General features: G+C 42.7%; 2 protein-coding genes, 1 long non-coding RNA gene, 1 other non-coding gene and 1 pseudogene across 5 annotated transcripts; 3 read left to right on the forward strand and 2 right to left on the reverse strand.

The window, feature by feature from the left end:
- The first annotated feature begins 1,627 nt into the window (after positions 1 to 1,627).
- LOC115196605 (DNA polymerase subunit gamma-1-like) lies at positions 1,628 to 58,692 on the forward strand (annotated as a pseudogene).
- On the reverse strand, positions 38,322 to 38,394 carry trnar-ucg (transfer RNA arginine (anticodon UCG)). Its single transcript has one exon. It is a non-coding gene; the product is annotated as a tRNA-Arg (tRNA).
- fanci (FA complementation group I) lies at positions 58,169 to 84,392 on the reverse strand. Of its 2 annotated transcripts, none has more exons than XM_029758772.1 (38): positions 81,508 to 81,657; positions 81,143 to 81,247; positions 80,795 to 80,867; positions 80,533 to 80,663; positions 80,187 to 80,340; positions 80,028 to 80,085; positions 77,744 to 77,785; positions 77,499 to 77,622; positions 77,323 to 77,408; positions 76,996 to 77,128; positions 76,671 to 76,748; positions 76,272 to 76,408; positions 75,904 to 76,087; positions 75,397 to 75,484; positions 75,079 to 75,209; positions 74,924 to 74,994; positions 74,563 to 74,677; positions 74,275 to 74,397; positions 73,685 to 73,753; positions 73,510 to 73,611; positions 73,104 to 73,304; positions 71,331 to 71,449; positions 70,881 to 71,036; positions 70,564 to 70,743; positions 70,250 to 70,416; positions 69,645 to 69,730; positions 65,462 to 65,578; positions 65,260 to 65,311; positions 64,493 to 64,620; positions 64,165 to 64,230; positions 62,687 to 62,783; positions 62,312 to 62,496; positions 60,481 to 60,537; positions 60,312 to 60,371; positions 59,985 to 60,062; positions 59,790 to 59,885; positions 59,469 to 59,570; positions 58,169 to 59,139 (listed from the first exon to the last, which is right to left on the reverse strand). In XM_029758772.1, the coding sequence occupies exons 2-38, from the start codon at positions 81,236 to 81,238 to the stop codon at positions 59,077 to 59,079; spliced, it is 4,005 nt and encodes a 1,334-aa protein (XP_029614632.1). In that variant the 5' UTR covers positions 81,239 to 81,247; positions 81,508 to 81,657; the 3' UTR covers positions 58,169 to 59,076. The 2 variants fall into 2 exon arrangements, with proteins under 2 accessions (XP_029614632.1, XP_029614633.1); XM_029758773.1 differs by lacking the exon at positions 81,508 to 81,657 and adding an exon at positions 84,286 to 84,392 and having other exon boundaries at positions 58,171 to 59,139.
- On the forward strand, positions 82,016 to 83,562 carry LOC115197353 (uncharacterized). Its single transcript, XR_003879003.1, has 2 exons — positions 82,016 to 82,127; positions 82,636 to 83,562. It is a non-coding gene; the product is annotated as an uncharacterized LOC115197353 (long non-coding RNA).
- LOC115197352 (F-box only protein 31) lies at positions 84,219 to 108,757 on the forward strand. Its single transcript, XM_029758774.1, has 9 exons — positions 84,219 to 84,726; positions 86,285 to 86,356; positions 91,030 to 91,106; positions 91,303 to 91,470; positions 92,240 to 92,314; positions 92,673 to 92,782; positions 104,245 to 104,398; positions 105,593 to 105,996; positions 106,333 to 108,757. The coding sequence occupies exons 1-9, from the start codon at positions 84,306 to 84,308 to the stop codon at positions 106,553 to 106,555; spliced, it is 1,704 nt and encodes a 567-aa protein (XP_029614634.1). The 5' UTR covers positions 84,219 to 84,305; the 3' UTR covers positions 106,556 to 108,757.
- Positions 108,758 to 110,928: the final 2,171 nt, after the last annotated feature.

Here is a 110,928-nt window from a genome sequence, read left to right on the forward strand (position 1 = left end):
TATCCCCTGGCCATAAGATTGTTAAATGGACATTGAGTAAGGAACTGGCACTGACCTGTAAATACTTGCTTTCTTCAACCTATATGGTGGTACTGGTCCCGTGTGGCTCAGTTGGTAGGGCATGGTGTTTGCAACACCAGGGTTGTGGGTTCGATTCCCATGGTGGACCAGTTTGGAAAAAATAAATAAATAAAAAATTATGAAATGTATGCATTCACTACTGTAAGTTGCTCTGGATAAGAGCGTCTGCTAAAATGTACTTGTGTGTTTTTTGTATTATTGTTGAGATTTCTAGCTCACTCAGGAAAAGAAAAATAAATAAATAGATATAAATAGATAAAAGAGAAGCAAATGGGTCTGATGTGTTCAATTAAATGGGGAACGAGTGATTTCTTTAAGTTTCTTAGATGCTCAGATATGTTACGTTATGTGCGCATGCGCAGCTTCACTAGAGACTTAAATTACAGCACCTGGTAATCACTTCACCGTAGACAATCATCAGGAGCACACAGCCCGTTGGTATGTAACTGCGAACTACTGTCTAGCATTGATGTTTAAGTCACTTATATGTTTGTGCACTGAACGTTTACCTCACTGTGTCGGTGTTAGTTGGCCGGGAGTAACTTGTAGCTCGCTGGGTGCGGTAGCTCAGCGAACCAGATGCTATATAGCATTAGGCTATTATTATCAGCCATTTGCATTGTGCTGATTTGTTCGGCGCACTCTGCTGGTTTCTGGTGGCGGTGGTGATAGCGGTGGTTTGGTTCGGTGATCCATGGTGGAGTGCCGCATTATGTTGCGTTTGTGTGTAAATCCTTTGGACGAGGCATGTGGTGGCAAGGGTTCTGTGTCCTGTGACAGCGTCCATAGCAACCTGTGACGGCAGAGTCACTGTGCGCATGCTCCTCTGGCGCTGGGCATTCTGGGTGATGTAGTCAGTGCTGTTTTAAGCAAGATTCGCAACATCTTTGATGGTGTTGCAGGCTTATTTGATTTATTATTTACATTATTATTATTATTATTATATTACTTGAATAACATACTAAATAATATATCTGAATAATATATTGTCATTACTTGTTTGTTGTATTTCAGGTTTTTGACCTGTGGTCATTTCATTTAAAATAAAATTAAGGACAAAACACGAGTCATGACATTGTGTGCTTCCTGGTGAGCCTTTTCGGAGGGCTAAATAACAAAAATCCGAACAATTATCATTTGTTTTTTTCTCTTTTCTATTATTATCTATATTATTATTATCACTGCATTGTTGGGGAAGAGCTAACGAGGTAAGAATTCCACTGTACTGTTTTACACCTGTTGTATCCTGTGCACGCGGCGAATAAACTTTGAAAATTGAAACTACAGCATCGCTCTCAAGAACTTTATTTGGTTCTAACTTGCACCTCTATTTTTAAGAGTGTAAAGTCAATCTCCAGGCTTCTCCTCGCACAACAAATGTTTGGGAACGCACCATTACTCTGAACCAGATCCTCCACAGTCCTCTCCAAAGAGATCACTCAGGGGTCATGATGTCATTTCCCCAATGCTCTCCTGGGACACCAGAGTCAGCCACACACGCACGGGAGGGAGAAATCATGTCCATATGCTCTCCTGGGAGACTAAAATGACCACTGGGACAGGAACACATCAGAACCCAGCCCGCAGCATCAGCCTCAACACGCCCCAAGGTAAAAGGTTCAAAGGTTTGATAAAGTACAAGGTCACGCTCAGGCCTCCACATGCATGATTTCACAAAGGTTTCAGGATTCAAATTTTCATCTAAATCTCAGTTAGCTCAGTATGGATAACTGTAGAAACAATTTGTCCCACTGAGTAGAGAAACAGTAGGTGAGACGATTACAGCCTTTCTTACTTTTGGGTACTGCATTAGACCCTCTGAATCATGCTGCCAGATGAGGTTCACTGTATTTTTTCACCACAAAAATGTTGCCATGAATAAAAAAAGATATAGTCTAACAGAAGACCTCTGTGGTGCGTGTTGTTTTACCTTGTTACAATAACAGCAGCATCCACTATTTCTTTCTTTTACTACTATGCATCAATATGATCTGCCATTATGCATTTACAGTTCCCTCTGCAGTGATGTTCTATTGCCCCCCTGAGAGTGTAACTCATGTTGTGAGTGCAGATGATTCCCACACATCAGTAGCAGCGAGGGATCCTTCTCCACTCCCTCTCAAAGGCAGGCTTGGAGCTGTTTTCTTTTGTCATCAGTAACGCTTTTGGAGTAAAGGAGGTAATGGTGCCACAAGTGCTTAAATTAAACGAGATGCATTCCTGCTGTGAAAAATTGGTGAGCCACTCCCCCCTTCAGACACTGACAGCACTCTTCCTCCTCCGCACACACTTGCATCTGCCTGTGCCTGTGTGTACACACACAGACACAGACACATTCACACACACATGCGTACACAGACACACACACACACAACATTCTCCCTGACACCCACCTCTCCATCGCCCCTCCTGCCATTCCATACTCAGCTCATGTTTATTCATCAGCCACTTAAAGGACCTTGTTAAAACTAAATCAGAGGCCCTTTTTATGGTCCTGCTCCTTGCCCCAGGGGTCAGACAAGTTGGTGCTGAGGGGGACATGACCCTGGGGGCACAGAGTTGTGGCGGGAAGGGGGCACAGAGTTGAGGAGGGAAGGGGAAGAGAGTTGTGGCGGGAAGGGGGCACAGAGTTGAGGAGGGAAGGGGAAGAGAGTTGAGGAGGGAAGGGGAAGAGAGTTGAGGAGGGAAGGGGGCACAGAGTTGAGGAGGGAAGGGGAAGAGAGTTGAGGAGGGAAGGGGTCCTACATGGCAGGAAGCTCGGCCCCAGTGATGTACTTGGCTGTCCGGACCACCCACTGTAGCGCCATGCGATCGTGGGCGGTGCTATTGCCATACCAAGCAGTGATGTAGCCAGTCAAGATGCTCTCAATGGTACAGCTGTAATACTTTTGGAGGATTTTAGGGCCCATGCCAAACCTTTTCAAACCTTTTTGAGGGGGAAGAGGCACTGTCGCGCCTTCTTCACGACTGTGCGCATGTGTATGGATCATTTTAAGTCCATAGTGATTTGGACATCGAGGAACTTGAAGCTCTCGACCCGCTCCACTGCAGTCCTGTCGATGTTGATTGGAGGCGCGCTCCCATCCACAGCGAGTATAGGAGGGGACTAAGCACACACCCCTGTGGGGGCCCTGTGTTGAGGGTTAGCGTGGCAGAGGAGATGTTGCCTACCCTCACCACCTGGGGTCGACCCGTCAGGAGGTCCAGGATCCAGTTGCAGAGAGAGGTGTTCAGTCCTAGGGTCTGAAGCATGGTGACGAGCTTGGAGCGGATAATGGTGTTGAATGCTGAGCTGTAGTCAATGAACAGTATGCTCCCATAGGTATTTCTCTTATCTAGGTGGGTGAGGGCAGTGTGGAGAGCAATTGAGATTGCATTGTCTGTGGATCTGTTGGGGCGGTATGCAAATTGGAGTTGTGGAGTTGATTTGTGCCATAACCAGCCTCTCAAAGCAGTTCAGGATTACAGATGTGGGTGCTACAGGGTGGTAGTCATTGAGGTATGAAGCCTTAGAGAATGATGGTGATCATCTTAAAACATGTGGGGATTACAGACTGTGGCAAGGACAGTTTGAAAATTACTGTGAAAATGCCATTCAGCTGTTCTGCGCACGCTCTGAGAACACACCCTGGAATACCGTTAGGCCCATCGGCCTTGCAGGTGTTGACCTGTTTGAAGGCCTTACTTACCCAGTCCCTCACACCAGTCCCTCACGCCCAGCATGATGTTGTTATTGTCAAGGTGTGTATAAAATGCGTTGAGTTAATCTGGTAGAGAAGCATTTTTAGGCAGATCATGGCTGGGTCTTCTTTTGTAATCTGTAATGGACTGTAGCCCCTGCCAAATGCGGCGGGCGTTAGAGCCTGTGTAATATGATTCCACCTTATTTCTATATTGTCCTTTTGCATGTTTAATGACTCTGCAGAGGTCATAGTGGGACTTCTTGTACTTATTCCTGTCCTCAGCCGTAGCCTCAGGGTGGTCTGTGGTAGTTCTGTCCTTTAGTTTAGCCCCAACCTCAGTGTTAATCCAGGGCTTTTTATTGGGAAAGCAGCAAACCTTTACTGTGGGGACAATGTTGCCGATGCATTTCCTAATGAAGCCAGTGGTTAGCCCGTCGATGTTGTCGGCGGAGTCTCGAAACACATTCCACATTCTGTGCTAACAAAGCAGTCCTGTAGCATAATCTCTGATTTTGGTGACCATTTCTCAAACGGAGCAAGTCACAGGTGCTTCCTGTTTGAGCTTCTGCTCGTAAACAGGAAGCAGGAGTACGGAGTCATGATCTGATTTGCCAAATGGTGGACGCGGGAGGGCCTTGTATGCTTGCTTGTGGTTAGAATAACAGTGGTCTTGGACTTTCTCGCCCTTAGTGGCGAAGGAGACATGTTGATGGAAGTTGGGCAACACGTGTCTTAATTGATGTGGAATTAAAATCACCGGCAACCAGAAAAGCAGCCTCCGGATGTAATTTTTCCTGCTTGTTTATAGCCCCATACAGTTTGTTAATTGCCAGCTTGTTATTTTTCTTGTCCTGAGGTGGAATGTATACAACAGTCACGATAACAGCTGAAACTCCCTCGGGAGAGAGAAGAGTCGAGAATCCATCGAGTTGTCCGAGATCCATGTTTCAGAAAAGCAGATAATATTTCAGTTTCGCGAGTCCCGTTGGTACCAAATTCTCAAACGGATATCATCCATCTTATTACCAATTGACCAGTAGAATGGAGGGGAAAGGTTATTGTCAGTTTAAAAAAGTTATAGCTGATACATTTCGTGAAATTAAAGTAAAAATAATCTACATAAGAATCACAGAATAGCTACATTGGGTGACGCTCAATGAGAAACACTTATGAATGATAAAGATCTGCATCTATTAAAATGTTGGTACAAAGTTATAGTCTGTTAGTAGTCTGCTGTACTTGGAAAAATAACTGTGACATAGAGTAGACCGCTTAGAAGTAAGCCCATTAAACCTTATGAGCATGAATCACCATTCATTGAGGGATATTTTTTTATTCGGGAGCAAGATCTAGACAATGAACACCTCCCGCCACAGATGGTAACAATCTCTCGATCAGCTGATCAAAAAGTTCCATCTTCATCAATCAGACTCTTGATCCGATTATATATATTGGTGTATTCAAATGTCAACTCCAGAAAATTAACTTTATGAGTTGCATGTCTCAGACCCTCATAGTGTACAGAGGTATTCAGGGCCTTATGTTCAGTCTCTCATAAAGACACTTGTAAAAACATCCAGAAGTCCATAAAAGTGTTCATAAACTCTATGTATCCTCTCTTCGCATTAGCCCCAGTCTCTCTATAGTTTTCTCAAAACAAGCTTCAGCCTACTGTCTGACCAAACATATCTTATTAGGAGATGTGGAATGTGATGGATACATAAGACTTCTATCCATGCTACACACATCCAACAGTAGAGCGTAGGAAAGGTAATCCTTCCACCCCCCCACCCTTTTCTGCTCTGTCACAGCCCACTGACCACCACCACTGCCCTGCCCAGCCCTGGCCGCCCCAGGCCGCTAACTGGCCCCAGAGGTTGGTTAAGTGTCCCTATCGGACCACAGTAGAGAGGAACAGCAGATTAGCCATGATCCTATCCATCTTATCCACTGGCGGTCGGCCCCTTCATACGCTCTGTTACACCAGTGTTTAAAAGGAGGAGGTTTGTCCATTCAGACCCTGGCATATGAATCCCAGACGCAGCGCACAAGAACAGGCTCTTTCAGCCACAGAAAATAGGCCTTTTTGACACCTTTTATTCTGGTTGCTAAGGACCCCAGGGTTCAATGGCGAGCCCCCGTTGTGAAGGGACAATGGCCCGCGGTCGCCCGACGACGGTTGCCAGAGGAGGCATAATGTATGGGGAGGGACAGCGGGTGTTGTGGCCAGACGAAACGTCTCTCTTAAGACCGGCAGGATCTGGTGATTGACAGGTGACTATATGCTCCAGTGCTGATCGCCCAGGAGGTCTGTCCTTCCTGGGGCCTGTGTGTGTGTGTGTGTGCGTGTGTGCGTGTGCGTGCGTGCGTGCGTGCGTGCGTGCACTACCAATAGAATAGCATTGGTGAAACCTTGAGAGTTCTGTTTGTAAGTCAATAGGATGGGGTCTCTCAAGTTTCAACTTCTAGCACATATTCTGGTCCATAACCAGCCCAGTTCACTATGGCCTGAAGGGGGAAGTATGCTCCATCTCCTCAGTCAATCAAGTGCCACCTAAACTCCCAGTAAGTCCACTACATGTCTGCTGACTGTCTGGGCCCCACCAGAACATCCCTCACAGCTCTTTGTTCCCCCAGTCAAGACTAGGTTCCCAGGGCCCTCAGACTGCTTTGTAAAATGCAAAGTGAATCAATGTGGTGTTCATGTACATTCCAATGTCTTAATAGACAGTGCAGATATACAGTGTGGGATTCTGATTTCATGTGTTTATTTGCATATAAGGATATAATGTGTTTATGCAGTTAATATATGTGTGTTTGTGTATGTTAGTACCTCTTTGTGTTTGTCTGTGTACCCTCTTTACACATCCCTGTCTGGGAACCAGCCCTCCGCCAGTACCCAGACAGTCCCTCAGCAGTCCCCCTGTTCATTCGGGCCCAGGGGGTAAGGGGAAACAACAGAGGGGTGGAGTGGGGTTGGGTGAGGAGCTAAGGGGTGTGTGATACACAATCTTTCCTCTCTCAATCAGACATCTGGAACAGTCTGGAACCTTCTCTCCCAGACTGGGACCCCTAGCACCCCCAAATATGCTCAATATGCTCCCATCCCTCTTTCCCATTGACCTTGACCCCCCTGTCACAGTGGCCCTCCAGACAGACTGGAGTCAAAGGTTAGCCTGGTAGCCACACATCAGACATGGTTGATGGCCCATGCCTGCATTGATGTGCATGGGAAATAATGGTAATCAGATTGAGTCAGCCTGTTGGAATGTGACTAGTGCATTCCTATAGACCCAAAGACCTAAAATAATTGCAGCAATAAAGCGCATGAACAATCCATATCATATGGCCAATGGATTTTTTTAAATAAAAGCATTAGCTTATGTTTAAGCATATGACAGGACATATTGCTTTATAATTGCTAAATTGTTAATGTTGTTGTTAAAGAGCGACTGCCTCCAAAAAGCAACTTCTTGTTTAGAAAATGGCCTATGTGGAATCGAGTCAAAATTGACTACAAAGTGTGAATAGGATCATTTTGGTCATAGTCAGTCTCGTCCAAAACTGAGATTTGCAAGAGGTTAGGACAAGATTGTATGCCACGGAATGAAGGGTACCGTAACAGTTTTCCATGGGTTGGGTTTATTTTCATTCTGCCCACATGTCCACAGCTGGCAGCATCCAAGTAATCATCCATTTGGAGCACAGCTGCACACCACCCGATCATAATGTCCATGGTCAATTCGATATCCCTATGGGGCTAGTTAGGGACCATCAGTAAATTACACTATGTACATGCGACAATATTTTAAAAGGTAACTAGCTCCAAATTTCAATTACTTAAAAACCTCAAACCATAAACTATACATTGTATAAATTCATATTCAAATATTGAAAGCATAAAATGAGACAGCTGAAAGATGTGCAACATTAAAATATTGTACCATTTACATTCTGTGATTTATTGACGGTCCCTAACTATCCCCAGAGAGAGGCTATCCAAAGTCAAACCAATTATGCCAAGATTGAACACCAGCTGGCTGAAATTAATTGGCTAAATAATTTGGCAAACTCTTCCCACCTGCAAACACACACAATAGACACCCACATCAAACCACACCCCGAAACAAACTCACGTTTGAAATCAGTCATGGTCGCTAGCATTTTTTTATGAAGCAAATCTAAAACGAGGCCAAATAAGGAAGTGTAGTTGCCCTTCTATAAAATGGTATAGAATCACCTTGATCCCCTCTGACGAAGACGCTTGGACCTTCTTTTTTGATTTTTTTCAGTGGTATTGTTAACAATCACAACCCCATAACGAAAATGAGAATTAAAAACAGGTTCAGCCCCTGGTTCGACTGTGATCTTGCAGAGTAACTCCACCTCAAGAATTGCATTTGGCGAAAGGCTCGGCACACGCATACTCAGGCTGACTGGCTCTCGTTAAGGCAAATGAGAAATAAGTGCACTCAGGCTATCCGGAAGGCCACAGTTAGTTACTTTAAGGAGCAGTTCTCTCTCTGTGGGTCTAACCCCAAGAAGTTCTGGAAAACAGTTAAAGACCTGGAGAATAAACCCTCCTCCTCACAGCTGCCCATGTCCCTTTAAATTGATGATGTGGCTGTTACTGACAAGAAGCAAATGGCTGAGCTCTTTAATCACCACTTCATTTTAAGTCAGGATTCCTATTTGACTCAGCCATTTCTCCTTGCCCGTCCAACATTTCCTCATCTCCCACCCCTTATAATGCGACTATCCCCAATGCTTCTCCCTCTTTTTCCCCTGCCCCGCTACAAAGTTTCTCCCTGCAGGCAGTCACTGAGTCCAAGGTGCTAGAGGAGCTCCTGAAACTTGACCCCAAAAAAACCATCTGGGTCAGATAGTTTAGACCCTTTCTTCTTTAAGGTTGCTGCCCCTATCACCGCCAAGGCTATCTCCGACCTTTTTAACCTGTCTCCCCTTTCTGGGGAGGTTTCCATTGCTTGGAAGGCAGCCACAGTTTGTCCTTTATTTAAAGGGGGAGATCAAGCTGATCCTAACTGTTATAGGCCTATTTCTATTTTGCCCTGTATCAAAAGTGTTGGAAAACTTGTTAATTATCAACTGACTGGCTTTCTTGATGTCTATAGTATTCTCTCTGGTATGCAATCTGGTTTACGCTCAGGTTATGGATGTGTCACTGCAACCTTAAAGGTCCTCAATGATGTCACCATTGTCCTTGATTCTAAGCAATGTTGTACTGCTATTTTTATTGACTTGGCCAGAGCTTTTGATACGGTAGACCATTTCATTCTTGTGGGCCGACTAAGGAATATTGGTGTCTCTGAGGGGTCTTTGGCCTGGTTTTCTAACTACCTCTCTCAAAGAGTGCAGTGTATAAAGTAAGAAAATCTGCTGTTTCAGCCATTGCCTGTCACCAAGGGAGTACCCCAAGGCTCAATCCTAGGTCCCACGCTCTTCTCAATTTACATCAACAACATAGCTCAGGCAGTAGGAAGCTCTCTCATCCATTTATATGCAGATGATACAGTCTTATACTCAGCTGGCCCCTCCCCGGATTTTGTGTTAAATGCTTTACAACAAAGCTTTCTTAGTGTCCAACAAGCTTTCTCTAACCTTAACCTTGTTCTGAGCACCTCCAAAACAAAGGTAATGTGGTTTGGTAAGAAGAATGCCCCTCTCCCCACCGGTGTGATTACCACCACTGAGGGTTTAGAGCTTGAGGTAGTCACCTCATACAAGTACTTGGGAGTATGGCTAGATGGTGCAGTGTCCTTCTCTCAGCACATATCAAAGCTGCAGGCTAAAGTTAAATCTAGACTTGGTTTTCTCTATTGTAATCGCTCCTCTTTCACCCCAGCTGCCAAACGAACCCTGATTCAGATGACCATCCTACCCATGCTAGATTATTGAGACATAATTTATAAATCAGCAGGTAAGGGTGCTCTCGAGTGGCTAGATGTTCTTTTCCATTCAGCCATCAGATTTGCAACCAATGCTCCTTATAGGACACATTGCTGCACTCTATACTCCTCTGTAAACTGGTCATCTCTGTATACCCGTCGCAAGACACACTGGTTGATGCTTATTTATAAAATCCTCTTAGGCCTCACTCCCCCCTATCTGAGATATCTACCGCAACCCTCATCCTCCACATACAACACCCGTTCTGCCAGTCACATTCTGTTAAAGGTCCCCAAAGCACACACATCCCTGGGAAAGAGCTGCAACAAACACTCAAACTAGACAGTTTTATTTCAATCTCTTCATTCGAAGACTCAATCATGGACACTCTTACTGACAGTTGTGGCTGCTTTGCGTGATGTATTGTTGTCTCTACCTTCTTGCCCTTTGTGCTGTTGTGTGTGTCCAATAATGTTTGCACCATGTTTTGTGCTACTACCATTTTGTGTTGCTACCATGTTGTTGTCATGTTGTGGTGCTACCATGCTGTGTTGTCATGTGTTGCTGCCTAGATATGTTGTTGTCTTAGGTCTCTCTTTATTTAGTGTTGTGTTGTCTCTCTTGTCATGATGTGTGTTTTGTCCTATATTTATATGCCGTCATTGTAAATAAGAATATGTTCTTAACTGACTTGCTTAGTTAAATAAAGGTTAAATAAATAAAATAAAGTGACCTCAGACCTGTAAAATATGATAGACAATTTTCTATTCAATTTCATTATTTACTATTATTTGCTATTAAATATACATAGTTTCAGCCACTGTTCTTAGTAACGTTGTTCTGTTTCTGTATCCATAACTCATAGCTCAAATACACTCTACCTTTTACCTTTGACTTCCCCTGGTTTCAACCAATCCAGACTTCACTCTCATCCCTGCCTCTTTGTTGTGACTGATCTTTAACAGAGAGGATGGGATTCATCCTCTCTGCACTGATCACCTGGTCAGTCCCTGTATCATGTAGCTCAGATGGCTCCCCCTCTCCCTGACTGTCAGCATCCTTTCTTTCTCTCTCCTCCTCTCCATCTATCTCTCTTTCTTTCTCTCGCTCTCTCTGTCTCTGTTTTCCCTCTCTTTCTCCTTCTTTGTCTCTGGAAGATAAATCCTGCCATTAAGAGCTAAGATAACATTCGGAGATATGCCACCGATCCAAACACATTTCAAGCCAGGGGCAAACACAGACAACATGAATCTACCTCTTATTCCCTGGCTAATAAATGAATAGCTCTAATGAATCCTGAGCTCTTTTCAGGGTTGCAGCGCTACAGAACGTTCAGATAGAAATGTACTGTGTAGAACAAATCTGATTGTCTGCCATGTTGAATAGGATGGATCCCGTTAGCACATTTCTATATGCAATGTTTGGAATGTTTCACCTTTCTGAATACACCCTTAATGAGTTACTCAAATTGTCTGGATTGTTTTCTAGAGTGGCGGATGAAATTGCACGTTTCTCATTCAACCTCCTTAGTGCATAGCCTACAAGCAGTAATGGGCTATTTGTTTGTCTCTTGCTGTAAGAAAGAGGGAGGCTGAGTGTACTCTGCATTCCTCTCCTCCACTATTGGACATCAACATTAGACCCATGTTGACTCCAAAGAATCCCACAGTTGTGTTAAGTTGGCTGGATGTCCTTTGGGTGGTGAACCATTCTTGATACACACAGGAAACTGTTGAGTGTGAAAAATCCAACAGTGTTGCAGTTCTTGACACAAACCGGTGCACCTGGCACATACTACCATACCCCATTCAAAGGCACTTACATTTCTCATCTTGCCCATGCACCCTCTGAATGGCACACATACACAATCCATGTCTCAATTGTCTCAAGGCAAAAATCATTATTTAACTTGTCTCCCCTTCATCAATACTGATTGAAGTGTAAACGATCATAGATTTCACCTGGATTCACCAGTCAGTCTGTCATGGAAAGAGCACGTGTTCCTAATGTTTTGTATACTCAGTGTATATCATGCATACCTTATAGACGTGGGTGTCAGGGAGTGACAGGAAAAGGGGGATCACCAACCACTTTTCTCCCTTATTATCTCTGTCAATTCAAGACCATGGGATTTATAAAATCACACGATTAAATTAGAAACAATAAAATCCTTTTATACTTCCAAATAATTCAGGGGTTGATCAACGTTAGAAATATTTTGTGCCTTTTTCTTTTTAAACGTTTGGTCATATTTAAGGCAGTTTTGCGCCATAAGAAATTGCTTTGCAAACAAGTATAACTACGAAGATTAAAAACATATATATATATATATATATACTATTATAAATACTAATTTACAATATACTGGAAGCGAATTAACGAAAATGTGTGCCAAAATCTCTATTTCCCTCTCTCCCTGTTGTTTTCGTTTTATAGCATTTACGTTTCACACATTGTGCAGGCCTAGGTTATGTTGCCTTCATCAGAAGGAAAGGCCTGAACAACAGCCAGAACAAAACAGTCTGAGAAATAATTGCACTAATAAACGTAAATTATTTGACTGTGAAATATTTGTAGCCCACTTTCGACTAAAATGTTTTGTTTCTCAATTGAATAAGAGAGCAGCAGAACATTCACTTTCACTTGCAGAAAGGCTTTTCAAGACGTTTCGTTGACATATTCCAAGTTTGATAACAATTAGCCCTACCATTAATTGCTAATGTGAGGATTCAATCAAGAAATGAAAAGGGAACACACTTTTATTTGATTTGCCATTGTGTTGTAGCCAGTGTAACTGTACGAAAATCAATTCGAACAATATACTGTAATTTCGTAAGAAATGCGAGAATGTAATATACAACATGTATATTCCAAATATAGCAAAACGTTTGAGGACAAGGAGCTATTCATATTATAGGCCTACATGTTGTGTACCAATTTTACAGATCTAAGGTAAGGTATGAAATAATATGATTTATTAAGACAATGATGTATAACCATGTTGAATACATTATATTCACACCTTGTTTTGAGCCCTACTTATGCTCTGGGAAGAGAGCCAGACATCGCTCGCCTCCAGTAGGGCTACATTACCCAGCTGTTAACTGTTCCAGTTTAACTGTATTACTAACAGCGCTGCAATTATTCTGAGAGTGAGGCTTACGTTGTATCATATAGCAAGTGCCACGGACATAAGAGCATTTACCCAATCTAATGCATTGAGAGAGTGATGTCTGACATTCTAACTAATTGATTGTAACCTTACATTAATTGCATCTATCATTTATTGCAAGTTATTCGACGATTTCATAACAATAAATCGATGAAAACGCATACGACCTAAATAAAACGGTTATTATTGAATATATAAAGACACAAACTGGAACCATATCATGTGCATAAATACAGATGAAATAGGCCTTCGCTGTTTGTGTCCGGTCCTGAATTGTAAGCCAGTTACAGATTCATTGGAAGTAGCTTATGTGGTTACTTTCAGCACTTCGAATCCATACCATAAATTAGCCAATCTGACATATGTAGTGGTATTGCTAATTAATCTCCCCTTTCTCCCAATAGGCCTAGGCTACAAATAAGGTTTTGCTGGTTAAGTGGCCTAATGTTTTGTGTCAATATTTCATTCAAACCAATTGCAAACAATGAGATGTCCTGAATTAAAGGTACAAAAATTAGCCAATCTGACATATGTAGTGGTATTGCTAATTAATCTCCCCTTTCTCCCAATAGGCCTAGGCTACTAATAAGGTTTTGCTAGTTAAGTGGCCTAATGTTTTGTGTCAATATTTCATTCAAACCAATTTCAAACAATGAGATGTCCTGAATTAAAGGTACAAGGCACAGGTTGTCAAGGAAGCTTAAATTAAGTCAATTTTCTACAAAGGTGTAATTAAATAGGCCAAGATGCACATTCTCTCTTATGAAGGGCTTTTTTTTAGCCATATTCCTGACATTCATGAGACTGGATTTTACAGCCTGAAATGTTTCTTCTTCATGCCTGAAGGTGTCAGTCTTTCAAGTCAGCCCTCAATGACTGCATCTGAGACTCCATTGCTGAGAATATTGAACATTTCACTGAAGCTCTGTCATTATCGCTTTGATACAAATATCATCCTCTCAGACCAGCTTTCTGCATCACGTTTTATGCCCATTGCATGTTATCCTTATTATAATTCACACCTTTGAATTAGCTGTTCCAGTTCAGTGACACTTTGGTATTGAATGTGAAATGAGTGATTATGATGAGAGTGACACCAGTCTGATACTTTTACCATTCTAATTAGGATTAGCTACAAACAGCTTAGTGATTATGTGGAGGCCCAGGTTCTTTAGGAAGAGAAAGGGGCCCCTGTTGTCTCATACCAGCTCCTCAGACTCCTCCAATGTCCAAGTCCAGATGCCCATAAACTGGATGAGGGTGGGGTACCCTATAGTTTGGGATTGGGGTTGGTGTATGCCTTAAACAAACTGCTGTACCCCCAGTCTGAAGAAGTGGGGGGGTGAGGATGTGTAGAAGGGGGTTGTAGGATACATTACATCAGCCTGATTAGGAGTTTAGGCATGACTCAGGTCTGACGGAGAGAGCGGGCAGCTCTCGAGTGATACTATTTACATCCCGGGAGAGAGGTCAATGGGTCAGAGAAGTTCACAGGACCCATGCCTATTCTCATGCTAACGGTTGATACACTCACTGGATAGAAACATAAACAATTCCTATTCTCTCACTGTGAAACTTACTTCCAGCCCCCACTGACTGCTGAATTGGAAAATAAACACAATCTTCCGATTCTTTCATTTACTACTTTCCATATACATTTTTTTAAATTATTACCTTTTCACAAGACAACATGATTTTAACATTATGCAATCATCAATTATCAATCATAAAATAAACAAAATTGTAGTTACTACAGTATTATACAGATTACCACATATTATGCTTGAAATATGCCTGAAATACTGTGTGGTAAATATCCCAGAAAAATGTCCCAGTATTGCTCCCTCCAGTAGTCTCCTGATTGTGGTGAATAGGCTGTAATCACTAGTTAGTTTAGTTAGTTCATCACCATGTAGTGTTTGGTAAAGTCTGGTCATCAAAGACCTCCCCAAGCCTCTGCCTGTCAATCTCAGCCAAGCGGTCACTGGGGAATGGCAGGAAATAGCCACTTAATTACTGGCCCTTGATCTCTGGCTGTGACCCCTGACCTTGATATCTCGCTGGCACTGTTTATTGTCCTCTGGGGGACTGTCCAGAGCTTGACCTCCTGACCCCAACCTCTAGCCGCCACAAGGACATTATATCAACAGGTCCTTGTGCCTCGGACCCACTTTGTTTCATCAAGGAGTATGCTTTCATCACCTCAAGCTGCTAATTTAACTGACTCAATACTAACAAAGGAGGTGGAGAGTAGGCATACTTTACAATAAATAAATATTACATTACATTAAATTATAATAATATACATATATACATTTTTCTGTGTTTTCCTTTGTTGTCCAGTCAAATGAGACAAATTACGTCCACGTGTGATCATAAACTACAATACAGACTATTATATTCATGATGAAGAGAGCTTGCTGCCTTATATTTCAGGAAATATTTTTATACATGTGAAATACATGTGAAATATCACAGTCAATGCACAATTTGTAAGATTACTTGTGCAGTTGTGTAAATTCTGTCTTTGGGAGATGCAAGAAAATATCATGATTTATCAATTTAAGAAAATATTTGTTAGATTTTTTTTCTAAGTGAATAATCATAGTTTATAACAGTTCTGCAATTTGTATTACATTTCAATGTATTTCAATAATTTCACTCCAACAAAACATCAATATTTGCACCGTTTTTCAATATAAATTAAGCAATATCCTAGACAACTTTGTAAGTGTTATCAACAATACCAATGATAAGCATTAATTTACTACATTTTGTCTGTCACCAACAAACATGTTTTGACTATAAAACACAAATAAATAATCCCCTCTTGACCTTACTCCTGTCCACGTGTTGTTGAATTTGGACTGATTGAGGTCAAGGGTGAGATATTGTAGGGTCCATCGAATCAGACCTACACTATAATCCTAATCCAGATTTGGTGTAAAAAAAAATGGTGTCACTAATCAAGTCTGTTAAATCAAGAATTAGGAGCAGTCTCTTGTCAGAGTAAACAACTACATCAAAACATGATTCTAACTTCAGATTTGACCTATTTCAGAAATTATAACGTTCAATATGAGAATATTCTATTACATTATATTTAGCCTACTAATTGACATTTTATCACGTGTCTGAGGCATAGAATTTCACACAACAAATACAGAATTCGTATTTTCTAGCACTTTTTCGTATGTTGTCTAGGCATACGTTTTAACACAGTACAAAATACCCTGCCACCCTGCAAATGCCAATTTTAATATCAGGGGAAATGTAGTAATGCATGTGCTTGGAAGGCCTAATGTTTGGTGTAGATTCCGTGCACGTCCTAACGTCTGGTCCTCACGTCACTGCCATTCAGTAGCCTAATGGCAGCTGGCGGTGGGGTCACGCGGAGACACTTTCTCACACATTTGCGTGTGAATCTGTCAAAATACCAGACAACCTGATTGATACGAACCACTTCCAGAACGCACCGTCCGTCTCGTCCACAATTGTTTTTTTACTCCCACCTGCATAAATTATTGTGTTATAAGCCTAAATGCAAAAGAAAAGAGCTGAAGCCTAACCAATTGTATTTCAACAGTGTTGTTTGTGTGGCGCTGTCCAATGTACCAATGTACTTAAACATGACGGCTAAATTATAGGTTGCTTGCTTAGTTGACACTGGCCAGTTTCAAAGTTTTTTTGCAGCATGGTAGATTACAATTATTTTCATCACCATACTCCTGTGCTACTTTTCTAATTCCAGTTTGGTGCAGGTGTCCTTAGTCCTACTCCCCACCCAATGTGTTATTTTGGTTCCCTACATTTGCCATCACTTAAAATATTGATAAACATGAAGCAAGACACAAATTATCATTGTACAATGCAAATTGCATAATTTTATTGAAAATAATGCGAAATCACTTTCTTCAGGGTTTGTAAACAGCAATGTCATCCACATAGTTGCATGCATGTACACGTACACGCATGCACACGTACATGCACACACACATACAGCAATGTCATCCACATACAGTGCCTTTGGAAAAGTATTCAGACCCAATGACATTTTACACATTTTGTGTAACAGCCTTATTTTAAATTGGATTGAAGAAAAAAAAATCCTCAGCATCTACACACAATACCCCACAATGACAAAGCAAAACACTGGTTTTAGAATGGAAAAAATATATATAGAAATACCTTATTTATATAAGTATTCAGACCATTTGCTATTAGACTCGAAATTGATCTCAGATGCATCCTGTTTCCATTGATCATCCTTGAGATGTTTCTATAATTTGATTGGAGTCCACCTGTGGTAAATTCAATTGATTGGACATGATTTGGAAAGGCACACACCTGTCTATATAAGGTTCCACAGTTCACAGTGCATGTCAAAGCAAAAACCAAGCCATGTGGTCGAAGGAATTGTCCGTAGAGCTCCTAGACAGGATTGTGTCACGGCACAGATCTGGGGAAGGGTACCAAAACATTTCTGCAGCATTGAAGGTCCCCAAGAACATAGTGACCTCCATCATTCTTAAATGGAAGAAGTTTGGAACCACCAAGACTCCTAGACTTTCTAGAGCTAGTCTCCTTTCCAAACTGAGCAATCGGGGGAGAAGGGCCTTGATCAGGGAGGTGACCAACAACCTGATGGTCACTCTGACAGAGCTCTAGAGTTCCAGAAGGACAACCATCTCTGCAGCACTCCACCAATCAGGCCTTTATGGTAAAGTGGCCACACGGAAGCCACTCCTCAGTAAAAGGCACATGACAGGTCGCTTGGAGTTTGCCAAAAGGCACCTAAAGGACTCTCAGACCATGAGAAACAAGATTCTCTGGTCTGATGAAACCAAGATTGAACTCTTTGGCCTGAATGCCAAGTGTCACGTCTGGAGGAAACCAGGCACCATCCCTGTTGGGATGTTTCTCAGTGGAAGGGACTGGGAGACTAGTCAGGATTTATGTAAAGATGAACGGAGGAAAGTACAGCGAGATCCTTGGTAAAACATGCTCTAGAGCGCTCAGACTGGGGCTAAGGTTAACCTTCCAAAAAGACAACACCCCTAAGCACATGTAACAGTATAGCTTCCATACCTCTCCTCGCCCCAACCTGGGCTTGAACCAGGGACCCTCTGCACACATCAACAATTGACACCCACGAAGCATCGTTACCCATCGCGACACAAAAGCCACGCCCCTTGCAGGTCTCAGAGCAACTACTTCAGATCTCAGAGCAAGTGACGTCACCGATTGAAACGCTATTAGCGCGCACCCCCGCAAACTAGCTAGCCATTTCACATCGGTTACACACACAGCCAAGACAAAGCAGGAGTGGGACAAGCGGGACAAGTCTCTGAATGTCCTTGAGTGGCCCAGCCAGAGCCCGGACAAAGCTGTACATCCATGCTCTCCATCCAACCTGACAGAGCTTGAGAGGATCTGCAGAGAAGAATGAGAGAAACACCCAAATACACGTGTGCCAAGCTTGTATCGTTATACCCAAGAAGACTCGATGCTGTGATCACTGCCAAAGGCGCTTCAACAAAGTACTGAGCAAAGGGTCTGAATACTTATGCAAATGTGATATTTAAGTTTTTTATTTTGAATAAATGTACAAAAAATGTAAGAATCCTATTTTTACTTTGTCATTTTGGGGTATTGCCTTCCCTGTGGCTCAGTTGGTAGAGCATGGTGTTGCAATGCCAGCATGGTGTGTGCAATGCCAGGGTTGTGGGTTCAATTCCCATGGGTGGCCAGTACAAAAAATGCATGAAATGAAATGTATGCATTCACTCTGTAAGTCGCTCTGGATAAGAGTGTCTGCTAAATTATGTAAATGTATTGTGTGTAGATTGATGAGGGGAAAAAACTATTTCTTCCATTGTAGATTAAGGCTGTAATGTAACCAAATGTGGAAAAAGTAAAGGGTTCTGAATACTTTACAAAAGGCACTGTACTTGCATACAGGTGCACGCACATACATTTGCAGTACAAATACAGCTGAGTATATGACTGTCACTTGTGATTTGAGAGCATAAGTGGGTTCATAATGTTTTTCATGATTATTTAATTGAATCAGTAAAAGAACAACAAAATGAATCAAGAATGAAAGTCAAAGTGTGAATGTATTCCATGAAAGAAATATCAGATTTCTCCAGTATTTTCTAGTCTCTTGTGATTTGGTTCTGGGTGCTGAGATTAGTATTTTCAGACATTGTCCCGCCCCCATTCTTCTATAGAAGGAGATTTTTTTTGGGGGGGGGGGGGGCAACGTATCTCTTAAGCAGTGGCGGTTCTAGCTTGTATGGCTCCCTGGGTGAATCCCCCGTTCAGCCCCCCCCCTCCAAAAAAGCAGCACCATTCTGCACTAACTGTAATTTTTATTCGGACATTTGGAACAACACAAATAATCATAGCATTTAAAACTATATAAATATATACAAAAATAAGACTCAAATAATAAATATAAAAAAGGAGTAACAAAGACAAATAGAAACAAATTGTAGTAAAAAAGAGAATCAAATCATTACACTAATACCCTATTGCTAACAAAAAACACAAATAAAGCTAAATTGCACAAATCTTCCCTCTTCCTTGTCGTGGTCCTCTGGTTGTATAAACTTTGTATGACAGTGACAGAGATGGTTTCCAACAGTCTGATGGTTGTTTAGTGGTTTGGTCCATACTGTACCAGGAACACCAATCCCTCCCTACTGACCACTCCACATCCAAACCTGAGAATATAGGACAGAAATAATGGTTAAGAATCATTAGCATTAGAATGAGGACAAGAGCTACAAAACCTGCAGTTAATAGACAACCACACGAGCACACACACACACGCACACACGAATGTATGCAAGCTTATTGGCAAGCTTATAGGAAGCTCAGATGCTCAATCAAGCAGAACGACACCCTACAAGGTTTGACTAGAAATGCATTTCACTGCCTACCCGAAACACTTACACAATCCATAACAATGCCAGATCCTTGGTCAACATGATAGCCACCTCCACAGTCCACAATCAATATTTAGGCTACCATAACATAATTCATCTTTATTTTTTTTTTCATTTTAGACACTTTCAAACATTTATTCAAGCCTGAAAATGCAAACAGTATTTTTCAATATTTCGGCAAATAGGCCCTGCATGCACTGCGCTGTATGCGTTTCCTCTCCTCCATTTTAACTCTGTATGAATGGAGCTCTGTAGGCTTTAATCACTTCAGGGAGCCAGCCCAAACTCTTTCTCTGTCAATTTTCACCCACTCACCCATTCAAACAGTCTCTTTCTCTCACCAGCCCCACAATGCAGGGTTTGTCCTCTCTCTCTTTGTCCACCTCTGATATATTTTTTGACTGCTCCCTCTTCTCAGACGGCATGCAGCGTATGCAAATAGAGACCCTTTCATTCGCAAGACCCCTCTCCTGAACGGGTACAACCTCGAAGGGGACCACACTCACACACGAACAGACTTACAAACGCAAACACTGGCACATACAGACTGACATACCAGTTATTTTACACTGAAAAGTAAAACTTATCTGTCCTGGCCTTACCACAGCCATAAGGTGGTTCTGTAACACTAGAGGATTATGCCATCCAAATGAATCCTCAATTCAACACAACAATATAAGACAATACAACAGAAGCATACTACTTCAAATATGCGTAGGCAAAGCATGCATTGAGTGGCAGAGGGAAAAGTTTTAATATAGGGCCGAGGATGCATGGATTCTCTTCTATATGGTGAGGGTGTTGTTGTAGACTTTGAGGTAGAGTCTAGACAGGGACCAAGGGTGGGGGTTACCCTACACAGATCTACAGAGGGGTAGATTGAAGGAGGGGCCAGACTGGAGCTATGGAGCGTAGACTGAGTACTTGGGTTTTGGGGGTGAACTGTGTGCCTATGGTGGGCTAGATTGTGTGTCTGAAGTTGGGGTGCCAGTGGGGGTTGGGTAACTGGAGTTGTAGTGGGGGGTGGAGGGATAGACTGGAGCTGTAGTGGGGAGTGGAAGTGGAGGGATAGACTGTAGTTGTAGTGGAGGTGGAGTGATAGACTGCAATTGTAGTGGGGTGGAGGTGGATGATAGACTGCAATTGTAGTGGGGGTGGGGGATAGACTGGAATTATAGTGGGGTGGAGTTGGAGGGATAGACTGGAATTGTAGTGGGGTGGAGTTGGAGGGATAGACTGGAATTGTAGTGGAGGTGGAGGGACAGACTGCAATTGTTGTGGAGGTGGAGGGATAGACTGGAATTGTAGTGGGGTGGTGGGACAGACTGGAGTTGTAGTGATGTGGTGGGATAGACTGGAATTGTAGTGGGGTGGTGGGATAGACTGGAATTGTAGTGGGGTGGTGGGATAGACTGGAATTGTAGTGGGGTGGTGGGACAGACTGGAATTGTAGTGGGATGGTGGGACAGACTGGAATTGTAGTGGGGTGGTGGGATAGACTGGAATTGTAGTGGGGTGGTGGGATAGACTGGAATTGTAGTGGGGTGGTGGGATAGACTGGAATTGTAGTGGGGTGGTGGGATAGACTGGAATTGTAGTGGGGTGGTGGAATAGACTGGAATTGTAGTGGGGTGGTGGGATGGACTGGAATTGTAGTGGGGTGGTGGGATAGACTGGAATTGTAGTGGGGTGGTGGGACAGACTGGAATTGTAGTGGGGTGGTGGGATAGACTGGAATTGTAGTGGGGTGGTGGGACAGACTGGAATTGTAGTGGGGTGGTGGAATAGACTGGAATTGTAGTGGGGTGGTGGGATGGACTGGAATTGTAGTGGGGTGGTGGGATAGACTGGAATTGTAGTGGGGTGGTGGGATAGACTGGAATTGTGGTAAGGAGGTGTCTGATGAGCATAAAGACCTCCCTCCCTCAGAGCTGACATCTCCCAGCTCTGGGCCTGTGTCGTGTGTGTGTGTGGTAGGGGGTTGATGTGTCTTAGACAGCTCTGACAGCTCAGCCTTCTCACTGGTGCACTTCCCTCCCCTAGCAACCTCCACAGGGGTCAAAGGGAAAAACAACTCCTCCGCACCACCTCCAAGACCACCTCTCCCACTGGCCAGAGACCAGGCAGCTTGACAGCCATGAACATGAACTTGACGAACTTGACTAATAATACAAAAAAAATTTGAAACAAAGAAGCCTGCTCATTATATAACTTTTGATAAGACGGTGATATTTGTCAAATATAAATCGGGTCAAATAATATAGAATCAGTAGTAGAATGATAAAAATGGAGAAAGAACCAGTATGCAGTATCAGTAAGAACTGAGCGTTAGAAATCTATAGTGTTGTACTTGACACTGGAAAACTGACACTCCTCTTTCTAAGTGTTCCCCGCTTCACTCAGTTCGCAAACCTGAAGAATTTCAGAGAAGGAAAAACACAATAATTACGGAACTGTAGATAATACTATACAGTAGCTATACATCTTCAAATCAGATTAAGAGATATGCCAAGATTTTTAAAAAACAGGTCACCCCATCCTCCCTCCTCCAAACTTCATCTTCCCTTAGTGTGATTATACAGTATAAGAGTACTGTAAGCTCAGTCACCTAATTCTTATCTACTTTCATTGGAGCACAGAAGACCCCTGCTCCAGGACTACTAGGGGCAGACAGACATAATCTGAAAAGTCCTGGATATTGAAACTTCTCCTGTGTCTTCCTCTATAAGATACTTAAGGACAAGGCTTTGTGCTAGATTAGTCTCGGCAAGAGTTACATTAAGGAGGCCTGATGAGGCCAGCCTGACCCACATTGGACCCACAAATAAATGCGCACACACCCAGAGACGACCCATGAGCCAGGGTTAATATATATCAGAGTGAACGTTTATACTATCCACAGCGCGAGAGAGCAGTCCAGAGAGGAAACTGGGGAGCTGTACTTATTTCATTACCGGTTTGTGGACTACTTAACTTACATATAGAGAATGGGAAGTGTAGGAACACACATATTTGGGCTCCTGAGTGGCGCAGTGGTTTAAGTTACTGCAGCTCAGTGTTAGAGGTGTCACTACAGACCCTGGTTAGATTCCAGGCTGTATCACAACCGGCCGTGATTGGGAGTACCATAGGGCGGCGCGGGTTTGGCCGGGATAGGCTGTCATTGTAAATAAGAAGTGACTTGCCTATTTCAATAAATAAACATGATCACTTTTTGGTATGACTCTGAATCACTGAAATAACTCCAAACATTAGAAAATACTTTATTCAAATAATAAAATCAATTTAGAAAAAATATCCAACAGGTCCAAAAACCTCAAACAACAGTTATATGATTCAATTAATGCTTGGCTATAATATATTTTCTAATTCCTTCTGTGGTGGTCACCAAAGCCCACACATTACATCCCCTATACGGATAGCTATGTTTGTTCAGATTAAGGTCAAATCTATGGTTGAGGTATGCATACACAGGAGGGGGAATCTTGGGAACATTTAGATCCCAAATCCTCTTGACACCATGTCTTAGTGCCACTGACCTCCATGACCAATCACTGAATGGACATGGCCACAGTCTTGATTGAAACCTGGGTCTTTGTTTAAGAACAGATTTAAGTCTTCCTCCTTAAGCATCTCAATACTAGCACGTTATATTGACCATCAAGCTATTTGACTTGTTTTGCATCATTTTGGTATTTTGTGTTAGAGTTGATTTCTGTTTAGATAACAATTGAGGTTTTACTTCCATACCAAATTCATATGATTTGGAACTGTTGGACAGAATGTATTTCATATGAACTAACTGTGTTCTTTCCTTCATTTAATGCAACGATGGCTTAGTGTATCATTAAAGAAAACACATAGGGGAACAGTGCATGTCTGTGAACACTGAACAGATATGCATGGACAGTACTGGGGCTGGATGGGGGGTCTAAATGCATGCATGCACGCTTCCAGTATTTGAAAGAAAAACCTGTCTCCCTAAATACTAGTAGAGTGAGCATGAATACATTTAGATCGCCTGACAAATCTGCCTCGGTCGCCACTGTGCCCCTGCCAACGACTGTACCATCTGTCACATAGAGCTGCACACACACACACACACACACACACACATGTATCCCCCCTAATGCTCCATTACTGACATGCAATTCAACCCATAGAGATCCTTTGGAAGAGCGTGCGTCTCACTGTTCCTCTACTTACAGTAGCTTGTGCTCTACGTGGGGAGACAGAGGGAAGAAAGATGGCAGCTCACCCTCTACACACTGTCACTTGTCTCTCTCCTCCTCTCCCTTAGCATCTCGCTGCATCTCTCTCCCTGTCCTTTCCACCCATCTGTCTTTCCCCCTTTTCGATGAGCAACTGTCATCAGAAATGGCATTCTATAGCTGTTTTTACCTTGTCAAAAAGCAGATTGTCTGTCAAACAGGTTTTCTTTCTCTCTTTGTTTGCTATAACGCGGTACACCACTTTAATAGAAAAAGAGATTAAGTATAATATGAGCAAATTGTCTCTCTCTTTCTGTCTCCATCATAGCTCCACTTATGCCGTATAGACATAAAACAAATCGCCGTAATGCAGTTACAGTATATATAGAGCTGTGAGTATCATTCATCTGAATAAAAAGGGCAATACATTATGGGCTGGTTCTGATTAAGTCTGTTCCTGGACTAAAAAGCATGCTCAATGGAGATTCTCTATTTAAAGTGTATTTTAGTCCAGGACCAGTCTTAATCTGGGTCTGAGAAACCAGCCTTCTAAATATAAACGGCACATTCGTTAAACCTGCATGATGAAGAATTTGAATGATTAGTCCGCTGTTTAAACACACAGGTTTGCTGACAATGCTCAGTCAATCAATACATCACTTTTCATCTACACCCAAATTGACTACTATACCATTAGATTCCCTCTGATACATCCAGTGTTTCAGTGTCTTTTCTTTATCTTTACCTGGTTCCTTTGTGGAACCTGTACCATGCGCCCCAGAGATAAACAGAGAAACATTAGGTAGAGGAGGAGAACTTGGCAGAGAGGAAGCACGTCAGACCCACTGATAATACTGAAACACTCCCTGGCTTTGTCTCCAAATCTATTTTATCACTTAAGGCAACACAATCCAGAACGCAAAATACAATATGTTTCTCATACAATCAAAATAAGAGTGATGAGTAACATTTCACATGTATTGCAACTTATATTTCTATCATATGCCAGCTTGGTGCTGTGTATATTGTCAGCGTACATATAATGGCAGTAAAATCTCCTATACGTTTGTCAAAGAATGGCCCAGTCCACAGGATTTACACCCCTTTTAGACATGCAGAGCAGATTGAATAGTCAGGTGGCACTCTGGTGTGTAAACCTGTGTAAACCTACCCACCATCCCTCAGCCACCCAGCCAACATATCAAATGCACATATTAAACACACACCACACACACATTAAACTCAGTCGCTCACCCTTCTGATCGGCTGTGAAAGTCTAATGTCTGTGGCATCTGCTCATAGTCTAGTCTGGAGGGCCTTTCCCACCCTGCCCCCGGCCCCAGGCCCTCCAGACCCAGGGCCCGCCGTACCACCAGCCCTTACAATGGTGGGAAAGCATGGGCTTTTTTGAAGGGTGGGGTGTGTTAAGAGGGGGTAGGGGTGGGTGAACAGCCATTGAGGGGGAGAGAAAGTGGGGCTGAATGATAATGTGAAAACGGAAGGCTCTGTTCATTAACACGCGAATTCAGGCTGCAGCTGCACACATTGGCCCTTAAAGCACACTCTCTCTCTCCCCGTTTCAGGTTGTGGCAGAAACCGCCAGGGGCACAGGGTGTTATTTATACCAGACACAAGTCTGATTTTGGTGTGAGTGTGTTTTGCATGTTCATAGAGCTTAATTACCACAGTAGTGGATACATTGGAAGTCATTTGATTAGGATGGCGAACACACACAACCATTGCAACAACCATGAATCAAGGCAGTTGTGCAATATATGCAATGCTATTTATATAATATTTGTGATGATAATGGCTCCGTGTCTTATCACCAATATTTGGGAGTAGAGTATATACAGAAATGTGGGAGTAATTTGTGAGTAAACTATGCTCACACAGATGCAGACACGCACACATGCACACACACCACACACACACACACATTTGATTCAATTTTTTTTTTATATAGATTAATATTAATAAAATAATAATTTGAGAATGGCAACACACAATGCAATTAACAGCTGAGTATGAGCCTTCCCTGTTTTACAATCGAACCTGCTCCTGTGAGTCGCTCTGGATAAGAGTATCTGCTAAATTACAAAAAATGTAAATGTAAATCGTGCTTGATGTGTGTTTGATAATCTCCCACAATATCTAAATAATTATTCTAGATCAATTATCATTCAATTACACAGTAGTGTGTGTTTGATGTAGTAAGATACAACAACTGTACTGTATATTAGTCTTCATCTGAACAAAAACATAATGAGAAAAAGCCAAAGAAGATTGAGAATTAATTAATAACTATTTGCATCAAGCAAACCAACCATTAACACAACCCACGCTAGCTTATTTTCCTAGAGCACAAAGCCTTTAGCCTTTCAGAACAAAAATGTCCCTGCCACCCTCTAATACACAACAAAGAATAACCAACTATATTGTCAAAATACGGTTACATTATTACATAACATAATCAAGGGCTTCTCAGAATAACATATTCTACTTGAGTGGGAGGAATAGGCCTTCAGCATGTGTTCCTCTACTGTAAACTAGGAAAAGACGTTGGGGGCGGGAGGGGAGTAAAGAGCAAAAAGCTGCCATGACAAGAGAAAATGGCAGGCTTTCCTGCAATCCTCCAATCGGTGCCAGCTCATTCATTTTGTTTGCCTCCCAGCCCTCTGCCTCCTCCACCTCGCCCCAACCCCTTCTATTCAAATTAGTAGGATCAGATAGGCGAGGGAAGAAGTGTGAGGTGTGAGGAAATAGGGAACACCCTCCTCCCTTCATCACCCCCTAACTATTTTTCACCCCCACCGCTGGTACCAAACACAGGACCAAAATGCAACTCACGTCGTATGCCAGCCCAGCCATCTTAGGCGCTGCAGCAATGTCTCCCAAGATGGCTCCTCTCTCTGCTCTCAGCGTGCCCATCCTCTGGAGATCTGGCTTTGTCCCCCTCTTGGCATAGGCACGGCGTCTCTTGTCTCCCATTTTGCAGTACAGATGGCATTAGAGGCCGGTGGGTAAAGGGGGTGGGGTATTGTGTGGCAATTCACCTCCTCATTCGCTTTTTGTTGATGATTCTGTCCCCTATTTGTGCTCCTTGAACACACCATGTTGTGAACGAGTCGCCTGTGAGGAAGGCAGGTGGAGGAGAGAGGACATGAGAATTAATACTAAAAACAGACACTATGATATGAGGTTATCATTGCAGATATGAAACCATGGCAACTACCTCTGCAGTTTATTTATAAGAGACAAATGTGAACACAACATTCCTGTATTGTTCCTTTAGTTATAATGATAACATACAGAAACCAATTCTACAGTGATTTAGTAATTATTTCATACCATACGTCTAATACACATTCTACTAACACAGTGATTTAGTAATTATTTCATACCATACTTCTACACACATTCTACTAACACAGAGGTGAATTTTCTGTCAGCTGCCACTGGAAGATTGTATGGTAAGCACACGCACACACGCCTCTCCCAGAAGCCTCTCCCCAAATCATAATTGTTACATCATACAACCAGGCTAACAACACCACAATTAATGGAATCAAATGAAATCTATATCATTGCAAGATTTTGTGATTTTGTGATGGCATACAGAATTCCCAGAATACTGTGAAGACCACACTGAGTGAAAGCTTTGGTCCATGCCTGCAAGGGAAAAGACCTTGGAGTTTTCGCATAAATCCAATCTCCCTATTTGAATCAAAGCAATTAGCCAGGCATGGGCTGACAGTGAGCTTCGCTGCAGCAGGTAGTTAAGGGGATGAATGAAAACTCATCTCACTTTAGAGCTCTCTAGGCTTTACAATCTCAGTTGCTTAATTCTCTGGCCAAAGCATACAGAGTAGGTGAAGTACCAAGTTCAGATGTTCAAGCCCTGTATCCTGGATGCCCCTGCCCTTGTTATTGAGAGGTCAAGGTATTGGTAAAATTACTCCCAAGCTCTCAGATGCACTTTAATTTTAACTGCAGTCTGCAAGTGTTTTTCTTACCCATGAGTGTATTCTTAGAGTAGGCCTAAACCATTCAACTTCAGTTGCATTGCTAGTGTATTGTTTATTCAAATAGCCTACACTGCCTGAAACACTTAGTGCTTTGACCATTATTTCAAACATCCTTACATGTTTTGTTTTCCTAATGGCTTGAATAAGGAATAGGCCTACTGTAATATTTTGCCAAATTGTAAAAGAGATTAATTTCAGTTAGGAGGCCTAATTGTGTACACATTGGTGGTGATGACAAAGTGTTGGCAGGGTGGTGGTTTAAGTTGAAACGCCGCCAGAGAGCGCGCGCCGTTCTCTCCGAGTGGGCGCGAGCTGTTTAGCATTCAGCACCATGTTCTAGAAGGGACGGGACAGCTCCCAAGTGGCCAGGCTCCGCGGATAATCGCCCCAAGAAGACAAACTAATCCAACCAATCGAAACAGATTCATACAACCCCGACTAATGCCACCAACCAAAATTAAATCGAAATCGAAAAACATTTGTCAACATCAGGCCCTAGTATAAGCATTTACATATGTCCCACCAATTTTTTAGTCATGTGCCTGTATAAATAGCTTTTATGGTAGCACCAAGCCATAATAAAAAATGCAACGATGTTTAACTATATATTTATTACAAATGTAAAGAGAGGCCTGTAGTCCTTATTAGGCCACAAACATAGTCATTAGGAAACTGCCAAATATGCCAAGAGAAACTGTCGAGAGGGCCATATCAAAACTAAGAAATGTTTTACGATGTCAGTGAGTTGGGAGAAAAGTAGGCTAGGCGTACATCTGTTCATATTTTTTTGTCTTCAATTAAAAAGTCTGCCATTTTTTATTGTTGATTTGATTCGATTTGTAAGCGTTTTACAAAATATTAAAAGACCATAATTTTGTACCAATTTCATTGCAAGCAGTGTGACAACAAATATGTTAATTGTTTTAAAATTAACAACATGACGTGTTGCTTACCTTTGAGGTGGAACTTGGCGAAACTTGTCAAAAGGCCTAACTTAGTTGTAGGCATACCCTAGGCCTTATTTTCCACCAGAACAAGAATGTGGAAGTAATTTCTACTTTCGGTTATCTAGCTTTATGACAGGTATTTAACACTCATACAGCTAGATAACCAAAGACAGAAAACGACCTCCGGTTCACATTTTCGTAGACTACTTTGTCTTGCTGCCTCAGACTCATGACGGATTGGTGAGCGGGTAGTGATCGCGTGCTTCATCAGACACCTTAAGAGAGGAAGGAATGACATGTATGATTTAAATATGTTTATGACCATTAGGCTATACATTTCCTTTAAAATGATGGCCAAAAATAAGAGGGGAAGAATTATTTTCTATTCTAGAGATGTCAATTTAATCTATTCGTAGATGTCTATGTGGCGTGAAGACAGGACACTGACAGCAAAGCAACAAAGTAATTTTTAAAAGACCAATAAGACCTGGAATAACATGGACTATAAGTGGGTTTATACAGTTTAGCCTGTAATTACAATATAGCACCACTTCTTTCAGGCTATGACAACAAAAAGGCCTATTACTGATATACATTATTATTAATAGGCATGTCATTCGATTATATTTACTTTTCTAATATCTATAATAGATTCAAAATAAAATATAATCAATATTAAAGTTCCATTAACGAGTAGCCTATAAAATATCTAGGGCTACAATCGATTCGAGTTAAAAACTACATTGCCTTTGATTGAATAAAAAAATATATGTATTTGTAGCTTACCAAAACAAAAACAAAATAAAAAAAACAGTACGAACAGAGAGGTTCATCATTTGTTCTACGTAGTGTTTGTATCATTGGTGCATGCGACCTGGTTTATGTTGAGCCTATAGTTCTCTGTCACCAAATTAAATGAATCAAGTATCGTAATTTAGGAGATATCTCGACAACATTTTGGAGATGTTTCCTTGTCAATTTGAGATGTTTTCATTTATCTCGGAGAGAGAAAAATAATGTATATTTTCCTGTAGTCTAGTATGAAATCATAGTCTAGTACAATAGTATATTATTGTGTTATCTTAAAAATGACAATTGTAATCTTAGTAGGCAATTCAGTAAATGTGATGTGAAAAGTGTTGATTAATTAGCATGACACTGACCTAACCAACAGGTACATTTAATTTGGCTAAAATAATTGGACAACACTTACACAGAAATTAAACTATTGAACTTCCACTGAAAAAAAGGCAAAATTACATTTTTATTTACGAAATTACTAATTAGTTGTGTAAGGGTTTAGGCTGCATAGGGTAAACTGGTTTTGTTTGCATTTGGACAGTTATTTTCCTTCTATACATTAATAAACAGGTTACAGAACTTTAACCAAATTGAACAGGTCCTTGTCTATAATCAAATTACATAGGCATATAGACAATTGAAAGCAGGCCTAGGTTTACTTGTATTCTGGGAGTCTTCTTAAATGCAATACTTATTTGTTGTGTATATAATTTTAAGAACAACAACACTAGGCCTAGTTGTGCATACTAGCTTCAAAGACCAATGTGCTCATAGCCTATTTAGAAGTTTAACATATTTAGAGGATGACTTGGACGTGCAATAAAAATGGAGAACAGATCGTATGGGTCTCGGCCCTTTACCATGCTTCGGTTCAACCACGTTCCGATCTAAAAACGACCGACCCGCTTACAAACATACAAGACATGAAAGGAGACTTATTTAACAGACTATCATGTGATTGCAGAGTTGCCTTTGTGTGCTTCTAGGCCTGGTCACTTTTAATGAAACTTCGTGCCAATGACCTGTTTTCTGAACCAAGGGCTATTCTCATCAAAAGCAAGGCTATAGCCTACAAAATTACTGTATTGTAATCTATTACTGAAAATAACACAGTAGGCCTACATTGTTATAACACTTTGGACAATAATGTAGGCTTATTTTATATTTGATGTAAAGAAATAACATATACCCCAATCTGCTCAATGTCACCGATGCCACAAGCGCACGCCTATTTCTGAACATGGCACAACTAAAAACCGATAATTGTAAGTAAAAGGCGACCACCAGCAAATCAGACACATCCAAGGTAGCAGGCAGACCATGGACATGACTAGAGAACAGATTCATTGTAAGATGCAATCAATCCATGGAATAAGATACCATGTCAGTTCTTAGTGATGCTGATATGGCTTACTTATGTTTTAGGTCCAAGAGGAAGAAATATATTTTTGGAATCCCCTTTATTCAGTCTTCAGTTCTATCTTCCCTCCAAGTGCGTATGTCTGGTTAATTCGCGGGCTCACTCTTCATCTGTCGATCCAATCATTGGATTAATACGCACCGTCTTCTCCGGGTTAGTCCGTCTCCTTCACTAGTCCTCCGAGCTCTACTCGCCTGCTGCGTGCGTCCTCTGTTGACAATTTACGGCCGCCGTGACGTCATTCCAGTGGCAGCTTGTTTTATGTCCAATCACAGAACCAGATGTAACCAAAGGTTTTTATGTGCGCATGTGTTAGTAAGGTGCATGGGAGCCACGGGTACAAGTCTTTACATTTCTTATTAACACTTATTGAGTTACTCCATTATCAAGTCAGTGCCAATTGCTACACCTTGGGAATCCAAATGTGCCGGTTATTGAAGCGTTATTGTATGCTTGCGGTTATGATAAGGCAATGCAACCTACACGGAGCAATCTACAGTATAATATATTTGGTGATTCCCAGTTATGGCTTGCTTCTTACAACAAACGTTATGACTCATGTATACTCTATAAATGTAGGCCATCACGTAGCCATATAGGGAAAGCCATCACGCAGACAGAAAACTAAGAGGTATTTGTAATAATTTATGCGTAGGCCTAACTGGTGCGTAAAATGCGATTTTTCATCCAGCAACATTGATTACAATATGGCAACGTACACGTAGGTGATTGATTAATGTCATAGTAGCCTAATTCAGTAACATTAAATTCTAACTGCTTTATGGCTGAATGATGACTCAATTCCTATATGGGAGTTTATATTTGTTTCCCTGACGTTCGAAGCCATTATATTATTTGAATTGGTGGAATTTGAACTCAGACTTTATTCTTCCATTTGACTAATCTGCCATGAATGAAATTATGACTTTTCTCTCAGTAGTTGGTCCAATGTTCTGGTGTTTATTTTGTTTGTGATCACAAACAACACTTATTGTGGTGTACGTTGAATATATGTCCCTATAAACTTTCCAATTAAATAGATGACTAATGCGCGTTGAAACAGCCCATATGAGTGATGTTTTGAGAATGACTGTGTCCAAATAACTGTTCGAGCTTGGATATTAATTTCCTGTCAAAAGGGACATGACTATCTCACAAAAAAACTGTGAGCATGTAGCCTACAGTTAACCACCTTGCATGGTTTAACTGTATCGCCAATCAGCCAGGTGGTTCAAGATTGACGTCAAAATTGGATGTCTATGCATGTCCTGAGGACGTCAGGAAATGCCTTCAAAACTAGCCACTAGGGGCAAAAGTGAGCACTATTACCAGAGTTTCTACACCCGGTTGAACTGTAACTCAGTAAAATCGTTGAAATTGTTGCATGTTGCGTTTATATATTTGTTCAGTATGTGTATATATCCATACTAGTCCAAAGTTTGGACACACCTACTCATTCAAAGGTTTTTATTTATTTTTACTATTTTCTACATTATAGAATAATAGTGAAGACATCAAAACTATGAAATAACACATATGGAATACTGTAGTAACCAAAAAAGTGTTAAACAAATCAAAATATATTTTAGATTTCAGATTCTTCAAGGTAGCCACCCTTTGCTTTAATGGCATTCTCTCAACCAGCTTCACCTGGAATGCTTTTCCAATAGTCTTGAAGGAGTTCCCACATATGCTGAGCACTTGATGGCTGCTTTTCCTTCACTCTGCGACCCAACTCATCCCAAACCATCTCAATTGGGTTGAGGTCGGGTGATGGTGGAGGCCAGGTCATCTGATGCAGCACTTCATCACTCTCCTTGGTCAACTAGCCCTTGCAAAGCCTGGAGGTGTGTTGGGTCATTGTCCTTTAAAAAAATAAACGATAGTCCCACTAAGTACAAACCAGATGGGATGGCATATCGCTGCAGAATGCTGCTGTAGCCATGCTGGTTACGTGTTTCTTGAATTCTAAATAAATCACTGACAGTGTCACCAGCAAAGCACCCCCACACCATCACACATTTTACATTACATTTTAGTCATTTAGCAGACGCTCTTATCCAGAGCGACTTACAGTAAGTAGTGAATGCATACATTTCATTTCATTTCATGCATTTTTTTTTTGTACTGGCCCCCTGTGGGAATCAAACCCACAACCCTGGTGTTGCACATACCAGGCTGGTGTTGCAAACACCATGCTCTACCAACTGAGCCACAGGAAAAACCACACCTCCTCCTCCATGCTTCACGGTGGGAACTACACTCTGCGTCTCACAAAGACATGGCGATTGGAACCAAAATCTCAAATTTGGACTCTTCAGACCAAAGGATAGATTTCCACCGGTGTAATGTGCATTGCTCATGTTTCTTGCCCCAAGCAAGTCTCTTCTTATTATTGGTGTCCTTTAGTAGTGGTTTCTTTGCAGCAATTCAATCATGGAAGGCCTGATTCACACAGTCTCCTCTGAACAGTTGATGTTGAGATGTGTCTGTTACTTGAACTCTGTGAAGCATTTATTTGGACTGCAATCTGAGGTGCAGTTAACTCTAACGAACGTATCCTCTGCAGCAGAGGTAACTCTGGGTCTTCCTTTCCTGTGGCAGTCCTCATGAGAGCCAGTTTCATCATAGCGCTTGATGGTTTTTCCGACTGCACTTGAAGAAACTTTCACAGTTCTTGACATTTTCCGCATTGACTGACTTTCATGTCTTAAAAAGTAATGATGGACTGTCGTTTGTCTTTGCTTATTTGAGCTGTTCTTGACTTGGTCTTTTACCAAATAAGGTTATCTTCCTTAAACCACCCCTACCTTGTCACAACACAACTGATTGGCTTAAACACATTAAGAAGGAAAGAAATTCCACAAATGAACTTTTAACAAGGCACACCTGTTAATTGAAATGCATTTCAGGTGACTACCTCATGAAGCTGGTTGAGAGAATGCCAAGACTGTGCAAATCTGTCATCAAGGCGAAGGGTGGCTACTTTCGCCGCCCTTAACCAATTATCGCCTCCTTCTGAAAATGTTACTTTTCCAAGCCAAAATCTTTTTTTAGCCTCCTTGAGAGACATGCTAAGCCCTGTACTCCCTCCACTTCAAACTCGGTCAGCCCAAACTGTTCTTCTAACTGAAGTCCACATCAAATGGCATTACTGGTGTACAAAAATCGCTACAACGTCCTAGTTGAGAGACCCCCAAAAAACACAGCTCAATCAAAACCGGCAAATGTATAGCAGAGCACTTTTGACACACCCACTCCTTTCCACACGCCCACTAATTTCCTTTCGACACACACACTTGCCCATACTCCAATCGCCATATTGGGATGCAGCTACCCCCTGTCACGCCCTGATCTGTTTCACCTGTTCCTGTGATTGTCTCCACCCCCTCCAGGTGTTGCTTATTTTCCCCAGTGTATTTATCCCTGTGTTTACTGTCTCTCTGTGCCAGTTTCTCTTGTATGTTTAGTCAAGTCAACCAGCGTGTTTTTCCCGTACTCCTTTTGCTATTCTCCTTTTTCTAGTCCTCCCGGTCCATCCTGGGTTGGAGCCCATTTGCCATTCCCACTGCTTTCAAGCAGCACAGCCTTCCTCAAGTCATCTTCCTCTGGATGCTAACAAGACTGTGGATGTCTCTGCTATTCCCACGGAATACCATGACCTCCTGGAAGTGTTCAGTAAGGCACGTGCTACTTCCCTTCCCCCGCACCGTTGTTATGATTGTGCAATTGACCTTCTCCCAGGCACTACACCACCTCGGGGGTTGATTTGTATTCTCTGTCTGGACCAGAGACCAAAGCTATGGAGGAGTACATAGAGTCTCTGGCCACTGGGGCCATCCGTCCGTCTGCATCTCCTGCCAGCGCAGGGTTTTGCTTTGTGGAGAAGAACAAGACCCTGCGTTGACTACCGGGAACTTAATGACATTACTGTCAAGAATTGTTACCCCCTACCTCTCCTCGGTGTTTGAACCTCTCCAGGGGGCCACCATATTTTCCAAGTTGAACCTTCGTACTGCCTAGCACCTGGTTTGGATATGCGAGGGGGATGAGTGGAAGACAGCCTTCAACACAGCCAGTGGACATGAGTACCAGGTCATGCCATTTGGACTTGCCCCTGCTGTTTTCCAGGCTTTGGTCAATGATGTGCTTCGGAACATGCTAAACCGGTTTATGTTCGTGTACCTTGACGACATCCTGTTTCCCCCCCCCAATCTGCACAAGAACATGTTCATGTCAGACAGGTCCTTCAGCACCTCCTGAAGAACCAACTGTTTGTGAAAGCCGAGAAGTGAGTTCCACCGCTCTACAATCACCTTTCTGGGATATGTCACTGCTGAGGGCAATGTTCAGATGGCTCCTGGAAGTGTGAAAGCAGTGGTGGATTGGCTTCAGCCAACATCCAGGGTGCAGTTGCAACGGTTTCTTGGTTTTGCTAACTTCTACCGGCGTTTAATTCGGGATTACAGCACCCTGGCGGCCCCCCTTTCGGCACAACCCCTTTCAAAAGGTACCGTTCAAATGGTCTCCTGCTGTCAACAAAGCCTTTGTGAAACTGAAGCATCCTGGCAGTGAAGATGGCGTTGGAAGAGTGGAGGCATTGGTTGAAAGGAGCAGAACAGCCGTTGCTGGCCTGGACCGACCATAAAAACCTGGAATATCTCCGTACAGCCAAGCGCCTCATCTCCAGGCAGGCCCAGTGGGCCCTCTTGTTCGCCAGATTTAACTTAATCTCCTACCGCCCAGGGTCAAAATGTGAAGCCTGACGCCCTCTCCCGCCTATACAGTTCCTCTGCCACGCCCTCGACCTCTGAAACCATTCTCCCTACCTCATGCCTTGCTACCACTGTGGATTGGGTTATTGAGAACCTGGTCCGTGAGGCACAACACTCCCAGCCCTGAAGGGGACCCGGCTAACTGGCTGTTTGTCCCTAGTCCAGCCCGGGTCCTGGAAATGGGCTCATTCCTCTAGGCTGACCTGTCATCCTGGGTCCCGTCGTACACTAGCCTTCCCCTGACAACGTTTCTGGTGGCCCACAATGGTCCTTGACGTCTCTGCCTTCGTCGCCGCATGCACAGTGTGTGCTCAGCACAAGACTCCACGGCAAACTCCTTCTGGCCTCCTTCAGTCACTACCGGTCCCTCATCCTCCCTGGTCACATATCTCTGGACTTTGTCATTGGGCTCCCTCCGTCTGATGGCAACACTGTCATTCTGACAGTAGTCGACCGGTTCTCCAAGGCCGCCCATTTCACCCCTCTCCCCAAACTACCTTCTGCCAAGGAGACGGCCCAGCTTATGGTGCAGCATGTCTTCCGGATCCATGAACTCCCAGTAGACATGGTCTCCGATCGGGGTTCTCGTCTCCGTTCTGGCAGGCATTCTGCACCCTTATTGGGTCGTCGGCCAGTCTGTCATCCGGATTCCATCCCCAAACTAACGGTCAGTCGGAGCGAGCCAACCAAGACCTGGAGACCACCTTAAGGTGCCTGGTCTCAACCAACCCCACTACATGGAGCCGTCAACTGGTCTGGGTGGAGTATGCCCGGAACACCCTTCCCAGTTCTGCCATGGAACTCGCCCCATGGAGCACTCAAAACGGGAATCAGCCTCCACTCTTTCCGGAACAAGAGCAGGAGGTCAGCGTACCCTTGGCCCAGATGTTTGTCCACCGCTGTCAATGTACCTGGAGAAGAGCCAGGGCGGCTATTCTCAAGACCAACTCCAGTGTGTACTGTCACGCCCTGATCTGTTTCACCTGCTCCTGTGATTGTCTCCACCCCCTCCAGGTGTTGCTTATTTTCCTCAGTGTATTTATCCCTGTGTTTACTGTCTCTCTGTGCCAGTTCATCTTGTATGTTTAGTCAAGTCAACCAGCGGGTTTTTCCCGTACTCCTTATCCTATTCTCCTTTTTCTAGTCCTCCTGGTTTTGACCCTTGCCTGTTTCTGGACTCTGATCTGGTTTTGACCTTTTTTGCCTGTCCACGACATTCTCTTGCCTACCCCTTTGGATTATTAAACATTGTAAGACTCCAACCATCTGCCTCCTGTGTCTGCATCTGGGTCTCGCCTTGTGACTTGATAACCCCCTTCTCAGATTGTTGACAACATTTAAGCTATATTTGATCTCCAATGTTAATTGAAAACATAAATACATTTGCACAATGCACACATTTCTCACAAATACATCCTTACAGTTGTTGGTTAGCTAGAACATTTTAGCCATATTTGCATAGACGTGACAGTCAAAGCAAGACTTGGTATCAAGAACAAGATCAAACGAGCCACTTATGATTCAACACATGGCAGGCAGTTTCTTGTCATTGTTGCTAGCTATCTGACCATCCAGAATCACAACAACACATGGACTTCTGCCCCACTGATGTATGCTCATCGTTCGTGACGCTGTCAGCTAACCCAGTTCTTGCCGGTGACCCTACCAGCGCTCCAAGACTGACCTACTGGTGTCCACGCATTCCACTCCCTTTGCACCACAGTGGCAACATTTTAATGCATTTGATTTTTTTATGTAGGCCTACATTTGACAAATTATGAAAAAAAATTCTCACAACATGCCCACATGTAGTCCAAATAGTTGAATGTAAATGTATGCCATGAGAAATGGATATATAATAAACGTAAGGTCATTCTACTGGACCTATTACCATCATGACTTTGTATCATGAATGTAGGCCTATCTAATTCGAGCAATGAAAGCCCAGTTGTGTTAATTAGTTCTGAGATTTTGTTATTGTTGTGTGCCTTCCTTCATGCAGAGGGTAATGGGAGGTATATTCTCAGTTTGAATGAACAGACTGACCCCTAGCGATGGTTTTCCATAAGAATTGTTTTAATTTTTAAATCATACTTTGGTTATGGATAAAGGCCAAATCAATTGAATAGCCCAGCAAGTTTACTTTGCAAAGAGCATGAGCTACACAGAATTATCAAGAGTGATTTTTCTATTCAGGAATAACTAAGAGATGAACATATCGTTGATTCTCATACTATATAGCCTGTTGTATGATTGTATCCGTGATCATCACATTTATTGACGAAGCAATTCGTGTATGTTTAGGTCATCATCCGACTATCCGTCAAGAATTTCCCAAAAAACCGACCCCGGCAGGACTCGAACCTGCAATCTTCTGATTCGAAGTCAGACGCCTTATCCATTAGGCCACGAGGCCGATAAACGCTTTTTGAAAACACGCTATAATAGTCGATATTATTATTAGTTTTAGCTAGTGACTGATTTGTTTAACATATTTTCGTCAAATACTGGCCATATTCTTTGCAAAACATTCGCTTTATCTTACACACTTCGGCAAGGGGAGGTCATCCCTGCCACTGGATATCGCTAGATAGCTGGTCTGCTGCAATGTTTCACAATCCATGCCTGGAAAATCCCGATAAACATTGTTTATATCTGTCACATTGAGGCGAGTTGAGGATTGCAAAACGTTAGCTAGGAATTTTAGCGATATTTTTATTCTGTTGCAAACATAGCATTTTGACCATTCTCTGCAATGCCGCTTGTAGTTATAGCAGTTTTCTAAAGTAGGCCTATTTAGCAATCATCATGTTTTCATGTTGATGATCTTAATATTACATTTCATGTTTATTGATTATTTTATGGCTTTTATTGGATGGTTTCGTTATGGTCACAAAATTGCATCCTGACCAGGGGCGAAAATCTGATATCAACTTTGGAGGGGACAATTACATGAAATTTTCTCAAGAGCAATTCCTGAGGGGGACACCAAAAGTAGTGCTGTAAGACATAGCCTACATTGTAATATGGTAAATGTATATTGAGGAACCAAAGAAATAATGTGTTTGCCGTACTCCTAACTACCGGTACCCAAAACTACACAACTAATCACAACAGCAATACCATTCGCTTTAACAAATCTTAGTTCAGTCACCAGTTTAAGTTGAGAGTGGGGGTATCCATGGCATTTTCCAATTATGTTCCTATTTTACAAGTCAAAAAAATTGAGAACCTTTCATAATGTTGCCAAACAAAGACTCAACAAACTTACCTGAGACTCCCTGTCTCTGCCAGTCTGTCCCTGCATATCTGTCCCCAACTCTGCTGTCTGTGTGCCATCTGTTGCCTGCTCTGCCTAATGACATCATTGTGAAACATTTCCATTAGAATTTCATTTCTTTCTTATGAACATTTTATCAACTAGTCTTTGAGATATTAGGCTAGGGTTCTTACTTTGCGTTTTGGTGTACTGAAAAATACTCTGATGTCCTTCTTTTATTTTTCTGCCATTTTTCTACCTGGCTGGCTGGCTACACACACACACAGTGTGTAGGTTATTTACAGTAGGAGATGGGCTTCTATCATCTTATCTTTTATCATTCTATTTGGGCTTCGATCTAAAAGGTAGCTAGCAAATGTGAAACGGATTAAAATGACAAGAGTTGACAGCTGTATGAGTTCACCATTTACACAACATATGCTGCAACCTTTTGTAATTTTAATAGTTTGTTTCATGTTGGCTGGCTTCCAACAATAGCTGAATTTGCAAAGCTAGCGAGCACCAATTCCATTTCAGTGGTGTTTGCTATAATCTTTGCTACCCGGGTTAAATAAAGGTGAAATAAAATAAATAAATAAAAGTTCCCTTGCGACAATTTAGCTTTTGCAACGAGACCATTAAATATATTTAAGACAATGGTAGAAGAGAGTGTAGTTCTGTTCAGTTTGGACTTCAGTTTATCGCTAACCTTATCACAGGGACTTTGAAGCACTAACTTACATCATCTGCATGCTGATCTTGGAATAAATTGACGATAGCAAAGATTCCATCTTTGACGAGGCCACATAAATGGAATAGGTACTAGCTAGCTTAATAGTTAATATTTGCGCGCTAGCTCTGCATATTCAGCTAGTGTGTGTGCGCGATTGACTGGATTAATCTCACGTCAGTTACGTTCATTGAGTGCCTTTCAGACAGTGGATACGACCCCTCTGTTACCTTGCCAACTAAGGAACTGGCAGTGGATCAAACCATTGTGAGGCAAAGGGTGGGGGGGTCGCAATCTTTGAAAACTTAAAAACGCTCTATTAAGTGTCTATAATCAAAAGAATTGCTTTCATTGCGTATTATTAATATTATTTAAATTACATAGTTATGTTTCAGTGATATATTGGGGGGGACAAATCATATTTTTCCCAGGATGGGGGGGTCGTGTGTCCCCCCGTCCCCCTCGGGATTTCCGCCCCTGATCCTGACTCTCTCTCCATTAAGGTTTTCATCATGCTCCTGACCAAAGTCCAAGGGGAGGAACAATTGACAGTCAGGACTAGTGAGACAATTCTGCATCTTCGTCCCCTCTGGAGGCCTTTGTCCTATGGAGGACACTATGCCGCACCTCCTACTCTACCCAGCAGCCCCATTCTCCCCAGGGCTCCCACCCCCCAGAAACCCACCTGAACCCCCTCAACATCCAGATACTGCCCCAAAACCTCCAGGAGCAGATCTTCCGCGGTGCGGAGCAGGAGTACGAGGACGAGAAGGTGAAGCGGCACCTGCAGAGGCACCAGCTGTGGGGAAAGAGGTCTCTGCTCCCTGGCATGAAGCTCCAGCTGCCCCACATGGAAGGGAAGGACATCAACGGCCACTTCCGCCTGAGGGCCCAAAAACAGAGCCTGCCCTACCTGGAGGCTGCCAGTAAGTTTCAGCAGGTGCCGCTGCCACCCATGCCCCAGGACTGGGTGCGGGAGGTGGGCTGGATACGCTACGGGTCAGATGGGGAGGCCAGACAGGTGGATTTCCCCGACGAGGCAGGCCACACTGGCTATGGCCGTTTCCCCCACTGCCTGGTGAGACTGAAAGAGAGGACCAAGACCCTCTACTGTGGGAGGGAGGGTTTTACGCTGGGCTGGAGGAAATTACTACTTTATTTCAGTACAGGACAGTTTACATCACTTCTTAGTATTTGTAACTGTAAAATGATCTGTAAATGTAAAAATCATTCGTAAATGTAAAAAAATACTGAAAGGCTTTTGTAGTGAGGTTAATAGATGGTGTATAATATTGTGTTGGGACTGGGCAGGAATGATTACAGTTATTTATTTAAGGACTATTTATTCTGAGCCGGAGTGGATTGCAGTTTCACTGAATACTCTGTATTCTATCATTCTGTTTCCTGACAGGTTCTCGTGGTCCAGCAAGCGTCTGATAGAGGAGAGATACTCCTGATCCAGCCAGCTGATGCCTGCTGACCTCATCCCCTTGGAGACCCGGACAACTCTGGTGGAAGCCCTCAATGGCACTGCCCATGATAATACTGCCTTCTGGCCACTAAAAATCAAATCTTATTAGTCACATGCGCCGAGTAGAACAGGTGTAGACCTTACAGTGAAATACTTACTTATGAGCCCCTAACCAACAATGCAGTTTAAAAAAATACAGATAAGAGAGCCCTTTATCAATCTCTATGCTGTTTCCCAATCCTCAAGGATGCTTCCAGTGGAAGCAGGTAGGCAGCAGCCTCTGTATATGTTCTCTGTCCCACAGGGTTCTAAGGCTAGTTTCCTGGACACAATGAGTCTCCACATAGCCATCTCTGGTCTGACTGGGTTCCAGGTCACGCTGTGGATGGCCAACAAGCACGGCAAGAGGCGGGGCCTCCAGGAGGTCAAAGAACACATTAAGAAAGTGGGTCGGCCTTGCCGGGAGGAAGGGCCCATGATCAGTACTCTGTCTTCTAGCCTCACGATTAATCAAATCAAATCAAATTTATTTATATAGCCCTTCGTACATCAGCTGAAATCTCAAAGTGCTGTACAGAAACCCAGCCTAAAACCCCAAACAGCAAGCAATGCATGTGAAAGAAGCACGGTGGCTGGGAAAAACTCCTTAGGAAAAACTCCTGAGAAAGGCCAAAAACCTAGGAAGAAACCTAGAGAGGAACCAGGCTATGAGGGGTGGCCAGTCCTCTTCTAGCTGTGCCGGGTGGATATTATAACAGAACATGGTCAAGATGTTAAAATGTTCGTAAATGACCAGCATGGTCAAATAATAATAATCATAGTAGTTGTCGAGGGTGCAACAAGCACGTCCGGTGAACAGGTCAGGGTTCCATAGCCGCAGGCAGAACAGTTGAAGTAGAAGTACACAGAAAACTATTGATTTGCAATGGTTCCATACTTGTAGAAATGTTGCTGTTGCCTATCGATCAGTTAACAAGCTCGTTCCTCAGCTCTCCTTCCCTTGATTGGCTTTGGTTATTTCCTTCACGAATCCGAAGTTACAAAATAAACTCTATGGTTAATAAATGGTTTTGAATGTTGTTGTCGTGTTTGTATGTCTATATTGGCCTTGGTGGAAGAGTGGGGTAAAATCTCACAGCAAGAACTGGCAAATCTGGTGCAGTCCATGAGGAGGAGATGCACTGCAGTACTTAATGCAGCTGGTGGCTTCACCAGATACTGACTGTTACTTTTGATTTTGACCCCCTCTTTGTTCAGGGACAAATTATTCCATTTATGTTAGTCACATGTCTGTGGAACTTGTTCACTTTATGTCTCAGTTGTTGAATCTTGTTATGTTCATACAAATATTTACACATCTTAAGTTTGCTGAAAGTAAATGCAGCTGACAGTGAGAGGATTTATTTTTTTGCTGAGTTTAGCTAGTTAGTGGTGAGTGCTTATATGACATAAACTATATGACCAACACTATGCGCACACCTGTTCGTCGAACATCTCATTCCAAAATCATGGGCATTAATATGTACAGTTGAAGTCAGAAGTTTAAATGTATTTGGCTAAGGTGTATGTAAACTCAGTTTTTCACAATTCCTGACATTTAATCCTAGTAAAAATTCCCTGGCTTAGGTCAGTTAGGATCACCACTTTATTTTAAGAATGTGAAATGTCAATAATAGCAGAGAGAATTATTTATTTCAGCTTTTATTTCTTTCATCACATTCCCAGTGGGTCAGAATGTCACGTTCTGACCAGTAAAGGGGTCATTTGTTATTGTAGTTTGGTCAGGACGTGGCAGGGGGGTATTTGTTTTATGTGGTTCGGGGTGTGTGTTTATGTAGAGGGGTGTTTGGTTTGAGTATTACGGGGTTTTTGGGTTATGTTCTATGTGTCGTATTCTAGGTTCTATCTATGTTGTGTATTTCTTTGTGTTGGCCTGGTATGGCTCTCAATCAGGAACAGCTGTACATCGATGTTGCTGATTGAGAGTCATACTTAGGTAGCCTGTTTTCACCTGTCCCTTTGTGGGAAAATGTATTCGTGCACTGCTATGTTTAGCCTGCAGAACTGTTAGCTGTCGTTCGTTTTGTTGTTTTTGTGTGGTGTTCGTAATAAAATAAATATGAGCATTCACGTACGTGCTGCATTTTGGTCCACTTCCTACGACGACCGTTACACAGAAGTTTACATACACTCAATTAGTATTTGGTAGAATTGCCTTTAAATTGTTTAACTTGGGTCAAACGTTGAGAGTAGCCTTCCACAAGCTTCCCACAATAAGTTGGGTGAATTTCGGCACATTCCTCCTGACAGAGCTGGTGTAACTGAGTCAGGTTTGTATACCTCCTTGCTTGCACACGCTTTTTCAGTTCTGCCCACAAATCTTCTATAGGATTGAGGTCAGGGCTTTGTGATGGCCACTCCAATACCTTGACTTTGTTGTCCTTAAGCCATTTTGCCACAACTTTGGAAGTATGCTTGGGGTCATTGTCCATTTGGAAGACCCATTTGCAACCAAGCTTTAACTTCCTGACTGATGTCTTGAGATGTTGCTTCAATATATCCACAATTTTCCTCCTCTTGATGCCATCTATTTTGTGAAGTGCACCAGTCCCTCCTGCAGCAAAGCACCCCCACAACATGATGTTGCCACCCCCGTGCTTCACGGTTGGGATGGTGTTCTTCGGCTTGCAAGCCTCCCCCAAACATAACAATGGTCATTATGTCCAAACAGTACAATTTTTGTTTCTTCAGACCAGAGGACATTTCTCCAAAAAGTACGATCTTTGTACCCATGTGCAGTTGCAAACTGTAGTCTGGCTTTTTTATGGCGGTTTTGGAGCGGTTGCTTCTTCCTTGCTGAGCGGCCTTTCAGGTTATGTCGATATAGGACTCGTTTTATTGTGGATATAGATACTTTTGTACCTGTTTCCTCCAGCATCTTCACAAGGTCCTTTGCTGTTGTTCTGGGATTGATTTGCACTTTTCGCACCACAGTACGTTCATCTCTGAGAGACAGAAAGCGTCTCCTTCCTGAGCGGTATGACGGCTGCGTGGTCCCATGGTGTTTATACTTGCGTACTATTGTTTCTACAGATGAACGTGGTACCTTCAGGCGTTTGGAAAATGCTCCCAAAGATGAACCAGACTTGTGGAGGTCTACAATTTTTTTTCTGAGGTCTTGGCTGATTTCTTTTGATTTTCCCCATGATGTCAAGCAAAGAGGCACTGAGTTTGAAGGTTGGCCTTGAAATACATCCACAGGTACAACTCCAATTTACTCAAATGATGTCAATTAGACTATCAGAAGCTTCTAAAGCCATGACATAATTTTCTGGAATTTTCCAAGCTGTTTAAAGGCACAGTCAACTTAGTGTATGTAAATGTCTGACCCACTGGAAGTCAAATAATCTGTCTGTAAACAATTGTTGGAAGAATTACTTGTGTCATGCACAAAGTAGATGTCCTAACCGACTTGCCAAAACTATAGTTTGTTAATAACAAGAAATTTGTGAAGTGGTTGAAAAACGACTTTTAATGACTCCAACCTAAGTGTATGTAAACTTCAGACTTCAACTGTATGATATCATTTATTTAAAATAAAAAATTATGGATATAGCAATCGCAGAGTAGATTGCCCATCCTCTCAAAGTAGATGTCAGGATAAAAATATATGTCCAAACCAAAGCATTAAAGAAAAAACAACTTATCTGGTGGGAAACGACCTGTGTGGCATCGATATGAATTAAACATTTATTCTACTGTCAAAATTGACTACATAGTTAATAATTTTGGTCACAAAGTCAGTATATTCCAAAACTGAATTTTATGAGATCTGTGTAACTGAGGATGTCACAATTTACATGAGAGTTGGGTTTTGATTTCAACCCTGCCCACACGGGACCACTGCCTGGCACAGTCTAATCACGGCCGGCAGTAATCAAATCATCCGGTTCACAGCTTCCCGTTGTGCTGCAGTGCACGCTATCCAACTCAGACATCCTCACATTCGTGAGCTAACGTTAGTATCACAAACACAACTGTCATCAAAGATACTACTTTAGGGCTTCCGGTGATGCAAAGAAATGGCTGCCTAGTTTTTCGTACTGCACATCGGTTGGGTATTTCCCCCCCTAAATTCAAGTATTTACTCAGAGCATTGTACTAACTTAAGCAAAATGGAAAAGGGGAAAATAGGAAAAGGTCGCGGAGCTACAACAACAGCCCGTAACAAGACAGCAGAAGATATAATCGTCGATATACCCGAGATGGCTAATGCTAGCGCAAATAAGATAGCAGCAGCAAAATAACCCTCATTTCGTGAGGTGATAAAGGTGGAATTGCGCGAGGCGCTCACAGGCTTACGAGAGGAACTTCGAGAAGATGTAAGAAAGGAACTAAATTAGTTAAAGAAAGACATTAACCAGAAACTTGAAGAAAACAAATTAGAACTTCACAGCATATCTACAAGAATGGGGGACACATGGAACTCCGCAGTCAAGAAAATACTTAACAGTCACTGAAAAACCAACACGCACCACAGGCAAAAGTGACAGAACTCGAAGGTTTCTCACGTCGAAACATTAGACTTTATAACGTAGTAGAGGGCGCAGAAAAATACTCTATGCCCAAATTCGTGGAGGGTCTATTCAAAGACATACTTGAAGACGACACTGACCTGGTAATTGAGAGAGCACACGGAGCTCTGGCCCCAAAAACCCCCAGCGGCGCCCCACCAAGATCAATAGTAGTACGGTTCCTAAAATTCTCAGTCAAAGAGAAAGTCTTACATGCAACCTGGAAAAAGCCTGTTAACTTCCAAGGCCAACGAGTGTTCTTTGATCATGACTACGCGGGAGAGTTACTGAAAAGAAGGAAAGAATACACCCCCATTAAGAAAGCACTTAAAGAGAAGGGTATACGCTTCCAAACACCATTCCCGGCAAAAATGCGGGTATTTCTGGAAAATGGCCCGGTTACATACGAGCATGCAGACGAGGCGGCTGAGGATCTGAAGTCGAGGGGCATCCCAGTGGAGTATACCGCCAGGAGAAAGGCGACATCACCGGCGGAAAGCCTCGAGCAGGCTCTCCCATGGATCGTTATCGACAAGCAGAGCCATGGAGAAAGAGGGAAACCACCTCGGCGAGAGGACGTTCACATCCGAGAGAGACTCAGGCATTTCCATCGCGAAGATGGAAGACACTGAAGAGGATTTAACAGAATGAATAGTTACCGTGAGCTGTTAAGATGTTGGGTTGTTACGGTTGACATTGCAATAGGTAAAATATCTCTCCTATTTTCCCCCAATGCAGAACAAGGGTGAGTAGCCAAAAGTATGTGTTCTTTATGAACACACTAAGTAGCGTCACGTTAATAACATATATATGAACTAAGTATTAATGACACATTGACAACGGGGTGACAGAAGGGCATATCAAGGGGAGGAAATATGATATGCACGTGTAACAGTGAAGGTACCGTCCCTCTCTTCGCCCCAACCCGGGCTCGAACCAGGGACCCTTGCACACATCAACAACTGACACCCACGAAGCATCGTTACCCATCGCGCCACAAAAGCCACGGCCCTTGCAACGCAAGGGGAACAACAACTTCAGGTCTCAGAGCGAGTGACGTCACCGATTAAAACGCTATTAGCGCGCACCACCGCTAACTAACTAGCCATTTCACATCGGTTACACACGCATGACCGATATAGTTTTCACTTGTAATTAACCGATGCGTATAAGCGACGAAATAGGCGCACTTATTATTTTCGTTTCCAACAGGTCATGTTTGTGATTACGTCACGCATTTTCATATCTGAGCGAGGGGCCCCTCCTGCGGACAGGCTCATCCCCTCAAACCCCAGAGGCAAGAGACAGTCCTCTGACATGGGATTTTTTGTTCATTTTTAGGCTCAAGATAAGCAGGCAGATATAGTGCACAGTTTTTATTTATTTATATCGATGCATCATCGGGAATTTAAGGTCATAAGTCTCAATGTAAACGGACTGGGGAGTGCCATCAAGAGAAGTAAGGTAATAGCAAAGATGAAACGGGAGAGAGTTGACATACTATTCTGGCAGGAAACTCACTTATCCACACCTGAACAAGAGAAACTCAAGAAAATGGGATATAGGAATACTTTTTTTTCTTCTTACAGAATGGGTAGACGGGGGAGTTGCAAACTTGATCCCAAATTCAATTAATTTTGAGTTTGTCAGAAATAAAAGACAAGGAGGGTAGATTTATACTTGTTAAATGTAAACTGGAAAACAAGGAAGTTACATTATTTAATGTATACGCACCCCCAGGGAGTGACATGGTCTTTTTACTCAGCCCGCCACACTGAATACTCCAGGTTAGACTATTTTTTCATGTACAGTGCAGATAGACACAGGCTTAAGGATTGTAGGATCGGGCAGAGCGACTTATCAGATCATAATGGATTTTACCTTACTCTACACCTTGATAGCAAACCAAGAAATACTCTATGGAGACTTAATACAAGCATGCTGAATGATCCAGCATTCAAGGAATCAATTAAGACAGAATTGAACATCTATCTGGAGAATAACGATAACAGGGAAGGATCCCCTGCTACATTGTGGGATGCAGCTAAGGTGGTTATTAGAGGAAAGATCATAGCCACATCATCTCTCAAGAAAAAGATTAAAGCACAGAAACTGCTGAAATTACAGGAAACATTAAGAAACTTAGAACGATCTCATAGTCAGGAAACAACAAACACAGAATACCATTTTCAAAATAAAAGACCCCAAAACAAAGAAGATCACATGCAAATTAGATGAAATACAGAATGCATTTGAATCATATTACACAAATCTGTACAAGCAACCAGAGAAGGCAGATACACAGACAATAGAGCATTTTTTGAACTCACTTGATCTCCCCTCAATTGGGACAGAGCAAAATGATAGACTTACTTTAGAAATATCCACAGAAGAAATTAATAAAGCAATATCTCATCTAAAAGTAAACAAGTCTCCAGGCACTGATGGCTTCCCTTCAGAATGATTCAAGACCTTCAGAGAACAACTAACACCTCTACTTAAGGCCTGTTTTAACTGGACTCTGGTCTCCCACCGTCATGGAGAGAGGCCATCATATCTGTAATCCCAAAAGAGGGTAAAGATAAGAAGGAATGCAGTTCATATAGACCTATCGCAATTCTTAACACGGATTATAAACTATATGCATCAATAATAGCCAAAAGAATGGAGAACATAATCCCAGAATTGATTGACGGAGATCAAACTGGTTTCATACAAAATAGGCAGACACAGGACAATATAAGGAGAACACTACATGTCATGGACCACATTACTCAGAATAAGACAAGTGCAATATTAAATCAGTCTAGATGCAGAAAAAGCATTTGATTCAGTGGGATGGGATTACCTATTCCAAGTTATGGAAAGATTTGGTTTCAACAAAAAAGTGATGCAGTGCATCAAAACACTGTATTCGTGTCCGACCGCTTGAATAAAGATAAATGGACATTTGTCTCAAACGATAAAATTAGAGCGAGGGGCAAGACAAAGCTGTAATCTTTCACCCACGCTCTTCTCCTTGTACCTCGAACCATTAGCACAGGCAATAAGACAGGACCCAACCTTAGAGGGAATAACAATAAGACAGGACCCAACCTTAGAGGGAATAACAATAAGAGGCAGTGAACATAAGATATGCATGTATGCTGATGACGTTCTGTTATTCCTTAAAGACCCAGGCTCAAGTGTACCTAGATTGATGGATGTTTTACAAACATTTGGAACATATTCAGGGTATGTGCTTAATGTACACAAGACCCAAGCCCTAGTATATAATTATACCCCACAGGAAGAGCTGAAGAGTAGGTATAACTTCCACTGGACTTCTTCATCCATTAAATGTCTTGGAGTATATCTACCAAAAGATACAGCCAAACTTTATTACATGAATTACGATCACATCAAAAGAAAATAAATGATGACCTAGACAGGTGGAATTCACTTCCCTTAGATCTTAGCAGTAGAATTGAAACAATCAAAATGAACATCCTGCCGAGGTTACTGTATTTATTCCAATCACTGCCCATAGAAATTCCGCCTAAACAGTTTAGAGAACGGGATAAACGGATATCAAGGTTTATCTGGAACAGGAAGAGACCAAGAATTAGATATACAACATTACAATTACCAAAAAACTGTGGGTGTATGGCCTTACCAAACCTAAAAGATTATTATGTGTCAGCCCAATGAGACCTCTGGTGTGTTGGTGCAATTCAGAATACGAATCCAAATGGAAAGACATTGAGACTACTTTGACAGAGACACCCATACAGTCAGTTTTGGGAAATAAGGACATGGTCATAGAAATATACAATAGACAAAATCAATGGATTAATTTCTCTCTGAAGTCATGGTTTAGGGTAGTTAAGCAAAATAAATTAGACAGAGAGATCAAACTGCTGAGTTGGCCCGCATACGACCCCAGCTTCATCCCTGCAACTCAGGACAGCAGATTTAAACAATGGACGCAGAAAGGCATTACATCATTCAGTACAATTATAAGGAATGGGGACCTAGATAACTTCCAGGACCTAAGTAAAAAACATGGCTTGGATAAACAAGATTTTTACAGATACCTACAAGTTCGACACTATTTCTTAAGGGAGATAAAAGTGATTGACCCTCAAGCGCCTCCAAAATTAATCCAAGTATTCACTAACGCATACAACTTGGGGAGTAACAAAAAAACTATCTTGACTTGGGTATTCAAGCCTCAAAGAAACATTCTACAAACTATATTAAAAAGAAATGGGAGGAGGAACTTAACATTGAAATAACTGATGAAACATGGTTGAACATATTAGAGACTCAACAAAGCGCCACCAACTCAAGGTCATGGAGAGAATTCTGATGGAAGAATGTTGTACGTTTCTTCATAACACATAAACTGAAATCAAAACCAGACTGGCTCCCTACATCCTTGTTGGAGAGAATGCGGCCTATCAAGGGTGGATCACTCTTATATCTTTTGGACCTGTCTGGGGAGAAATTAGATCTAACATTGGAAAAATAATGGGATTTGACATAGAACAAACATTCATTTCTTTGTACTTGAAATACCTGATAACTTACACAATAGAGAAAAGTACCTGTTGAAGGTCCTACTGGCAGCCAGTAAAAAGGCAATCACTAGGAAATGGCTACAAAAAGACCCTCCCACCGTGACACAATGGATAGACATTGTAAGAAAAATATACCACATGGAGCGTGACCTTTTGCTTTAAGAACTCAAGAGGAGAGAGGTCAGGAATACTGGGAAAAATGGGTTTCGTACTTGGAAAAGCTCTAATTAAAAGATGTCAATGTAACTAATATGATGAAGGTATGACGTGCACTATAACTGCCAGATCTTTTTTGTTGTTCTTTTATTTTACTTTATTTGTACTTTCTTTGTGTTCCTACAATAAAAACAAAGTATAAAAAAATTATTAAAAAAAAAAGATACTACTCTCGCTGTGGTGTTGTGCTGTCAGACCTAGGTCCCTCCCACTAAGGAGGAGATTGCAGGGGCGTGCCCCAGTAGGGAGGCTGTGGAGAGGCTGAAGGAGACGGTCAGCTGGCTTCCCAAATGAATGCCTGGACATCCTGGGTGAGCTGGGCAGGACTGGGCCCCTTGTGGAGCTTCATCTTGCTAAATGCTAACTAATATAGCACACTAACACCCTGGTACAGATAACTGTGGCTGTGACATACATCAGGCAACACCCACTAATGTTATTTTCCCCATCTCATTCTTCAAATTGGGTATTCCAGCATGACAATGACCCAAAACACACGGCTAAGGCAACAAAGGAGTGGCTCAAGAAGAAGCACATTAAGGTCCTGGAGTGGCCTAGCCAGTCTCCAGACCTTAACCCCATAGAAAATCTGTGGAGGGAGCTGAAGGTTCGAGTTGCCAAACGTCAGCCTCGAAACCTTAATGACTTGGAGAGATCTGCATAGAGGAGTGGGACAAAATCCCTCCTGAGATGTTTTTTAAAATTTATTTCACCTTTATTTAACCAGGTAGGCAAGTTGAGAACAAGTTCTCATTTACAATTGCGACCTGGCCAAGATAAAGCAAAGCAGTTCGACAACATACAACAACACAGAGTTACACATGGAGTAAACAACATACAGTCAATAATACAGTAGAAAAAAATAAGACTATATACAATGTGAGCAAATGATGTGAGATAAGGGAGGTAAAGGCAAAAAAATGCCATGGTGGCAAAGTAAATAAAGTATAGCATGAAAAACACTGGAATGGTAGATTTGTAGTTTGAAGAAAGTTCAAAGTTCAAATATAAATAATATGGTGCAAAGGAGCAAAATAAATAAATACAGTAGGGGAAGAGGTAGTAGTTTGGGCTAAATTATAGATGGGCTATGTACAGGTGCAGTGATCTGTGAGCTGCTCTGACAGCTGGTGCTTAAAGCTAGTGAGGGAGATAAGTGTTTCCAGTTTCAGAGATTTTTGTAGTTCGTTCCAGTCGTTGGCAGCAGAGAACTGGAAGGAGAGACGACCAAAGGAGGAGTTGGCTTTAGGGGTGACCAGAGAGATATACCTGCTGGAGCGCGTGCTACAGGTGGGTGCTGCTATGGTGACCAGTGAGCGGAGATAAGGGGGGACTTTACCTAGCAGGGTCTTGTAGATGACCTGGAGCCAATGTGTTTGGCGACGATTATGAAGTGAAGGCCAGCCAACGAGAGCATACAGGTCGCAGTGGTGGGTTGTATATGGGGCTTTGGTGACAAAACGGATGGCACTGTGATAGACTGCATCCAGCTTGTTGAGTAGGGTATTGGAGGCTATTTTGTAAATGACATCGCCGAAGTCGAGGATTGGTAGGATGGTCAGTTTTACGAGGGTATGTTTGGCAGCATGAGTGAAGGATGCTTTGTTGCGAAATAGGAAGCCAATTCTAGATTTCACTTTGGATTGGAGATGATTGATGTGAGTCTGGAAGGAGAGTTTACAGTCTAACCAGACACCTAGGTATTTGTAGTTGTCCACAAATTCTAAGTTAGAACCGTCCAGAGAAGTTATGCTGGATGGGCGGGCAGGTGCAGGCAGCGATCGGTTGAATAGCATGCATTTAGTTTTACTTGTGTTTAGGAGCAGTTGGAGACCACGGAAGGAGAGTTGAATGGCATTGAAGCTCGTCTGGAGGGTTGTTAACACAGTGTCCAAAGAAGGGCCAGAAGTATACAGAATGGTGTCGTCTGCGTAGAGGTGGATCAGAGATTCACCAGCAGCAAGAGCGACATCATTTATGTATACAGAGAAAAGAGTTGGCCCAAGAATTGAACCCTGTGGTACCCCCATAGAGACTGCCAGAGGTCCAGACAGTAGGCCCTCCGATTTGACACACTGAACTCTGTCAGAGAAGTAGTTGGTGAACCAGGCGACGCAATCGTTTGAGAAACCAAGGCTACTAAGTCTGCCGATGAGGATGTGGTGATTAACAGAGTCAAAAGCTTTGGCCATGTGTGCAAACCTGGTGGCCAACTACAAGAAACATCTGACCTCTGTGATTGCCAACAAGGGTTTTGCCACCAAGTACTAAGTCATGTTTTGCAGAGGGGTCAAATACTTATTTCCCTCATTAAAATGCAAATAAATTTATAACATTTTTGACATGCGTTTTTCTGGATTTTTTTGTTGTTATTCTGTCTCACACTGTTCAAATAAACCTACCATTAAAATTATAGACTTATCATTTCTTTGTCAGTGGGCAAACGTACAAAATCAGCAGGGGATCAAATACTTTTTTCACTCACTGTATTTGTGGGTAAAACAAAGCACGAATTAAAAATACGAATCTCAGAGCATCGTAGCACCATTAGGTGCAAAAACTCCACTTACCCAGCTGCGACCCACTTTTTTGGAAGCAAACCACTCGATTTAGTCCCTTCGTTATATCGGCATCGAACATGTAACCCTCCCTGGGAGAGGGGGTGACCTCGACCATTTATTGTTAATAAAACGAGAGGCTGCCTGGATCTTTAATTTAAAGATCCTTGCTCCCTTCGGCCTCAACGTAGACTTTGATCTGAAGCCATTCTTGTGATAAGCCCTTCGCCAAGCGCCTGCAATTCAACCTTAGCCAGCCGGAGGCCACCAGCAACCCGGCAGATGTATGCCCTCAAGGGCCTAAGCAGGTACAGGAAGGATAGTGGTGGATCGGATTTAGTTAGTGATGACCTTCTGTGTCCGAAATGTCACGCTTGGAAATAGAATGTACCATTTCAGATGCAGACCTAGTGATCTAAGGGCGGGGGTAACTCACCTCATCCACTACCAGTGTGTAGTATCACAGAGGGGTACAGGATGGTTAAGATTATGGCAGTTTAGAGCTATACTGTGAAAGTCATAAAGTAATCTCTGCTTGCTCTTTTGGAGGTGTAAGCATGGATCTAAGCACTATAAAAGCATCTACACTGAACAAATATAAACGCAGATGTTAAGTGTTGGTTTCATGAGCTGAAATAAAAGATCCCAGAAATGTTCCAAATGCACAACTTAATTCACTCAATTTTGTGCACAAATTTGTTTACGTCCCTGTTAGTGAGCATTTCTCCTTTGCCAAGATAATCCATCCACCTGACGGGTGTGGCATATCAACTGTACCAGCCAGATGGCGTAGTGCAGGTGAGCGGTTTGCTCATGTCAACGTTGTGAACAGAGTGCCCCATGGTGGGGTTATGGTATGGGCAGTCATAAGCTACGGACAATGAACACAATTGCAATTTATCGATGGCATTTTGCACAGAGATACCGTGACAAGATCCTGAGGCCCATTGTCATGCCATTCATCCGCTGCCATCCCCTCATATTTCAGCATGATAATGCACAGCCCCATGTGGCAAGGATCTTTACACAATTCATGGAAGCTGAAAATATCCCAGTTATTCCATGGCTTGCATACTCACTAGACATGTTACTCAATTGAGCATGTTTGGGATGCTTAGTTCGGCTTTCAACTTGCTCTTGAAAGTTGTAATAGTAGACTGCACAAGGTGCAACTTCGAAATGGGGTAGTGCATCATCAGTTTTGTTCTTGTCATGTCAGTCATTGCAGACCTTAGAGAACTATTTATAACTTGTCAGAAATGTCCAAATCAACTAGCCCATGTCAGCTGTTTTTTAGCTAGGTTTTTTAACCCATAGATTTTGTTGTAATGTTTGTCACTCAAATATCAAATGAATACATATTAGACATGGCAAAATGTATATAATTGCAAGACAATGAGCTTTAAAACTGTAAAAAGTTCTCTGCACCGCATGACAAAATGTGTAGAATTGCAGGAAATAAGCTTTAAACCTGCTAAATGTTCTCCCCACCAAGAAGAGGGATGTGAACAGTTTCTGTCATGAACAGTGCTTGTCCCATAGAAATACATGTGGTGTGTGCATGGGGGGCGCGGGATGAATCCTAATGCTGGAAGGGGGGCCTGAGTGAAAAAGTTTGGGAACCCCTGATAAGATAATTACTTTATTATCCCCATGTTGAAATGTGGTTTGCGGCTTTGTGCATACATAAAAACACATAATCAAAGGACATACAGACAATAAATACAGGAAGAAAAAGTGAAATTCATGAGTGATTGATGATCATCATGATCAGGTTCCTTCAGTTCTGCAAAAAAACAAAGGTATGGTGGTTAGAGATACTTGTGGTCATGTAGTGTATGTGGACACCTGCTCGTCGACCATCTTATTCCAAAATCATGGGCATTAATATGGAGTTGGTCCCCCCCTTGGCTGCTATAACAGCCTCCACTCTTCTGGGAAGGCTTTTCGCTAGATGTTGGAATATTGCTGCGGGGACTTGCTTCCATTCAGTCACAAGAGCATTAGTGAGGTCGGGCACTGATGTTAGCTGTTTAGGCCTGGCTCGCAGTCAGTGTTCTAATTCATCCCAAAGGTGTTCGATGGGGTTGAGGTCATGGCTCTACGCAGGCCAGTCAAGTTCTTCCACACCGATCTCGACAAACCATTTCTGTATGGACCTTGCTTTGTGCAAGGGGGCATTGTCATGCTGAAACAACTTTTGTTGCCACAAAGTTGGAAGCACAGAATCGTCTAGAATGTCATTGTATGCTGTATCGTTAAGATTTCCCTTCACTGGAACTAAGGGGCAGTTAACCGGGGAAGCTCTAGCAGGGCAGAAATTTGACAAACTGACTTGTTAGAAAGGTGGCTACTATGACGGTGTCACGTTGAAAGATAATCAATCAAATGTATTAATATAGCCCTTTTTACATCCGCCGATGTTACAAAGTGCTATACAGAAACCCAGCCTAAAACCCCAAACAGCAAGCAATGCAGGTGTAGAAGCACGGTGGCTAGGAAAAACTCCCTAGAAAGGCAGGAACATTGGAAGAAACCTAGAGAGGAACCAGGATCTGAGGGGTGGCCAGGCCTCTTCTGGCTGTGCTGGGTGGAGACTAACGGTACATGGCCAAGATGTTCAAACGTTCATAGATGACCAGCAGGGTCAAATAATAATAATCACAGCGGTTGTAGAGGGTGCAACAGGTCAGCACCTCAGGAGTAAATGTTAGTTGGCTTTTTATTGCCGATCATTAAGAGTTAGAGACAGCAGGTGCGGTACAGAGAGAGAGTCGAAAACAGCAGGTCCGGGACAATGTAGCTGAGGCCATTCTACTGCCAATGTTTGTCTTTGGAGATTGCATGGCTGTGTGCTGAATTGTATACACCTGTCAGCAACGGGTGTGACTGAAATAGCCGAATCCACTATTTTGAAGGGGTGTCCACATACCTTTGGTGATGTAGTGTATTTTTGAACCAGGCAGTAATGTCAGCTTTGTATGAACTGAAGTCCTTCACAAACACTGACCCTGAATTCCAAATCGACCCACTAGCCCTTCCCCCTTAGATACCCCTGTAGATCTGGCTAGGAACACACACTTTCACATTCTACCTCACCCTCTCATTATTTGGGTGTGCAGTTCTCGAAAGAGGAAGTGGGAGGTGGCAGGCCAGTGTTTGTGGTTTGGAGGTACGTTTAACAAGCTGGAGAACATTGCCCACTCAGCCCAGCCGGCCACCCCTGTCCCGGGCTGCAGGATCAGCAGAGCACTGGAGCCTCAGACCGTGAAGGATGAGGTCTGGAGAACTTATGCAAACACAATCATAAAAGCACATAACATTTACATAATTATAACACACACACATAACACACTCAATCATAAGACAGACTGTCTGACACTCAAACACACATTTGTTATAGATGAAGAGATTAACGTGTGACAGTTCATCACCAGCAGGGTGAACTGGGTGGTACAGAGCTCGGCGGTGGACTACCCCCACTCTTATGCTGGTGGCCGTACGCTGACTGATGGAGGAACATGACATTGACAGATGCTTCTGTATTAGTATCCACAACGAGGTGCGCTACCTGGTCCTCAGTGAAGACCGCTACTGGGCAGCACTGGCTCTGCAGATCACCAACCTGCTCACACGGTCAGTAGTACTGCCCTGGCTCATACACTGTCTCCTGCTGACCTCTTGCCAGGTCACCCTAGCAAAAGATCTAACATCATTGGTCTTGTCAGGCTAAATAATACATAAATGACCATGCGGTCATTTAAATGGTTGGGATGTAGCTAATTGTAAGTTAAAATTGAAAGTGTTGTCATTCATAGCCCGTGAATTACTCGTTTTACATAATGTCTCAAACGTCGTCCATCTTTTATCGTTGTGCTTTAAAAGTGTATGTTTGCCCATGCGCTGAGTATGCAGGACATGCCCCAGTCATTGGCTTTCTTCAGTGCCGTGGACATTGACCAGTGTCTGAGCAAGGTGACCATGGACTGTGTGACTCCCTCCAACCACACAGGGCTGGAGTGCAGATATTGCCTGCCACAGGGTGTCATGTATATCATCATTGTACTTCATTCTTTAAAGGCTTTGCGTTGCAATATTGTAGTGTGCATGTGATGGCAATCAGATCTATACTTAACAAAAAATGTAAACGCAACATGGAACAATTTCAACTATTTTACTGAGTTACAGTTCATATAAGGACATCGGTCAATTTAAATAAATTAATTAGGCCCTAATCTATGGACTTCACATGACAGGGCAGGGGCACAGCCATGGGTGGGCCTGGGAGGGCATAGGCCCACCCACTGGGGAGCCAGGCCCAGCCAATCAGAATGAGTTTTTCCCCACAAATGTGCTTTATTACAGAAATACTCAATTTCATCAGCTGTCCGGGTGGATGGTCTCAGACGATCCCTAGGGTGAAGAAGCTGGATGTGGAGGTCCTCGATTGGCGTGGTTACATGTGATTGGCGAATTCTTTAAAATTACGTAGGAGGCAGCTTGTGATAAAGAAATTAACATTAAATTCTCTGGCAACAGCTCTCTGGTGGACATTCCTGCAGGCAGCTTGGCAATTGCACGCTCCCTGTAAACTTGAGACATCTGTGGCATTGTTGTGACAAAACTGCACATTTTAGAGTGGCATGTTATTGTCCCCAGCATATCGTGCACCTTTGTAATGATCATGCTGTTTAATCAGCTTCTTGATATGCCACGCCTGTAAGGAGGATGGATTATCTTGGCAAAGGAGAAATGCTCACCAACAGGGATGTAAACAAATTTATGCACAAAATCGGAGACAAATAAGATTTTTGTGCGCATGGAAAATTTCGGGGATCTTTTATTTCAGTTCATGAAACATATGACCAACACTTTACACGTTGCCTTTATCTTTTAATTCAGTATATAAAGTTGTTTGTTGCTTTTACAAACCATGTTACCTCAAACTGTATACAGCAGCTTTGGCTGTTCAAAACACTAGAAAAAAAGCACTGATACCAGATGGAAGTAGTGTTGACTGGCAGTGAACACAAATGGGCAAAAAAAAAATATATATTTCACACAATTACATTTAATGTATAATTCTTAAGCTTGTAAAGTAAGAAACATGTTTACATAGTGGCATTTTTACTGTAAATGAATAAATACAGCAGAAATGCTCTTGCATGCTCTCAATCTTCTTAGTAAAAGCTTTTAACAAATAATCATAATACAAAACAGTTTTTAATTTTTCTCTGTACAGTATGTATACCTTGAATAACAACACATTGACTCTTCACAGGTGAAGCCCTGAACATGTACCAAATCAGACATCACCAAAGGCTCTCTGGGGAAAGGGAAATAACAGGGTGAAACGAGCAGTCCTCTGATGTAGCTAGTGCAGCCAGAGGCTTCATGGGATAGATACACAGGTCCTCCAGAGCTGCCCCAACCCAGGCACTGAGTCATCAAACCAATGACGTCAATAGGAACTAATGGTTCTATGCAGGTTCATGATAATAAGGCACTAAATAGAAGAAAACGGTCCAAAGCGGGGCTATCTGAACTTGTCCAATAAGAAACACTTTTGTTTTCTGTTGCAAAACATTTTGCTACAGTGTGGCCTAATGAGCACAACCCAACTCAGCAGATCATGAGAACGCATCCGGATGAATGGGGGCAACTTCAGGCTGGTTAAGAGAGGAGTGTACTGAGAGGTTTAGAAGGGCCAGGGTATTATTGATTTCCATTACTGCTTCTTCCTCTTCTTCTTGGGCTCCTGGCTCTGCTCTGGCTCCTGAGAGGCTATGGTCTGAAGGGAGAGAGACAAACCAGCACTTACACATGTATCCTCCTCAAAACTCACTTGGATATGTGGTGTCAAGACACTGACGAAATGAATGACTTCAGCTCAGACCATTGGGTCTGGGAAAGACACAAAAACGATCCATGGAGTTCTAACTTTTGAATGTGGGCGATAGCAGTAGATGTGAGGAATGCAGGAGTATGGACAGGACTAATTAAGCATTAGTGAATTTGGTGTGAAAAGTCATGATGGAGCTGAGTGAATAGGAGACTAAATCAAAGTTTTAGATCGCCGTCATCTATACAGTATGTGTCAGTGGTATGGTTGATGCTCACTTGCTGACTGTTGTCGTGCTCCTGCAGCGCTGCCTCCAGAGTGGCTGCGTTGATGCGGAAATCTCTGGACGTGCTCAGTTTCATGTACTGCATCAGGTTTACCTACACAACAATAACACCCAGACACCTGTTTCTCACTGTTACAATAATGCAGTGCTTTGGTTAGTTCTGGAGCTTGGTCTGTTACTGAGAAGTGCCCATACGGCTCTATATCTTCTATTGTGTCCACCATTCCAGATCTTGATTTGTCTGGTTACAAGCAGCTACACTCATCAATTCAATGTGAGACAATCTCCCATCCCAAACCACTCCCTTACATACCTTTGATTTCTTGGAGAGGGTGATGAGGTATTTCTCATACTGTTCTATACTGTAGATCAGGTTGGGAATGGCCTTGGTCTCACGTAGGAGTTTGGCCTTGAGAATGAGAGAACAGCACACATGGTTTTAGTTAGACCAAGGCTCCGAAGATCAGTTGAAGTGGTTGTAAATAAAAGGTCTAACAGAAAGTCTTACTGATGCTGTAGCAGTGGCCTCCCCCTCCTTTTTCTTCTTCTTTTTATCATCTGCACCTCCACCGGCCAGCTCACCACTCTGCAGGAAAACACACATCTCAAAGGTCATAACAACAAAGGCCTCCTAGCTAGAGGACAGTGTCAACAAGAAAGGTTTTATTAGCATTTGCACCGGGTGAAAGTCTATCCCTTGCTCAAAAAAACAGGTGCAGACACTTAGTAAATCTGTCCCATAACTGTCAAAGGTCGAGGACAGAAACAAACGATGCCACCTGCTGGCAGACAATTGCTGATGGGGAGGCTAGATTACGTCAACACGAGGCTATACCTGCACGTAGGTGATGAAGGAGTAGCACTGTGGAGTCAGGTGAGAGCCGGACAGCTTGACCTGGAAATACAGGGGTATTAGGGATTTTAGTGGAGACACACACACACACCTGGGGCTCATATGACAGGTAAAACAGTAATGTACATTGAGGGCAATGCTGCAGACTCACCAGCTTCTCCACGCGTGCTGGGAGCAGGCCCTGTTGGCCTGAGCACAGTTGGATATACTGCAAAGGAAAAGATAAGTGGGTAATTCATTTTAGAGGGAATATAGTAGGTAGATATAGTGAAGTCAGACTTACATATTTGACCAGGGTGGTGAGGATGGTGTATGTGGGTATAGTTAATGTTAACTCGAAATGACACAACGACATGGTTCCAGTTTAACAACGTTTACTAAACCGTATTAGCAAACTATATGGTTGCCATAGCACTCAGGCCAGGTTCATCAACAACTAATAACAGAGTGATAGCCCCGTAATAACAGAAATATAGGGATACTTAACCTTTTTGGGATAGGGGGCAGTATTGAGAATTTTGGAAAAAATATGTGCCCATTTTTAACTGCCTCCTACACCAACTCAGAAGCTAGAATATGCATATTATTGTTCAGGTTTGGATAGAAAACACTCTGAATTTTCTAAAACTGTTTGAATGGTGTCTGTGAGTATAACAGAACTCCTATGGCAGGCAAAAACCTGACAAGGTTTCAAGCAGGAAGTACCCTGTCTGACAAGGAGTCGTGCGTCTTGCATCTGTTTATTGAAAAGTAAGGATCTTAGCTGTAACGTGACAATTCCCAGGGCTCCGATAGGCTCTCAGAACCCGGGAAATAACTGAAGGTTAACGAGGCAGCCTCAGGCTGAAACACATTATCGGCTTTGGCAAGTGGCGGCTCAGAGGACCTTTGAATGAGGCGCGTGCACGATTCGCTCCTGAGGAGAAATTTTATTCGGCTGTTTAGGCTCAATGCATATTCCGGTCGGAATATTATCACTTTTCAATGAGGTAAATGGCATAAAAATTGGTTTTAAACAGCGGTTGACATGCTTCGAAGTACGGTAATGGAATATTTAGACATTTTTTGTCACGCCAATGCGCCATGCGCGACACCGTGATGAAGCATTCTGATAGTGTCTAGAACTCACGAACAAAACGTCGCTGTTTGGATATAACGATGGATTATTTGGGACCAAACCTACATTTGTTATTGAAGTAGAAGTCCTGGCAGTGTATTCTGACGAAGAACAAGCAAGGTAAGAACATTTTTCTTATAGGAAATGTGATTTTGGTGGAGGCTGACCTGGGTGTGTGTCTAAATAGCTAGCCCTGTGATGCCGGGCTATGTACTTAGATTATTGCAAAATGTGCTTCATCCGAAAAGCTATTTTAAAATCGGACATATCGAGTGCATAGAGGAGTAATGTATCTATAATTCTTAAAATTATTGTTATGCTTTTTGTGAACGTTTATCGTGAGTAATTTAGCAAACTGTTAGTAAATTCCCCGGAAGTTTGCGGGGGTTATGCTTTTTCTGAACGTCACATGCTAATGTAAAAAGCTGTTTTTTGATATAAATATGAACTTGATTGAACAGACATGCATGTATTGTATAACACAATGTCCTAGGTGTGTCATCTGATGAAGATCATAAAAGGTTAGTGCTGCATTTAGCTGTGGTTTGGGTTTATGTGACATGATATGCTAGCTTGAAAAATGGGTGTCTGATTATTTCTGGCTGGGCACTCTGCTGACATAATCTAATGTTTTGCTTTCGTTGTAAAGCCTTTTTGAAATCGGACAGTGGGGTTAGATTAACGAGATTCTTGTCTTTAAATAGCTGTAAAATAGTCATATGTTTGAGAAATTGAAGTAATAGTATTTCTAACGATTCAAAAATCGCGCCACTGGATTTCAGTGGCTGTTACGTAGGTGGGACGAGTTCGTCCCACATGCGCCAGAGAGGTTAAAACATGAACTTAACAGTTAAGTCACACTTACATATTTGACCAGAGTGGTGAGGATGGTGTATGTACGGCTCAGCTCTCCCAGCAGTGTGTTAGTGCAGACTCCAGATGGCAGGGCGGTCTGGACCAGCTCGTTCAGGGCGGTCAGGAGAGTCCCCAGTTGCAGCGTCAGCGCCTTCTCCACTGGGTCCTGCTGGCCCGCAGCCTGGGTGGTATCATCTGGAAACACACACATGAAGATGAAGGACAAAGATGGTGCATGTGTGTGTGTGCAGACAGGACAGGGACGGACAGAGACGGACTAGGGCAAGTACCACATTCACACACAGGTTACACATGTAGAGATATCCTCTACCCTGCTACTCATCCTTCCCAGTTGAGGACTAGTCATGCTGTGTGTGTACCGTACCAGAGCTGAGCCTGTCAGGGACCAACTGGCCTTTCTTCTTGGTGATCAGCCAGTCCACCTCATCCAATACTTTCCCCACCTGAGACAGCACCAGGAGCTGAAAGAAGAGAAATAGGACATTAAAGGTTAAGTATGAATTTTGTCCACAAATGAACTGAAATGTCTATTATACAGTGCATTCGGAAAGTATTCAGACCCCTTCACCTTTTCCACGTTGTTACATTACAACCTAAATCTAAAATGGCTAAAATACAATTTTCTTCATCAATCTACACACAAAAACCCATAATGACAAAGCAAAAAACTGTTTTTTAGAGATTTCAGAAAATGTATAAAACAAAAAAAAACAACAGATACCTTATTTACATAAGTATTCAGACCCTTTGCTATGAGACTCGAAATTGAGCTCAGGTGCATCCTGTTTCGATTGATCATCCTTGAGAGATGTTTCTACAACTTGGAGTTCACCTTTGTTAAATTCAACTGATTGGACATGATTTGGAAAGGCACACACTTGTCTATATAAGGTCCCACAGTTGACAGTGCATGTCAGAGCAAAAAACAAACATGAGGTCGAAGGAATTGTCCGTAGAGCTCCGAGACAGGATTGTGCTGAGGCACAGATCTGTGGAAGGGTATCTAAAAATGTCTGCAGCGTTGAAGGTCCCCAAGAAAACAGTGACCTCCATCATTCTTAAACGGAAGAAGTTTGAAACCACCAAGACTCTACCTAGCACTGGCTGCCCGGCCAGAGCTAGGAAATTGGGGGAGAAGGGCCATGGTCAGGGGGGGTGACCCAAAGAACCCAAAGGTGCTTCAACAAAGTACTGCGTAAAGGGTCTGAATACTTACGTAAATGTAATATTTCCGTTTATGTTTAATACATTTGCACAAATTTCTAAAAACCTTTTTGCGTTGTCGTTATGGGGTATTGTGGGTAGATTGATGAGGAAAAAAATATTTAATCAATTTTAGAATAAGGCTGTAACGTAACAATGTGGAAAAGGTCAAGGGGTCTGAATACTTTCTGAATGCTCTGTATATAAACAGTTACAGATTAGTGAAGGCCATCATGTAGTTATTTTGTTAAATACTTCTCCCTATTAACTGAAATCAAACTTTTTCAAATCCATTTTAGCTGTCGCGCTAGGTGTTTGGTCCGAACAGATACACAAATCATGGGAATTTGTCACGCAATGCAGACCCTCCGAGGGCCCTGCTCCCTCCGTGGCTAAAGCCAGTGTGAGAAACGTGCTAAGGTACGTCTTGTAGATCTTGAGGGATGGGATAGGTATAATCTGTCTAAAATCCTGCCAAGCATCCCAAAAGCTAAATGGACAATGGACATAACTGTGAAGTTAACACCAAGAATTTACTTTTAGATCTACACGTGCCTAGGGGTAAGGGTCAATCAGGTAGGAAGGGTGAGACACAATAACACTTTGCATTTAAAAGGCAGGTAGGTAAGCGCCACTCACTGTTGTCGGCGCAGCGGTCTTCATGTTGACGATGGCAAAGTGAGACTGCTTCTCCACTTCCAAATCCTGTTATTGTATAATTAAACCACAACAGTATGGCAGGATTGGGGTCAATTCCACTTCAATCAAGGAAGAAATTGAATTTCAGTTTAATTCCTGAATTAACGGAATTGGAATTGACCCCGACCCTGCAGTAAGGCTAAAACAGCGCTGACATTTTCTCTCTGATCATAATGATTTCTTCTTTTGGGTCAAATACTATGACCATCTGAAGGCTGTTGTCAGTGAGATTGCCTGGTGATACAGTGCGGTCTGTAGCAGTCGGTACCTGGTCGATGTCTCCCAGCTGACTGTGTATGTCTTGACAAAGCTCCCACAACAGACTGACGGGACTCTTGTAGAGCACGTGCACACTGAAGAGCAGGGAGAGCAGGCCTTTACTGAACGCTACGTCCTCTGGAGGGAGGGAGGAAAAGAAAGCCGGAGTGAGTGAGTGAAAGATTGAGGGAGGGAGTAAGAGAAATAAAGAGGGAGGGAGTGATGAATGAGGAAAAGAAAGGAAAAAGAGACATAACCACTTCCCGTTCTATTAAATGCAGAACTCTTAGCAGCATTAATGCCAAACTGATTCTTAGGAACAAAAGCTCTTGCGTATGTTGTGACAGAATTCAAATGGCTCCATTGTGTCAGTTCAGACCTGTTCAATCGGCAGTGTTTTAAAATCAATTAATTGAATTTTAATCAAAATGGCAATATTGATATGTGCAATATCTCATGCCATGAGAGTAACATTCTAACTTAATAAGGGTCCCCTGGGAAACTCTGACCAACACTTTGGTTCCTACAACATCTACTGTACCTGGCTTTTTTTTGTTGTAATGCCAAACAACACCAACCATAGAATCGGAATGCATATTTTATTTCTATGGTTCCAACAATTCACCAAAGGGTTTTAATCTAAATCACAAGTGAAATCACAATCGCAATAGCTGGTAAAAAAAATAAAAGCAATTTGATTATTTGCCCATATCATGCAGCCTTGGGCCTAGGGTTCGAAACTGTAACACTTTATCTTGACTGTTGCCATTTACTCACCAAAGCTGGTCTCCTTGCAGATTTTCACTGTCCAGGTGATCATTTGAACAAACTGGGAGTGAGGAAGAGAGAGAGAGAGAGAGAGAGAGAGAGAGAGAGAGAGAGAGAGAGAGAGAGGGGAAAGAAGAGAGTGAGCAGGAGGCCTAGCCCACTCATCCAAATCCTCACTTGCTCTATGAAGTGCACTTGGGAGGGTGCCTACCTGCTGGGAGGAGGGTTCTAGCTGGCGTGAGAGCACACTCAGGATGTTTACCAGGAGCTGAGCCTCCTTGCTGTTGAAGTCCTCCTCCCCTCCACTCAGCTGGGTGAACAGTGCCCTCTGTGGATGGACAGGGCAACAGTGTTAATTTTGGCACTTTTCTTTTAGATTTAGCCTAGTCTTAATCATTTTTGTAAATGTCTTTTCATTTTAGTCACATCACATTTTGTATTGCCTCATTAAAAATCACTGACTTCCATGTGCACAAACATACAGTACCAGTCAAAAGTTTGGACACCTACTCATTCAAGTTTGTTTCTTTATTTGTACTATTTTCTACATTGTAGAATAATAGTGAAGACATCAAAACTATGAAATAACACATGAAATCACGTAGTAACCAAAAAAAGTGTTGGTTCAAAATATATTTTATATTTGACATTCTTCAAAGTAGCCACTCTTTGCCTTGACGACAGCTTTGCACAATCTTGGCATTCTCTCAATCAGCTTCACCTGGAATGCTTTTCCAACAGTCTTGAAGGAGATCCTACATATGCTGAGCACTTGTTGGCTGCTTTTCCTTCACTCTGCGGTCCAACTCATCCCAAACCATCTCAATTGGGTTGAGGGTGGGTGATTGTGGAGGCCAGGTCATCTGATGCAACACTCCATCACTCTCCTTCTTGGTCAAATTGCCCTAACACAGCCTGGAGGTGTTGGATCATTGTCCTGTTGAAAAACAAATGATAGTGGGACTAAGTGCAAACCAGATTGGATGGTGTATCGCTGCAGAATGCTGTGGTAGCCATGCTGGTTAAGTGTGCCTTGAATTCTAAATAAATCACAGTGTCACCAGCAAAGCACCCCCACACCATCACACTACCTCCTCTAAGCTTCATTGTGGGAACCACATGCGGAGATCATCCGTTCACCTACTCTACGTTTCACAAAGACATGGCTGTTGGAACCAAAAATCTCAAATTTGGACTCATCAGAACAAAGGACAGATTTCCACCGGTCAAATGTCCATTGCTCGTGTTTCTTGGCCCAAGGAAGTTTCTTCTTCTTATTGGTGTCCTTTAGTAGTGGTTTCTTTGCAGCAGTTCGGCCATGAAGGCCTGAATCACAGTGTCCTCTGAATAGTTGATCTTGAGATTGGTCTGTTACTTGAACTCTGAAGCATTTATTTGGGCTGCAATTTCTGAGGCTGGTAACTCTAATGGCGGTCCTCATGAGAGCCAGTTTCATCATAGTGCTTGATGGTTTTTGTGACTGCACTTCAAGAAACTTTGACTAACCTTCTTGTCTTAAAAGTAATGATGGACTGTCGTTTCTCTTTGCTTATTTGAGCTGTTCTTGCCATAATATGGACTTCGTCTTTTACCAAATAGGGCTATCTTCTGTATACCATCCCTACCTTGTCACAACACAACTGATTGGCTCCACAAATGAACTTTTAACAAGGCACACCTGTTAATTTAAATGCATTCCAGGTGACTACCCCATGAAGCTGGTTGACAGAATGCCAAGAGTTTGCAAAGCTGTCATCAAGGCAAAAGGTGGCTACTTTGTAGAATCTCATAAAATATATTTCGATTTGTTCAACACTTTTTTGGTTACTACATGATTCCATATGTATAATTTCATAGTTTTGATGTATTCACTATTATCCTACAATGTAGAAAATAGTACAAATAAAGAAAAACCCTGGAATGAGTAGGTGTGTCCAAACTTTTGACTGGTACTGTACATACCCTTGTCCTACCAAAATATTTGTATGCATTACATCCTATTCTCTTCCCAACAGCAGAAATATTACAAAAATATATAGGAACATATAATAGTTATCTGGCCATGTAAATGTCTAATTCAGCCTACTTAGATATTACATACAAAACAAACAGACACACACAAGCACAGAGAGACCGAAGCAAAATCACCAGATGGTGCCGCAAAGTATTGTCAAAGTAGTATGAGTTGCACCTCCGTCAGTCGGTTGTGTCATTGTCATTGTAATCAATGTTCCACAGACGCTGCAGACACATCGATGTCCAGAAGTAGAATGGGAGCTAATGACTGTTTCGCCCAGTGATGTAGTCGAGTCACTAAACTGAGTACGAATCGAGTCCCAAGTCCCCTGTGCTCAAGTCAGAGTCCAAGTCAGAGTTCTTTCTGTGCCACGTTCTCGAACTTTGCAGATATAAATTCCAAGAATAGAACAAACGTTATTCCTTATTCAACATGTCTGAGGCATGTTTGTTCTACATAGCATACTTCCATCTGAACGTTCCAAAACGTTGGATCCTGCTGAACGCACCCCAGGTTGTTAGCTATAGCTAGCTAATGGAGTAACATGACTGAACAAGGTGTAGCCTAACAAATGGTTAACAGTCCGGTCCGCAAGTAGCCTAGTTTTAGAACGGTCCGCGATATGCTTTATGAATATAAAATGTGGCCCACCAATGCACAATAGAAATAAAAAAAATGTAGCGCCGGTATTATGGGTAATTTTTTTTGTGTGTTAATCTTCAAGCCATTTTCTGGGTAAAAGAGGGAGACTTGGCTACGTTGGCTACATAACCTGGCTATGAAATGCAGTGGGGAAAGTGGGAGGGTTGAGTGAGACTACAAATGCAAAGACAGCCTACTTTTCTAAACTCAAGGGAGTGACAAACATAGCTAGACTGTTGTTTACTATTAAACTCAATGCTGCTATTGTTTTTAATTTCATAAAGCAGTTTCTTAACCAGGCAAAGGGTAGTGGCTGGTGGTGACTGGTTAGCTACGGGGAAGCAAGACAGTCCCCTGTGCGATGTGTATAATCAGATCTGGAGCACAGCCTATCTGCCCACCCTCATTGCTTGCTCTCACCAGCTGATGTTGGCTGTGTGTGCGCATCCTTCCCATTGCTGAACAGAACTTCGCTGATCCTAGAATTCCTGACAGGCCGCCCCCAGGTGGTAAGGGAAGGTAACAACACATCCGCCACGCTGATCCTCAACACGGGGGTCCCTCAGGGGTGTGTGCTCAGTCCCCTCCTGTACTCCCTGTTCACTCATGACTGCGTGGCCAAGCACGACTCCAACACCATCATTAAGTTTGCCGATGACAACAGTGGTAGGAATGATCACCGACAACGACGAGACAGCCTATAGGGAGGAGGTCAGAGACCTGGCCGTGTGGTGCAAGGACAACAACCTCTCCCTCAACATGATCAAGACAAAGGAGATGATTGTGGACTACAGGAAAAGGAGGACCGAGCACGCCCCCATTCACATCAAAGGTGCTGTAGTGGAGCAGGTTGAGAGCTTCAAGTTCCTTGGCATACACATCACCAACAAACTAACATGGCCCAAGCACACCAAGACAGTCATGAAGAGGGCACGACAAAACCTATTCCCCCTCAGGAGACTGAAAAGATTTGGCATGGGTCCTCAGATCCTCAAAAGGTTTTACAGCTGCACCATCGAGAGCATCCTGATGGGTTGCATCACTGCCTGGTATGGCAATAACTCGGCCTCTGACCGCAAGGCACTACAGAGGGTAGTGCATATGACCCAGTACATCACTGGGGCCAAGCCTCCTGCCATCCAGGACCTCTATACCAGGCGGTGTCAGAGGAAGGCCCTAAAAATTGTCAAAGCCTCCAGCCACCCTAGTCATAGACCGTTCTCTCTGCTACCGACGGCAAGCAGTATCGAAGCACCAAATCTAGTTCCAAGAGGCTTCTAAACAGCTTCTACCCCCAAGCCATAAGACTCCTGAACATCTAATCAAATGGCTACCCAGACTATTTTCATTGCACCCCCCCCACTTTACACTGCTGCTACTCTGTTATTATCTACGCATAGTCACTATAATAACTCTACCTACATATTACCTCAATTACCGGGACTAACCGGTGCCCCCGCACATTGACTCTGTACCGGTACCCCCTGTATATAGCCTCGCTATTGTTATTTTACTGCTGCTCTTTAATTATTTGTTAATTTCATTTATTTTTAGGTATTTTTCTTAAATATGCATTGCTGGTTAAGGGCTTGTAAGTAAGCATTTCACTGTAAAGTCTACAGCTGTTGTATTCGGTGCATGTGACAAATAACATTTTATTTGATTTTGACTTGAACAGAATGATCTAGAATCTGTCCAAGGTCACATCCTGTATACTTTAACACTTCAGTCACACCTGGAACTGGCGAATGTAGAAAGCAGTCTTCTCTGTGACGCTGGCATTCCCTGGCCCATGATCACTCCCTTCCTCCACAGAGACATCTGAAAGGAAACCACCACATTATATGTTTTTTTACAAACTGTTACGGACAAGACATCTGTTATTCACAAAATCATCTCTACAGGAACCGACTTTGACGAGGAAGCCATTCACAATAACTTATTTAATTCATTCAATTGACAAGTGTGAATGAACAGTTCTGTGTGGTAGTTCAAAGTGTGTGGAGTCAAGACTTGGGCCTTAAGGAAACTCCCTGTTCTGAAAGCATTGTGAATGAGAGCTGTCTGGGGATTTTAGTTTTGTGGTCTCAAAGTTGCTTCATTGTGTCTGTTCTGAAAGTATGATCATGTGTTTTTAAACTGGAGACATCTTGGCCAGCTCTCCCTTATAAAATATATTCTGTATTTCAAATGGGATATCCACTGTGGTTTTGCATTGATATCAATAGATTATTTGAAAGATAGTTGAAACTTTAAAGTATCTCATTTCAGGATTTGAGCTTTACAGAAGACCCCTTGGTGTGACGCATTGAGAATGAGAGCAGTTTGTGTGTGTCCCACCGATGGCAGAAAGGAGCTGGGCCACCCTGGCTGGGTAGCGCTGCTGCCCGGTGCTGAAGATCCTCAGCAAGCCCTCCAGACACAGCAGCGACACACTGCAACGCTTCTCCTTCTTCCCAGCATCCTCCACTGCACACGGGATGTTGGTGTACCGCCACATCAAGACACTGGGGGAGGCGGGGGATAAACCAGTTGAGGTCTCAGAGAATATGACCAGTTGATGTCAGAGAATCTAACCAAGCGATGTCATAGAGAATCTTACTAGGTGGTGTCACAGAGAATATATCCTGCTGATCTCTCAGATAGAATCTGACCTAGTGATGTCACAGAGGTGGTGGAAGGTCTTGTCTGTGTTCTGTCCGTCGGGGCCGTCAGTGTGTCCAGTTTCCTCCAACTGTGTAATCTTTTGCAGAGCCACGCTCACAGCGTAACGCAGGAAGTCCCCACTAGAGCGCAGCACCAACAGAGCCTCCTCTCTGCTCTGAGCGCTGTCTCTGGAAGAACACACACACTTTCAGGTGCAAGACAGGCCACAAAACACACAGGTACTGTATGACTTTGAACTAAAATGTGGCACTTGTCTATGCAGCTTTGACAGAAAATACATTGCCCCATACACACACACACACACCTGAAGAGTGCAGTGAGCAGTGTTGACACAAAGCCCATAGACAGCAGGCTTCGAGGGCTCTTGCTGCTCTTGCCCTTTCCAGACTTCTCCTTCAGGATCTCAGACAGCTTGTTATAGCGACTAAACAGCTCCAGCAGTTCCTCGAAAAGACTCTTACTGCAACACACACAGTGTCATAGTAAAAGACAAATTCACTCACCGTCTCACAATGTAGCATACTATCCATCCTAGTCCTACACCTCAAGAGTTGTCGCTTGACACATTGAAATAAATTAAAATCCTATTCAGCACGTTTCCCACTCTTTTACTTCACGGGGACGGAGCATCCTGAAAAAACTTTCCTAATTTGTAAACATTGATTTAAGCATCTGAGCACACAAGTTCATTATTCAAAACCCTGATACAGTGGCTTCTCCCACAGATCCAGTGAGCCAGTCTTCTTCAGGTTACCTGTAGTTTGCCTTGGTGAAGTTGTATTCGATGAGTACCTCGTACACTCCCATCACCAGCATGGCATAGATGCTATTCTTCACCCCCACACTGGACAGGGAGAACTCAGCCGACTTATCCTGGAGGGGGGGTTGCAGAGATTACACCACTTCAGTCACAGTGTACTGTTGATGTAATCTCTGCCACTGGACAAGCCGTCATTGTAAATACAAACATTTCTTAATTGACTTACCTGTATAGATAAAGGTTAAATAAGGAAGCATTATACATCAGCCCTCGTGTAAACGTACAATTCAAAACACTATGTGCAAGTTTCAAGTTGATAGAGCAAAGAGAAGTTAAGTTATTAGGGTTTAATTGAGGACACAAATATGTTTTTTTTATAAAGATGCCTTGAGGAAAATGTGGTCCTTATGACAAGAAACAATGCTATACCAAGTTTTGTGGTTGTACGTCAAACGGGTGAAGGGGCTGAGCCTTAAACTTAAACCAATTGGTGACATTTTTGGTGTCTGAGAGTAGCGGTGTTGATATAGCCAAAGTATACTTTTTAACCAATCGGGCATTGAGACATTGCGACAAGTGCGAAAGAAAGAATTCCATCAGAAATAATAGGTGTGCTTGCTTACAGCATCGCTGCCAGCACCCCTAATAAAATACTCTATTGTTGTTCATTCTACCACTCAAAAGCATTCTACTTCTCTCCCCCTGTAAGATTTTCTTACAGAGTTGACCTTAACCACAGATTACACTACCACTAACTGCAACCTTAAATATTACTACAGTACTCCTTATGATAAACTAAACTAACCATAACTACATATTTTTTAATGTTTATTTGAGAGAAGGTTGAAAAAAGGCCCCTGAACGGCAGGTAGAATCCCAAAAAAGACAAAAAGGCTTGTAGAGATACTGTTGGAATCAGCTAAACTTTGATCATTGAGGTAGTAAATGAATGATAGGAAATGAAAGAGACTGGCTGTTGTGTTAGAAGTTAATTGTTCTCTGAAGAAAGACAGAAGGCTTTGGAATGTGTTTGATGGAGGAGAGGAGAGCGATGTGTTGATATAGGGAAGACAAATGGATATCTGTGGATTAGATGAAGGAGGGGTTGAGGTCAGGAGGTGAGGTCAGTTCCCCTAAGGGAGTAATCAGGGTTAGTATCTGGTTACCTTCTTTCCTGTGGAGCCATAAACTGTAAGGAGGAGTGTCTTAAGTAGGATGCATATAAACTGTGACGTCTGAAATGTTTTGCTGTCTGATTTCAGCTGTACAGAACCTTTGGGAATAATTAAACTTGGTTAAAGCTTCTCTAGTGTCCGTGGGTTATTTACTCTGAAAAATGAGAACCTAACAGTACAGATGGCATACTGCGACGCGTGTGGACCAAACAGGACTTTCTGTATGTGACCTGCTGTAATATAATATGCAGATCTCAGGGCTCTACTCGCATACACGCCTAAATATTTTGCTGTGCGACCTGGAAATTAAATTTAGGAACATCAGTGAGCCTAGAAAAATTCAGAATTCTAGCTTTATTACCTCAAATAGTTTTCATTGTGCTCCTACATTTCTTTGTGTACGCCTACATTTTTCAACTGAGGCACACACATGGTCCTTGTAAAATAGGTCAGCGTAGAGCCCTGGATCTGACCCTACCTGTATATACAGGTAACTGCCAAATAATGGAAACACTTGAGTAAATGAGGGATACAAAGTATATTTAAGGTGCTTCATACACTGTTCTATGAAAGTCACTACTCTGATACGCACCAGCTCAAAGTCCTCCAATTCACACTTGATCATCCGGCGCGTGATGCTCTCCAGGATGCTCTGCAGCTCGTTCTGAAATCCCCCCTCTTCATCATCATCATCATCATCATCATCGTCACTCCCGCCTGCGTTGGGCCGGGCTGAACGGCGCATTCCCTGGTACCACAGCAGGCAGTGGACTGTGCAACTCAACAGATGGGCCTGAGAGGAACAGGAAGCATCAATGTCTTGATGTTCTTGTGGACGTACGCCACACACATACAAGCATGCCAGACAAGGGAGAGAAAAGCAGTAGAGTGGACTGTGCTGCTCACTAGTTGGGCCCCTTCTGCACACATACACACACACACACACACACACATGCACGCACACATGCACACGTGACATAATAGGTAAAAGTTAATACCAGAGGCTCCTGGAGGAAGACTTGGTCTCCTTGAGCACCGATGCATAACTCCAGCTTCACTGGGGGCAGAAGGTCCTGCTCTGGCTCATAGTACCGCCTCACCTAGACAGAACACACGCGTCAAATCACAGTGCAATATACCACATGTAATTACACCTTAAGATATCACACACACCTGCGAGAGCAGGGTCTGCATGATGGAGCTTGCTAGTTGAGAGTTGCGGCGGAGGACATCATGGAAACCCTACAAATAAGGCACACATGACAACCTTGTGTTAGAAGATAATATGTATACTGAAAAATGTAAATGCAACAATTTCAAAGATTTTACTGAGTTACAGTTCATAGAAAGAAGGAAATCAGTCAATTGAAATAAATTCATTATGCCCTAATCTATGGATTTGACATGAATTGGCATGGGTGCAGCCACTGGGAAGCCAGGCCCAGCCAATCAGAATAATTTTTTCCCCCACAAAAGGGCTTTATTACAGATATAAATAATGTTTGTATATGGAGATTGCATGGCTGTCAATTTTATACACCTGTCAGCAACGGTGTGGCTGAAATAGCAGAATCCACTAATTTGAAGGGGTGTCCACATACTTTTGTATATATATACACTTATCAGCCAAAGCTGACATTGTGTAGCCTCATCCCAAATATTTTTGTGCCGTTTTGTGAACACCTATGGTCACTGTCTTGCAATGGTCATTGGTACGAACAGATCTGGGACCAGGCTAGACGTTGTGGTGTGGGGGTTCCGACCTCGTAGAGCATGAGTCGTACGTCGGCCTGCTGGCCCAGACATCGGCGCAGGCTGCTGAGGATCTCCAGGCAGAAGGCCTCGTTGGCAGCAGAGTTGTAGCGGGAGTGAACGTCCACCTGGACCTGGGCACAGGACAAGTCACAGGTGAATGGACCAATAGAAATTCCCTCATAATGGCTTGAATACATGAACGAAAGTGCAGAGGTACACTCAGTGTGCACTCAGTCACTATGAGTGGTGGTACTGATATCAAGACACTAATATCAGACAGACCGAGACACACACACCTGGCTGGAGGAGATGGCCTGGCTGGCTTGGCTGGAAGCCATGCTACCCAGGACCCGGAAGTTCTTCAGCAGCAGCAGGAAGCCCGTCACCGCAGATTTCCTCCCATCCAACTGGCTGCAGGGGGTCACATGACAAGAAAGATTAATTGAGTACGAGCCCAGGGGCTGTATGAATCAAGTGTCTCAGAGTAGGATTGCTGATTTAGGATCAGTTTGGCCTTTTACATCACAATGAAAAAGACAACATGGACAGGGGTGACCTGATCCTAGATTAATACTCCTACTCTGAGACACTTGATACATACGGCCCCATCTCTGATCAGAGCTATGTATGGTTAGGACAGAGGGAGGGGGAACTTACCTGGAGAACATGGCCTTCCTCAGAACGAGAATCAGAGCATCCTTCATGGACATACTGACCTTCAGCAGAGGCTGGGGACACCACAGAGAGAGAGATCACACAAGCAGCCCCTGCACTGGGCCTGGTGTGTGTGTGTGTGTGTGTGTGTGTGTTACCTGGACAGCCTTGAGTAGCCCCTGCACGGTGGCCAGTGGCAGGTAGGACAGGTGATCAAATGTCTCTGTCACCTTGGATGATGACTCCAGAAGGATCATGGGAGCCGAGACCACAATGTCCGAGAGGAGATCTGATGATGAAGATGAGAGGGAAATCAGACAACATCCAGAAACAATCCCTAGCCCCAACCGTCTGGACACGTGGAGATCTGAGAGGATTGGACATGTGTATGCAAAAGGCCTAATGCCAAATAGCAACAAACCAAAAAATACACCTATCCCATCAGAGCGCAAGGAGAACAAGATAAGTATATTTACCTATGTAATGAGTGACAGGGGAGGCCGTTTTGGTGACCAATCGGTTCAGGACTTGCTCCAGAATCTCACCCCTGATTGGCTCATGCATCTGTTCAAATAAACCAAAGAAAGTGGTTGAAATATCAGATGAACAGGAGAAATCTTACAGGAGAGCTGCTTTAATATTCAGTCTTCCAAAATACATTGCCTGTTACAGCACTCTAATATTATAGCCTGGTTAAAGCAGACTGAGTTATGCGCTCACCATTGTTTCACTGAGCGAAATATTCAGTCTGGTTTAACCAGGTTAGTCCTAATAAAATCAGCTCTTTGAAAAGGCAACTGGGGATCAGAATCATCCCAAATCAGATATAATGCTTCAGCTGAGAACTAACAGATTGATCATAATCAGTATAATGACATTAGCACGTGGCTGTCACTTCAGATCCTGTTCCTTATATAACCTATTCATTAATCACTGTCAGTCTACATTAAATGATCCAGGGGAGGAGGCCATAGTCACCGTACCTTGAAGCCCTCCAAGAGTACCTGTCCCCCCAGCCGACAGGCCTGCTGTGTGGGTGTTTTGGCTGTGGCGTTGGCCCCTTCGGTTGCAGTCTTCCCGAACGGCCCTGCCTTGGGGCCAAAGGCGTCCATGAGGATGAAGCCCAGTTGGACCAGCCCTTGGGTCACATGGTCCCAGCCAAACACACTGCAGGGGTCAAAGGTCAGTGATGGGGTCCTTAGTTACCACACTAGCATCCCCCTGAGGTGATGCTGGAGTAAGGATCAGTTCTCCCTTTTAGATCATAATGAATAAGATTATATGGACAGGGAGGACCTGATGCTAGATCAGCACTCCTACTCCAAACGGCTTTCTGAATACGAGCCCTGACCTGTTCTTGACAGTGTCCAGGATCATCTGAGCAAAGCTGCAGCGCTGAGGCAGCAGGTCCTGCAGGAACTTGGAGCCCTGCTGCAGCTGCTCATCCTTGAAGCCCTTAGTGATCGCCCCCTTCAAGAAATCAAACAACTACACCACCAGGGAGGGAGGGGGTAAAGGGTAAAACAGGGAGGGTTAGGAGAGAAGGGAGGGTGAGAGGCTTTTCCCAATGGTCTTTCCTCGATTCCTTGCGTACAGTCTCCTCATTGGAGACGTAGTTTCAAGCTCCTTCCCCTCTAAATCTTCTCCTCCCATGCATTTTGAGAAGCAGGCAAAGAGAAGATGCGAGGAACATAGGAAAGACAAATTGAGAAAGATAATTTTTGTGATTGGAGGTTGTCTGGGTTCCTACCTGCTCCTCGTAGCGTTGAATCCTGGCCACCGAGAGCAGCAGAGCAATGCTGAACGGACAGAGCTCCCCCTGGGACCCCTGCAGAGGACAGAGACCAAACACACAGTCAACACTGTCTAAGCACCATACTGAACATTATTCAACCTACATACGGGTGACTGAATTCCTGAATATCTGGATAATAACAATTTTCAATTTGTAGACAATTTAAAGCCTCACTCCAAAAGCAGTATGAACAGCACACCAATAAAACACCCCTTCTTTATCATTACTGTCAATCTATTTAAGGGGTGGGTGAGACAGTACGTGAGAGTGTATCTGGGACCTTAACACTTTTCAGGAACTCCCTCCCCAGCTCCTGGTCAAGCCGCACGGCAAAAACTATATGCAGGATGGCTGTGCCCTCCACATGCCTCAGCTGGTCCTGAGGAATGGACTGAACCTCCACATCCATACTCCTGTGTGTGTGTGTGTGTGTGTGTGTGTGTGTGTGTGTGTGTGTGTGTGTGTGTGTGTGTGTGTGTGTGTGTGTGTGTGTGTGTGAGAGAGAGAGAGAAAGAGAGATCGTAGAGTCTTCTCATCAAGGAAGTTCACACACAGCTTGTCATTGAATTAGACATTGTGGATTATTGGTGTCATAATGCTCACTCACTCTCCATCTTTCTGTTCCTCTTTCTGGCGAAGATCCTGCTCTTTGAAGTAGCTGATGATTCCTTCCAGGACCTGTTTCTTACAGCCCTGGTAGACAACACAAACACAAGAGGTTGTTCATTCACCAAGCTATGTGGAAACATATAGGACATTGTACATACAAACAGACACACACACCTTAGCAGCCAGCAGCAGCAGCTGGTAGACCAAAGGTGGGATCTCCTGCAGGTCTAGTTTGAAGAACATCCTCAGGACCTTCTCGACCAGGAACTGCAGCTCCTCTGGGGCCAAGGGCACATCCCTGGAGAAGATTGTTTAAGGCGGGGTGTTGGTGCACTCATTAACTTAGTGCAAATGCACTCATCGACTAACATCAAACATTTCTATTGAAACCAAGTGAAGCCCAATTCTTTCAGGTTTACCTGAACATAGTGGTCAAGTGGATCACACACTGTGGGTCCCATCTGTAAACACAGAACAAATACATCTAAGTTGCATTGACCACAAGCTCTGTGTGCCATATCAGTGAGCAACCATGGCTCCCTGAAGTACATCCAACTGTTTACATCAAATATCCTTATATGAAATATATCCCTCTTAACAGTGCTCTGATATGAGACTATTATAACAGCACCTTAAACACAAGCCATTATAAGACTGGTGTCAGGATCTGAATTAATTGTTTGTATGGTAACCCTTAGAAGAAGAGTGTCACTCAATGTCATGAGGGAGCTGACTCAATGTCATTTCCAGTGTAATCCAGGACCTTACCTGCTAGTGATAAGACTATTATTTTTATTTTTTTAATCGAGTTACATATCGGGATATTACTTTTGGCAATATATCGCAATATTATTTTTGCGCTAGTCAGCTGTACCGGCATAGCTTGCTCTCCATCTTTTTAAATAGTGAGAATTTGCTTCCAGCACTTGTGTTCTCAAAGCTCCCTCTTGTCCCTCTGCAACAGACATATGGTGAGCAATATGTTTGAAACATTTAATTGCAATAAAATAGCAGTATTGAAACGCAATATTTATATATAAATATATATAGAATCGTGAGAATCTAAATACACATTGTATCAGTACCTAAGTATTGTGATAATATCGTATCGGGAGTTCCCTGGCAATTGCTAGCCCTGGTCATTTCCATGAAAAAGGACCCATGAGCAGCAACATGTGAAATTCATATGAATTTCACATGTATATATATATATATATATTTTTTTTTAATTAAGGTATATATCAGGGTTTCGCACGTTTTGGTTTTTGCCCTAGCACTACACAGCTGATTCAAATACTCAACTAATCAACAAGCTTTGATAATGTGAATCAGCTGTGTAGTGCTAGGGCAAAAACCAAACTCTGCCCTTGGGGTACCAAGGACAGAGTTTGGGATGTGCTGGCATATATACATTTTTCAACCATTTTCCATCCAAAAAAATTAGGAATCAGCAAAGGCCTTGATTTCTGCTCAAACAGATGGAAAAGGGGTCTCAGAAAACATCTACCAGAAAAAAAGAAAGTCTTAAAAAGTATAAGAAATACATCAAAACACAATAATGTTGAAATAATGACCCCCGACAACTAATATCAACACAAATTTAAATGATGGATAAATGTTTCTGCCTTCTGTAAGTTTAAGAAACTTTGCCTTAATTCCGGTAACAAAAACCCACTTATCGAAGATATTTTCTCTCCCTCATGAGAGAAGGTAAACCTATCAATTAGTTTGTGTTTTTACTGATATCAATTTTGTTTATGAATTATTAAGTGATTAAAACTCAAAATTTCATTACCCATTTTTTTTTTTTTTTTAAATTGATTTTATTATTATTGATTTTTTTTAAATCGGTAATGGAATTTCTGCAATTGAATTGGCTACAATGGGAAATCATAGTAGTCACAAACCACAGTTGGGTTCACCAATTTGAACAACACAGTAGAGTACAGTAAAGAAAAGTAGAGTATAGTTCAGTACAGTAAAGTTCAGTATAGTGCACAGTAGAGCACACTAGAATTGTTCTGTATTGTACTGTACTCTGCTGTACTCTACTGAGCTGTACTTTGATGTCCAAACTTGTGAAACATAGACATCTATGATTGGTTAAGATTTGGTCTGGTCTGGACCAACCAAATGTAGTCTTGTTAGGGGGCAAAGCTCATTAAAATAATAGCCTGTGTCTAGAATAATATCCAAATATGCAAAGGAGGATATTGCATATTTATACATTTGTGTACCTATTTAGGATACATCACCATGAAGAGAATGACATTCATATCCATAATTATGCATTTCTGTGTAGTACAGATTAGGGACCCATGATAAAATTCCGTTAGCGCAAATCCACTTCGCTTACTGTAGTTCAATAACCAAAATAGATTTTTTCAAACTCAAGGTGTCATGTGATAGCTGACACCGCATTCTTTCTGCAGACATTCTGAATCTTAATTCGGAGCAGATATTTAACAGTGTTTTTAGAAAACGTGGACACAGAAAAAAACAGAGGTAGATTTTACCGAAATTCTGATACCAAACTTTGCATCTGCAGTTCTTCCAGTAATAATGTTTTTGTAAACGTTTCTGTGCATGGAATTATATAGTTTGTTAAACTTTTAAATCAATGGTTTTTATTTGGCACACATTTTAAATGAAAAATCTGAGTCTATGCGTCATTCTGTTACTGTGGAATCGCCCCCCTATTACCTGCTGGAGCAGAGGCTGTTGATGAGCTGCTTCTTGTACTCTTCCCCACTGAGCTCACCTGTCGATATATCAGGGCAAAAAATAAGGGTATAGAAGACGATTTAGACAATTCTGTAAGGTCAGGTTTCTGCATTCATGGTTTTGAGTTTGGTTTTGTACCTTTGCCATAGGATAGAGCCTCAGTGGCAGCCAGGGCAGTGAGGACTGTTGGGAAAAGCTCCAGGGATTTGCCACTGCCCATCTTACCCAACTTAATGGCATCAACGAAGAGAGACGCCAGCTGTGCCAGAGAGGGGCCGGGCAGGTTGTGGGTCTAGGATGAGAACATACAGGGACAGGGTTATTGGAGTCTAATTATCAATACCAAACGACTTAAGTTTAAACATGAAAAAAAAGGCAGAAACAACCCTCCTCCGGGTTGTGAATAAATAAATCTGCCTATGAAACTGCATAGCCTAATTAATGGCCCCACGCAAAACAACCTTTCTAAGAAATATCACTGTACCTCTAGCATCAGCAGTCCAATGATGTCTGATGCCACCTCTGTCTGGAGATCTCCAGACTCACACAGGGGGATGCAGTGCTGGTACAGGAGCAGCCTGCGACTCGCCCCCTCTGGGGCACTGGGCAGAGAGCCTGAGTGAACACACACACTTTGAGACACCATACTCCAACATTGCAGAAGCATCCAAAGGAAATACCATGGTACAATGACAAAGGCCTGGGTCATAGTGTCAAGACATTTTTTGTATATCACACATGGTTACCTTTGAATATGGATTTGACCATGGCTCCAATGCTCTTCCCCTTCAACGCACTGTTTGTGACCACAGTGGTCAGCTAGAGGGAAAACACCCAGAGATTATTCAAGAGTTGGGTAAATAGTTTAGCCTGGTTGCCACTCTGTTTCTGCTCTATTATGGAAACTTCTTATGGAATTGACATGGCATGACAATGACAGTTGGCAAGATGGCACAAACAGATCTGGGGACTATGCAATACCTAGTTATGTACAAAGTAGTAATACAATGTGTCAATTAATACATTATTGAGATGTAGATACATTATCATAATTGTGTTGTAGGGTGTTGGGAAAATTTGTGTTGACTGGTAACCTGGTCATCAGTCAGGGATGAGAGGTACTGCTGCAGCTCAGGGATGCGCTCTCCATCAGACAACGAAACTATCTTCTCCATTATGTCAGCTCTCATGTTGGACGTCTACAAGGTAAAAGAAGACATAGACTTTCTGATATGATTTGCAGTGTATTGCACAATGTCCAATAGGGTGTTAAATTATAACAACGTTGACAAAGTTAGCTAGGTACACCACTGCCAGTTCACTACTAATCATTGGCTTTAAGATAACATTAACTACCTCACGTTAGGATAGCTAGCTATCGCGCTTCCAGTCGTGTGATAAAAGTTATTGAACAAACTTTCAGGTGAAACGACAATACCACTACTTTGGTTGAACATACCTTTGCGGGTCCTAATTGTATTGTATCGAGTAAAACGGTTTATTTTTTTTATTTTTCGGACAATTTCACCAGTAGCTAGCATGCCAGCTCCTACTAACGTTTCGAATTAGCAGCAAACTGAAATTCCGTTGTGACTAGTTAGTTACCACATTCACAAAGTCAAAATTGTCAATATCGTAAAAATGTATAAAAACAAAAAGGTCCCTTTTGTTTTTAATTTAAGGTTAGGCATAAGGTTATCAGTGTGGTTAGGGTTAAAGTTAGATTTTAAGAAGATGCATTTTAGAAATAAACTGGATTTAGCCATAATGATGACTTTGTGGCTGTAGTAACTAGTGACGACCGAAATTCCCGCCAGCAAACCTTTTCCTGTTGTCAATGTTTGCATGCCAGTGATTGGCTCTGTGTGTGTATGGAACGCCCACCATGTGCTGCCTACAAATGTCTATTTCTTTACAATAAAAAAAGAAAGAAAAGCAGACGAGTTAGCTCCTAACTAACTAAATTTAGCAACCCGAATTTCCAACGATTAGCTAGTTAGCTATATCAACTAATGAAATACGCATATTTCCACGTTGTATACCAGGTGTTAGCTGGATAATTTATCTGACAGTGTCAAGGTAACGTTAACAGACGGACGAGATATGGGAAAACATTCACTTAAACTGTGGAATGTCTTGTTTGCTAGCAGGTAACATCAGTGCATTAGGCTACATCACGTTAGTACAGTTGGCTAACAACTTAGCTAGCTACAGTACTACTTACAGTAGCAAGCTGTGTGTTTTGACAGGTTGTCTAAATAGTTTGTCACATCATCATCATCAAAATAGTCTGTCAAACCCAATATTTCCATACTTGTGTGATTTCACAGTAGGCCTATGTTTTGTCACACCCAGCTATCTAACGTTGGATACTTTGAAATTACTTAAACGTTACTGTGGCTAGCTAGCAAGACGTTTATATTGCATAAACATGCACTTCTGTGTGTGTTGTCTAATGTGCTGAGCAAGCTAAGATGTTAGGTAAAGGTTAGATGCCATTCATTTAATGTTCCATCTATACATCCAATCAGCTCACTGTTTTAAATTGTACATCTTATACTCATCCTCCCTCCTATTTCCATGGCAGACATGGTGGCCCATCTTCAAAAAGTTACCAGATGGGAGCCTTGTCCTGAAAGACAACAGCTACTACAAATGCACCATTGAGAGCATCCGGTCTGGCTGCATCACCACCTGTAAAGGCAGCTGCACTGTCCCCTGGAAGATCACCAAGGACTTCAGCCATAGCCTGTTCTCGCCGCTTCCGTCTGGCAGACTATAACGGAGCATCCACCACCAGGCCATGAGACAGTGGAAAAGCCTGGCTATCCACCTGCACCTTAAGAGACTATTTCTACTGACTCTCTGTAGCAGTATTGCTTCCATCCCTCTCCTTGCCCCAACCTGGTCTTGAGTCAGGGACCCTCTGAACAGATCGACAACTTGTCACCCACAAAGCATCGTTAATTAACTATCATTCCACAAAAGCTGTGGCTCCACACCCTGTGCCCAGCTGGGCCTCTGTTCATGATCTCCACACCTGTGCCTGACTGGCCTTGTTTTGACATCCACACCTATGCTCGGTTGTCCCTCAGTCACCCCATCCTCTGCTCTACTCCAGTTGCTCTCCATTTTCAGTAAATTATATATAATTGTAATTATTTGATTTCAATTGTTTGTCCCTCTGTGGTGTTTATTTAACTGTATATACAGCATCATTTTTCATTGATGTATTACTCAACAGTATGCCCCCCATTCTCTTAATTCACTCTGAGCAAAAAAGCCCTTTGCTGAATTCTCTAATTACATTTTGATCAATTAATGTCCGTTTTTGAATACTCCATTGTATAAACTATTTAATTGTCCTGCTTGTGTGCTATGTGCACTGATTTCAAACAATTATTGTATATTTGTCATTCTCATGTCTTCCTCCAATTCTGTCTTCAAGTGAACTTGATATTAAAAGTATAGATTAAGCCATTTCTCTTATTTGAGATAAACAAGATTTAACCCCTGTGGTGTTTTTTTAATGTTTTTATTGAACCTTTATTTAGAAAGTCAGTTAAGAACAAATTCTTATTTACAATGACGGCCTACCCCGGCCAAACCCAGACGACGCTGGGCCACATTTAGGCAACACTTCTATAAATTCGAATCCTAAAGAGGGTGAACGGTTTGACAAAAGAGACCGGTTTTCATAATAAAAAGTTATGGATGATGACAGATTTACGGGGTAAGAGGAACGAGAACTGTCGGAAGAAGCCCGATGCTATTCTACTCTCAAGATTTTCACACTAAAGGAAAATAAAGCATAAAACAACAATTCAAGGTTAAATACGTCAGCCGTGTCGGGATTCCATACATGTTGATCCTTCGTAGCAAATGCCCCTCGAATTCGCTAAACTTCTTAATAATTCCTGGTGGCATGACCTCGACTAATGTTATATCCAATTGATAACGCGTTTGACTCCTGACTAGCACGTTTTTTCCCCCGCATCTAGGTAAATTGTATTTAGACAGATATTACTACATTCCATCACGCATTTATAACGCGTGTAAATGCATTGATATACAGTATATCCACGTTTATCTGGTTGAAAACTTATTGACAATTCAATTGGAAGTCCCTACGTAGCTACGTCGACTTTGCGTCATAGGTTTCCGCCCAGGCACGCAAGGACGGGGGGAGATAATCGAAACTGCAGCTAGTACAGTTGTTGTGGTGATGTAATGTTACCCTTTTGGTGACTTCTACGGATGGCTGTGTGTGCCAGGCTCTGCGGAGTAGGTCAGTCGCGGAGGTGCAGGCGGCGACAGCGGCATAATCAACAGGACCAGGGAAGTGACTCCGACATGGACGATGAGGAAGGGGTGCGGATTGTGGGCAAGACACAAGCCGTCACTGGCGGCCCCGAAAACCCCTCGGCCGCGGCAGGGCCGAGTGTGGCCCATGAAGCCACTGCTGAATGTGGTCGTGCAAATGTCAGACTTTCGTATGGGCAAAGTGCAAGCACCGGACCACCGAACCCGCAGTCGCTGTTGGATCTGCCCCCAGAGCTTTTGGTGGGAATATTCTCCTCGCTGCCGGGCACAGAGCTTCCAAACCTTGCGCTCGTCTGCAAGACATTCAGGCAAATCCTCAACACGGAAACCATCTGGAGAAGGCGATGCACGGAGGGTAAATAATGCGGTGATCGCTCATCATTGCAGATATTCTTCTATCATGTCCTATGCAAAATGTGGCGTTTTATCAAACGGGAATTAACAGTAGCCTATATGATTTGGGACGTAGGTTAGTCTATAGGTTGGGCCAGGGAAGGGTCCGGGTATTGCGTTTTTGTTTTTGCAGTTACTATTTATGTATTGTGCTTTGGTCCCGAGAGATTCAATGTAAGATTTTTCTGAAAGCTTTCTTATCGACCAGTCTACGGGCACCGAGAAGGAACTTTTTTGATTGCTGTTATGCAATGCACCGTTCCAACCTTTGCTTTGAACACACCATTATGAAAGACTACATTGCCTCAACTATCCTTGTCTTCTACAACCCCATCTTAATATCATAACCCATAGACATAAATTACTGTAAAAGGGTTCATGCAGCTATACCTCCTGTCAACTATTCAAATCGGAGCCCGGAGGTCCAGAGTACTGCTGGTTTTGACTTAACTTATAATTATTGCGCCCACCTGGTGTCCCAGGTCCAAATCAGTCCTTGATTAGAGGGGAAGAATGAATCGGCAGAGGAATTGGCTACAACGTCTAGATTTGAATTTGCCTGGTATATACCATGTATGTTTTGGATTTAGATTTCTTACTACATTCGTAGTATCCAATCCATTATTGGGTCAGTATTGCTTTTGAAATGTGGGATGTGCATATCTCATACAAGACTGGGGGGCTTGATCTGAATGTGTTTTAGCCCAGTGGTTCCCAAACTGTGGGTCGGCAGGGTGGCTGCGGGGTCCCCCCACATTGTTTTCACTGCATACCTTAGAGAGCTGTTTTATAACTTGTCAGAAATGTCCAGATCAACTAGCCCATGTCAGCTAACATTTTTTTATTTAGGTTTTTTAGCCCATATATATTGTTGTCAATTTTAATCACTCAAATATCACATGAATACACATTAGACATGCCAAAATGTATAGAATTGCAAGAAAATTTGTTTTTTAAAAGTGAACAGTTTGTGTACTGAACAGTGCTTGTGCCCATAGAAATAGACGTGGGGGCGCGGGATGTTCCACAATGCTGGAAGGGGGGCCCCCGAGTTAAAAAGTTTGTGAACCCCTGCTTCAGCCAACGCCTGACTTTTTATTGTCATGCCATCATGTATTGCACAGTTGCCTGGTCACTAGATCTGTATGCACAATTAGCTTTGACCAGGGTACTGTCACAACCTACTTTGTCCTTCAGTGTCACATGTCGGTTTTATAGAGAATGATACAGGCCTGCAGTGGCCAAAAGTCCATATTGGCATGGGCAGAGCTGTTGAGGGCTTCCACTATTTTAATGGAGGCAACTAGGTGGGACATCCAACTTCATTGGCTGATCCCTCCTGGTGACCCCTGTTGGAGTCATGTCCAACTGTGTCATCAGGAGGGATTAGCCAATTGTGAAGAAGTAAATTGACTACTTCAAAATGGAGTAGTCAATTTATATAATGGCACAGATACAAAGATGAGTCATCTATCTATCTCTATGGTCTGTCTCTCTCTCTCTCTCTCTCTCTCCCACAGAGTTTGGCATGAGGGAAGACCTGCGCAAGATAGAAGTGGTGGGTGTGTCCAGTCGGGAGCTCTATGTCAAATGTGAGTCTCTCTGTAAATCCCAACCCACTCCCTCGCCCCTACCAACTCACTCGGAGGGTCCTTCATTGAACCATGTTGCTGACAAAACTCAGAGCGTGACTTCCAGAGAGTGGCGAGGGGATCAATAAACCCATCAACTTCGGGACACACTCCTGACTTGAATGATGGTCCACTTTTAAATAATAAATCGAGTATGATATTCAAATGAACTAACCCCCCCTGTTGTTTTACAAGATTTAGACCTCAGTAACAGTTAAACATTTAATTTGGGAGGTATTTAACAGTGGAGGCTGCTGAGGGGAGGACGACTCATAATAATGTCCGGAATGGAGTGGTATCAAACACAGTTTCCATGTTTTTCCACCCAAGGTGGAAAAATAAATTATATTATTGGGACCTTAAGTTTTTCCTGACCAGACCCTGTGACCTGACCTGGAAGAACTCTGGGCAATAGTTACAGACTACAATAAGCATCTTTTCCACACTGACTAATTAAACAGACAGGACAGTAGACGGAAGGATGGACAGAACTATGGATATATACTGAATTTAAATATAAACATGTAAAGTGTTGGTCCCATGTTTCATGAGCTGAAATAAAAGATCCCAGAAATGTTCCATATGAACAAAAAGCTTATTTCTGTCAGATTTTGTGCACAAATTTGTTTACATCCCTTTTAGTGAGCATTTCTCTTTTGCCAAGATAATCCATCCATTGCCACAGATGTCTCAAGTTGTGAGAGAGAGTGCAATTGCCATGCTGCCTTCAGGAATCTCCACCAAAGCTGTTGCCAGAGAATTGAATGTTCATTTCTCTACTGTAAGCTATCTCCAGCATCATTTTAGCGAATTTGGCAGTACGTCCAACCAGCCTCACAACCGCAGACCACGTGTAACCACGCCAAACCCAGGACCTCAACATCTGGCTTCTTCACCTGCGGGATCGTCTGAGACCAGCCACCCGAACAACTGATGAAACTGAGGAGTATTTCTGTAATAAAGCCCTTTTGTGGGGAAGAACAAATTCTGATTGGCTGGGCTTATGCCCTCACAGGTCCACTCAAGGCTGCGCGCCTGCCCAGACATGTGAAATCCATAGATTAGGGCCTAATTTATTTATTTCAATTGACTGATTTCCTTATATGAACTGTAACTCAGTAAAATCTTTGAAATTGTTGCATGTTGCATTTATATATTTGTTCAGTATTTGTATATATCCATACTAGTCCAAAGTTTGGACACACCTACTCATTCCAGGGTTTTTATTTATTTTTACTATTTTCTACAATGTAGAATAATAGTGAAGACATCAAAACTATGAAATAACACATGGAATCATGTAGTAACCAAAAAATATATTTGGTGAAAGACCAAGTCCATATTATGGCAAGAACAACTCAAATAAGCAAAGAGAAACGACAGTCCATCATTATTTTAAGACATGAAGGTCTGTCAATCCGGAACATTTCAAAAACCCTCAAGCGCTATGATGAAACTGGCTCTCATGAGGACCGCCACAGGAAAGGAAGACCCAGAGTTACCTCTGCTGCAGAGGATAAGTTCATTCGAGTTACCAGCCTCAGAAATTGCAGCCCAAATAAATGCTTCACAGAGATCAAGTAACACACATCTCAACATCAACTTTTCAGAGGAGACTGGGTGAATCATGCCTTTTATGGTCAAATTGCTACAAAGAAACCACTACTAAAGGACACCAATAATAAGAAGAGACTTGCTTGGGCCAAGAAACACGAGCAATGAACATTAGACCGGTGGAGTCCAAATTTTAGGTTTTTGGTTCCAACCACCGTGTCTTTGTGAGACGCAGAGTAGGTGAACGGATGATCTCCGCATGTGTGGTTCCCACCGTGAAACATGAGGAAGAGGTGTGATGGTGTGGGAGTGCTTTGCTGATGACACTGTCTGTGATTTATTTAAAATTCAAAGCACACTTAACCAGCACAGCGATATGCCATCCCATCTGGTTTGCGCTTAGTGGGACTATCATTTGTTTTTCAACAGGACAATGACCCAACACACCTCCAGGCTGTGTAAGGGCTATTTGACCAAGAAGGAGAGTGATGGAGTGCTGTATCAGATCACTTGGCCTCCACAATCACCCAACCTCAACCCAATTGAGATGGTTTGGGATGAGTTGGATCGCAGAGTGAAGGAAAAGCAGCCAACAAGTGCTCAGCATATGTGGGAACTCCTTCAAGACTGTTGGAAAAGCATTCCAGATGAAGCTGGTTGAGAGAATGCCAAGAGTGTGCAAAGCTGTCATCAAGGCAAAGGGTGGCTACTTTGAAGAATCTCAAATATAAAATATATTTTGATCTGTTTAACACTTTTTTTCTTGGTTACTACATGATTCCATACGTGTTATTTCATAGTTTTGATGTCTTCACTATTATTCTACAATGTATAAAATAGTAAAAAAAATAAATGGAATGAGTAGCAAACTTTTGACTGGTACTGTATGTATGTATTTGCATATTCACCAATCTCCAAGAGCATATTGATTAGTCTGCCCACTGTTGTGGTGTAACTGTCCAGGTGTGAACCTTCAGGTTAAGTCTGGCCTCTTTATGAAGCTCCTACCGGACTATGAGCACATGAACTACAAGCACTGTATATACTGCTGCACAGGCCTGACCTAACTTTCTCGACACGCGTGTGCTAGTGTGTGACTGACTCCCATACGGACTTGTTTTATGTTGTTGCAGCCGGTTGTGACTTATACCATTTGTTTACTGACCGTGTGATGTGGTTTTGAAGTGAATGCACTTTGCTCCTTACCTTAACTGGGACATCTGACTACTAGAACTGGTACTGAAAAAAATCACTGTATTTGTGATGTGTGCATTTAGCATGCTAGTGTCGTGTCTTTGGGTCACCATTAAACTGAAGACATGTTTATCAAAATAACTCCCTGTAATTATTATCACGCGATTAAACTGATTAATCGTTTAACTATAATTAACTCGGAGATCGGGGCACCAAGGAAAATATTCACATTACAAAGTTATAATTTTCCTAATATAACTTTCCTATATTATAACATTATATATTATATTATAGTATAGGCCGATTATCTTCTGGTTTAAATGGTGTATTTTACCTCGCGTCCAGTCTCATTCCAAACGTCGTAAATTGTTGTATCTGCACGAATCCAGCCTTTACTAAAATCATCCATACATCAATTGTCTTAAAATCATTTATTTACTAAACTAAGTAATTCACAGAAAGCATACAAACAGTAATTATCGTCACAAAGAATTGGTAGAGTAATGTGCCCTAGTGGGCTAAACAGACATGGCTGGTGTCTTGTTAAACAATGGGTCATAAAAGGTCAGCTGAGGAGGCACACAGAGTTCATTAATATTAACAATTGATATGCTAATCATTTGCACATGAACGCTCACTCATTCGGGAACAATTGCAATCAATATATATTTACGCTCAGTGTGTCGTCGGGATCCTTGTTGGAGAGTCGTTCTGTTGGAGAGTTTTCTCTCTCTCTCTCTCTCTCTCTCTCTCTCTCTCTCTCTCTCTCTCTCTCTCGGTTAGAATGGATCTTTCAAAGCGACATTCATTAATGTCGTCATAGAATGGATGTTTTGTCGGTCTTCGCGTTCAATGATATAATTTCTAGCTGCAGACTATTAATTAATATCAAAGACTTGTTCTTATTCTGTCGGTATCGATAGTCTAAAAGTTAACCACGTGGTATAGTTAACTTTCAGTAGAGGAATTGGATGGTCAAACCTATTGGCCAACTCGTAATGGAGTGGAGGCCTGGTCTGAAGAAAGTAAATCAGGGTGGGGTTTTATAGTGAACATAGAACAGGCTTGTCACATGACGCCTGGTCCTGTCTGTGTCCCTGGGGGCGTGCCGATGACTGATTTAATCTTTGAACATAAATACATTCTATCACATTAACATCAGTACACAGCATCTCAATGTATTATTAAATAGCTTTATCCTTATTAATACATTCTATACAACCATTTGGATGCAAGTCCCATCGCTGAGGCTATTATATAAACAGTTTTATGGTAATATGGCTATATTGTCTCTTCTGAGTATCACAAAATTGTACCAAGCGGACCAGTTCGTAGCTGGATTCTTCACCAATCTTCCATACCTTCTCCAGAACATAAATGTCGTTCGGTTCCCCAATTCTGTGAGTTGGAAGAATTTCCTGTGTCTCTCTATGGGCCATGTGCCAAGAGATTCTCCTCTGGAATTTTACCACCCCTTCACACAGGGCCTGGGTGGGGGGAGGTAGGTTGGGGGAGGGGGTCAAGGGGGAGGGGGTCAACTGTCCTCCCTGTACTCAAAGAGGGCAACGTCATGACACTAGTCAACATGGTTAGTCTTTGGTGACAGCTCCCTGTTTAATATGTCTACATCATGCAATCTTTTGGAACAATGGAAACCATGCCCTTGATATAGCTTCATGTGTCACCCGTCTTCTCATGTGAGTACAATAACAATGTGTCCCCTCTGCCATATCTGCTGTCCATGAGTTAAGGCCAGACCTCGACTATGGTGTGTTGAGTTGTCATCAGTTTCTCAGTCCAAATTCTGTTATCTATTGCTGTGATACCCTGTGATTGAACTGTTCACCACTTAGTGTTTAACCCTTTGTTGCACTGTTGTGTTGCAGTGCTGCACCCATACAGACACATCCTGGGTCTTTGGCAGCCTGACATAGGGCCGTACGGAGGGCTGCTCAACGTGGTGGTATGTAATCAGTACACACACACTATTGTGTTCCTTCTTTGTCACGTTAAAAAAAAAGTGTATTTTAAATTGTTCAGCCCACCTGGTTGTAAAAATGAGTCTTTTTCCATCAAAACATTTTATTTGTGTTAGGTGGTGATCACTCTTTCCTTTTTTTCTCTCCCTTTACTTCTGTACTACACCCATCCCTCTCCAGGTTGACGGGCTCTTCATCCTTGGCTGGATGTACCTGCCCCCCCACGACCCTCGGGTCGAGGATCCCATGAGGCGGCGGCCACTCTTCCGCATCCACATGTTGGAGAGCAACAAGGCAGCAGTGGAGTGTATGTACGGACACAAGGGCCCTCACAAGGGGGACGTCCAAGTGAGTCCATTTTCTTCTTTTGTGCTTTGAATGGGCGTAAAACCAACGTTGGTGATTTATTGTACAGCCACCTGCAGTTCTTTTTAGAGGGGAAATCTGCAGTTGGCAAAAATCTGAGGCATAGGCCTGGAGAAATGTAACCACTCTTAAATTCATGAGCTATTGATGCAAGGACAATATCCACAATATCAAAATTATGGTATTAACCATATTTTGAGTCTATATGGTGTTTATGTTTACAAACATTTGAGTTAAACAAGCTGATATTTTGGGTTCTGATGGGGTTTGACAGTTGAATTTAGCTTACAAGAAATGTCTAAGTTCTATTTTAATCAATTAGTATATACTGTATCATTAATTTATAAGTCAAAAAATGGATGTAGCAACTAATGTTTGCTCAGGAGTATAATTTGACTGATCTGCTGACCTGGATGGCATTCTTTGAACCAGCAAGTCCCACCCAGTTGACTACTTTAAAATGTTGCATGTCTTTTGTCACAAGTTTTTGTTGCTATAGCTTTTCTAACTTTGTAGTGCCCATAAGAGGGACTGTTAGGTGAGACAGACAACACAAGGGATGACGTGGTGGAAACTGATTCATCGATAATAAGGGAAATAATGATGCGCTTATTGTGCTTAAATAGTCATAATCATCACTGATGTTATCCTTTTGTAATGTGTAAGCCGGTGCACTCACTGTGTGGTGAAGTAGTCCCCTGTCTCCCATGGCTTTGATGATAAAAACTGGGATGTCTTCTCTTATTTTCAGACTGGGAAGAAGGACGAGTTCTCGACCAAGTGCAACCAGACAGACCATCACCGCATGCCAGGGGGGAGGCAGGAGGTGAGGAGGAGAGAACGATCTCTTGTAACTTCGCAACAGTTTGTATATTGTTCTCACATGGCTGAGGCAACTCTGATTGATTGATTAATTAATTAATTTGACAACTACAATCACATATTTGTATAGCACTTTTCCAAAAACATTTAACCTCAAAGCTATCATACTGAAAGTGTTCCAATTGTCTAAGATTTGTGTTGAAATAAGTCATTCAGCAGATGGTAAATAATGCTCAAGCAGGCAAGAGTGACTGCTTTGCATTGTAACAGGATATATACTGTGATGACAGTTGATTTCAATAGGGGATTGGGGCGAATCGGTAAGTGGGCATGACCGTGGGTTTTTGATGTTCTGTTGGCAGGAGTTTCGGACGTGGCTTGAGGAGGAGTGGGGCAGGACACTGGAGGACATCTTCCATGAGCACATGCAGGAGCTCATACTCATGAAGTTCATCTACACAAGCCAATACGAGTAGGTTTTCCTTATGACATAGTCCAGGGGTTCCCAAAATTGGGTCAGGGGTGTGTGCAGGTACTGCAGGGGGTCCGTGGCCAGATCTCGTTCTCTCTCGTGTGTGTATGTGTGTGTGTGCTACCGTTCAAAAGTTTGGGGTCACTTAGAAATGTCCTTGTTTTTGAATGAAGCAACAAAAAAAATGTCCACTAAAATCATATCAAATTGATCAGAAATACAGTGTAGACATTGTTAATGTTGTAAATTACTATTGTAGCTGGAAAAGGCTGATTTTTAATGGAATATCTACATAGGTGTACAGAGGCCCATTATCAGCAACCATCACTCTTGTGTTCCGATGGTACGTTGTGTTAGCTAATCCAAGTTTATCATTTTAAAACGCTAATTGATCATTAGAATACCCTTTTGCAATTATGTTAGCACAGCTGAAAACTGTTGTTCTGATTTAAAGAAGAAATAAAACTGGCCTTCTATAGACTAGTTGAGTATCTGGAGCATCAGCATTTGTGGGTTCGATTACAGGCTCAAAATGGCCAGAAACAAATAACTTTCTTCTGAAACTCGTCAGTCTATTCTTGTTCTGAGAAATGAAGGCTATTCCATGCGAGAAATTTCCAAGAAACTGAAGATCTCGTACAACGCTGTGTACTACTCCCTTCACAGAACAGCGCAAACTGGCTCTAACCAGAATAGAAAGAGGAGTGGGAGGCCCCGGTGCACAACTGAGCAAGAGAACAAGTATATTAGAGTGTCTAGTTTGAGAAACAGACGCCTCACAAGTCCTCAACTGGCAGCTTCATTAAATAGTACCCGCAAAACACCAGTCTCAATGTCAACAGTGAAGAGGCGACTCCGGGATGCTGACCTTCTAGGTAGAGTTCCTCTGTCCAGTGTCTGTGTTCTTTTGCCCATCTTAATCTTTTCTTTTTATTGGCCAGTCTGAGATATGGCTTTTTCTTTGCAACTCTGCCTAGAAGGCCAGCATCAAAAAATATCCAGTACGGATTTAACCGTACAGCTGTTTTAGTAACTGCATAAAAAAAATTGAACTTTTTCCAAAGAATTGCTGTTTTTACCACTCCCCCAACAAGTCAGACAACCTTTAGCGTATTAAATCTTCCTCTACTTCTCTGCTATTCAAATCTGGAATCAGAACAGAATTATTTTACAGCTGTTTGTAGGAGTTTATTGACGAAAATAAGCTAGCTAATGTCAACTAACAGCTTTCTCATGTCTCATCATTGAGCAGCCTAAACGGTGCCATTGCTATGCATACTAACAAAAACTTAAAGGGTATGGCATCTTGTTCGACTTCTTTACTATTTAAATCTGGAATCAGAAAATAATTATATTATTACTAATAAAGCGGTACAGCTGTTTTAGTAACCGCATCACCAAATTTAGCTGACTTCCCACTGTTGAATTAACTGCCATGGAACTTTTCAGAACCTTCAAATTATAACAATGGGGGAGCACATAAGACTTATTATGCTACACAGCTTACTCCAACCCACTAAACTAGCCTACCACTGCTTGTAGTTATCTTTTATCTTTAGTACTGGTCTGTAGGCTAAAATTCTGTGCTCGCTGCCTACTAGAACCAAGAAATGTTCTAACATTTCTTGACTATAACCCAGAAGTAGGATTGGAGACGACGTTCTTTTGATTTCAAACATTCTTTGTGCACAACACATTCACAACTCCCATTTGACTGAAAATGTCAATTTATTCATATTCCATATCTTATCTTTGCATTCATCTCTTCATCCATTAGGTGTTTCATCCTATGTCCTTACTTTATCTCTGCCTTTATTTATACTGTATATCCTAGTTATTGATCTATCCATCCAGTCATAACTTTCTTTTAACAGCTTTATCATTTGATTAAGAAATAAATGTATGGTTGAAGAGAGGTTACTATTAGAGGTCTTCTTGGATCCTGAAATTGAGATCTGAACTGAGTTGGATCTGTGAAATTCCCATCCGACACTGACAGGACCCGGCCATTTCTTTTAAAATCATTACCCGATTCAGAGCCGAGGTGGACCAGATCAGACCCAAAATTTGTCCTAGATGAGGGAGAATCGGATCCAAATTGGGTTGGGTCTGAAATATTAAAAATGAAGCTTTATTGATGTGCAAGCCAGCAGAATTGTTTTGAATTGTCTGGCAGGCAGTGAACGTTTACATTTCACATGCATTTTCTGTTGTAGGCCTATCTAAAATAATTTAGTTGTGGTCTACACTAGGAGATGGATCAGGGGTAAGGCCCTGCTATAGACTAGTGTACTCTCCAGGAGGTGTACTTTTACATCAAGCTGCCTCACGCTACAGAAACAGGAGATGGGGCCACGCCCTATGATCCACTACTTACACTACAGCTTAGTATTTTATTAGCTTCCCCAATTATACCCTCTTCCTGGGGTCCAAACAGGAAACAAACCACAACAAATAAAATACTTAATATACACAACACTACTACATAATACAATACATATAAATAAAAATGTCTCTCTTCACAGTCCCCATTGTGCCATGAAGTGCTCTTTTATCTGGTTTTTGAATCTGGTTTTATTGCTAGCTTGAGTTACCTGGGATGGCAGAGAGTTCCATGTTGTCATGGCTCTATTTAATGCTGTGCGTTTCCCAGCCTCTGTTTTGGACCTGTCATAAATTACATCCCTAATTGAAAATGTCGACACAAGAAGAAGGGAAGGGGTGTGTGGCGAAGACTCACTATAGGCGCATCTCTCTCCAGAATGTGCTCTCTGTCTTCCGCTAATTCGTGGGCATCATTGTGTGAATTATTTGCCCTTTGTTTGTTCATGTATTTTTTTTTAATAGGATATTTTGCTTCAGCACGCGTAGAAGTACCTATCCTGTGCGCAAATGTAGACCTATAAAAGTTCCTATATGTGGATGACTGAGCCTAGTATTTCTGAGCTGCGGAACTTCTCAAAGTATTTTTTTCATCACCTCACACTGAAAGTCAGAGTGTTTTACATCCATTGCGAATGACAATAGTTCCTCATTGTATTTGAAAAATCACCCCAACCCTCTCCCCACTGGGCAAAAACTGTTTGAATCAACCCAAAAAAATCTACAGGGCATTTGCAAAGTATTCAGACCCCTTGACTTTTTCCACATTTTGTTACGTTACAGCCTTATTCTAAAATTTATACAAATATTTTTTTTCCCTCATCAATCTACACACAATACCCCATAATGACAAAGTGAAAACAGGTTTTTAGAAATGTTTGCTACTTTATTAAGAATAAAAAACAGATTCCTTATTTACATAAGTATTCAGACCCTTTGCTATGAGACTTGAAATTGAGCTCGGGTGCATCCAGTTTCCATTGATCATCCTTGAGTTGTTTCTACAGCTTGATTGGAGACCACCTGTGGTAAATTCAACTGATTGGACATGATTTGGAATGGCACACACCTGTATGTGTATATAAAGTCCCACAGTTGAGTGTATGTCAGAGCAAAAACCAAGTCATGAGGTCGAAGGAATTGTCCATAGAGATCCGAGATAGTATTGTGTCGAGGCACTGGGGAAGAGAAGTGTAGCAAAACATTTCTGCAGCATTGAAGGTCCCAAGAACACAGTGACCTCCATCATTCTTAAATGGAAGAAGTTTGTAACCACCAAGACTTCCTAGAGCTGGCCTCCCGGCCAAACTGAGTAATCAGTGGAGAAGAGCCTTGGTCAGGGAGGTGACCAAGAACCCGATGGTCACTCTGACAGAGCTCTAGATTTCCTCTGTGGAGATGGGAGCACCTTCCAGAAGGACATCCATCTCTGCAGCACTCCACCAATCAGGCCTTTATGGTAGAGTAGCCGGACGGATGCCACTCATCAATAAAAGGCACATGACAGCCCGCTTGTAATTTGCCAGAAGGCACCTAAAGACTCTGACCCATGAGAAACAAGATTATCTGGTCAGTTGAAACCAAGATTGAACTATTTGGCCTGAATGCCAAGCGTCATGTCTGGAGGAAACCTGGCACCATCCTTATGGGGAAGCATGGTGGTGGCAGCATCATGCTGTGGGGATGCTTTTCAGCAGCAGGGACTGGGAGACTAGTCAGGATGGAAGGAAAGAGTGCTCAGGGCCTCAGACTGAGGTGAAGGTTCAGCTTCCAAAAGGACAATGACCCTAAGAACACAGCCAAGACAACAAAAGAGTGACTTCGGGACAAGTCTCTGAATGTCCTTGAGTGGCCCAGCCAGAGCCCGGACTTGAACCCAATCAAACATCTCTGGGGAGACACCTGAAAATAGCTGTGCAGTGACGCTCCCCATCCAATCTGACAAAGCTTGAGAGGATCTGCAGAGGAGAATGGGAGAAACTCCCCAAATACAGGTGTGCCAAGCTTGTAACGTCATACCCAAGAAGACTCGACGCTGTAATTGCTGCCAAAGGTGCTTCAACAAAGTACTGAGTAAAGGGTCTGAATACTTACAGTACCAGCCAAAACTTTGGACACCCCTACTCATTCAAGGGTTTTTCTTTATTTTTACAATTTTCTACAGTGTAGAATAAGTGAAGACATCAAAACTATGAAATAACACATAGGGAATCATGTAGTAACCAAAAAAGTGTTAAACAAATCAAAATATATTTTATATTTGAGATTCTTCATAGACTTTGCCTTTGACAGCTTTGCACACTCTTGCACACTCTTGGCATTCTCTTAACCAGCTTCACCTGGAATGCTTTTCCAACAGTCTTGAAGGAGTTCCCACATATGCTGAGCACTTGTTGGCTGCTTTTCCTTCACTCTGCAGTCCAACTCATCCCAAACCATCTCAATTGGGTTGAGATCGGGTGATTGTGGAGGCCAGGTCATCTGATGCAGCACTCCATCACTCGCCTTCTTGGTCAAATATCCTGTACACAGCCTGGGGGTCATTGTCCTGTTGAAAAACAAATGATAGTCGTACTAAGCGTAAACCAGATGGGATGGCGTATCGCTGCAGAATGCTGTGGTAGCCATGCTGGTTAAGTGTGCCTTGAATTTTAAATATATCACTGACAGTGTCACCAGTAAAGCACCATCACACCACATCCTCTTATCTTCTGCAGCAGAGGTAACTCTGGGTCTTCCTTTCCTGTTGCGGTCCTCATGATCCAGTTTCATCGTAGCGTTTGTTGGTTTTTGCAACTGCACTTGAAGAAACTTTCAAAGGTCTTAAAATTTTTCAGATTGACTGACCTTCATGTCTTTGCTAATTTCAAATCAAATTTTATTTTTCCCATACAACCTTACAGTAAAATGCTAACTTACAAGCCCTTAACCAACAATTCAGTTAAGAAAAATAAGTGTTAAGTAAAAAATAGATTTAGTAAAAAAAATAACAAACAAAAGTAACAGATAATTAAAGAGCAGCAGTAAAATAATAATAGCGAGGCTATATTCAGGGGGTACCGATACAGAGTCAGTGTGCGGGGGCACCGGTTAGTCGAGGTAATTGAGGTAATATCTGAGCTGTTCTTGCCATAATATGGACTTGGTCTTTTACCAAATAGGGCTATCTTCTGTATACCACCCCTACTTTGTCACAGCACAACTGATTGGCTCAAACGCATTAAGAAGGAAAGAAATTCCACAAATTAACTTCTAACAAGGCACACCTGTTAATTGAAATGCATTCCAGGTGACTACCTCAAAGCTGGTTGAGAGAATGCCAAGAGTGTGCCAAACTGTCATCGAGGCAAAGCGTGGCTACTTTAAAGAATTTCAAATATAAAATATATTTTAGATTTTTGTATCACTTTTTTTGGTTACCATGTGTGTTATTTCATAGTTTTCAGTGCTAGACGCGTCACTACAGACCCTGGTTCGATCCGGGACTGTATATCAACCGGTCGGGATCGGGAGTCTCTTAGGGCAGCTCACAATTGTCCCAACATCGTCCGGGTTATGGGAGGGTTTGGCCTGGGTAGGCCGTCATTGTAAAATAAGAATTTGTTCTTAACTGACATGCCTAGTTAAATAGAGTTCGGCGAGTCTGTTGTGCGGCACACATGAGGTGATGAAGTTACACTTGAATGCAATTCAATACTAAATGTTTGCCATAAGATATCTTATGTCTTTCTGCCAGAAGTCAAAGATCTCTGGATGGGTTGTCTGTACAACTGCCATTTTTCCCTGTGGTTCCTACTAGCGTTCTTCTCCCCTTTGCTCCATGTACATGTCGCTCTTCCTTCAGAAAAGCAGGCATCACAACTTTGTTCATTTGCACAATTCACTTTCGCTTGTAAATGTCCACAGTCCACATAACATTTTCCGACAAGATAGAACTACTGCAATCTACTGCAGAGATAGCCTGCAAAGTTCTGTCATACATTTCCAGGTCTGTGCCCAAACAATTCGAGCTTCTACTTCTAAAAATCCACCTTTCCAGAAACAAGTCTCTCACCGTTGCCCCTTGTTATATACCACCTTTTGCCCCCAGCTGTGCCCTGGACACCATATGTGAATTGATTGCCCCCCATCTATCTTCAGAGCTTGTACTGTTAGGTGACCTAAACTGGGACATGCTTAACACTACAATCTAAGCTAGATGTCCTCAATCTCACACAAATAATCAATGAACCTACCAGGTACAACCCCAAATCTGTAAACACGGGCACCCTCATAGATATCATCCTGACCAACCTGCCCTCTAAATACACCTCTGCTGTCTTCAACTAGGATCTCAGCGATCACTGCCTCATTGCCTGCGTCCGTAATGGGTCTGCAGTCAAACGACCACCCCTCATCACTGTCAAACGCTCTCTAAAACACTTCAGCGAGCTGGCCTTTCTAATCGACCTGGCCCGGGTATCTTGGAAGGATATTGACGTCATTCCGTCAGTAGAGGATGCCTGGTTATTCTTTAAAAGTGCTTTTCTCACCATCTTAAATAAGCATGCCCCATTCAAAGAATTTAGAACCAGGAACAGATATAGCCCTTGGTTCACTCCAGACCTGACTGCCCTTGACCAGCACAAAAAGATCCTGTGGCGTATTGCATTAGCATCGAATAGCCCCCACGATAGGCAACTTTTCAGGGAAGTTAGGAACCAATATACACAGGCAGTTAGGAAAGCTAAAGCTAGTTTTTTCAAACAGAAATTTGCATCCTGTAGCACAAACTCAAAAAAGTTCTGGGACACTGTAAAGTCCATGGAGAATAAGAGCGCCTCCTCCCAGCTGCCCACTGCACTGAGGCTAGGAAACACTGTCACCACCGATAAATCCAATATAATAGAGCATTTCAATAAGCATTTTTCTACGGCTGGCCATGCTTTCCACCTGGCTACCCCTACCCCGGTCAACAGCCCTGCACCCCCCACAGAAACTTGCCCAAGCCTCCCCCATTTCTCCTTCACCCAAATCCAGATAGCTGATGTTCTGGAAGAGTTGCAAAATCTGGACCCCAACAAATCAGCTGGGCTAGACAATCTGGACCCTCTTTTTAAAATTATCCGCAGCAATTGTTGCAACCCCTATTACTAGCCTGTTCAACCTCTCTTTCGTATCATCTGAGATCCCCAAAGATTGGAAAGCTGCCGCGGTCATCCCCCTCTTTAAAGGGGGAGACACTCCAGATCCAAACTATTAAATACCTATATCTCTCCTACCCTGGCTTTCTAAGGTCTTCGAAAGCCAAGTTAACAAACAGATCACCGACCATTTCGAATCCCACCGTACCTTCTCAGCTATGCAATCTGGTTTCAGAGCTGGTCATGGGTGCACCTCAGATACGCTCAAGGTCCTAAACGATATCTTAACCGCCATCGATAAGAAACAATACTGTGCAGCCATATTCATTGACCTGGCCAAGGCTTTCGACTCTGTCAATCACCACATCCTCATCGGCAGACTCAATAGCCTTGGTTTCTCAAATGATTGCCTCACCTGGTTCACCAACTACTTCTCTGATAAAGTTCAGTATGTCAAATCGGAGGGCCTCTTGTCCGGACCTCTGGCAGTCTCTATGGGGGTGCCACAGGGTTCAATTCTTGGGCCGACTCTCTTCTCTGTATACATCAATGATGTCGCTCTTGCTACTGGTGAGTCTCTGATCCACCTCTACGCAGACGACACCATTCTGTATACATCTGGCCCTTCTTTGGACACTGTGTTAACAACCCTCCAGACGAGCTTCAATGCCATACAACTCTCCTTCCGTGGCCTCCAACTGCTCTTAAATACAAGTAAAACTAAATGCTTGCTCTTCAACTGATCGCTGCCTGCACCTGCCCACCCGTCCAGCATCACTACTCTGGACGGTTCTGACTTAGAATAGGTAGACAACTACAAATACCTAGGTGTCTGGTTAGACTGTAACCTCTCCTTCCAGACTCACATCAAACATCTCCAATCCAAAGTTAAATCTAGAATTGGCTTCCTATTTCGCAACAAAGCATCCTTCACTCATGCTGCCAAACATACCCTCGTAAAACTGACTATCCTACCAATTCTTGACTTCGGCGATGTCATTTACAAAATAGCCTCCAACACTCGACTCAGCAAATTGGATGCAGTCTATCACAGTGCCATCCGTTTTGTCACCAAAGCCCCATATACTACCCACCACTGCGACCTGTATGCTGTCGTTGGCTGGCCCTCGCTTCATATTCATCACTGGTCACCATAGCAGCACCCACCCGTAGCACGCATTCCAGCAGGTATATTTCACTGGTCACCCATAAAGCCAATTCTTCCTTTGGCCGCCTTTCCTTCCAGTTCTCTGCTGCCAATGACTGGAACAAATTGCAAAAATCACTGAAGCTGGAAACTCATATCTCCCTCACTAACTTTAAGCATCAGCAGTCAGAGCAGCTCACATATCATTGCACCTGTACATAGCCCATCTGTAAATAGCCGATCCAACTACATCATCCCCCATATTGTTATTTATTATTTTGCTCCTTTGCACCCCAGTATCTCTACTTGCACATTCATCTTCTGCACATCTATCACCCCAGTGTTTAATTGCTAAATTGTAATTACTTCGCCACTACAGCCTATTTACTGCCTTACCACCCTAATCTTACCTCATTTGCACACACTGTATATAGATTTTTTCTATTGTGTTATTGACTGTAGGTTTGTTTATTCCATGTGTAACTCTGTGTTGTTGTTTTTGCCGCACTGCTTTGCTTTATCTTGGCCAGATCGCAGTTATAAATGAGAACTTGTTTTCAACTGGCCTACCTGGTTAAATAAAGGTGAAATAAATACAACTCACAGAAAATAATATTTGGTAGCTACTAGCTATGCTTGTATAACTTTGGATTTGCTTGTCTTTGCAATTTATTTTTTCATTTTTGCTCGTTAGCATTTAGCTAGCAGCGTCTATGTGATTTCGCTATTAGTTGTGCAAATTTTGTTAGCAGTCTGCTAATAGAGGCCCAATGGGCTTTTCTTTCATTTTTAGCGCCCCCTTGTGTGCCATGCCAGTAATACTGTAAATCCCAGAAAATAAGAGAAGGAAGGTACACTATATATACAAAGTATGTGGACACCCATTCAAATGAGTGGATTTGGCTATTTCAGTTACACCCATTACTGACAGGTGTATAAAATCTAGCATACAGTTATGCCATCTCCATAGACAAATATTTTCAGTAGAATGGCCTTAATGAAGAGCTCAGTGACTTTCAACGTCGGACCATAATAGGATGCCACCTTTCCAACAAGTCAGTCTGTCAAATTTCTGCCCTGCTAGAGCTGCCCCCGTCAACTGTAAGTGCTATTATTGTGAAGTGGAAACATTTAGGAGCAACAACGGCTCAGCCATGAAGTGGTAGGCCACACAAGCTCACAGCACAGGACCGCCGAAGCACGTAGCTCGTACAAATCATCAGTTTTCGGTTGCAACACTCACTACCGAGTTCCAAACTGCCTCTGGAAGCAACGTCAGCACAATAACTGTTAGTCGGGAGCTTCATGAAATGGGTTTCCATGGCCGAACAGCCGCACACAAGCCTAAGATCGCCATGCGCAATGCCAAGCGTCGGCTGGAGTGGTGTAAAGCTCACCGCCATTGGACTCTGGAGCAGTGGAAATGCGTTCTCTGGAGTGATGAATCGCGCTTCACCATCTGGCCGTCTGACGGACGAATTTGGGTTTGGTGGATGCCAGGAGAATTCTACCTGCACTAATGCATAGTGCCAACTGTAAAGTTTGGTGGAGGAGGAATAATGGTCTGAGGCTGTTTGTCACGGTTCCGGATAGGCCCCTTAGTTCCAGTGAAGGGAAATCTTAACGCTACAGCATACAATGACATTCTAGACGATTCTGTGATTCCTACTTTGTGGCAACAGTTTGGGGAAGGCTCTTTCCTGTTTCAGCATGACAATGCCCCTGTGCACAAAGCGAGGTCCATACAGAAATGGTTTGTCGAGATCGGTGTGGAAGAACTTGACTGGCCTGCACAGAGCCCTGACCTCAACCTCATTGAACACCTTAGGGGTGAATTGGATCGCCGACTGCGAGCCAGGCTTAATCGCCCAACATCAGTGCCCGACTTAATGCTAATGCTCTTGTCGCTGAATGGAAGCAAGTCCCCGCCGCAATGTTCCAACATCTAGTGAAAAGCCTTCCAGAAGACTGGAGACTGTTATAGCAGCAAAGGGGGGACCAACTCCATATTAATACCAATGATTTTGGAATGAGATATTTGACGAGCCCATGACTATGAAAATCTGGATACCGCCCAAGTCAAGTGATGATGTGGAAAACTGATTGTGTTTGCAAAAAGTAATCAATGTAAAGGCATTTAGACTTTTTTTTCACAAAACTTTTAACCTAATTCCAATGACATGGTGACATTTTGTTGTTGATTGACAACTCAACCGAATGTAAATCCAAACTAGACGTTGAACTGACGTCTGAGCCCAGTGGGTCCTTCTCGATAGGCCTAAGTAACCACCGTGCTTCAGTGTGAAATAGCAACATATTGCTGATCCCATATCTCCAGTGGGAATGTCATACAATAGGCTATCTGAACATTTACAGTTATGTCTGTTCAGAGCTCATTGGCGCGGGAAACGGTGAGGGCCCAGTTGAAACAATGTTGCAAGTTTGCTATAGCGAAAGCTACCTAAAGACCAAGAGAGGTTGACAGGCAGAGGAGAGCGTAATGCTTTTGACTGAACCAACCGCCATGCGTAGCAAATGTGATTTAAAGAGGATATTTAAGATTATTTTCATCAGGATGTTGTCTTCAAATATAATTTTGGATCTGGTCAATATTTCACATATTTTCCGACAAATCCGAGGTCCGTGGCCGCCGAGCGTGATCCAACCCGGGATCCGAGGGTCAACTGCAGAATTTTGGATCCGACCTGTTCATATATAGTGGGGAGAACAAGTATTTGATACACTGCCGATTTTGCAGGTTTTCCTACTTACAAAGCATGTAAAGGTCTGTAATTTTTATTTCCTGACAGTAACTGCCTGACGTACCGGCGGATCTACCTCCCTCCACGACTGCCCTCTGATCTGTTGCAGCCGGGCCTGTTCAAAGGCACCTACGGCAGCCACGGCCTGGAGATCATCATGCTCAGCTTCCATGGGCCTCGCGCCAGGGCCACCAAGCTCACCGTGAGTCCCCCACCTACACCGCACCCCGGCTGGGCTCCCACCCCCACTGGCCCCTAATGTTTGGAAAACCAAATCAAATGTTATTGGTCACATACACGTTTAGCAGATGTTATTTCGGGTGTAGTGAAATGCTTGTGTTTGTAGCTCCATCAGTGCAGTAATATCTAACAATTTACAACAATACACACAAACCTAAAAGTAAAAGAATGGAATTAAGGGATATATAAATATTAGGATGAGCAATGTCAGAGTGACAGACTAAAATACAGTAGAATAGAATACATTATATACATATGAGATGAGTAAAGAAAAAATATGTTAACATTATTAAAGTGACTAGTGTTCCATTATTAAAGTGACCAGTGATTTCAAGTCTATGTATATGGGGCAGCAGCTTCTAAGGTGCAGGGTTACGTAACCAGGTGGAAGCCAGCCGCCTAGTAATGGCTATTTAACAGTCTGATGGCCTTGAGATTGAAAAACAGCTTCTGTCTCTCGATCCCAACTTTGATGCACCTGTACTGACCTCGCCTTCTGGATGATAGTGGGGTGAACAGGCAGTGGCTCGGGTGGTTGTTGTCTTTGATGATCTTTTTGGCCTTCCTGTGACATCGGGTCCTGTAGGGAAGGTCAAAGGTAGTTTGCCGCCGGTGATGCATTGAACAAACCGCACCACCCTCTGGAGAGCTCTGCGGTTGCTGTACCAGGCAGTGATGCCCGACAGATGCTCACAATTGTGCATCTGTAAAAGTTTGTCTGGGTTTTGGGTGACAAGCCAAATTTCTTCAGCCTCCTGAGGTTGAAGAGGCACTGTTGCGCCTTCAGCACCACACTGTCTGTGTGAATGGACCATTTCAGTTTGTCTGTGATGTGTACGCCGAGGAACTTAAAACTTTCCACCTTCACTACTGTCCCTTCGATGTGGATAGGGAGGTGCTCCCTCTGCTGTTTCCTGAAGTCCCCGATCAGCTCCTTTGTTTTGTCGACATTGAGTGAGGTTATTTTCCTGGCACCACACTCCCAGGGCCCTCATCTCCTCCCTGTAGGCTGTCTCATCATTGTTGGTAATCAGGCCTACTACTGTTGTGTCGTGAAAACAAACGTCCTTAGTACCGATGTTTGGGTAGTACCTCTTCCATTTCAAAACTTTTTCCCCCTACTGAACATGCCCCTGTCCTTTCTCCTCCCTCCCAGGGGGACCCCAACGTTCCAGCAGGCCAGCTAACGCTCGATGTGGACCTGAATCGGCCTGTGCACCTTCCGGACCTCGAGCACCAGCGCAGTGTGGAGGAGCTGTCTCGCCTGGTGCTGGGGGTGCATGAGGAGGCGCAGCAGGAGGCGCAGAGCCCAGATGTGGCCCCCCAGGGGGTTGCTGCTGGAGATGGGGCTGTGGCCCCCCAGGGGGCTGCTGCTGCAAAGGGGGCTGTGGATGGTGGCGAGGCAGAGGGTCTGGAGTTGGCTATGGAAGCCCAATCAGAGAGCCCCCAGCCTGGGCCCAGTAGCAGCAGCAGCAGTGCTTCCTCGGAGGCCCAGCCCTTTGTCCTGCCTCTGGGGGTCATGGCCCGCAACGAGGTGTACCCCCGTACCTGCAAAATGTGGTGAGTCCATCAATCTCACACATGTTCAAGTTGTATTGCAAATGTCCTCGTATAGCCAAGAGGGCCTGTGAAATCTAGCTGTATAGCAGAGTGAGAAGAGATACTCACACATGCATGTACACTTGTAATAGAATATAATGGTCATTTAGCAGACTCCTTCATCCAAATGGACTTAAAGTTAATGCATGTATTCAGTATATGTTGCCCATGTGGGAGTCAGACCCACACAACTCAAGTGTTACAAGCACAACACTCCGGCCATCTGAAACATTGGATCGCAACATGTAGGCTACGCAACAGGGTATCTTGATAGATTTTTTTCTTCATCGATTTCAGTTTCTACGGGACAGGCCTGATTGCCGGCCACGGCTTCACGAGCCCGGAGCGCACGCCTGGCCTCTTTATCCTGTTTGATGAGGACCGCTTCGGCTTCATTTGGCTGGAGCTCAAGTCTTTTAGCCTATACAGCCGCCTGACCGACCAGCTGGCCCACGCCTATGCCCCCAACATGGAACGCTTTGAGGCTATGCTGCGCAACATGCAGTCCTGGACATCCTGATGGGGCAGACCCACACGTCTCATACAAACACATTTACTTAGGCCCCTACACACACCCCGATGTGTTGACTGCACCTGGAATACCTCTAGGCCCCAAGTTTGTAAACTATAAGTAATGCCCATAGTTTTTTCCTGATTAGGTCATGTGGTTAGGAAAAACTCTTGGCCCTAATTATCACTGTTATGTATGTATATTTACCCTCTGTAGACCCCGAAAACACAACACGATATTTACCCTCACCGATCCCTGTAGAATCACTACTGTATGCACACACAGCTTTACAACCCAACCACCTCGACTGGACAGAAACAACCTTTAGTCCCCCTAGGCACCTAAAAGTCCACCTAGCCTATCGGAGGGAAATGTGGAGATAGTACCATATCGCTTATTATCTAATTGTCTCTCCCTGTCCAATGTTTCCCCTCTGCTTACCTCCACGTGACCTCAGTATCTTTACTGCTAAGGCATGTCCACAGGTCATATGATATGACACTAAGGCTGCGTTTACACAGGCAGCCCTATTCTGATATTTTTCCCACTAATTAGTCTTTTGACCAATTTGATCTTTTCACATCAGATCTTTTTCACAGCTAATCTGAGTGGTCAAAATACCAATTAGTAGCTGCCTGTGTAAACCCAGCCAAAGGCTTCCTCAAAAGCTTCTTATTTATTTTTAAACCAAAGAAGAGGATTTGATGACGTTTCATCCCACAAACTCTGGAACAAAGTATCCGTGCCTCTATGACTGCATTTTTAGCCAAATTCTTTTGCTTTTTTTCACTCATTGATCTTTGGACCACTCAGATCAGTTTTGAAAAAGATCTGATGGGATTGGTCAAAAGACCAATTATTGAAAACAAATCAGAATTGGACTCCCTGTGTAAATGCAGCCCATGAGTTCTAACTATATACCATGTCTGCATTGCCTAGGGATTTCCTATTCATTCTACTAAAGCTATTATTGTGTAACTATTTGAATGCCTCATGTTTGGATGCATGCAGCATTTAATTTGTTTAATGCCACCTGTCTCTAATTATCTTATTCACAATCCGATTAAATGCTTTTGGTTTGCTGTATATTGCTTATAGTTTGGTGCACAGATGGCATTATGGAATTGGAAAAGACTGCATCTCAGGCACTTTCACTTTTTTCGTCACTCGGTCAAGGAAAATATACTGTAACTATGTTAATATTACACAATGGGGCATGTGCATATAAGAAATTATTACTTTTTATTTGCAAAATACTTCTGATGGATAGTATGTAGTAAAATGGAAATGTTGAATGAATGGAGATTTGAAAACTGCGTCTTTGGTACAAGCTTATGCTGTACTGTAGCTGTACCAGCCATTCCTAGTTGGACTGATAGCATTGTCCTTTGGATGCTTTTAATAACAGGGTGTTATAAAGATATTGCAACATCCTCTATAATAATGACCGTTTGCGAAACATTGCACAACACAAAATGTAATTCAAGGTACTCTCATACTTTACATTATTTACATTGTGAAAAATGTGTGTTTGTCTTGCATTAGCCAACAGTGGTGCCCAGGTGGTCTCCTATTGCAAGTGCACTTTTCTAGGCAGGTCAGTGGATGGTTGTCTCTCAACTCCTCTATGGGTCCCTTTCTTTGACTCCTTTCCTTCATGACCACAAATGGCTTGAAGGACCAGGAGGGTTTTTCCACTATATGGCTTTCACCAGTCTTGTCCTGTCACCTGACATGTCAGTGATCATGGAGGGTAGGACATAAGGAAAATAAGCTAGTGGGCAGTATTGAGACAGTCACTATCTCATGGGAGGCTTCATTCAAAGCAGTACTTTTGTATTAGACTACAGCTTTACTAGCATTAGCAAAAAACTAACTCTATAGAGAGTAAATAAGTAATATATATTAATGAAAGGAAACTATTTAAGTATGTTTGATGTTTTTATTTTTGGGACAACTGTAGACATTTTTTAATCATTGCTTGTTGATTTGTGTTTTGTAAGCACATCGCTCATCTGTTTGTAAGTAACGCTTCTGTACACCGCTGTTTAAATGAATCACATTTGAGTCTTGCGCTTTGTAAATTGCCAATCCCAGTGGCACGACTCCGCTGGAAACTGTTTGACCTGTTGAACTGCTCTTAATCTGATTTCAGGGAGCTTTGCAGCCTACGTGCTCTTTCTCTTCTCAATAAAAAAAAAAAGAAACACAGTTTTCCTCTCTTTTTCCACACAATAATGCTGCAATTTTCCATTTAAAATAAGCGCACACATTTGCTCATTCTGCCTCTTGGATCTAAAAGCACTTTCAAAACTGTTAGTGCAATCTGGGACGTCCCTACCTTAAACCCTGACCTTAACCCTTACCCTTGACTTGGGCAGGAGCTCACTGGAGCTGAGTACCTGCACCTCAAATGTTCTACTGCTTGAGCTCCTGTTCCTCTTATAGAATATTATCTCAAAGTATTGTGGAGCTCCTGCACCGAAATATAAAGCCAAAATGAGTACCGGAACTTATCAGTCCAAGTCAAGTACTGCCCTTACTAACCTTAACCAACTTCAACGGGGTGAGACGTCCCAAGGATTCCGGATAGCATTCTAAAGCCTGTCGCATGCTTACCAGTCAAAACAGTTTGGTGTTTGGTAGGTTTATTTTACCTGAGGGAAGCCCAAGTTATGCCCCCTTGTCTGTAGTTGGTCAACTGGACAGACACTGGACAGAGGAACTCTGCCTAGAAGGCCAGCATCCCAGATTCGCCTCTTCACTGTTGACGTTGAGACTGGTGTTTTGCATGTACTATTTAATGAAGCTGCCAGTTGAGGACTTGTGAGGCGTCTGTTTCTCAAACTAGACACTGTAATGTACTTGTTCTCTTGCTCAGTTGTGCACCGGGGCCTCCCACTCCTCTTTCTATTCTGGTTAGAGACCGTTTGCGCTGTTCTGTGAAGGGACTAGTACACAGCGTTGTACGAGATCTTCAGTTTCTTGGCAATTTCTCTCATGGAATAGCCTTCATTTCTCAGAATAAGAATAGGCTGACGAGTTTCAGAAGAAAGTTATTTGTTTCTGGCCATTTTGAGCTTGTAATCGAACCCACAAATGCTGATGCTCCAGATACTCAACTAGTCTAAAGAAGGGCAGTTTTATTGCTTCTTTAATCAGGACAAATGTTTTCAGCTGTGGTAATGATCAATTAGCCTTTTAAAATGATAAACTTGGATTAGCTATTAGTGCCATTGGAACACAGGCGTGATGGTTGCTGATAATGGGCCTTTGTACGCCTATGTAGATATTCCATAAAAAAATCAACCGTTTCCAGCTACAATAGCCATTACAACATTTAACAATATCTACACTGTATTTCTGATCAATTTTATGTTATTTTAATGGACAAAAAAATTGCTTTTCTTCCAAAAACAAGGACATTTCTAAGTGACCCCAAACTTTTGAACGTCAGTGTATATTGTAGCTTTTTTCTAGTTTTTAAAGTGAAGGTATTTTAAGGGAGTTTGCAAGCACAGAAGTACCCATGCCAAATAGCCAAATGGTTTTGGGGATGGCCAGTAAAAGTTAACATTGATCCACTTAGGCAAAAAGGACAATGTCTGAGTTGAATTCAATAAGAGAAAATATGCTAAATGTAGTTGAAAATAAAGAGAAGGGAGAGCCAGAAAAGTAATGTTTGGGAAAGATTTTAAATGTTAAAACACGATGATAGCAGTGCTTATGTTATGTGTGATTGTGAGGCGCTATACAAATTAGACAGTCACAAGAAGGGGATTTCAAATAGATCTATGGTACGTCAAGAGAACTGTACCCTGCTGTTCTGATGGGTTGAATGGAAACTTAAATCTGGTCACTGACTGTAGGTCTATAACCTCTCCAGTGGAGGCTGGTGGGAGGAGCTATAGGAGGAGGGGCTCATTGTAATGGCTTGAAGGGAATAAATGGAATGGAGTCAAATGTGGTTTCCATATCTTTGAGTTTTATACCGTCCCAAAAATTCCATTCCAGCCATTACTATAGCTCCTCCCACCAGCCTCCTCTCTCATGTAATGTTAAAGACTAACTCATGCAGAATTAAGCATTTCTTGCAGTAAAAGTACACACCAAATGTACATTTTGACTCGAGAACAGGAGTAGAGAGATGTCTTTCTTTCAGCATCTTGAAAGAATGTTAATGCACATTTAGGGACCATCTGTAGAGGTGCTATTATATCAGCATCATAAAAGCTGATCGTATTTCAACCACGTTAAATATGCATCCAAGCCAAACTGAAATCTTATCAGAAACATGTTGGGTAGTTTTCACAGCTTACAACTGGTCAAACTGCTTTTTGAAAATTTTTCTCAGAAAATCTTATCCATTAGTTTATTTTTTT

Source organism: Salmo trutta, chromosome 7, assembly GCF_901001165.1.
Source record: "Salmo trutta chromosome 7, fSalTru1.1, whole genome shotgun sequence".
NCBI lineage: Eukaryota > Metazoa > Chordata > Actinopteri > Salmoniformes > Salmonidae > Salmo > Salmo trutta.

What these genes read in the sequence shown, in the direction of transcription:
- LOC115197352 (XM_029758774.1), top strand. Translation starts at nt 84,306, where the DNA reads ATGGCTGTGTGTGCCAGGCTCTGCGGAGTAGGTCAGTCGCGGAGGTGC. An exon ending in GAGAAGGCGATGCACGGAGG is followed by an intron (nt 84,727 to 86,284) that starts GTAAATAATGCG and finishes TCTCTCCCACAG; the next exon opens with AGTTTGGCATGAGGGAAGAC. An exon ending in CTCACAAGGGGGACGTCCAA is followed by an intron (nt 91,471 to 92,239) that starts GTGAGTCCATTT and finishes TCTTATTTTCAG; the next exon opens with ACTGGGAAGAAGGACGAGTT.
- fanci (XM_029758772.1), bottom strand. Translation starts at nt 81,238, where the DNA reads ATGAGAGCTGACATAATGGAGAAGATAGTTTCGTTGTCTGATGGAGAG. An exon ending in TACTCTTGGAGGGCTTCAAG is followed by an intron (nt 75,485 to 75,903) that starts GTACGGTGACTA and finishes TTATTTGAACAG; the next exon opens with ATGCATGAGCCAATCAGGGG. An exon ending in TCTACATTCGCCAGTTCCAG is followed by an intron (nt 65,579 to 69,644) that starts GTGTGACTGAAG and finishes GTCCATCCACAG; the next exon opens with AGGGCACTGTTCACCCAGCT.